At 39.9% G+C, this 144,179-nt stretch overlaps 6 protein-coding genes across 7 annotated transcripts; 3 read left to right on the top strand and 3 right to left on the bottom strand.

Moving 5' to 3' along the window:
* The first annotated feature begins 5,898 nt into the window (after positions 1–5,898).
* Positions 5,899–14,584, top strand: ISLR2 (immunoglobulin superfamily containing leucine rich repeat 2). The gene is made up of 2 exons (XM_053464501.1): positions 5,899–6,109; positions 12,056–14,584. Exon 2 carries the CDS (start codon positions 12,064–12,066, stop codon positions 14,098–14,100), a length of 2,037 nt encoding a protein of 678 aa, XP_053320476.1. The 5' UTR covers positions 5,899–6,109; positions 12,056–12,063; the 3' UTR covers positions 14,101–14,584.
* Positions 14,585–26,102: 11,518 nt separating this feature from the next.
* STRA6 (signaling receptor and transporter of retinol STRA6) lies at positions 26,103–52,415 on the bottom strand. 2 transcript variants are annotated; one of them, XM_053464311.1, is made up of 18 exons: positions 52,351–52,415; positions 42,961–43,085; positions 42,795–42,861; positions 41,612–41,697; positions 41,360–41,499; positions 40,799–40,965; positions 40,457–40,576; positions 34,436–34,500; positions 34,081–34,151; positions 33,818–33,879; positions 33,389–33,551; positions 32,938–33,013; positions 30,644–30,777; positions 29,346–29,463; positions 28,481–28,576; positions 27,325–27,488; positions 26,975–27,091; positions 26,103–26,402 (listed from the first exon to the last, which is right to left on the bottom strand). In XM_053464311.1, the coding sequence occupies exons 2-18, from the start codon at positions 43,062–43,064 to the stop codon at positions 26,239–26,241; spliced, it is 1,914 nt and encodes a 637-aa protein (XP_053320286.1). In that variant the 5' UTR covers positions 43,065–43,085; positions 52,351–52,415; the 3' UTR covers positions 26,103–26,238. The 2 variants fall into 2 exon arrangements, with proteins under 2 accessions (XP_053320286.1, XP_053320285.1); XM_053464310.1 differs by lacking the exon at positions 52,351–52,415 and adding an exon at positions 44,841–44,951.
* A 6,812-nt stretch (positions 52,416–59,227) lies between these two features.
* Positions 59,228–64,438, top strand: LOC128491403 (uncharacterized). Its single transcript, XM_053463725.1, has 4 exons — positions 59,228–59,630; positions 60,723–61,324; positions 62,811–62,939; positions 64,271–64,438. The coding sequence occupies exons 1-4, from the start codon at positions 59,327–59,329 to the stop codon at positions 64,436–64,438; spliced, it is 1,203 nt and encodes a 400-aa protein (XP_053319700.1). The 5' UTR covers positions 59,228–59,326.
* Positions 62,830–92,592, top strand: CCDC33 (coiled-coil domain containing 33). Its single transcript, XM_053464975.1, has 21 exons — positions 62,830–62,939; positions 64,271–64,434; positions 65,864–65,994; positions 66,590–66,699; positions 67,697–67,798; positions 67,881–67,972; positions 68,608–68,722; positions 69,289–69,418; positions 69,884–70,017; positions 70,446–70,517; positions 72,560–72,676; positions 80,762–80,916; positions 82,341–82,392; positions 85,349–85,544; positions 85,846–85,934; positions 86,240–86,371; positions 86,502–86,583; positions 86,986–87,107; positions 87,626–87,715; positions 87,799–87,915; positions 92,259–92,592. The coding sequence occupies exons 3-21, from the start codon at positions 65,865–65,867 to the stop codon at positions 92,310–92,312; spliced, it is 2,091 nt and encodes a 696-aa protein (XP_053320950.1). The 5' UTR covers positions 62,830–62,939; positions 64,271–64,434; position 65,864; the 3' UTR covers positions 92,313–92,592.
* LOC128492427 (cholesterol side-chain cleavage enzyme, mitochondrial) lies at positions 92,497–107,712 on the bottom strand. The gene is made up of 9 exons (XM_053464976.1): positions 107,465–107,712; positions 101,208–101,363; positions 98,743–98,942; positions 97,425–97,628; positions 96,621–96,775; positions 95,613–95,779; positions 95,420–95,498; positions 95,133–95,324; positions 92,497–93,029 (listed from the first exon to the last, which is right to left on the bottom strand). The coding sequence occupies exons 1-9, from the start codon at positions 107,710–107,712 to the stop codon at positions 92,916–92,918; spliced, it is 1,515 nt and encodes a 504-aa protein (XP_053320951.1). The 3' UTR covers positions 92,497–92,915.
* Positions 107,713–126,493: 18,781 nt separating this feature from the next.
* On the bottom strand, positions 126,494–135,033 carry LOXL1 (lysyl oxidase like 1). The gene is made up of 7 exons (XM_053465017.1): positions 133,784–135,033; positions 130,415–130,523; positions 127,749–127,886; positions 127,490–127,646; positions 127,217–127,312; positions 126,918–127,033; positions 126,494–126,665 (listed from the first exon to the last, which is right to left on the bottom strand). The coding sequence occupies exons 1-7, from the start codon at positions 134,772–134,774 to the stop codon at positions 126,659–126,661; spliced, it is 1,614 nt and encodes a 537-aa protein (XP_053320992.1). The 5' UTR covers positions 134,775–135,033; the 3' UTR covers positions 126,494–126,658.
* Between the last annotated feature and the right edge of the window lie 9,146 nt (positions 135,034–144,179).

Below are 144,179 nucleotides of genomic sequence, written 5' to 3'. Positions count from 1 at the left end.
GTGTGTTTAATCTACGGGTGAAGGTGCTGTATTTGGCCCTTACCACTTCTGCACCCATCCCACCCCTTCTTGGTGTCTTGGCTTCTCAATTATTTTGGGGGCTAGCCCATCACTATGAATGGCCAACCTCCAAACCTACGCATGGCTAGCTCCACCTCCTTAATCTACCCCCTTCTTAGTTCCTATAAGGAGCAAGAGAGCTCCAGGGGCAATGCCCAGGCATCACTATAGATAGCTCGAATAAATTAATTAGTTATTATAAAAGTTGTAATGGTGACAGCTCCCGCTTGTGGGGTTATTTCATGAATGTAAAAAGTAAAACAGTCACATGATAATAAATACTTTAAGCCTGTGTGCTAATAAATAATTACATAAGCTCTTAACACCAGACATCATTGGTACCAGCATCAAATGACCCAGCCAGACACCAAATTAGGGACCACCTAAGACTATTGCCCCCCCTTACACTATATGAGGCATATGTTACACCCTTGCATGGTGCTAGTAATAACATATTTTATCCTGACAGTATTGGAGTATTTCGGTAATTGAGGCAGGAAGATCTAAAGAATAGTTATGCAAATGACTGCTCTACAACTGTTGTTGGATTACAGTTCCCTTCATCCCTATTGCAATTAACCTTTGGCACTAAAAAAGCACCACTGAGAAAGCAAAGAAGAAAATCCCTTTAAATGTTTGCAGTGGTTGTAAATATATCCTGTTACATGCATTAAAATATCCATTGTGTAACACACGCTTTAACCAAAAAGATAGGTATATTTTCAGCAATTGTACGTTAGAACAATCTGAGCGCTCAAATATCTCAAATATATACAGTTAGTCACAGAGACAGTGTAGGGCGTGGGCAGAGGGGGTACATGACAATGTTTGGAAGGACAAGGGGGTAAGCTTAGAAATATTGTGAGCTAAGTGAGCTGAGGGATTACATTCTTTCACAGATCCATCTGAAGGTACAGCTTTCCTGTCCACTCATCCTTTTCATGGTTGGTAGGAGTGGTAGTGCCAACTGGCAGGGAGTTGGGGGTTCTATGGAGTCAATTAGATCTGTGTTGATCCAGTTTGGTATATAGTGCTACATATCTATACAGGCACTCTGCTAAAAACCATGCACATAGGCTATTGGAGTACATTTACATACCCAGCAGCAAACTTTATGATGCTTAATGTAAAGGCTAGGGTGCAGACTTTAGCACTCGGGAAAGGGCTTAGTAGCTCTGCATAATGCTCAAGACAAAAAAGGCACAGGGAAGGTGGAAGAGAATAAAAAAAAACAATATTTTTATAACTTTATATCTGGCAATAAATTAATCATGGTTAATTATAATAATAATAACAATAATAATACAATTTCTGCAACACATACTGCTTATTACGTTTATAATTGTGGTACAGAATCAAGTGGTATATAAATATGATGCAATAATAATAATAATGATATTCACTCCATTATATTACTGTCTTCCCATCCCTTCCTCACCCCGTCTGTCTCACTTTATAAGGTCCCTTTATACAGCTCTTTATATTTATGGCTCCCTGGAGCACTTAAACACATCTCGAGACTGTAAAACAGATTGTTACTGATACAACTCCACATAAAGACCATGCACTGTGGAAGAGTTATTATAAGGATATGTAGAAACATATACTACATATATATGCAGAGAATTATAAACATCATACACACATTTTATACCCACCATAATCATTTTATGTAGCTCAAGGGATGGTGAATTTTATGACTATGGTAGATGGAAAACTTAAGAAGCTTCTTGTTTAGCTCAGAAGCTATAAGAACCTTTTCTTCTGCTCACAAAGAACCTGTTATGGAATACATATGGACATTTTCATTTCGAGTGTTGTTGTCGCTGCCCTAGGCATGACCAAAGACCTAGCTTGCACTTGTCCACTTTTCTAGGTGCTGGCATATGACATCATAGCAAAAAGAAAAAGCTAAAAACTAATTTCAGTAATTTCTTAATTATTTCACTAGTAATTCATTGTTCAGTTATTTACATTTACAATTGGAAACACATGATATGTTTTACAAATATAGTGACAAATCCATATCTTTTTTGCTTTGTACCAACAGATTCACATTAAGCCAGACTAAGGAGACAATTTTTCAGCTATGTTGTGAAAACCTAATTAATGTTTTTACCATTAAAAGCTTCTTCTTGATCCATTCACCAAACCAATATGCATGCGCATTTTCAGAAGTGTCCAAATCCCCAGGTGGCATTTTCAGTATGCAGCTTGCATTTCACTCAGTGCTAATTACAGGATCCACTGATCCATCAAAGTTATCTTGGATTTTGGAAATGCTGTGTTTGGGCTGCCCTTTTAAACACCTACCATACCTTTAGGTCATTTAAATAATGATTTGTCTTTAAAGCTTACTAAAAATCAGCTTGTCAGTATTAATACAAAAGGCGCTGTCTATTAAAAGCACCATGTGAAATGTATCTTTTACTATGAATTTCTTGGCAGCAGCTAAGGTTTAACCGAGACATCGGCCCTGTTATTTATAACATAGGGATTGTTTTGGATCCAGATTTATTTGTACTGTCCTTCCACTGACACGTGGCCAGTGAGGCCAGGCTGGTTCCCAGCATAATCCAGTCCAACATTAGCCGAGTCTCATGTAAAGAGTCTGTCTGCCCTCAGCTGAGAATGCTATTAACATCATTAGACAGCCTCAAACAGTATATGCCGTCCAAAGCATGCGTTACCCAGCCACCAATACAAAGTGAATTTCTCTCCATATTTTATCACTAAGATGCATCCATCACTAATACATTGAACACTTAGAACATTCTAACACGCAAACAGAAAACACAATACTTATTTGAAGTCCAAGTGCTTGTTTTAATTGAGACATGAATCTTCTTCCTTACACATTTCATCTACACTGAACTCATTCTCAGTGGCGACTTTAGGAACAATATATAGGCGGGGCACATAAGGTACCATAGTGAAAACTGGGGGGGGGGGCACCCCGTGATTCACCACCGGACCCCTAGAACACGGGGCCCCTTGGCAACTGCCCATTGTGCCCATGCGTTTAGACAGCACTGTGCCAATTGGTCCGGCGGCTGGGCGGTTCCAATTTCGGTGCGGGGGGTGATTGATAAAAGAGATACAGGTCAGGCAATAAGGGAAAGTACAAAATTGTCTCTTGCACCATAATATGTATAATGTTGGATTACGCACCATATATCACACTTTCTAAAAACCTTACGTGTATATTCAAAAGAGCTGTCCCATATAGTGGCATAATTAAAACGCTTTGCTTCATTCAGATTTTTTGCCAGTGACCCTTAATAGTCATGTGACATAAAACCAGGCACTGATAGGTTGTTTCCACGGAAACTTAAAACATTATATAACTGAACTGATTTTGTAAAACTACCTATATCTTGTATTTTTTTTGGTCAATCTGTGTAATTGGAGAATTTAGTTTAAACATTTAGTTTATGGAAGCTGAGATTTGTGGCAGGTACCGGCACATGCAGCATTATATTTAAGCAATTTCCCTTTTCCTCTAGTTTCTCCTCAGCTACCCTTTCAAGGAATGCCTTCTGTGTATGTGATGCCTTTCATCTATAGTGTACTTACTAATATAACCAGTATATACTATATATACTGCCCTTTCAATAAGTAACCACCTGTACGCTTTTTATCTTCTTATAATCTTGCATCTGTTTATTGGAATACAAACACTGGAAACAAAAATTGCTAATTTTTGTTTAATAAACTATTAGTTTATTTTTCTCATTGCAACACTATGTCATCATCACTCACTATCTTGTTTCCTTTCTCATTTCTCTTTCTCTTACTTGTGCTTGTCGGACTATTCAGGTGTGAAGAAGGGAGAATTACATTGTATAGACCTTACTCCCCAGGCTGAGAAAACACATACTGGAATCTGCTTATTTTCTGCTTCAGGGGATCAGCTGCAAACAGACATATTAACATCTATCTATCTATCTATCTATCTATCTATCTATCTATCTATCTATCTATCTATCTATCTATCCATCTATCTATATATCTATCTATCTATCTATCTATCTATATATCTCTCTATCACCTCTCTAATGTCATACACTGCAGGTATAATACTGTTCAAAAGTTTGGGCTCACTTAGAAATGTCCTTGTTATTGGAAGAAAAGCAAATTTTGTCCATAAAAATAACAGGAAATGGATCACAATGTAGATATTATTAATGCTTTAAATGATTATTGTAGCTCTAAAAGGCTGATTTTTTAATGGAATATCTTCATAGGCATACAGAGGCCCTTTATCAGTAACCATCACTCCTGATCATTAGAAACCATTTTGCAATTATGTTGCACAGTTACAAAAAGTGACTCCAAACAGTATTGTATGTACTCTGACATACATGATCATTTATTGTCTTTACCTTTAATGTTTCTGTGTATTTGTGAGTTTTGAAAATGAAACTATTTGTGTTGGTATTGTAATCACCTGTGGATATCTATGTGTTTATGAATGAATGCACAGCTATGGAAAGAACATAACCAAAATGCTGATAATTAACAGATCAGGTTTCCGAATGGATAATGATGCTCAAGGGCCACAAACCCAGCAGACCCCTGGCCTGTTCATGAGCTGAGTGGCCCTATGAAGGCTCTGGTGTCCATCTATAAAGACACTGTAAGGACCTCCAGCTGCGGGGGGGGGGGGGGGAGGGAGAGCTTGAACAGGTGTGGTTCTGGCACAGCCTCTTCTCTCATCTCCTCCATCATCAGGGTGTCTCTCACACCAGCTTTCCCAACCATAGTCTTCATATTATTCACACTGACCAGTAAAACGTAAGGGCAACTGTGTGCTGATCTCAGAAATTAACCCTTGCCATAAAAGTAGAAGCATTCTTCTCATCTGGCGCTTTAATAGTTAATGATCGGTGTAAAAACGTTTCACAAAATACTTCATAAAATCGACTTAAAAAAGGAACGCTGGTGTTTTGATGAGAGTCATTTGCATATAAACCAGATGATTAGAAAGCGGTGCATTTCTGAACGTTAATACCAATTATAGACCGTCATATATGATGCATTAAATGTATGGGAAGACAGGTATGTGTTAGCTAAGGTACTATACATGTGTATGAAGATCAATACATGGATGCATATTTAATACCTGCATATATGACCTGTGTTCACATGTAAAGGCAAGCACACTAATATATCCCAATACACAAATGCAAGCTTATCCCCAGCTCACACCTCCCTTTCCCAAGGGACCCCTGAGCTGTCGAGAAATTAAAATCTGGTAACAAAATCAATTATTTATATTCATTCCTGGAAGGAATGATGAATAAGGAGACAAATGTAACCCCTGCCTGGCCATATTGCCTTGGTGATAGATACTGTTGGGTGGTGTATAGGCTAGGACTGCATTCTTTATATGCCTATAAATGTAGAGATAACTGTATGATCATATAACAATTGCCAAACCTGATGGGAACGAAAGACTGACCACCTAACGTTGATATTTACATTTAATTTCAATTCATTGTGTAAGATATGCGTGTTCCTGCATTTATTCATGTGTCTTTTAAGCCAGAATGCCTTATCATGTGCTTTGGAGCTATTTGCACACAGCAATGAAAACAGGAATCTGAATGTGGAATAGGAAAAGGAGTGAGTAGCAGGGCAGGGGAGGGTGGGGAACTGTCAGATACATGGAGTGGAAGGGAGGGGTACAGATCAGGGACACACTGATGTGTCATTAATGTTTCATTCCATTTGCTGGTGGGGGGGTCCATACAGCTGTAACCCACTCAGGATCTGCTTTGGGTGGGGTGTGGGAGTGGACTAACAATGAGAGAACACTGGGCAGCTTATTGATGGTAGGCTGAGAACCCCTACAAAATTCTACTCATCCCTTCCTAATAACGGGGGGCAGACAGGGTGATGTTGAACCCACACCCCTTTACCCCAAGGGGCTGCTCCACCTAAGTAGACACCTCTTTTACCTTGTCTACATTTTTGACAGCTCCCAAAGTTTGGATAACCCGTTTCACAAAGCCTTTACACCAAATCCTAAAGGTAGATTCAGGAGGTAAGCAGCTTTTCTGATATGGGGGTTGTGGATAATTGGGGGTGATCTTTTGTAGACATGCAGACTCGTATCCATATGTGTCACTGGATTGACTGATGCATAATGTATGCGCATGTATTCTTAGAAACATCTACGGTAGCTACCTGTATAGATCCATTTATTTGCCAATAGTGTTAATATTGAATGATATATATATATATATATATATATATATATATATATATATATATATATATATATATGCACTAAATGACGTGTATGCATTTTAACTTGTCCTTGAGCTACATGTGTATGCTGGACATGTATAGCCATTCCATCTTAGATAAAGATTTGCATTACCATGCAGTGAGGAGGCAGCACTTCATGCAGGTCGAATATAGTCTGTTGTACACAACGTTCTGATTCTATAGCTTCATATGCTGTGTGCATTTAACGCTTTCATTGTCAAGGGGTAGGCTTTTGCACCCTTTGCCACATACAGTGTTAAACCTATGCCTTTACCAAAATATATGCTTGTGATCGCTCTCTGTCTGTCTGTCTGCCTAGCCACCCATATATCCATCTAATCGAATTAATCTATCTATCTCTCTATCTCTCTATCTATCTATCTATCTATCTATCTATCTATCTATCTATCTATATATATATCTATCAATCTATCTAGATATATTATCTTATAAAGCAGGGTGCATATCTATCCACTTAAAGGAACACGTGTCCCTATGTAGTATATTACAAAGGAGTACATTAAAGGGCACATGCTCACACTTTCATGCTGAATGTGTCTAGTATCTTATTTATCGTGGCTTCCGCACTAGCTGCACACAGAGAAGACTGGATGTACTGTAGATAGCGATCTGTACAGTAATATTTAGAGGGATTAAACTGCTAGGAGCGAGTTAGCAGCTGCAGGACCTGATTTTTATCAGTAGAATATCCTCGGAGGAGATGTTTTACTTCCAACAAAAGCAACATGTTGAGCTTGGGACAATGTGCTCCTTCAAGTGGCTGGGAATTAATCAGCGAGAATTTATTGCAGCACTGTGGACAGCTCCTGATGAATTCAATGAGCCTCTACCGGTTTATTCCTCCCCTAGGAGAGGTTCATGGTTCTGGTTTATGGCTGGCTAGATTCACTTAAACATATGGGAGTTCCATGTAGAGCGCAGCAATCCATCCACACACGGTTATCTGCAAAGTGCTGTTTTATATTGTGCGTGTTTTATATTGAAATATATTTATTTTTCCTTTAGTACTTTGTGTCGATGAACGCATTTATCCGTCTAACCCAACACTATCTCTGTATGTAGACGTGTCTATCCACTTTCAGTTACCTGTCCCATCAGGGGAGATAGACAGACAGGTGGACACACATAGACTGATTGACAGACAGCTCCATAGTTACATCCATACACTGTACACATGATTAGTATTAATAATAATAAAAATAATATATAATCCAACTATCTATCTGTCTATATCCATCTATCTCTCTATATATCATCTATCTATCTATCTATCTATCTATCTATCTATCTATCTATCTATCTATCTATCTATCTATCCATACCTATCTTTTATCTCCATCCATCTATCTATACCTAGCTATCCATATCTATATATCTCTCTACATCCATCTATCCATATCTACATCTATCCCTATAACCATATATATGTATCTTCCTATATTTATCCATCAATCTAGATCTATCGTTTGTAACATTTCATTTTCTCACATTTCAATTGAAACTTTTTTTTAATGACTGTCCTTATTACTTTGTATCAGGATGACAATCGCTTTCCCCATCTATTGTGACCTTTTGTACCAATCTGTACACAATTATCCCCCTCACCCCCCCTCTTGTTCTCCCCGTGTATGTTTAATGCATGTCTGCATTAACCCCTCCGTGCCCTGTCAGCATGGGGTCCAGCGGCCCATTGAAAGCAGGACGGGCTGAGTGTGTCCCCCCAACCTGCCGCCTTTGTCGGTGCAGCATTTAAGGTTAATTTAGCAAATGACTGGGACAGAGCACGGAGAGAATGAGTGATCGGCAGATCTGGCCGTGGAAGCTGAGAAAGAAAAACAAGGATTAAGAAAAACAGCACATTTTCTTGCACGCCTCAGGCGGCATGTCAAGTTTAAAAGGGTTTTTAAAATGGAGATGTGGGTTCCAGAGCGGGCTCTCTGGGGATGAAAAGAAAGCTATTATTGAGGTGACATTTACCAGAGCAGAAAAGAGCCTTCAAATTACACGAAACGAGGAACGGAGAAACGAGATGAACAGGGAGGGACGGTGCGGAGAGTACCGGGACTGATTGCTTTTCCTGATGAATCACCCCCTAATGTGAATAAAAAGAATTGGGGTTAATCTACAGAAAATTGTGCGGAAATAGGGGGAGAATTAACGGAAAGCAAAGGAGGGGTCGGTGGAAGGAATACAATACCGGGAAACGGAGCGGCTGCCTAGAACTGGACCGGAAAAAAATTACTGATAGAGGGGAGAGCCCGGCGGGGGTGTGGGGTGGGGGCGATGTTTTGGCGGGTGTGGATCTGAATGGCAGGACGGGTAGCTTGGGAAGGTTCACAAAGGTTAAGAAGCAAACTCGAGAAACACACATAATTGAAATCTAATTGTTTCTAATCAAATCTTGTATCAAGGTCATGGAGAACACAGCGATCCATGTGCGAATGTTTGTCGGTCTGTCCAGCCTCTCATACAGCAATTAAATATACATCACACACACACATATGTATATATATATATATATATATATCTGAACATGCTCATAAATTAAAAATACAATTTGTATCAAACATATGGGAGATATTCGAATTCTAAAAAACAAAAAAACAAAATGTCATTTTTTGATTACATTAAAAATTATATACACTGTGCCTCTATTTAACATGTTAGAAAATTCACCTATACTGAATATATATGTGTGTATATATATATATATATATATATATATATATAATTTATATATGTACAATATATAAAAATGTACTGTATAAATGTTTTACCATGTACACTGGAATGCTATATATATATATATATATATATATATATATATATATATATATATATATATATATATATACACACACAAACTCACACACAGGGGAATGATATATATATATATATATATATATAGATATATATATATATATATATACAAACTCACACACAGGGGAATGCTATATATATATATATATATACACACACGATGGAATGGAATTAAATATATATAGTTATTGTTAATGTTTTCCCACAGACGCATTTCAACAAAAAGGTATACTCGATAATAAATGCTGTTTGTAACGATAGGGTGATAGTTTTTTGTTATTCACGACATAAAACAAAATAATAATAGTAATATTTTTATACTGCAGCGCAGCACTGAGTAAACAGGAAAAAAACAGGCAGTGCAACATTGTGGTTTTCAAGAAACAAAGGGTCAGACGTGCCCCGCTGAAAGGAGCGGACATTCTAAAACGAATACAAGATTACTGAATAAGTACACACATACACATATATATATTATATATATATCACGGATTTAGGGAAAACTAGATATGCTGGTTACTAAAATACGAAATATTGTTTCTGTTGAAAAGCATATGAAGGTATTTAAACTAAATATGTTATTGTAAATCAAATATTTGTAGGTCCATACTTACATAGTTATAAAGGCTGAAAAAAGACATGCGTCCATCAAGTTCAGCCTTTCCTATATCTGTTAATTTGTTGCTGTTGATGTTTTAGTATTAATATTGAAGTCACAACAAAATATAGGAGCACAAATCCATACGTTGTACAATGAAACTAAAATAATCAAAATACTGCAACAATTATATTCCTTAGTGTGCTTATGTTTTGTACATATATAACTATACATGTTACTGTGTATACCCAGTTCAGAGGCTCAAAATTAACTTTGGGAATGTATTTAGCATCTACACACACACACACACACACACACACACACACACACATATATATATATATATATATATATATGTATTTATACCATAAAATACGGATAAATGCTAAAATATACTATTATGTGTGTGTGTGTATATCTTTATCTATATATATATATATTATGTAAAATAGTGTCAGAACAGAGCGAGATTTGTTCTCCTTACATATCAGATATATATATTTATATCTATATATATATAGATTGATAGAGCTATGGAAAGCACTTTAGTGCGGAAAGCGATAAGGTGTGATAAATGCGCGCCAGGCACTATTTGTACGCGCACTGTGCATGTGCTCTGTGTTCACGTTAATTGGCACTAAGTGACTAATCCGTGCATTTAACACAATAGAGAAGCTCGGCTTTGTGTTGTGCTGCTCAAGGTGAGATGTTCTGTCGCTCCTCCATTAGGCTGCGTTGCTATGAGCAGCTGATTACACGGCTGATACCCTGCAGACTGCCAGCCTGGGACAAGATAATAGAGACACTCGTGTCTGACAGAGATGTTTAGCGATGCCGGGCTGGTAGCCGCTCTCACAGGCTGCCGTTGCGCTGATGGATGCACACATTCCACAGGCACCTGTTGTCCTGAGTTGTCCTCTGGCGGGGTGGGGAACGTCCGCCGATGAGCGAGCACACCCCTCCTGGAGACGGCCACCCAGCACACGCGAATCGGGTTATCGCCAGCGATCATCACCAGTTTCATGCTGTCTATTCCAATGGGCTAATTAGCTTGATAAAGCGAGTTTTGTTAATAGGAAAATCTCCCTATCCTTCCGCACACCAACATTCGGGGCTAGTTACAACTGGCGGCGAACGATAACTGCTTGATTCTAATACCCCTGGTGTGACATTGTAACATTATCTGATGGAATAGATCAGGAATATTACTTCTGGGGACAGAATTCTTGTCATCGAGGCCATGCCATTTTCTTGCATGTGGTTATCATCTCCCATACTGGGAGTACACTGTGTATACTGCACAAGTGAATGAGGAACATGTCACTTTACTGACAATCACCAGCTGGAGGTAGTGTGGTTGTTCATATTGGAGGTGAGGAGTTAACATATTTTTTTAGTGATGTTTGTCATTATATTACTACTAGTTGTAGATATAGGGGTATCTATCTTATGATTTATACATAATATATATTAGCACAAATACTGCCTCAACAAGATGGCAGGCCCCTGTATCATGGAGGATTTGCTCGTGTGTATCACAAGCTTGCACCTGCATGGATCAAACAGAACGGTAATAGGGTAGATGAAGCATTTTTAAATAATTCAGCCCTACTTATATGTATTATTATTTATTGATTTATATAGCATCATTTTTTTTGCAGTGCTGGACAAACACCATGGCTTTTTATCACATAAGCCAAAAATATAATTATTGCAAAATTTGTAACTATAATGCTAGTCACTTACTTTTAATTTCCTATTTACTGATTACTGATTACTGATTTTAATTGTTCTACATGTTTTGCTTAAATACACTTGTGCTTAATGTAAATTTTCATTACATTTCCAAAAATTAAAAACAATTCAATATAACCTATCTTTCATCAGAGCGTTAATGAAGTCATAGGCATAAATAGAAATAGTAGGCACTCTGTATACAACTTAAAAATATGGCCACCTCCACAGCTACTGTCCTAGCTACAGAGCACCATTGTATGACATCATAAGGCTAAAGGCAAAAATCTAAGGAGGCCAAGGACTAATTAAGTTTTGAATCTTTACATCAGGAAAAATTGTCAGACTTGATGGGCCGAATGGTTTTTATCTGCATCAAATTGTATGTTTCTATGTGAAACCATACTCAGTCATAAAACTTGACAACATAAGTAATAGTGTACAATTACTGTTTTCTTTTTCTTTAGAATATTCTTGTGCATCATGACATACTGTTTATTAGTTTCCTAACATCCTAACAGCCTATACATTACTTGTGTTTTGCAGGCAAGACAATGGCCAGCTTTCTGTTCCTGTTTGTGGCTGCAGCTCTGCTGGTGCTGACTCAAAGTTGCCCTGATACCTGCACCTGTGTGGATAAGTATAACCAGCAGTTTGCCGACTGTACTTACAAGAAACTTCAGAAGGTTCCAACTGGATTTCCTTCTAATATCACAACCCTCAGCCTTTCTGCCAACAAGATTAGCTCCCTTAAAAGGTCCTCCTTTTTGGGAGTGCCCCAGATAACATCACTGTGGATGGCTCACAATGAGATCAGTTCAGTGGAAAAGGGCACTTTGGCCACACTGGTACACCTAAAAAATCTAGACATTAGTCATAATCAACTTGTTGACTTTCCCTGGGAGGATTTGGCTAGCTTACCTGCACTCCAGCTTCTAAAAATGAACAATAACCGGATGGTTAACCTACCCTTGGATGCTTTTCAGAACCTTACAGATCTCAGATCTCTAAGGATCAACAATAACCAATTCTCCGTCATACGGGAGGGTACCTTTAAGCCACTAATTTCCCTCTTACACATTCAAATATATAACAATCCATTCCATTGCTCTTGCTCAGTCATGTGGCTTAAAAAATGGATGGAGGAAGCTCAGGTAACAGTGGCTGAAAAGGATTCACTTACATGTGCTTCACCAGAGGATCTCCGTGGAACTCCCCTCTCTAAAATCCCAGAGTTGCCTTGTGAGTTACCCACTGTTCAGCTGAGCTATCACCCTAACCTGGACAACACAGAGCTTTATGATGGATTCACTCTAACTCTGCAGTGTATGGTGAGTGGTAGCCCTATGCCCGCCATCCAGTGGAAAGTCCGCAATTCCACCCAAGAGACAGAAATTAAGGTACCCACCAGCTTGTCCAAGCCAAGTGCCTCTGGTAACTTTTTGGTGTATTCTAATGGTACTCTAGTAGTTCCACACCTTAGCAAGAAGATGGAAGGAACCTACACATGCCAAGCTACTAATGAAATGGGAAGCAGTCAGAGCTCAGTCAACGTTTCAGTGGCAGGAAGCCAGAAGTATCCCACCAAGACCTTGGAGGATCCAACAGTTGGAAAAACATCTTCAGAGGGGAAGAAATCTGGAGTAAAGGTGTCAGGGAACAGTGTTCTCAAATCAGATACACCAGAGGAAAAAATTAAGACTGTGCTGCCCACTAGAGAAACTGAGGGAACAAATATAAATGAAGGGGGCATCCTGGAAACCCAAGACCATCCAGTGACATTTGAAAATAAATGTGGCCGAAACGTGAATAGTCACCATGTATCAAATCATGCGTTTAATGAAAGTTCCAACCTTAAACCCCATATATTTGATCTTGGGGTGATTGCGCTGGATGTTTCTGAAAAGGACGCAAAGGTCCAAATCACTCCTTATCCATCAAGCCCAGGCAAAAATCGCCTCAAGATGCTCTACCTATGCCAAGAGAGCCGCAATGGCTTTTCTTTGGTCCAGTGGTCAGAAATTGAAGACAAGGTTAACTCCTACTGGTTTCAAGGGTTGACTCCTGGCACCAACTATTCAGTATGCTTAACTTACAAAGGTGAAGACTGCCAAGTGCAAGTTGTTTTCACTACCAAGAAAGAAGTTCCCTCTTTAATCATCATTATCGTGGTGAGCATTTTTCTTTTAGGGTTGGCTACCATACCCTTGATGGGAGCTACTTGTTGTCACTTACTTTCTAAGTACCATGGGAAGAACTATAAACTCATAATGAAGGCCCACAAACCTGATCCAATGGAAAAGCGCATAGATGCTGACTTTGACCCAAGAGCTTCTTATGTGGAGTCAGAGAAAAATTATAACCCCAGTGAAGCTGAGGAAGGGGAAGCTGAAGCAGTGCCTGTGGAGGGGGAGGGGGAAGGAGAGCCAGAGGGAAGTGTCCTGGATGAGACCCTTCCTAATTCCCAATCCAAAACTAACCCAGAAGATTTTGAAGTAGGTTCAGAGTATAGTGATAGGCTTCCTCTTGGGGCAGAAGCTGTGACCATCTCTGAGGAAATTAATGGCAATTATAAACAACCTGCAAACTGACCTGTATGACTCAGTGCTACCCCCCATACATTAAAATTTGTCCCAAGAATATGTGCCAGAATTAGTTCTTCATCTGAGATGAGATAGGGGGATAAGTGAACCTTAAAGATTTAACATAGTAACTGCCAAAGACCCCAACAAATACATATCAAAATGATTACAAAAGTGGGTTTGTAGGAAACCAGGAAGTTCTCAGTTGTGTTTTGCAGCAGTAATATTACATTTCGCAGTCTTGCAGAAATACATGAATTTAATATTCCAAAAGGTTTAAACCCAGGTCTGTTTCTGTAAGATCATATTAGCTCTACACTACCCTCACGCAACAAAGTATGTGGATTATTTCTCTGGAAATTTTAGTTTCTTATCAGTAGCAAACAATGATTACTTACACCAGAACCACTTACTGTTTAATTGCACAACGAAACAAAAGGAAAACTTAACAGATAATAAGTGCAAGGTGCTCAGATAGACATATAACCAAAAATCATAACATAAAAACAACATTGTAAGGTGAGAGCTATCAGAAAGAGACTACTGCAATATATCGCATTTCTGTGATAAGTTTTCTTTAAATCATATGGTGCCAGAAACCTACACAAAACTCTCTGTGTGCACGTAGTTCGAATTACCTCTTTATATCCAGTCATTTCTATGGTTGCTGCATGCAAACATATGGTAAACACAGGTCTGGATTTGGCCTGTCGTATGTGAGAGTAGTGAGCTGAGTATAACCCTTCTCTCTGATTTACCCTGTAGTAAAAATGATGTTGGCATTCTGCCAGTTCTAGTCCTGATTCCATTTAATGCAACATTTTAGTGTTGTGAAAATATTTATATTTAGAATACCCAGCGTGTATGTCAATTATATAGTTTAGGCTTTTTGGCTGGCAGCCTTAAACCCCTAGACGCTCTCTAGATCTTACTGTAAAATCCAGCCCTGTGCGTGCAGCACAGTGTATGTGACATGTAAATACGTCTATAGAAAAGCTTGCTGACATATGTAGTACCTACAGCATTGTGAATTATGAGCTATATATATATCAGTCTATGTTAATACACAGAATCATGTGTGCAGACATACAGTATATATGCATGTATTGCCCATGCACGATAATGTATATGTGTGCACAGAACAGGTTACATGTGCTTTTTGCAGTTCAGTGTGCATTGGTATACACAACCTGTATGTATTTGTTTGTGTGCTTATTTCAGGAATACAGTGCAATGTTTATCCGTGGCTAAAACATTGTGCCTGTATTTACTAGTACTGGTTTAAAAAGTCAGCATGAAGATTGCGCTAGCACTAGCACAAAAACGTGTTTTTTTAGGAGCTGAGTAGTCTGTTAGCCATATAACTAGGTATTTAAGGACATGCCTATGTCATACAGTCCTTGCGTTATTCAAGATGTGGAAACTAGCAAGGAAGCCACTAAAAGCTTAAATCTGGCTCATCTAAAACATGAATCATCAGAGCCAGGACAAGGTAGTGTTAAAACCAATCAAAGAGCTGTGGAGGAGGTAAAAATGGGATTTCTTTTCTATATGTCCTTACTTTGGTTTTCTTGGCTCAGCTTGTGTTCCGGGTCTTAAATCCAACCTTAATGACCCCCTCAAATTGCATCTGATCTGTCCACTTTTGGGTGTGAGAATAATATGGTGGAAGCAAATATACACCTACAAGGGTGGGAATATGAACAAAGAAGAACATTGAATCACTAGTTTCTCTTGTGATTACTGCAGATCCTTTTGTATCATCACTGACAATTAGAAAACAAGGTTTACTTAAATCCCAGAGGTTTGTTATTGCATTAAGGCATGAGAATTATGGGTAAAAAGCATGGCAAATGCAGATCTGCTGTATGTCTACATCGAGCCATATCATCTAAAAGCCCTGGATCCTGCCCCATGGGAATATGAAAAGCTTCTTCCACTCTCTAGTGAAGTCAAAAGCCAAGCTGATGCACAATCAATCCTTTCCGTTTCTATGAGCACAATCCTCATGAAAGGGTTCCTAAGATTTTTTTTTACAATAATGCATTTTAGTGACAAAGCAATTTTTAACCGTTTTTATATATTTGCGTAGAAAGATTGTGTAGACATACTTAAGCATGGAAACCAGATGACATCTCAATTCACTTTATGCTGCACCGGTTACATATACGTTACTGTGTATGGTTCACAATGAGTAATTGAAATACTTCAAATGTATTGACCCATGAACATTGTGTACTTGCGTGTACCATGTATATACTTCACACATAAATGTATTGTGAGAACTGGAAGACATCTGGCACGCAGTGGATTGATGAATGGTGCAATGGTTATTGAAATGACAAACTTGTTACAAGCAATGGGAATAGTGGAGCCACTATAAAGTAAAGGTTGCCTGAAAGTTTCAGGCAAAGAGCGAAATACAAATATTTAATGTTTTGCTATGGAAATAACGTTTAAGTAAAATAGAAATGAAATAGATATGGGAAATTATAACATCAAAAGTCAAGAATAACCCTGAAAATACAAGTTATACACATTTTTTTACTTTGTTTTATAGTTTCCCTATTTTTCTATTCAAGGTTCAAGCCACTCTTGACCATAAAAAGAGTTTGGTGCCCTGGGTGACTTTTCACTCTCTCCTGTAAAGCTAGTGAAACTGGCTTTCTATTAGCTCCCACTTTGATAGAGTCACAGTGTCTGCACAAGGACGCTTAAGTCTGCGACATGGACTGGGAAAGGCATTGACATCTATGGGGGATTTAGTCAAATGTTCTTCACAATGCCGGTTGCTGCCTACCTTTCCCAGATTAAATTTACAGGCAATATGTTGTGTGTTTGAGACAAGACAGTGAGCTGATTAGATGGCATCAGTAAGTGTTAGAAACTGAAATCAGCTGCAAAACCTGGGGGCAGATAACCCTCTTGGGTGATCAGCATACCTGAGAGCTTCTTAGGTCAGGCTCCCCGGAGCCCAAGCTCTTTTGGGGGAGTGAGTTTGTGAGAGGGCAGTACTCAATGGGTGGGGCTAACCACTGATAAGGGCAGGGAAAAATGAATGGGAGTGGGAGGGGAAATGGGTAGAGAGTGGGCATGGCTAAGCGCAGCTCATGCACCCCAGAGATGGAGCAGCATGACCTGGAGACCCCACAAAGTGGTGCTTCACCCCCATTTCCCAGATATGGTAATCAGGCTCCCTAGTGTGCTACTGCTCTATAGACCATTTACAAGGAAGATCTCTGATCTTCCCACCTGGGCCATGTACACTACAGAAGTCTGTACCAAGTCAGCACAGCCCCCATACAATGCATTAATGAATATGCCACTGAGTGAACTGGTCGTGGATAAACGTCTCACTAAGAAGCTTAGCAGATCATTGAGTGCCAGTAAACTGTCTTTACGCACATACATGTTAACAGATACATATATTTATTCTGTACATATTTTTCCTACTTTTTTATTTTTCCTAATTGTGAATTTCATCCAGTTAAGATGGAAATATACTAATGTGAGATTCTTTGTATTATTCTGTGTATGCTATTCTTGAGGGTTGGTGTTTGTAGGGTTTTTTTTATATTGTGGTGGTTATTACAAGTAAAATATGACTTACTGATGGGAAAATAGTGTGTTGTTTTTTTTTTGATACATTTAATACATAACATTGAATCACTCCATATACTTGCTGAGGGGCCTGCCTGGCAACATTCTGCCAAATAAAGTCAAAGCATATAACCTAGCTGCACAAACCACGTACCACACACAACACCTCCAACAAGTATACTAAAAGGCTAGTATAATATTGGTGACCCATGCACCCATGCAGAGTGCAAAGCTACTGGGGTGGTGACACGGTTGCCTCTCTATGATCTAGAGACAGAGACAATTTTCCCACTGGAGGACAACTGATGAGCAACCAAGAAGTGGGCTGGAGAGATAAGAGTATGTTAACCAGCCCAACTAAGTGAACTAGAAAAGAGCAAGGGCTGAGCTGACACCAGCCTAGACATCCAGATTGTTGCTTTCTTGCAGCGTGCACTGTCCTGTCTACTGAAGGATGTGATGTGTTAGCAGCATTGGAAGAAAATGTGGACGAGTGTATCAGTAACCTCAGTGTACTCCATCAGCCCCATCCTGGTGCTAATTAAAATGCGAGATCGAATAAGTGAAATGGGGTCAAAAAGGTGGAAGATGAGGAGATAGCCTGATTAATTCAGTGAGGCACAGCAACATGTCTATGCTGACTTTTAGTCGACAAGGAATAGCCAGTATAAAAACACAACTGGAAGAATTTGTATTAAGCAGCCTGGCCAGTCCTATCAGACACATTGAGGGATCCAGAAAGGCATCAGTCGGGCTTAAACTGGCTTGACTCTAATGGACTTGGTAGTATATTGTTCTAGACTTATCTGGCCTTTTCCGAATGGCCCAAAATGTTCTAATCATAGTAGCCTTTGCTTATGTTTTCTATGCACGGATTACCATCACTCCCCTAGGTGGAAAATGCGTCAAGGAACGGAGTTAGAGGCAAAACAATCTGGGTAAGCAGAAGAAAAATCAAATCAATATTTGGTGTGACAAAATGGCACCATTTTTTTCTAGTTCTCCTCTATATCTTTTGTGACCCAACCCAAGCCTTCTTTTCTCTCCCACTTATTATATTTTTTTTTTAGACACGCACAGCGTGATACGAGATGGAGAAATGTTTCTGCTTCACATCCTGGCTCTGTCTGTTTCTTGTTTCGCACATTGGATTATTGCTGGAGCATGTACAATGCCTGTCAACAGCTGCACTCCCAGCCTCCTGCCTCAGACTCCTCAAACCAGCGAAACAGTGTCTTTACTGCAGGCTATTGGTAAACGGGAGGGGAGCTGACACTCTATTAACCTCTCTTGGGAACATGCTCCTTCTTTCTTAGTACTTTGCTGCTCTGCCATTTTTATATGACCGTAACATACTCTGCAGTGTTTGAGAGTTTTTCTGAGATCCATAGCTAGTTAAATTTCTTAATTGAAACATTATGGATCTTACATTCATGGCCTTGCATACAAAACACATAAATAAATGTGTAAAGCCTTCACCAGATTATTTTAAGGAAAAACAACAAGAAGGAAGTTGTGAAACAAACGCTGCCCCCAAGGGAGCCATATTAAAGGGGCTTTTTCATAGCATTCCCCCCCCCATGCTCTTATAGCAAGAAAAAACACACACAGGGGACCCAATTAAGGGCAAAAACATGTGGGTCTTTGCGAGGATATGTTTTGTACTGTCAGGCAGAGGAGGTGGCAGAATTACATAATAACTTATTTCAACTACTAGTTTAACCCTCTTATTGATTTTTGCCCCCATTAATTCCTACCTTTTCCCAGTAATTTCTTTTCCTCCTTACAGCTGCCCCTGATTCCATAAGTTCACATTGATCCTGCATGGGTACTGGTGCTGGGAGTAAAATGTCATGGGGTATTTGTGGGAGTAGTGTGGAGAAGGCCCTTTTCTATTCCAGCATGACTGTGCCCCAGTACACAAAGCAAACTCCATAAAGACACGGTTGGATGAGTTTGGTGTGGAAGAACTTGACTGGTCCTCACAGAGCCCTGAACACCTTTGGGAGGAACTGGAACAGAAATTGCGAGATAGGTCTTCTCATCCAACATCAGTGCCCAATCTCACAAATGCTCTACTGCATGAATGGGCAAACATCCTTACAGAAACTCTCCAAAATCTTGTGAAAAGCCTTCTCAGAAGAGTGGAATCTGTTATAGCAGCAAACCAACTACATATTAATGTCTATGTATTTAGAATGCAATGCCATAAACGCCCATCTTGATGTAATGGTCAGGTGTCTAAATACTTTTGTCCAGATCCTGTAGTTAGTAAAATGTCATGTCAGTCTAAGACAGTATGAATTCTCTTACATGGAACAATAGCTCATGCATTCACAACCATTTCTCTGGATACATTTTTAAGGAATGCATCAGCGGGCAATTCTAGTAGTGCTCATTCTACTGATTTACTGGATACTCTGAGTCATGTAGGATATGATGTGTGTAAGAGCCTTAGTCATACTGTTCCTTTGAATAATGTCTCAGTTTCAGTCTGTGCAGTCTAGATGTCTCCCTTCCACTGAAATAGTGTCTCTCTATCCCACATCTTTGGTATGTAACCTCACACTCTCTCCATGTCACTGCACACATGTCATTCCCAACTTGCATTTCCATCTCTTTAACATGGACCCCAGGCTGTGATACAGGCAAAAAAAGCTTTTTATCAGGAGGTGTGATTATTATCTGACCTCAATCTGACAGCTGGGGAAGTGGTAGAGGGGGGATGGAGAGGATGGTTGCAATACAGAGAGGGGTTAATAAAAATGCTGGTTGCAAAAATGGAGAAGTGGTGATTTCAAGGGAAATTTCAATTTACATTTAATACCAGCTAATTTTAATAATAACACAGTACTCAAACAGGGCTGGCAGCTAGCTACAACAGCATAGGCTGCAGCTGCCATTCTCCTTCGCATGCACTACCCCTATAAAATGACAAAGTTGCCATTTACCATGGCATATGCAATGTATGGATGGGCACACAAGGCTCAATATGGAGAATTTGTTTAGCCATCTGGATAAATTCAGTAGTGTCTATTTTAACACGTGCCCTTTGTAGTTCTATTCCTTTCTGAAACAGCCTCCACTAATCAGGCATTTCAAATGTACCTACACGAGTCTGCCGCATGACATCATAAAAAGCCTTATGTATTCTCTTCCATGCACAACCAGTTCTATGCCATTGCGACTCCTGTGTTTTCCCACAATCGTATGTTTACAATTCAGTGAAATGCCTACCTTTCCACCCAATGTCTTTACAATTCACTTCTCACCTGCTATTTATTATCAGTCCTGTAAGGTCCTTACCATTGTTATGTTCCAAGATTTAACATGAAGCCTCATTCCTTCTTAGCTACTATTCCAATGTGTCCAACAATGCACCATGCAAACATCCTTCTCACAGACGTTCTCATACATTCATCTTATCCATTATTCTCTGACACACCCCTGTCCTGATTACCTTTCACATTATCTCCATCGGGCGTCATCTTTTATTCTACCTTTCTAGCCTAACTGCTTCACCTCATTGATTGCCTAAGTAGTGTGAATTCAGCTCATGCTGTGCACTAACTGCATTGACAGCAGTAATACATAGACATACATTACACATGCAATCATATTCACTTTTTATCCAAAAGAAAAAAAACAAAAAATCCCGAAATGGCCATTGGCCAGGCAATATGCATGATATACGATAGCTAGATAGATGGAGTCTCTAAAACCGAGCTTAGCATTAATGTCAGATCATTGAGGTGGCTTCCTTAGGGTAATTTGCATGAACAATATATGGAGAATACAAAATCAGAGAAACTTATAGATTTTTTTGTGGCAAGGAAAATTAGATGTAAAATAGAAAACGAAAGGTAAATTCAGCAAGAAAATGGGCCACTGTTTTATGCAAATATGAATACCACAAAGAAGGTTGTTAAGGAATAATTGAGCCTCATATAAATGTCCTTGCTAGCAGAGCACATTAAACCAGAAAACTCTGGGCAATTAAAAGCTTTTCCTTAGTGTTTTTTTCCCAGGGATCCTATTTAATGTATATTTCTATATATTGAACTTAGTTTGCCACTTAGCTGCTCGATCCCTGTCTAAATTATCCTGCAGAGAAGCAACGTCAAGGTTCGACTGTATTACCCTACCTAATTATAGACTTGATCCTCTGATGTGATAAAGATAATATTTGTCATATGTTGGTGTTTTAAATATCATTTAAAGGTAATTAACTCAAAATAAATAAGACTAAATCACATTCACATTTTTAAATGTAGACTATCATTAATTTAATGTATTCCTTCATAAATTTTGTTAAAACGACAGCGTCACCAACAAAAGGCTAAAGTTTGCCACCATCCTAATTTGTCACATGGAGAACACAAGTTAAAGATCTGGTGATATGGATTCAAACTGACAAACTGGAAACATCGTTATCATTCAGGTCCTTAGAATATTGGGGCAAGGTGAGCCACATAATACATTATTAAAAGATACTTCTAAAATGTCCCTTGAGATTTGTCCTAGGAAGAAGTCCCAAAAGCTGTCAGTTTCACATTAAATTCATGGTGCGATTCATCCCTCATAAAAAGCCAATATTAGAGGACATGTTTCACATTCACTAGGTCAAACATGGCTTAATAAAGTGGGACATTTACACTGTTTTTTAAATATTGATTACGAATGAAAAGCCAAATCATATTCATTCTGACATTGATCTGTCTTCTCATGGCAAGCATCATATCACAAAGTACAGTCACCGTGCCCAGTAATCCAATCTTTATCTGTACATACAGATATATATCATTACATATTACATATATATTCATATACAGTCCACCCACGTTGATAAGAAGTGTTACTTTTCAGTACAAAGAACTGAAATGTTGGTGATAGAGGAACAAGGAAAAGCAACTGTATACCAACCTTGATTATATATTATTATTAATAAATTCAGTTTTTGATCATGTGCATACTGGTAATTTACTTATGCATTTCACTTTCTGAGCAATCTATATACTTTACTGTAACTTTATCATCAGCTGTGAGCTCCATAAAGAAATTAAAACAAAGAACATCCACATTGTGCTCCTGTTGCATGAATGGTAGTTGAGTCCATGGTGTGCCCTATAGTGGAAAATCATTCAAGGTACCACGGTTTCTACAGTTTACAACCCTCACATACTAAGCGGTTGGAAAGGTTTTTGTGGCTTGCATCTATAGGGCAGCCAAGCTTAAAAGAGACACTGACTTTAAACCGCCTTTTGCTCAGTTTGCTTACCACTTTTGAGCTTATGTACTATTGGTAATGTAAACCTTCTCAGTGCTGTACATTATAGATCTTCTTATTTCAACTTGAACATGAAAGCTCATATTTTTAGCATTATTCCCAGCTGTCCTCTTGACAAACTGACCCATAATAAGAAAAGGAGTCATACTAACACCAGATGGTAGAAGAGCTACAGATCTGCAAAGGCTGCAATGGATTATGGGTCTTCTCTCTGCTGAGGGATGGAGTTTGGCTCAGAAAGCTGTTGTTTTTGGGGTTGTGACAAGTCTGTGTAGAGGAAGCGGGAGGGGGGGCTAGTAGAGGAAGAAGACTGAACGTTCTTGCTTATTTTATGCAATTGACAGAGAAGAGAGAAGGCAAGGAGAGGTAAGGAGGTAAGGAGGAAAGTTGGGAACAATAAAGTGAAAGTTAACATGAAAATATGGCATGGGTGAGTATGATACAGAAGGAGGGTAGTAGAGAAAAAAGTAGGTGCTGGGAAGAGGTGAATCGGTGTATCTGTGATGGTAACAACAATTAATGAAAGATAGAATTTTGACAGAAGACAAAAAAGGTTTGGGTCATTACAGGAAGAAGTGGTAGAGGCTAATACATTAGGAAAATGGATGAACTAGATGGGCAGAATACTTCTTATCTACTATAAAACTCTATCTTTCTATATAGGAGTTTTCAGCTCCTTCTAGACACTAAATACTTGGCCGTATCACATGTAAGAGGAGGATGTGAAATGGGGCTGGCAGAAATCATACATTCCTCTTGTTAGATAGAAATAGATGTAGGGGACAGCACAAATAAAGTAAAAGTACAACATTTATAAGCAATTTATGGAGGGTAAATCCATATGGGTATTTTCCACAAGATCTCCTTAAGGATGTCCAACATTTGTCAGACTGTTGCAAGACAACTGTCATTAAATCCAAATCAAGATCCCTTCAACGTACACTATATGACCAAAAGTATGTGGACCATCATCAGGATATGAGCTTGTTGGACATTAAACATGGAGTCCCTGATTGTTCAACTTTATCGGCTTTCAATCTTATGGGAATGTTTTCCACAAGAGTTTGGAATGTTTCTGTGGGACTTTTTGTCCATTCAACCAAAAGATCATTTGTGATGTCAGGCACTGATGTTGGACAAGGAGGCCTGGCTCAGAACTGGTGTTCCAATTTATCCCAAAGGTGTTCAGTGGGGTTAAGGTCAGGGCTCTGTGCGGGGCAGTCAAGTTCCTTCACGCCAAGCTCCTTAAGCCATGAATTTATGGAGCTTGTTTGCGCACAGGAGCACAGTCATAGTGGAACAGGGATGAGATGGGTGGACTACCGCTTTGTGGCTGAGCTGCTATTACTCCTTCTGCACTTCTGCTTCACAATTATTAGCTTTTACTATGTACCAGGGCAGATCTTACAGTGAACTCTTCAGTACAACCCATTCTACCGCCATTTTTTTTTCTATAGTTATGTCTACTTATGTGCTTGTTTTTACACACCTGCTAGCAATGAGTGTGGCTGAAACACCTAAAATCAATAATAAAGGAGAGGCTTCTGCATGCTTTTGGTCATATAGTGTATATATTCCTATGTATAGATTGCATTATATTATCACCCATATCTCCTAGACACATCTTTGCAAGGAATAAGCAGTCGTTGTAAGATTGTTTATTTATTCATGATATCTCCTTTCAAATAGGTGCAACATCATGAGCCCCATCTTATTCCTGGGCTTGGTGTGGTCCACGTGCTTGGTGCAAAGCAACTCTTGCCCTGTAAACTGCAAGTGTGTAACCAGATCGTCTCTCTTATCAGCAGACTGTTCTTATCAGGAACTAGATTCTGTACCAAAAGACTTACCTTCCAACCTTAGTCAAATTAGCCTGTCTGCTAACTACATTCGTGCCCTGAATGTCACATCCTTTGCCACCACCACAGACGTCACGTCACTTTGGTTACGATATAACAAGATCACCACTATTGAACCTGGGACTTTCAGCGTCCTGTTGAAGCTTGTAAATCTAGACCTCAGCCATAACCTACTCATGGATTTTCCTTGGAGTGATCTCTTGGCCCTCCATAATCTTCAAATCCTCAACCTTAATAATAACCATTTGGTGACCCTTCCTCCAGAAGCCTTCAATAGGTCTAAAAATCTCAGATCCCTTCAGCTCAGCAATAACAGGTTTTCTTCTCTACCTGAGGCAATCTTTGACCCATTGACATCAATGTCTCACCTTCAGCTCTACAATAATCCATTTAACTGTTCTTGCCCTTTGTTTTGGCTCAAGGACTGGCTGCAAAAATCAAAAGTTACCATCGACAGGAAAGGGGATATTGTCTGTTCCTCCCCCTATGAACTGTTAGGTGTCTCATTGCAAAAGCTACCTGAGATGCAATGCAAAAAACCATTAGAAATTCAAGGAGATGACAGCTTGATTGGAAAGATGTTGTTGCTTTGCAGGGAGTCTGTAGACCATAGTTTGTTGTCCAGTAATTCCAACAAGATCAAGGTGACAATAAAGTTCCTTGGAAATGGTAGCATTATGGTAACACCCATCAAACATGATATAGTATATCACTGCCATATCCCCAACCAAGCAACAAGCACTAAAAAGTATATCACTACCTCCCAATCCTATTATGAAGTTTCAGGAGAGTTGAAGGACAAAGATGAGAAACTGCTACTGGTTGTGGTGTCTGAAAGAAGCAAATCAGAAGCCACCCTAGCGTCTCATGCATTAGCTTGGTCAATGCTATGTTCCCTGGTACTTCTGTGGGACTGATCAGAAATTATAAACGGTCTGCAGTGAGAGGCAATGCAACACAATTTTATGGACATTAAGTATAGTAGCATATATATTACATCACATTTTGTATGGTCTGGTTATATATAGCTACATATGTTCAAAGGCACAATTTCTGGTAATTACAAGACCTACGAAACTAACTGAAAAAAACATCTAAAAATAAAAAACAGGCAACAGAGTTTAAAAAAGGAAACAAAGATTAAGAAAAGTGATGAAAAAGGGTTACCAAGTCAATGATAGAAAAAGACAAAAGCAGAGAAGCAAAAAGACATACAGAATAAACACTGAGTGATGATGATGTGAATAATATAGGTGCAGAGTCAGTATTCTTGGAGAAATATACTTTACTAAGCTATAAAAAATAAAGGTATCAGCTAGCTCCCACGGCACCCCTTCCTGCCAATGCAGGTGTATGCAAAAGGGAGGAGGTAGACTATCATCATTGTAAGGTGTATGAATGCTACGTCGGTCGCAGAAAGGTGGCTCCATTGCTGCAGGTGGATACTCTTTGTGATAGGAGGGAAGGGTTGTTGATAAGGGTGTAAGCCAGACTCCAGCGCGCTCTGGCAAGTTGAGAGCGTCCACCCTTTTGATATCGACCATCTGAGGGCATTAAGTGGATTCCTGGGAACGATAAAAAAGAATGGCCAGATTAGTAATCTTTGATGCAGGGAAACTACAGAAGAATATAGGAAAAGCAGGTAGCAGAGAGGAATGACAAAGGTACTGAAATAATGCACTGGTATCTGGAACAAGAAAGGGATTGTATGGAATAGTGCATGTAATCAGAAACTAAAAGATTTCAATTTGCCTACTAAATGTTAAACATATTTTGCTCTGCACCTTAAACAATCTTTAAAATAAAACCACTGTATTTTGATGGGACAGGGATTCTCCAGGGAAATCAGCCACATATTGTGCAAATGAACCCTTTTGCAGCTGATCTCTCTGATCTGACAGAGGTTAACCACAGATCATTAGTGCAATGGGAAAAAATAAATCAGTTTTGAAGCCTTATGTAAAATAGGTCTAGAGGTTTCTAGTGGTTCATCAGCTTTACAATACATGGTTACACAACGCTAACAACAGTGTTTGTTGGGGGCAATGTCATGAAAAAAGTTTGTATTGTTTCTACTACTGCCGTCATGCCACTTTGTTCCATGCACGATGCCTAAACACATATTCTGGTGTCTTACCCTCCTCGAGGTCAGGCTGTTTCCCTTTCTGGGGTTTGAGTAGTAGACAGAAGGCTTGGACCAAAGGATGGCATTCACTAACCTCCAGCAACAAAAAATTGCAATAATTTCTGTAACCTGTAAGTGGACATCAAATGGAAAGAGAATTGACATACATAAACATATGCATGTATATGTGCACATACTGTATAATATATAATATTCATCATGTAAAATACAACATGAAAGAATAAAATAGTAATAGAATTCAAATTTCTGTTTTAGTATTCATTAAATCCATTGTAAATCACAATTTTAAAGTGAACGTCATTGGCAGCAAATGTGTTAAAGGATCAATGCTTCACACATACCTGGGTCCCAGCTCTGCACACTGTGCTGCAGCAGACTCAGGTCTAACCGGCAGAAGTGGATCACATTAAAGACGATGGAGACCACAAGGCGGGCAAGTGATACCAGACCCCCCCGAAGGAAATTCACTAAGAGCAGGAGGTAAGTGAGCAGGAAGAGGCATCTCCTGGGTCCAACAAGAAATTGAAGAAAAAACAGATCAGGGCAGGCATGTTTGTGCATAAATGTAGCATGTCATATAATTATATTTGTTTATAATTCAGATTAGGAGTGGTGTTAGGGAAATGGATTCAAGCAAAGTGGTCATCAGGCAACACATGCCACACTCGATCTATATGTTGAATATTTCAAAGGTCATTTGCTACGTGGTTCAATCTACATATTGATCGAATCATGTCCATTTGTGCATCTAGTTATTCTTTAGTGCGCACACACACACACACACGCTATAGGTATAAATATCAATACATGACATACATACGAATGTATCTTCTGCTTATACCTAAACATTAGTATTGTGCACCTCTACTTGAATATGGATACCCAACTCTTTACCCATTACCAGAAAATACACATTTGCTTGTATACTCAGGTATGGTTCCGTGTGAACCATGTTGCAACAACATACGGAAGGTGTCCTGGGTGCTAGCTTGGAACTTGACATTTCCATATTAAAAGGGACAGCAGAAGCAGATGAGAACAAATAACTCATCTGTTTTAAGCCGCCTTTCATTTTTTGAGGGTTAAACCACCAAACAGGTTAGTTGTGAAAATACTAAATTCTACTCTTTTTTGCCCTTTGCCAAAAGTCAGCCACTCACAGGTGTCCTTTGGTTACTTTCAAACAACACAAAGCACACCCCTTGCCTTGGGGCCCATTAAAACATATGATCCAAAACATATTTCCCACCTTGTGGGCACATGCACTGTATACCACTTACAATGTCAATGGCATTTAATAGGAAACAGATGTTTTATTAATGCTTGTTGGGAAAATCTTGATAGCCCCACAGTTAAAATTATATAACTACTGTAGGCAGATGGCTATTAAAAACATGCACGTTTGTATTCCACATGTGGCAATACAGAACAGGAAAGTGGATTGCTATTTCATTAATATTATGCTAATGAATGAGCTACGTATATATATTTACATGCCTGTTATGGATCTGAGCTGGCTGTCCTCTTAGGAACAGGAACCGCGAGAAGAGGTACTGCATGACTGTCACCAGGAAGAGAAGGAGCCAGAATGGCCTATGGAAGACAGAATAAAAAAAGCAGTGATTGCTTATATTATATACTATTATTATCATCTTTTATTTACATAGCGCCAACAATTTACGCAGTGCTTAATACAATACATATATTCAAGGAGTATGACAAGACGAGAATTGAGAGACTAATACAAACCGATACATTAGGTGGAGAGAGCCCTGCTCGCAAGCTTACAATCTTGAGACAAGTACAATGCTCTACAGAATTTCCCTACCTGCAGATGGAATTAAGTCACTACCCGTTATGTACCTCTCCAAGCAGGAACATTTGATTATCTAGTGGTTCCCAACCCAGTCCTCAAGACCCACCTACAGGATAGGGATTAGTAGTTACCCTATTCTGCTCCAAAATCAATATTCATAAAACAGACGGTTCATAGAATGAGGACTTGGATGGGAAAACACTGTCCTTCTCACAAATATTGTGAGAAGGGGGTCTTCTCACAAAATATTGTTGTAAGCTTACTATCAAGTTAACTAAACGTGTTGGAAAAGAGCCACCAATTTAAAAAAACAAACAAACATTAATTATGTCCTTTGTCAAGAATTCCAAATATATGTAAATTAATCCATGTTGTGGCTTACGAATTACTAAGAGCAACAGGCTTCATAAGACATAAAAATAAACACATTAAAAGCTTTTAGAACTCCTTCACAAATTTAGAACTGTGGTGGTCCTAATGTTAGGAAGGCTAAATCCAGTATTTCTGATTAATATCGATACAAGTTACGTGTGAATGAAAACTCACCATGTATTTTCCAGGATGTGAAGGGTAATCTGGAACTTTCCATAAACAATTGGGATAATTATTAAAAATGTAACATACAGGTGAACAAGGAACAGCAGTGCATGTTGGAGGATGAGACCTATGGGAACAAGAAACCATTTTGAGTTATCAGCCAACACACAGCTATATGTTATATATACCGTATTGGCTCGAATATAGGCCGCACTTTTTTCCCCCACTTAAAGTTTTTAAAGTGGGGGTGCGGCCTATATTCGGGGTCTAGCGCCCGACGCCCGGGACATGCAGGCAGCGGGGTTAAGATACAGATCCCCCGCAGCGGTGCAGGGGACCTGCATCCTTCTCCCCGATACGCTCAGACAGCCTCCCCTGCCAGCACTTCCCACGGGGGGGGGTGCCGGCACGGGAGGTTATCTAAGCGTTTTACCTCTGCCCACCCCCGACTTACCGGAGCAGACTCCCGGGTGTCTTGCGGGGCCGGCGGGAGACATCTACGCAATACGCGCATGCAACTTCCGGTACCGGTACCGGAAGTTGCATACGCGTATTGCGTAGATGTCCCTCGCCGGCCCCGCAAGACACCCGGGAGTCTGCTCCGGTAAGTCGAGGAGGGGGGGGCAGAGGAGGACAGCGGCAGCGTATCGCGGGGAGGGAGGACAGCGGCAGCGTATCACGGGGAGGGAGGACAGCGGCAGCGTATCGCGGGGAGGGAGGACATCGGCAGCGTATCGCGGGGAGGGAGGACAGCGGCAGCGTATCGCGGGGAGGGAGGACAGCGGCAGCGTATCGCGGGGAGGGAGGACAGCGGAAGCGTATCGCGGGGAGGGAGGACAGCGGCAGCGTATCTCGGGGAGGGAGGACAGCGGCAGCGTATCGCGGGGAGGGAGGACAGCGGCAGCATATCTCGGGGAGGGAGGAGAGTGGCAGCATATCTCGGGGGGGGGACAGAGTGGCATCATGTTTTTTTTGGTGCTTTTTTAAAGAAAAAAAACTTTTTCTTTAAAAAAGCACCAAACTTTTAGGGTGCGGCCTATATACGGGGGCGGCCTATATCCGAGCCAATACGGTATATAAAAAAATATACAAAGTACCCAGCACAGTTATCTTGCCATGCAGTATACAAGGACAGAGCTAAGTGCATGCTTCCATATACAGGGCAGGATTATTATTATTATTATACTTTATTTATAATGCGCCAACAGACTCCGTAGCGTTTAACCACAGAAGAGTTATGTCTTAGTATACACCACTGGACATAAAACAGAAACCGCTACACATTTCCATTTTTAGTAAAAACCCACCTAAACACGTGAACGCGGCCTGGTAGCTGATGTGACTCATCCAGCTGGAAAGTATCCATGACGTAGGGCTGAGAGAGCGAGATTGCAGGAAAACCAAGGAAGACTGACCAGTGCACAGAGACTGCATGGCCCATCTGAGGAAGAAAATACAAGAGGGGGTTTCAGGGTTACTTTCTTGGGAAAATAAACAGTTAGGGTAAAACTCATACATTTTGGTTTGGTAAGGAAGTAATGGAGTATTTTTTTTTCAAGCATATATTTTTTTCCTGGACAAATGGGGCTTTTTTAAAAGTTCTTTTTTTTTTTTTTTTTTTTTTTAGAAACCTTATATACACAGATAATCACTTGGTACAAAGTAAAAATTGTAAATGGGGGGAAAAATTAGAAAAAATAAAAGTTTACCTAAAAAAAATAATCCTACAGATGAAATCAGCTCTGCCCTAAAATACTGTATGTCCTCCTAACCCTTTACCAACACTTACAAAAAAAAGAAAAAAAGAAATGGCAACGTTGGGCTTAAGGGGTATTACCGTATTTGCTCGATTATAAGACGAGGTTTTTTTCAGAGCAAATGCTCTGAAAAATACCCCTCGTCTTCTAATCGGGGTCGTCTTCTAATCAGACCTCAAATAGAGGTCTGATTAGGAGACTAAGATCCAGATCCCCCGCACCGCTGCAGGGGACCTGGATCCTCCTGTCTCACCCCCCCCATCATACACACACTTACCGGTGCTTCCTGCTGTGTTGCCGGGGCAGCGGGTTGACGTCTACGCAATCCGCGTACACAACGTCCGCTGCAGCCGGAAGGAGGTGTGGCTAGCAGCGGGGGTTGTCTGCATCCGTCGGGTAGACTTTCCCCGATTGTCAGAGATCAGAGTTCCCTGCACCGGTGCGGGGAACTCTGATCTCTGACAGCCGGGGAAAGCATACGCGACGGACGCATACAAACCCCCGCTGCTAGCCACACCTCCTTCCGGCTGCAGCAGAAGGCGACGTCAACCCACTGCCCCGGCTGGAAGCACCGGTAAGAGAGGGCTGAGAGGGGAGAGAGGGGGAAGGGGGTGAGAGAGGGGGGAGAGAGAGTGTGTGTGTGTGTTAGTTAAATGGGGGTATAGGGTGTGTGTGTGTGTGTGTGTTAAATGGGGGCATAGGGCATTTCTGGAGTGGCGTTAAGGGGGCATTTAATAGAGCACTCTGCCTCCTGAAATGCCTTATACCTCCTTATATGCCACTCTGCCCCATAATATGCCTTTTAACCCCCTAAATGCCAGAGTGGCATATAGGGGTATAAGGCATTTCTGGAGGCAGAGTGCTCTATACAATGCCTTTTAACTCCCTTAATGCCACTCTGCCTCCTGGAATGCCTTATACCTCCCTATATGCCACTCTGCCCCATAATATGCATTTTAACGCCTTAAATGCCAGAATGGGATATAGGGGTATAAGGCATCTCTGGAGGCAGAGTGGCACATAGGGGCTCAAAAGGCATACCATGGGGCACAGTGGCATATAGAGGGTTAAAAGGCATATCATGGGCCACAGTGCCATATTGGTGTGGCAAGCCTGGGGGCAGATGTGCGTAACTGGGGGGCAGGTTGGAAAATACAAGGAAATAAAAACAAAAAAAATATTTTTCTCAATCATAGCTTTTATTAAAAAAAAATAGTTTACATGAATTAACATTTACTGGTAAAACTTTTTTCCTTTGGGGTCGTCTTATATTCAGGCTTTTTCTTTTTTTCCTAAGTTAATATTCAGATTTTGGGGGGTCGTCTTATAATCAGGGTCGTCTTATAATCGAGCAAATACGGTATAGCCCTTAATAACCAAAGAATGTCTATTTAGCTATTCAGATGTTACTGTCACCCATCCCCCCATATATTAATTCATAAACATATTTTTCTGCCCTATGTGGTATGTTTACTATACCAGGAGTTGGCAGATAATTGCAAACATTATGACTGAGTGACTTAACACGGCATAATACATACTTACTGAGCTAGTAGTCAAGAAATCCCAGTGATTTAAAAATGCATTATGAAGGGTAAACTCAGTTTTTACTGAAGACCTCACCAGACTGGCAACCTCTAAAGCGTAACTAAGCCAAGACGCAGTTTTAAGTTATCAAATTTACATTTAGTTATAAAACTCTCAAGAAACAAACAAACTAACTAGGCCATACATGCTTCTACATTCAATGTGCAAAAGAAAACTAAATGGGTTTCCTCCAAACAGGCACCAAGTATTATAGGGTTAGTATTACAACAGCATACTGAACATGCAGTCTTGCATACCTGTGCTTGACCAGTGACCTCAGCAGCATGACGATTGTCATAACACACGACAGAACCAGGGCAGCAATATAACACACTGTGGAAGAGAAGAATATATTAATGGCGGTCTCTACATCCATCCCTATCAAGAAATCAAAAATTGTGCCCAGGGTACAGACCATAGCCAAGATTAAATGGCCTTTGTCAGCCCATGCAAATTGATCAGAGTCAAGTTTTAAAGTAATGCCCCATACAGTCCCACCAAGAAGAATACATATTAGAGTACTTTGTAAGCACATTAATATGCATTTGTTTCTTGCATGAAAAAAAGAAATTACATAAACATAAAAAACCCACTGATTTAAAGGTGACATTCAGCTATTATATGTACTGATGTGAATACGATGCCTGGTGTGTTCCTTTAAGGTTAGGTGCCCGGGGCATAGGTCTATTTTCTCCTAAGTCTCCTCACCTTCCACTACCCAGATATAATACACAATGTATTCCACGGCTCTAGATTTGTCATCATCCACTGTCAAACCAAAGCCAGCCAGCATGAGGATAAATTCTGCATTAATAGCTCCGCGGATCTTCTGCACAGTGGGGAGAAAAATAACCAACAGTAGGAGAGCCACCTACAGAAGAGATAAGATCGGTGGTTAACCAGATGTCTTCATCTTCTGGATTTATAGGCCAGTATGTATTTTTCCGCTTTAAACATAACCTTGCCATGCACATCTAATCTTTCTAGGTATTGATTCTGAGCCCATTCAAGCTCCAATTATCTTTGTATTTTTGCTCTTTTTTTTATTCTATATTTTATTAATTACTCTTTAGCCCCGATCTCACAATTCCAATTTTGTTATAATGCAACGGCCCAAGCATTCTTCCAGATGATTACCTGATATGCAGAAAATACAGACACAGTTATGGCAAGGACAGAAGGTAACGATAAGTGGAAATCTGTAGAGAGAAAAGGCACAATAAGAAAGTGCAGGGAGAGCTGTAATGACATGACAAAAAATGCATTCTTTTCTCTGTCCATTTTGGCAGCCAGTGAAGGAACAGGTTAATGTAACTTTATGATGTACAAGACATGGCAAACTTCTGTCGGGCTACTATTCTGTACCCCCATATCCTTTCTGGTGACATGCAGCATTATACCTGTGTTTGGAGGATATAGATAGGAGAAGAGTGTGTGTGACACTTGGGAACCACTGGTGACAAAGTTCTTACTGTGAAGAAGAAAGACAAAGAATTAGAGTGACACTAGTGGCCCAATTAGTACTGAATATCACACAGCCTGCTAAGAGTTCATAAAGAGAGGAGAATGCAAAGCTGAGATGCAGGGATCTGGTAAAGTTATAGTTAATACAGCGATGATGTTCATGTTTTGTGGTAATGATACAATATTCTGTAGGCCAGGAAAAGTTAATAAAGCCATGCGATGCAGAACTATAGAACCCGAAATAATGGGGTAAAGCTTTGAAGATTTATTTTAGGATTGTTCTTCTCAAACCTGCTGTTAGGTTTCCGTCTCAAAAGGCTGCTAAGATATTTCAAGTAATAATTTCTGCGTGTTTTCTAAAAAACAAAAACAAAAAAAAATCATAACGTATCAGAATATTCAGTACAATGTCATTATACGGATGGTGGAAATGGTTACTGATTGAAGACGTCCAATTCTACCATTTCCACTGTTATGATGAATATTCAAAGCAAGAATCTAAGGAACATTCAACTACTGAGATACTTAATGACTGTAACCCTACATTGGAGATCATACCTTGATCAGAGACTATAGTCACTGTACATGACCAGACGCAAGTTCGGTGACTCATATACCTCTTTTCAATACGCCTCATTTCGCCTCACTTTGTGTCCGTGATAATCAGGGTATTGACCTTTTTAGCGCAGTCAATATTTCCTGAATAATTTAATGAACGAGGGCCACCATGCCTATTGTTGTAACCCAGTCTGCAGAACTCCCCCTCCCAATGTATAATGTGAACTGTGAAAGCTGGGGTCCGGTTAAAAAAAAAACCCACATTCTTCAAAACCTAAGCTACTTCTCTGCAGATATAAGAGGATTTCAAGGCAAGAAATGGCAGATAGGGTCATATATGTATCCACCAACCATTTTCACAGCAGATAATACAAAGCATGTATTATATTACGGTATCGTTAGACACTACTTCTGGTCTTTGGTGTAGACATATATTCGTATAGAATTTACGAAGCAAATTAGCACTATGTAATGTGTAAGCATAGAATGATCCTTTGTGGTAATAGATATTCTTTTGTGGTATTCTCTGTAGGATACACAGCTAGATCCCAGTCCCAGAACCTATGGATATCCGAGTACAAGTGTTTTGTGCAGCCTTTGGTTATGGTTTACCGGTACATTGAGTGTGGACATTGACTATTGACATTTATTTCTTAAAATTATCTGGCTTTAGATCTTGGACCATAACCTCAAAGCGCTTTGAAGTCTGCCAGACCGTGACAAAGCTTTTATACACCAAAAGACCACAAACATATCCAGGCAGCCTCTTAATGGCACAGAATAACCGGAGGGCAAGTTATTTAACCCCTATTACTGCATGAGAAGCTCTGGACAGCAAGCCCATACAAAGGAATTTGGAGTGCCATCTGCTGGCTGGTAATGGAAGTGCAAAAGCAGTGGATCGTAAATAAATTCAAGGTTGTTGATTTTAAGCCACAGAAAGTTAAATTAACTGGAGATCATATGACATGGAAACGCAGATCTTATGATTATAAGAGTACACATTGGAAATAGAATATGAAAGCATGGCAGCTAAAAGGACAACTGCAGAAAAATCATATAAAAATCATGTATCAAAGGGTGCAATTAATTTTACAAGATCTAATGCATAATCTTCTAAGATGAAAACTATCAAAAAAAGGGCTTTTCAATTATGACATATATAAAATATTCAATAGACTGAGTTACGGAAAAATATTTATGATTAACCTACGACATGGAATTATGGGGTTCAACTGCTCTATGGGATTTGTTTTCAGTTAAGACTGTGGCTTTTAGTATTTATTATTGTAAATAGCGTCATCATCTTGCGTAGCGCAGTACAATGGGTAAACATGACAAACCACATAGTAAAGAACATAATTCAATTTACAGAAACAAGAGGTAAGGAGGGCCCTGCTCAAATCTTCCATGCATGATTATGGCAAGCAAACAAATATGAAACATGCGATCTCTCACCCTTAAAGACCAAAGCATTCCCTATAGAAATTGGATGTCAGAAGCTTATAGCTAATGCATATTATGCTATTTTAAGGATTCACTGGCTGGAATATATGGGACTGCTAAACGAGTCAATTTTACACAATGTCAGAGCTCAGAATCCATCAAAGGGAAGGATGCACAACGCTATGCCGACTCTTGTGAACAACATACCTGGTATGTTAATGTAATAGGGGCAGCATACCATTACTAATATTCCCTTAAAAAGAGAATTCCACAAAAAACCACCATCTGCCCTCACAAATGCTGCAACGCATTCTGTCTAGAAAATGATTAAGGGGTGAAATCAATTGTATGCACACAGTGATTAAGACACGTTGCAAACCAATTTAGTGTTTAGACTTTCTCATTACAGCAATCATTCTACTCCGCCAATCAAAAACACACGCAATCACATCTGAATCAGCGACCATTGTACAAAAGCCCATGATATAGAGCCGTCTAACGGTGACTATGATTCAGATGGTTCATCGAGTCAGTGTTTTAGAACCCTGTTCTTGAAATGCTCCATCGTTTCTATATGTTTACAAATAGCAAATGCATTACAACAACTACCAATGGCTTCTGTCTTATAATTGGTATTGTGGTACCCCCACCCCAGTTTGATATAATAGGCACACAATCAAAAAAGCAAAATCATTGTTATATGAAATACCCTGTTTAGGCTGTGCATGGGGGCAGTGGCACATACGCATGTGCAGGAACAGGTTGACACAGGTCCAGCACAGTAGTGGTATCCGATTCCCCCCCCCCAGATAATGTTCATGCTACTCACAAGGCCAGCCATTCAACAAATAGCCCCCCACGCAAGGACAAGTTCACTTTCCTACCAGCACCCTTTCATACATTTAAGCTGGGGAAGTCACGCAAACATACCTTACTTCAGTTCAAAGGGTGTTGCATTACAGTTTCTTCTATAACGGAGAGATGATTGAGGGCTACACATTCTGTTGACAGATTATAGTATACTTTTATCTCCTAAAGATTTAGTAAAATGCCTGAAGGCTTGTTGTAATTAAATGGAGCATGTTTTTTTTATTTTTATACATGAACAGGTATATTTTGTATCGCTATTCAAAGACTAAAGTACTTTAAGCCCTTCCATAGAAAGAAAACTTAGTAAAGCATGTGAGATTGTGTTGCATTATATGAGCCCTTTGAGGTCATCATATGACCAAAACTCATAGTTTAAAGACTAAGATTAAGTGACGTATCAAACTGTCCAACACTGTTCATAAAGCAGTACTTAAAACTCTCAGTGAGAATGCCTTTTGGTCAGGTCAATAGGCAGGAGTGTCGAGGGCTTAACTGAAGTAGCAAGGGCTAATTTAAAGATTGACAAAATCTAAGTAGGGACATGTGAGGAAGAGCTTGGTTTCAGAGGGAGAGAGAGGCTGAATTGTACGATTGGTGGTGCAGGATGCCAAATTCTAGGAGTATTGCATTAAAAGAACCAGGTGAAGATGAAATCAAGGTGGCCAAGAGTTCATATTTATTCCCAGCCTGGCCCTGCTGCTTCTACAACAGGATGGTTGTCCTACAGACTCATACGATATATCATATTGAACTGATGCGACGTTTCAGGACCTTGGAGGTCCCGTCCTATGAAAATTTATTGCAACCACTCTCGATGCCTTTGCGGCTGCATGTATAGATCCCCTGGACCATGATTTACCCAGTTGTGTCTTCTCAAGAGCAAGATTATTGCATCTCTCAGCAAGTTGAAAAATGGTTATAAAAAATAGCTGTTACTATGCTACAGAAACCTTCAACTATAAAGCCAGCAAGTTATGCTATGAGCTTCTGTATATGACAATATTTAACTTTAGTACCATTTTTTAAATGTATTTATTCATTCATTTTTAGGATGACCAGCCTCTGTGTCTATATTTAAACAATTACTAGAAGATTTAATATGCAAAAAACAAATACATTTTGTTACACAGAATAAAGACATTACCACTCTACTGCATCTGACAGAAGATTTCTAAGCAAGTTTCTTGCAAATCTGGTATGCATGCCTCGGGTGACAATTTTATCAAGTGGAAATAAAAATGAAAAATGTAATAAAGCATTTATATTAAAATATTTCATGCAGAAATGGCAATTTTAATTGTGTTTAAAAATACCCAATTCAAATAACATTTTGTATGGTTTTGGTTTGGGTTTTCATAAGTATTCAAATATATTATTTGATGTCAAGAAATTCTTGTCCAAAACAAAGTATTTTGGTGTTACAGACGACAAAAGTATAGTGGCTGGCCCAATATTGCCTACGCTTTACTCTGCTTAACCCACCATATAATAACGTATGTGGAGTATGTCCAACGCGTGAACAAAAACAGCAAATATACCAAGCAACCTAAAGACTGTGTTACTTACTAATATACAAGACTAGCACAATACAACTATTTTCATTGGGTTTTTTTTTTATATACAGTACAACCATTGTATACATTGCATTCTGTGGTACATGTGTAGCCAACAGGTTATCTCACCTTTCTTTATTGAATTACAACTCCCATGACCCTCGGCTGCTTGTGACCACTCAGGCCAAGCATCAGGAAATTTGCATTTCAGTAACCGTTCTGCTGGTTACCTTTGCATCTACAACCCTTCTGTTCCAAGACAATCTTAACCCTGCCCTAAATTCAATAAAATAATATAGTGTATAACCTACAAATTTGCTAAGAATCACAACAGAAATCCACTTTCTTTTGATGACCTCATCATTATGAACAAAAGCTCAAAGCGCCTTTAAAATAAACTTCTCATCCATTACTAACATAAACGTGGGATCTGCACAGCATCAAATCATTCAATGATGAGATGAGCTCCGCTTACGCAATCTATCTTGGACTGGGTCCAGATAAGTCATTTGTCTACTATATGATTCCCCATTCACACCGCGATAGGAATTTCCAGCAGTCTAGAAGACATCCTAATAACCCAGAAAATGCCTTAAAAAGTACTGCGTAGTAATCAATTATTACCAAAAGGTGAATTAGATTCTTTAGCCAAAGTCAGGTAAACTCAGCTGCTATTATTCAAGTCTGTTCACAAATAAACATGTGGTATTTACATAAACAAGCATACACAGTTACGTGTAAATACACACTTACAAAATATTCCCATCACCTGCTAATTAATCAGATAAACTCCTTGTTGGATAACCGCACGTTGCCGAGGAAACCAGGCTGATTAGTCACATGGAAAAGATTTTTTTGGACAATGAACCTATTCACTGGGTCACCCACCTTCCATGGAAACCCCCTCCTATATGGACAGGACTTAGGTAACATCTGAAGTGGACAGCCCGCTGCCAGCATGCACGCAACCTCACACAAAAACACACACAATGGACATTTTGTTCACCTGATATTAACAGGGCAAGTGCACAGTTTGTACACTCGAGCTGGCACACAGTGGGAAGCACATATTTACATGGCTAATACACACGTGTATGATTCTACAGGTTACATGCAGAGCTGGAAGCACTGTAGAAAATGCTACATGCAGAACATTTCTTTTCTGTAAATTAAGACTTTGGGACAGCTTGCTTACCAAAAGGTGGGACCAACATTCCCTTAATACACAGAACTGGCCACACCATAGGCTGGACAAGGATCCCATGCACATCCGGTAACACACGCAGGACTTAAGTTTAAGCTATTCACAAACTAGACATTCATCTGTGATATAGCAATAATAAAGCCTTCATCACAAAGCAAGGCACACTATTATCAATCTGATCCATATGCTGCAGTGCTGTCCAAATGGATCCACTGCTATACTTATTATAAAATGCTTCGGACACACAATAAACGATATCAGTATTCCCGACACACACAGACACAGCGTTTAACGACAAGCTGGACACACTGTACAGATACGGTATTTGGTATACACGCTGTGTGATTCAGTAATACTTCTATTGATGATTTATTCACAAAACTGAGCACATTTGGTATTAATAATACTATGTAAATATGCGACAAGGACAGTGCCTTCATAACACATAAATAGTTAAAATAACTGGTTAGAATGTGGATATAAGCCTCCCTAACATGCATAACTAATCCCCTTTTCTGCCATTAATACGGAGAGCTGGGTAGAGCCCGGCCAGTGCCAGTCTCTGAGGCTTGTGAAAAGTATGCTGAGCAGGGCAGACGTTCCCGATATCCCAGCAGAATAACAAGTCTATTTCATGGCTGACAGCCCCACAGAGCCCATGGCCAGAGCGGAGTACAGTACCTGTTGAGAATGGAAGGGCTTGCGCAGGTTATTCAGCAGCAAAGCAGGGTACCCAACACTTAGCACAATCAGACAGCAGATCTGGGGCACAGTGGAGAGCAGGGAATAGTATCTGTAAAACTGTGGAAACAGAGAGTCAACATTTTATTATATAATTTTTTAACACACTAGGACTCTATTAGTTGTATAAAATGTTTTGTCCTTTTAGGATTATTATTTATCTCTAAACCATGAGGTTTCTCTCAGTTACTCTCTGATTTTGCATTTTCTTTGGCCATTTACCTTATGTTTTGTTCTTGTTTATTGTTTCCACATATACCCCTACCTTCTCCCCATACTTACCTGTGGAGTTTGTGGACATTCTACTTTCTGCCAGATCAGTGCTGCACAGTGAAGCCAGGATAGGATCGTCCCCACTAAACACCCAACTGCCCCTTGTACGTTTTGGCATGCCAGCAGCGGGTAATATAGAGCAGGATAATAGAAAAGGGCTACAATTTTCCACAGTGCTGTAACAGGGAGAAAGGAAAGAACACAAACACTAAAACAGAGCTGGTTAAAGAGGCACCAAAATCTAAATTAAATTCTCCTGTACTAGAGTTCACATATGATGAAGGCTTGTAGAGTACCCTGGACCCAGCATTAAAGACACGGAAGGACCAAATTACTGAGAAGAAACAATGCAGATATAGAAATCTAGAACTATCTAGAACTTCCTGTTCAGGAGAACTAACTAGCATATTGGATATTCCAGAAAGCCTATTTCTCATTATCTCTAGGTACTATATGAGACACAGTATCGTATACTCTTGATCACAAAGGGTCATGTAGTTAATTTAATGTAATGCAATGTAGGACCAGGCTCTATATGGGCTATTAGCTACTGTTCTAGAGAAAATCTACCTTGGTGTGCGCCATAAATTTCTGGAAAGAAGTTGAGGAATGTGGGGTCCAACAGCAGGCGGCAGAGAGAAGAAAAGAGTAGACCAAACACTGCACATGGAATCCACCTGTTTCCAGAATCATCCAGAAGGTTCAGGGGACTATAGAATGGGTACATTGAGATGTTAGACTGAGCAACAAAATTATGTATGCTATACTTAGGAGAAGACACACGCAGAAAAGAGAAATTATAAAATAGATGGCCAAATGTACCTGAGAACACCCGGGACCCCCCAGCAACAGGATCTGCAGAGCTTTTTGCGACGAACCAGGAAGGAAAGAAGGAGGAGAGCACAGAGCTATAAAATAATGAGAGAAAGAGCAATGGACGGTATAGAACATCAATACAAAAATATCCAGCACTAGTCTTTAAATTAGTATGTAACCTTGATTTCTCTGCAGCAACGTATGGAGTTTTAAGTTGCTCTTTATTGTATTCAATATGAGAGTTATGGAGACCATAAGAGGAAGCAGCTTGAAATCAGGGCTAGAATAGTCCATAGTTATATGAGGAAGACTGTTTTAGTCATGGTCATGTAATGAAAAGGTATGTAGAGAAGTAGAGAGGGATTACAAGGATGGGTAACAGGAATTAGAGGGAAAGATTAGATGAAGCAATAAAATGATTGCGGTTTCATATGAAGAATTAATACGTAAAGGCTGTTTATAAAAAGGAAACGCATCAAGCTTTGGGAGAAACTTTATTGGAGTCATGTAACAAAATTTTACATGGTGGTAGTGAAATACCAGATGCACCACATAATTATACTCATCCAAACCCTAGGACTATAAAAGTTAACTCTACATTAGCAGACATTTATGGCACAAACATTTTTCTAGGGTCTACCAGTCTTCTTACACTGCTAACTTAACACATACAACTGTACACAACTGTCACCAGATCCCTAGAACTGTGGAAAAAGCTACCTTCTAAGAACAATGGACTGAGTTGTGGATAAGAAGCAAAAATACACAACATTCAATTCATTATGAATGCCAACTTGGTTTCCCTTAGAAGAGAATCTTGCCAGGGTTGGCCTTTAATTTTTTCCCAAAACATACCTACAAGACACTCTTCAGTGACTGCAACAAGAAAATACTTGGACGGAGGGGTTTGGGTACATGCAGCTTATAGAAGCGAAAACGGTTGATTAACACAATAGACAAAGCATTGATACAATTTTGCATAGTAAGCATTTTTGTTTGTAGGTGTATCTTCCTTTCATAAAGGTGTTAAAAGAGGTATGGGAAAGGCAGTGTCGTTATTGAAGCAATATAAATGAGAGAATTCATATGAAAAGACTAGAGATTTATATAGAGGGGAGTTATAAGCAGAGGTAATGTGGGTTGACAAGTGATAGGGAACAATATATAGATTTAAATAGCATGGACTCACAGACACAGGTGCCAGGACGAGATGATATAGTCCATCTGGCAACGTCAGGTCACATTCCGGGATAATTCTACAGGGAAGGCAATAACATAAGGGGTCACAAATACACAGTTATCTTTTACACAGTTGGCTGTTATACAGGGATACATATATACAAGATTTCACTTACTCATGTGGTGGTATTTCTGGTTCTTGGGGTTCATCAATGTACCAGTCATCATATTCCTCTTCCTGTGGAGGTTCAGGGCTTCCTTGGAGAAGTTGGACTGACATAGTGTTACCCCCTTATTGCTCCTGTAATCAACAGAACGCCTTATATATCCAAGATCATCTGACCCTTATGCACAGCATCCTTTGTTTAGGGGATTATAAACATTCCCTTGGGGCCAGCAGGTACCAGGGAATGGAATACCGGCAGAAAGAAGTAGTAAAAGCTGCAGATGCTATCAAGGAAAGTAGAAAAACATTATACAAGGTGGAATGGGGTACAGGAGATGAGCAGAAGAGCATAAGGAGTGTCTAAAACAACACCTGACGATACAAACTTTGTTCTTGCTGTCAGACATTCTGACTCCTCACGTTAAATTACAACAGTGCTGATCTCTCTTAGAGGGATCTAATCCCATTTGACAATGAATGCCCACAAAGAAAAAAATCTGGAATCCCCCTCATTAGTAATAGGAGATTACTAATTAATATGACCATCCATGTCATGTGAGTAACAGTCCAAGAATTCTGGAACTCTGATGTAACTCACAAATTGTTTCCAATTTGGAAGAATATATATATTTAAGAAATACAACCCTCCATTGGACAAGCCAATCCATTGAGGCTTCAGTGGCCCGGGGGAAGAAGTCTCCCTGTGAGCTTTTTCGGCATGGAGTTAGCCAGAGCTCAAAACTTATAGGGATATATCTGTTCCTGGGTGTTTAATTTTGCTGATCTAATAGGATTTATTGCATTGGGCTGAAAGTTCTTATGGGCTACATTTTCTTGAGCTTCTGAGTCTTACACTAAGGTTCCTGCGTTGCAGTATATATTTTAGCTAACCAGTCATTTATGTTTTACATACTCTGTTCTGTGATCATAACAGAATAGGGTAGAATTCATTTGATACTTTTTTTTTCTTTTTATTACCCTCACATTTGTCACACTGAAGGGTACCAACCTTTCACTCCACTCTCCTCCTGGGATGATTATAATGCAAAGGCTTTAATAAGCAAGGTAATAATTCTTTCAGAAACTGAATGTTGGGGTGAGAGGCCAAAAAAGAAAGGGGTGGTTAACACAAAAAAACAGGAGGGGAAAAGTAGGAAAAAAGGTGGGGGAGCAGAATGAGAAAACAGAGTAATGGGAACAAGAGAATAGTGAGATCGGGGTCAACAAAAGTACAGAGGGGGTGAGAGAAACTAAAGCAGTTGAGGATCTTGGAGGTATTGAAGAAACAGAGTTCTGAATCTCACAGCTCCTAAACATATCACCCAATCACTGTCGGAAGACATTATCCCCATTGTGTTCAGAAGTCACCAAAGTCATACTCTAAGGAGCAAAAAAGCATCATCCTACCCCAAATTAATTCTACACACTCTCGTATCAAGTGTGTGTGTATATAAATACACATGGTCTCATGCTACATCATGGCAGTGCCAAGCTTAGGAATCTATCCAAAAGCAAACGAGACAGGTGATATTGTGCATCTCACAAAGCTATTTCTTTTAACGGATACAAAATAAAATGTAAACCAATGATCTGAGATCCCTTATATGTAATTACATTGTGCATGCGGCCAGGTTTTAACTATCAGGTCCCAACTGCTTTAAAGCCTAAGCTCACATTTTTTTTTACCTCCTTAGCCTTATATATATATACATGATATATTTGCTAATACACCCATTCTGCCTTATTTCACTCTACACCGACAAAATAAAACTACCTGCACACACCTAGTAGTATACCTAAGTAACTTCATGTCAACTTCACACATCAACTAAGAACCTGGCCAACTTCATCCTTCCCTGCCTGTTCCTTCTCCATCAAGTGATGACAAACCTGGTGTCCAGTGGCTGCGATTCCCCGTATGCTGCAGGTGTAGCAGTGAAGCAGCCAAACAGTGAAACTACCTGTAGCCCGCAGACGGAGAAGGAAATATGTGCAGGCTCCACTCACTCCTCTAGTCTGGGTGTGTGAAGGGGGGGTAGTCTGATTTATCTGTGATGAGGAGGTTGGGGGGGGGGAGCTCCCAGACAGATCAGGCAAAGTTCAGCTGGAGGGGGGGAGAACTTTACACCCGGCACAGCTAGAAGGTAGTGGATTTTGGCCAAGAAAGGGAGCTAATAACATTAGATCTACAGCATTACCAGCGTCGCAACATACCTAGAGTCTCTTCTGCTAATGTGCTTATTCCACATGTAACTCTTACCACTCCACTGAGCCACACTATTCACACCATATCATTGTCATGTTAAACTAACTTTTTAGCTGATGAGTGAATTACAGCCCTGACATCTACACCTCATCTCTGTTACGGGACAGTATTATAAGCTATTTGGTCTCTAACCATGTCATTTTTGTGCCAACCTCTCTTGCCTTAGGTTATCAGTCCAAGTCAGTCTCCCTTGGACCTACCACACCATCTTCACAAATTTGACCTGCTCCTATTCTTGTATCGAGTCTTGTACAAGAGTACCTAGCGAACATCTCCTAAATACTTAAATGTTATGTGCCACTGCTGCTCACTTACACACGTGAGCAAAAACCAGCGTAAAAGGAGCAACTAGGGGCATGTAAGAAGGACAGGAGCAAAAAGGGCCCAGCAGAGAGTCAGGGCATGATAAAGAAGTATTCAAGTATATAGGTATTTGTAAACAAGGATCCTGTTTGTAAACAGTGTACAGATTTTTCTAGCTATGCTATTGAATAATATACACTTGTCTTAACTTACTTAATAGAATTCCAAGCATCCATCAACCTGTCCCTGGTCTTTTACCATGGACAGTGTTTCTGTACTAGACACAAACACACCAACTGCACCAACACCGTAACCTTCTACAAAAAATAGCCATGTTCTTGCCCCTGCCATCGCAGACCAGATTGACAAACACAGCCCACTGCATCTAGACGGCTACAATTATACAGCTCCAATATGTGCTCTGGACAATGGGGAGCCGGAGCATTTAAATCCATGAAAAATTGAAATGCGTCTCATTTAAAGGCCGTGACAAATGGAAACAGAAAAGGGGAGCCATGTTTTCTACAGTTTACTACAGTATGTGCATATGAACACACACACAGTGCACACCTGTTGCTACACTTCCAGCTTGCCCAGCGTATGAAACAATTTTACTCTTATTGTATAAATTAGACTGCAATTCAAATTTGCCCTTATATTAAAGTACTAGCATACTGTTCTCCTGCTCCAAACACAGGCATTGCTAACGTCCCCTTTAACTTATACCAGTTACATTTACTAATATTTCCACACTCCCTGCTTTCCTTATTACAAGTATGAACTCCGGAATGGACATCCACATCCTATTCTGAGGCTTACAAATCCCATCCTTCACATGGAGAAATCATTAATCCTTCACCAGCACCAACACACCCTAACTAAAGCCATAATTAAAATGCATGCTTAATTGAGACACCTGTGTTCAAGCAGGGTTCTTTTTCAACTAGGACATACTAGTGAGAAATGGACCTATTGGGAGAAGCTCCTATATCAGATAAAAAAAGAATTACCTGAAGACTGTGTGACAAAAAACAAAACTGGAAAACAAAATCCAGGTATGCAGGGAGGGCTCATTCCAGATATATCTCTAATAGGTCTCTCAATCCATCTCTAGTGGGTGGAGGTTGTTGGGGGTTAATCTGCACAGATTATTTGACAAAGGAAAATATGGATCTATGATTGTACAATCAAAGTGCATGTAATTATCCTAGTCTGCCCAGAACCACAATATTCTATCGGACACAAACCTGATTTGGTACGAGTTGGAAAAATGTTATCATCGTTAAGTAGGCACTGGGGGTTCTTTTTAAAAAAAAAAAAAAAATGAAAATGCTTAATTTTATGTTTCTTCTTTCGTGCAAAAAGGTTTACAATTAATTGTTAAATAATTTCACCTGTTTTGTGCTCTGCTTTGGTTGATGCCAAGAGATCTGACTGTTAAAGTCACAATGTTTCCCCTTTAAAAGAACAAAAGTTTAAAAAGACATTGATTTGAGTACCAATTGTTTTAAAGCAGCCCTGCACTACATGTATTCATTCAATACTTGCCAAGCTACGCAAGAAACCAGGTCACCTTCCAATAGGTACCACCACTTCTGTGATGTCGGTCTCCATAAAGTATCAGAGGCTTCTCATAACCACTTATGAACAAACATATTAATAATAACAACACTAATGGGTCTATTCACTAAAGAATTTAGTCTTCACACAGAATTCCACAGCGGATAAGAACCATTCGGCCATTGCATTGGGCCCATTTTCCTGTTGGAGTGACTTGAATCTTAATCAGTCCTCAGTCTTGTCCTACATTCAGGATAGCTTTATGCATATCTATACAATATGAAGGGCCAACTCAAGAGAGCTCACATTTTCCTGCTGTAGAGACCTGCCAAACTCTCCCTTCAATCAGTAAACCCCAAGGTACTGTCAAGTCCCCGAATACCCCACAGTAAACCGATGGCGCCTTCTTTAGGAGAGCTTAAAGGGACACTCCAGAAATCGTATACACTTTAATATGTGTGATACTGTAGCTGAGAGATCCCTTTAACTTTATGCGGAGTCCCCTTGCATAAACTCCACATTAACACCTATATGCAGGCCCGGACTGGCCATCGGGCGCACCGGGCATTTGCCCGGTGGGCCGGGCCACGGCAGGGCCGCATTGACTTAGGGGCTGATGGAGCTGCAGCTCCAGGCCCCTACCCTACCTACCGGGTCCGCCACTCTAAGGGGCCGGGAAGTCCCCACCAAGGCCGGCCTTACGGGTCTGCGGCCGCACAGGGTATAAATTAAAACATCGGGTTTTTTTTTACTTTATTTAACATCCTCCATGTTAAATAAAGTTTTTTTTAACTTTATTTAACATGGAGGATGTTAAATAAAGTTGGAAAAAAACCCCGATGTTTTAATTTAAACCCTGTGCGGCCGCAGACCTCTAAGGCCGGCCCTGGTGGGGGCTTCCCGGCCCCTTAGAGCAGGACCGGCCTTTGTGGTGTGCGACCGCACAGGGCGTCACACTCTAGGGGGCGTCACACTCTAGGGGGCGGGGGGCGGTCCGCACCGGGTGCCGCTCATCAGGGGGTGCCAACTTGCGGCACCCGGCACCCCTCCAGAGACGGACAGTAATGTCCGCCGCTGGAGGAGCAGGTTCGCAAGGGAGCGGTATCGGAGGTCTTTAACAGACCTCCGGTTCCCTTGAGTGATTTTAAGCCGGGTTCAACCCGGCTTAAAATCACTCAAGGGAGCCGGAGGTCTGTTAAAGACCTCCGATACGGCTCCCTTGTGATCTGCACGGCAACAGCTGCTGTGCGCCGGGATCTGACAACAAACCCCGGCGTACAGCAGCTGTTGCCCTCTGAACCGGAAGAAGACAGAGAAGACAGAAGAACTGAAGAAGAGGAGGGAAGAGGAGGAAAAGGAGCTGTAAGGAGAAAAGAGGAAAGGTAGGAAAATATTCAGTGAGAGTGGATTAGTATATATGTGTGGATTGGTATATATGTGTGGATTGGTGTATGTGTGGATTGGTATATATGTGTGGATTGGTATATATGTGTGGATTGGTATATATGTGGGGATTGGTATATATGTGGGGATTGGCATACGTGTGGATTGGCATACGTGTGGATTGGCATACGTGTGGATTGGCATACGTGTGGATTGGTATACGTGTGGATTGGTATACGTGTGGATTGGTATGTGTGTGGATTGGTATACGTGTGGATTGGTATACGTGTGGATTGGTATATATGTGTGGACTGGTATAGGTGTGGATTGGTATACGTGTGGATTGGTATACGTGTGGATTGGTATATATGTGTGGATTGGTATATATGTGTGGATTGGTATATATGTGTGGATTGGTATATATGTGCGGATTGGTAAGTGTGTGAGAGTGATGGGTGTTATGCTGTACCATTTCCAATGTCTTTTTCATGATCTAATTATGCTCTAAAAGTACATCATAACTCCCATCACTCTATACTGTTCCATACAGTGGCAGAGCTGGGAGGCAGAGGCCTTGCATCCCCACCGCAGGACTCCTGAAAGGTAAGTGAACTTCAAAGAGGGAGAGGGTAGATAGTTAGGAGGGGGTAGATAGGGAAAAGGGCGTGAGACGGGGGAAAGAGGGTAGATAGGGAGAAGGGAGTGAGAAGGGGTAGATAGGGGAGAAGGGAGTGAGAAGGGGTAGATGGGGCAGAAGGGAGTGAGAAGGGGTAGATAGGGCAATCATACTCCTATCATGCCAAGTCTGCGAGTACATCCTGGAATCTGGGTATGCCTGGGCATGATAGGAATGTGATTGCTGTTAACAATCATATATATATACATATAATATTGTTTTTTAATTGTTTTGTCCTATTTTGGTGTGTTACTTACTTTAAATAAAAGTGTTTTTTATGATGTGGGGAGGTCATATTCGGTTTCGGACAGGTAAATGCTGCATTTTCGGTTTCAGTCCAGAATTCGTTTCGGTGCATCCCTACAACTAAGCCAGACAATGAAGTGGTAGGCCTACACCACATCAATGTTTGGCGTAGTATATAGTGATTGGTGTTATGCTGCACTATTGTCAATGTCTGGCTCAATGTATAGTGATAGGGATTACACTGTACCACTGTCAATGTGTGCCTCAGTATATAGTGATAGGTGTTATGCTGTACCACCGTCATTGTCTGCCTCAGTATATAGTGGTAGGTGTTATGCTGTACCACCGTCAATTTCAGCCTCAGTATATAGTGATAAGTATTATGCTGTACCACCGTCAATGTCTGCCTCAGTATATAATGATAACAGTGAGAAGAGGCAGAGGTGGTAGATAGTGATACAGGGGGATAGATAGTGAGAAAGGGGAGTTTTGTTACAAGTTTTTATTCCTTTCTTTTTTTGGGATGGGGGGGCACCAGAGGAGTAGTCCGCACAGGGCGCCAGAACACCTAAGGCCGGCTCTGCCTTAGAGTGGCGGACCCGGTTGCAGTTGCGGCGGGCTTAAGGGGCTCTGCCTTAATGCGGCCATATTTTAAGGTACTAGCCTGGAGCTGCAGCTCCATCAGCCCCTAAGTCAATCCTGCCCTGCCACAGGCGCGGTCGCAGTTGCTGCTTGCTCTGGCAACAAGGTAAGTAGGGTGAGGGAGGGGGCTGCAGTGAGAAGGGGCAGAGGGGGGTTAGGTAGTGAGAAAGGGGGAGAGGGGATAGATAGAGGCGGTACATATTGATAAGTGGGGAAGGGGGTTACATAGTGAAAAGGGGGAACATAGTGAGAAGGGGCAGATAAGATGATGAGAGGGGGTAGTGTGAATGCGTATGAGAATGAATGAATAAATGTGTGGATGAATTGTGTGAATGCGTATGACAATTAATTAATTCATGTGTGGATGAATTGCTTGAATGATTTGTGAGACTGCATTAATGAATGTGTTAATGATTTGTGTGAATGATTAAATGCAAAGATGGTACATGAAGGGTGGGCTTTAACAATAAATAAATAAATAAATATGGGCTGCTCAGGCTTAAATGCCCGGGCCTATTTTTTGTCCCAGTCCGGGCCTGCCTATATGCATTTGCCTCTTTGTCCACCCCCATTTATAAACTCGTTTAAGCCGGATCCTCCTCACTTTTTTCTGTAATTTAAATTGTTATGTTATATAATACTTGTTATGTCCTGTTTACTCATTGTACAACACTACGGGATACAATGGCTCTATATAAAAATAATAATAATGTGATGTGTTTGGCCAAACAAATCTCCTTGCATCTTATACTGCCAGTCAGATCCAACTTAAGGTTTTGCTTACACTTCAGATGAGGATCTATTTCAGCCAATTGGTGACTAAAATCCTCAGACCACACAGTCTTGCTGCAGCTTCTACCTCAGTTGAGTGCTTTTTAATTTTTTTGGAAGAATGCATATGAAAGTACTCTACAAAAAAGTACTTTAATATGCATCCTTCTTTAGTTTGGCTGTCAGGTATAGTAAACCGAGGCTGTCTGGGGTATACATCTATGTAAGAAAAGTTACAATTACCTTCAAATGACAATTCTATTAAAAAAAGCTTAAATTTTACCTAGGAAAACCTAAATTCTTTAGTAGGTTATTCACCGATAAGTTAGGGCTAGATTTGCATTCCATCACAATATAATGGTAATAATAAGATCATCTTTATAATTATCCCATATGAGCCTACATTATTTTCCCATATACACCAAACCAAATACTGAAAGTGACAATAAAATTTCTTAGTTCATAGATGTGGTACAAACATGTCAGTGGGTAGACAGACATAAGAAGGAGTTATATCCCACAATTATCCTAAAGAAGCAAAATATAGGTATACAAGTACAGGGGGGAGTATACAGCAAATATCTTGTAATATTAGGACAAGAGGTCATGTCTAAATCTAGAGGATCAGAGGCATAAATGTAATAGAAGAACATTTTACTCTACTGAAGTTAGTTATAAGGGGGCCCTGAAGAAATACTGCACCCAGAGAACACTAACCTGAAGCTTGCCTCTGTTCTCATAAGGCGTGCTTAAGGAAGAGTGATGGGTGGAGCAATGGGCGGAACAATGGGATGGACATGGGGCAGGGGATGGGAGGAGCTTAGGGGCCCAAGATTTTTCAGGGCGTCCCTGCCCATTACCCACATTGTTCTGGATGGGGGTGATGTGAGTGTGATGCTTAAAAAGAAATCACAAATCAGACATTTTTCTCTGCATGCTGGATGAGAAGATTGGATTTTAAGACCCTTAAGAAAATAATCAATCAAACCTTTTATTTTAAATTAAGGATTTAAAGAATAATGTCCATAGTTTGTGCAATGTAAGACTACATTTTAAAGTGATGTACTACTTGTCTTGTTTACACACTACACAGAACTACAGTACACGACTCTGCCGTATAAATAAATAACCATAATGCTAACTAATAATAATAATGAATATATGGTAAATTGGTATCAGCCAGAGCATGAATTGACTCAAGCAGTAGCTTATTTCATACAAATACATGTAATAAAGATGATATAAAGCATGGAGAGAGTGAAACATTTGCCAGCTTTCTAGATTATTTAAACTGGATATACGTTTACATAGAGATACCTGGAAAGAAACCACGATACATTCATTACCGGTGGCAAATAAAGTCTACAGTATTTGATGTAATTCCCAACAGGTGATAGAATTTTTTAAAGGTCAAGTCAATATATGGCCATTGGCTACCCCCATGTAAACATATGGGAAATCTGAATTAAAGGGGCAGATCGGGTTAGGTTGCACATATTTTAAAAACCATATATCAAAACAAATTTAAATTTTGAAAAATGCTGTCTTCCTACCTTTGGGATCACTTTAACTTAAGTCAAACAAATGCAGAGTGTTCCGTTTAGCTCCTACAGCATGCCACTTAAGTACACTTGCTTGTTTATCTGTGTTTGTGCCAAAGGTTAAATAAAAGGGCCGCCCTTAGACGGCATATGAGTAAGTCTCTTATTAATCGTTAAGTGCAACTTATCAACAAGCAAAATCTTTGAATCCAATTTCCTTTAAGCATAGTCTTAAATGTTGTCAACTTTTCTCTTTCACATCGGTAGGCTTAGTATAATATTATGGGAGTTTACTAATGCTAGTGCTGTATAAGTAAAGGTAGTAAATTGAGTATTAGTAAATGTAGCGGATCGAGATGTCAGCTTATACACCACAAATCGGGGTTCTGCCGTCCTGAAAAGAAGTGAAGCAACAGTAAGCAGAGTTTATGAATGTAAAAATACATTAGCCTACTGAGCAGCGAATGCTTCACTGATGCCTTTGTTTCGGCAAAACAAGCGGTGTTAAACTTCGCAGGGGACTGGGGCATTACTAAAGTTAAATTGAAATGTATTTTATGAAGTCCTAAAGTTTGTTTGGAGATGCTCTAGGGAGCGAGGTAAATATATGTGGGCTAGAGGTAAGTAGAGTTAAGAAATGGACTTTAGAGACATACCTCTCAGCATTTCAAATTAATGAATACTAATACCTATTGAGATTTAGAAGAGTTAATAATACAATTTAATTTACAAGCACGTTTTCTTCCATTTATAAACACATTATTGTAACTTTTAGGGCTGTGGTACATTCAAAACCACCAAACATTCCTAGAACAAAAAAAACCCATCAAGGGAGAAATGCAACATATGTATTTAGGTTTAAAAGAGGGATTCTGGGGGCATGCAGAGGGGCAGCGTAGTGGAGGTAGTGAAATATGTGGTGGTACTTCACAGCACTGCCATACGCTAGACAGCACAGAGCTGTATGTGGAATTGCAAGCAATATATTTGACTAATTTTAAGATTTACAGTTGCACATACTGATACTGAGGCAACGTTTCCAAGTTATCCAAATATCATGTATTTTTTCATTCCCTATAACTTTTCCTAAAAGTCCCATAACTTACCTTACCAGCTACCTAAGTGCAAGCGTGGAGGTACTGGAGACAGCTGGCCTAGGCCGCAAAAAGAAAACCTAAGGCTGGCCCTGTAAATGCACGCATGTGTCCAAACTCCTCAGCTTTATACTATAACCAAATATCTCAATACCTTCCCTTTACTACATTAACCTTCTAATTAAATTAAATAAATAGTTAAAGCTTCCAACCCATCAGGATCCTGAATGTCTAAAAGGTCTGCCCACTTTACAGGAGATAAGATGAGATAGAAGTCTCATTTTCCAACTCCCATAAACAAAATACATGCACCAGATTGCGGGCAACAAAATGCACTGGATGCATGCAAAATGAAGTCCAATATGGATAAAAATGTGGGACTAAAATGTCTCTAGATTTAGTCGTCATCAATTGTAAAAAACAACTGAATCAAGCCAAACCAACATTACTGAATACTAAAATGCAGGAAGACATAACATTGATATTCTTCGTAATAATCACAATAAAAAGTAGCATTCAGCTGTATGTGGTATATTGCGTTGAAATCTGCCCTATGATGTTATATCAGTTCAACAATGTTCTTAGACTTTGAGATTCTTATCTGTTGCCAATCACTCCTGTGTGCTATAAATTCATATACCAGTAACCCTTTGTCTAATGTCTGTGTGGTGGAACCTGTATAAGGTCCATTGTGAGCAAATGCATGGAACCATGGATAATTCAGCACAGGGCAGCATTCTCGAATGGCACACATGGTAAGCCCAGGTGCCTGCGTATTAAAAAAGATGGCATTTATTACACTAGTTTTTTGTTCTGGCCTTCCGCTACACCCTATTCGTTAATATAAAGTGAAAAAAAAACTCCTTGTTATTATTGTTTGTTTTACATATATTACAATGTTCTACACTGTATAAATACCTGCCGTTTTACTCAAATAAAACACATTTGCTAATGGACTTCCCCTTAATTAAGTCCCAGCTAGTTTTTTTTTTGGTTTCTCATCTAAGAAATACCCTTAACAGTAACACAGGGGGTTCAGGGGGCCCCTAAAAGATACTGTAAGTCTGGTGCCATCACAGTCTGCCTGAAAACAATCTTAGTGTATTTACTTCTAGCAACTTTTGTCCTGGAAGTCTATTCAGGGATGCTCACACTATTGAAATCAAACTTTACATTATTCTATAGCAGTTGAATCCAGCATGGGTGTTAACTAAGTTTATCTCTGAAAAAATGCAGATTAAGAGAAACATGACTCCATGGATCAACAACTTTTAAATTAAAATGTAGACTCAAATGCCCTTGTTTCCCAAACCTATATAGATATATATATATATATATATATATATATATATATATATATATATACTATTGAGACTGCACTCACAGATATATATATATAGTTATGTTTTAGTGGAAATGTGAGGCTATTTCGGGAACATGACCAATGTAGCACTCCCGTTGCTAAAACTCACGCTCTATATAAAGAACACAATTCATGTTCTAGGTGTCTACCTTGGTTTATTAGATATGGTAAACAATTCAGTATTTATTTTATGAACCACAGTAAGTATGTTGGTGAAATGACATTCCATTCCAGGTGGCATTACATTGGCTTCCACGTCATACTGTGCTATTTTGTAAAGTGGTTGGTGTGAAATATCAAACAGCTTTGGCACTAGGCAAACGGCTAACCTATATGAGGTTTCCATAGATACGCCAACTATTGAAGAGTCGTTATTCTCAAAGACCAGGAAATGACAAATCACTGCAAAAACACCCCAGAGAAAAAGGGAAAGGCAGAAATATACTGTAAGTCTGTGTTATAAAAATTGTTTAAATCAGTAAACAAATGGGCAAGCTGGCAAAGGTTTGGTATGTCTGAACCAGATTCTGGGACTACTTGTGTAGCGGGCATGTGAGTCTGGCCAAATTGATTGCAGGAGACTGAAGTACCTGAGATGCTAGAAGATGCTTCACGTTATACCAGAGATAGACTACCTGCATTACAGTTTAACTGGTACATCACATATTACACCACCATGTCCATCAATATCCAGTCTGGGCCAAGAGAAGCATGACCAACAACACACTGCCTGCAATAGTCTATTTCCCATGATGGAAAAAAAATGAACACTGCAGCAGGGAACAACAATGTTGATGTTCTGTTGCATTTTACATTCAAGATTAAGCCAAAGGACATCAACGGCTCAACCAGAAAAAAGCAACAGAAAATAAATGTAACAGAGGCAAATGTTTTGATCAAAGATTATTGACTGCTACCAAGGAAGCTTCCAGGAATTACTTTTTATGTTTGCTACTGTACAAGGAATGTGGATTTGCTTGGCAGTCTGGTAAACTCGCTGAAACCCCCCCACTTCCGCTAATCAGGGGTTAGGGATCCTTAAGTACTGGGACAAGCATGATTCAGGAGAAGCAGAAGTTCCAGTTCTCCTTGAAACCAAATTATTCTGAACATAGTATTCCTACTGGTTGCAGGGTGATTTTGAAGTAATACATTTTTTATGAGAGGACAAAACTTGGGAACATAGCTCAGACTCTCCTAAATGATGTACCTCCTGCCACACTGTTATGTCATGAAATAAGTAAGCAATATTGTGCAGTCAGCAGAACCACCAGTTACTATGTATCATTCAACCCAAAACCTCTCAAATGCTCCTTTAATAAAGAAGGCTATGCTATTCTTCACAAATGTATAACCACTAATACAGATTTTCATGTGATCAGTGGTTTTCTCAATGCGTAATATCCAGTAATGCCAACAACAACAATGCTGCAAAATGGCCAAATACAATGTTACAAAATGGACCAGGTGTTTTAACTCTATATTGGCAATAAGACAAGTAAACTTCTTAGTGCCACTAATAAGGGTTCCTTTTATACACCACAGAACACTTCTGTCTATTATTATGCCAATTATAGCCCGTGCACTATTGCACTTCCTAGCATTATAATGTCTTTAGTAACGGTTATATGTCTTATATAACGGTATTTGTTATGCTGAGCGGATCAGTCCTCTCTATGGCACAAATTCAGAATTCCATCTGACCTGCCAAGTTCTGAGCCAGCGACGTGCTGTGAGATACTAAGGAGACGGATTGACGTACTGAGATGTGACTACCAAGGCAACATTTTTAACATGTTGCCAACTTTCTGTTACCTTGCTGCCCCCTCTCTCTACACTCTGCTTTACCCATGAGAATCCTTTCCTTGCACGGCATACCCAGTCACAGTGTACCCTTCCCCATATATCAGTCACCCTTCCTTCCTCTACAACCTGTAATTTGACATAATTCCATGCCAATGGCACACTGTAATCTTTTCTTCCTACCTTGTCACTTCTACTACCAGATCTCACCAAACTTACCAGTGCAACCCAGTAAATGAATCAGCTGTTATCTCACATAAGCAACATCCCTTATCATTGCCAACAAAATGTCAGGCTATCCCTTGGCATAGTGCTCCCTTCCATGTTATACCATATAGAAATTGATGCAGGCCCTAGAGATTTTTTTCACAAAATGGTACAAAGGTTCTAAACAGTAAAATAAGAACTAGAATGTTGTAACCAAAAGGTTTCATCTCATTACTACGTCTTCCTGTATACCCATATAAGGATTCTGTATGTGCCCCCCCTAAAATGTAGACATTAAACATAAAAAATAATTTACTTTATTTCACAAATTTGTAAACTGTACGTCAACTAGAAAGAAATCTGAAAAAATAAGTTATTAACTTATAAATAAATTAAATAAGTTTTACTAAATAACGTTTACTGAATGGGTATGGTACAGCATAACTCCCATCATTAAATACTAAGTCAGACATTGATGGTTGTACAGCATAACCCTCATCACTATATATATTAAGTCAGACATTGACGTGGCTAAAACAGCCTGCCTGTGGCACCGCTACTCCTGAAACAGCCTGCCTGTCCCATTTCTGCCACAAAACACACCCTCACCTGCAGAATTCACTGGTCTGGGGGCTGGCCGAGCAGCACTGGGGCCACCAGATGTCTATGCGGCCTGATAGCCACCTAACATACACCGTCAGCTTAGCGCTGTGGAGTCCACACACTGTGTGTCTTTCCCCGCCAAGGAGAGGCAGGAATCAGGGCAGAAAAAGAGAGTTTCCTCGCACAGTGTGAAAACTCCACAGTGGCGAGCTGCGAGCCCATGTTAGGCGGCCGTCGGGCTGCAAAGACATCTGCCGGCTCACTGGGCACCCGGAGCGGTATGCCCCACCCTTAGGTACGCTACTGACCATGACCTAATAAAATCTTTCTATGTCTAAAAATGTGTATATTTTGTTTATAAGCACATTTAATGTGGTTTATGTACCCATTATTGCTACTTTTAGGGCTTTAGAACATTACGATACATCATACCCACCAAACATTCTGTTTACCAAGAAAAAGGGAGACATCAGGGAAGGAAAGAGTGGCGGAGTGATTTAAATTTAAATGATTTTATTTTCTGTATGTGGCATATTGACGTTATATTGTCAGTAGGGTGCCTCGCAAAATGTGGCAGTTGCCACCATTTGTGGCACCAATACGTTCTAATCTTCAGCAAATTCCCAGTGGACTGCTGGTCATCGGCGCCCCCATACTTACTGGCTAGAAATGTCCAGACACAAGTTATGTGAGCATAAAAGGGCTGCCATCAGGGGGTACAACCATTACAGTGGGCAACCAACTGGAGGGGGCTGGAGGAGCCCTCACTAAGGTGAAGGCGTTCTCAGTCTTTCAGGGGAGACTTCTCAACTCTCCTATCAATATCAATGTAAGATGGGAGTTCCCCTTTAATTGCCAGGGTGAGTGTCCTTCCTAAACAGGCACACTTCATGAAGAAAACACTGCACTAATGTATAATTAAAAACGCAAGAGTTACCCACGTGGCTTCAATGTGTATCCATTCCTGAGTATAAAATAAAAAATACGATTTTTCCCCCCCAAACAAGAGGTGTGGAAGGAATGCTGTAAATGTGTTGCAAGGCTGGTTTAATTCACCAGGGTCTCTCTCAAGTGTCAACCAATGAGAGGTCAATCGAAGTTGTTCACATCCCACTTCTATCACTTGAGTGAAACTTACTGACAAACATCGTTTCTTTTCCCACTTCTTTTTTTACTCTTGGATTCATACTTAGTGGTTAAGTATCAGAGTGTCACCTGGCTGCATGAAACCTGGAATTCATGTTGCATCTGCTTTGAACACAGGAGTAAAGCTCTGGGTAAGAATGTTCATTATCCTAAATGTTCCTCAGATAAATACTGCTTTTTGTATAGATTCTGGTATTCTGGAACAGTTTGTAAGGGTTATTATTAATTATACAGTAACCATCTACAGCTTTACAATACAGTTGAATACAAAGAGACTGATTAAATGTTACACAACACAAAATTGATATCCTTTATTTGCTATTTTAATGTGTAAATAAGTATAATGATGGAAAACTAAATAAACACTTATGTACAAGATCACAACATGTTCTGTCCCCCCCACCCTGGTTCCACCCTGCAGCTATCTTTGACAAACCTTTTCTCCCTTTCTCAAACACAAGGCACTTAGCTGCTCTAGCTCGTATTGAATATGTAAATAGGGGATCGTTTTGTTGAGACAGTACTCCTGGTTACCTGGTTTGTCCCAAACAAACAGCAGCCAGGTAAATGTGGCTGTTTTTATCACAACCCCCTTTACCACTCCTTGCAGGTGTACAAAGCAGGTAGAGAACACAGGGAAGAGAAGGCAGAGAAAGGGAGGAGGAAAGCAGACAGGAGGGAACATGGCAGAGCTGTCAAGAAAAGCAGTGAACACGGAGAATTGAGAGAGACAATGAGTTATCAATGAAACCGTGTCTATCTATAGCTTCCCATGCCAGCCCCAGCTGCTGCCCCTGCTATTCCACCTGGGCCCCCACGCCTTCGGTTGGATGACAAGGTATTGTCTCTGGAATTCCGCCTTCTCGATGCCCAGTTTAATGAGCCAGGCCGGTACCAGCTTGTCTTGCGTGTTGAAAACCCTCTACTAGACGACTCAGTGAAGGGAGTCACACTTAGCATCAACCATGGGGACATAGTCCACAGTAACCAGGCTGAGTCTGACACTGCAGAGCAAACAGACCTGACAGATACTATCAACTTTGAAAAGGACACCTTCCTCTTCATTTTGCCTCAAGGTGACTGGTAACGGGGGGCACACTCACTCATACCTGTTTATCCTGCTGTTTGTATATTTCTCTTTTTGGGGGGTAAATGGGTTGGGAACAATGCAGCTATAGCCTGCATGGCCAGCAATACGGGTGTCTATTTCATTATCAAGCCACCCAAAAGGCACATTTTTAAACATAATGAAAATAATTGAACAATTATATGTTGATCACAATTGTATCATGTTGTATACTTGCAAAAAAAACTTCAAAACTTAGTCTTTAGTTGAAAAATGTAAATTTAAGAGGCTTCTTTCATTTGAAGGTGCCAAAATTTTATGCAACTTTAAATCATTTCGTGTGTTGGCCTTATTAACGGTATCATCTTTGACTTATGACTGTGTTTTCTCTTGGGCTCATATGATAACTATTTTTCTTAAATGTACACACATCATTGAAAGATGTCTGTTAATAATAGATAAGAAGAGATGCAAATAATTAAACAATGTGTTTTCTTAAAAGGGTTAATACTAAGAATCCATCACACTGTTCACCTTATAGTAATGAATTAATCTAATATGATATTGTGGTCTGGGGACACCTACTGTGCTTATTCTGTATTTCCAGACTATTTTTTTTTATTCTGATGACTATTTAAAATAATCGATTCAATTATTAAAGGGCTGTACCCCTATGTCAGATAAAAGCAAGCATTTTGGGTGTGTTTCGGTCTCAACTCTCAGACTTAACTATGCATTAAGAAGGGCCAAGCAAGGAAGCTTCTCTTGCAAGAAGTGCTGAGTTTTAAGTGAAATTGGTGAGGTTTGTTGAACCTATACATTATGTATGGCAAGGTCAGGCTTTCATGCTAGAGAAGCTTACTTTGACTGGTGCTTCATAATGCATAGTGTTCAAACTGCAGCTTACCTGCAATGCCCAGCACCTGGACATTATAATCTCTTGAAGAGAAGACAAGAAAATTTGCCTCCGAGTACAATCCTTAAAAGACATCCAATTATACTACTATATTATCTACTTTTTAATGTTATTATAATCATTCATTTCTACCGCCATTCTTCCTTTCTGTAGATTCGTAATGATTCTCTTCCCTTTACATCCTAGGTCTCTGTAAGAATGATAAGCACCATGATGTCCGATTATGCATTGATGTTCTTAAGTTTGGAGGTAACTTCCCAAACAAGGGAAGAAAGGTGGGACAGGCTATATTTGCAATATACCCCCGAACCAACCAGCCCCGTATTAACTTACGAGCTGGCCCTTTCCAGCCTCTATACAATTACCAGGGGATCCTAGCACTTCTCCGAGTGGGAGGCAACCAGATGGCTATGCATTGCGGCCGTTTGGCATACAACGTCTGCTTCAAAGAATATCAGCCACCTACACCTGAGGAAATCTCCAAACACGTCTCACCTAGACCAGGCAATGCAAGAAGTGGAACTTCCCTGGAGACCACCCCTAGACATGACCCTCATCATCTAAGCACACCTAAACCAGCCTCCCCCGCACCTCCTACTTTCAGAACCCCAATTCCCCAATCTAGCACCCCCAGATCAGTTTCCTACCAAGGTGAATCTTCCAAAATAGATACTTTGCATGCCAGCTACCCTTCGAGAACACATCAAGTGTCAGATGCCCAAGATCTTCAGACCACCCTTGAAGAAGAGGACAGACTATCTCCTGATACAGACTCACTACAAGACCAGGTAATGCTTAGGTTTAGGGGAAGGCAAATCAAGGCCTTTGAATAAGGCCTTTGTCCCATCCCCCCATAACGCCTTTAATTCTGTAGAATGGATTATACTTTTGGTGGGACAGTACATCTATTGCACTAAAATCTGAGGCAGTCTGAGCAAACTTGTAATTGTGGGTGTTAAAGTGAACCTGTCATTTCATTAAGTTTTTACAAAGTTTGGTAATTATTAGGCCAATTATTGGTAATTGCTTAGAACATTGTATTGCCCATTGTTCAACTTACCTTACAGCACACACCATGTTTCAATGCATGCAGCAGGGAAAAATGTATGAATGTATGCAGAATCCATTACACAGAATAATGTCCAACTAGACCATTTGTGAATTGGCTAAATATAAAAAACTAAAGTTAAATAATAAAAGGATGCCCCTTTTGTGTAGCTGCACAAACATGTGCCATGCACGTTTATAAAACACTATTATGTTCAAACAGTTTTTAATAATTATATACGTATATATCTAGCACCTACCGGTATATGCAATGATACATACCTTACCAGTCCATAAAGTTTTCTCTTACACCCAAGGTCGAGGCCCCATGGTTCCAGTGTTCACTCCTACCCACACTGGGTGGAACAGGACTGGCTACAGATATGTATTCAACAGGCTGATGGCAGGTTTAGGGCAGCCTCCATTTAAAATAAATCCTTAGAAGAGTCAGTATAAGAGCTGCTAATATTCCTGGTGAGCACCATGGACTCTGGCTTCAATTAGATTACTCTGATCATCCATTAAATGGAAAGGACTGTGGACGAACGACCATGGAACAAATAAGTGTTTCTAATTGAAATTGTAATCCCTAAAATAAAGGACCACCATATATCAGTATGTATTATATAACTTAGATTTCTTTTTGGAAAGCTATTCATGCATAGGATACAAGTAAAACCCAGGAACTAGAGATGTTAGTAGTCCCTCTTAGAGCTTGTATCTCCACAAAGACCTGTCCAAATGCAGTGAAAGCGGGTGAATCATTTACAGTAATTCCCAAGGACAGAATTTGCTTATTCAGGAAGATTGCTTAAATATATGTAGGGCCTAACCTATCTCTGTTTGGTCGTATAAAGCTTATCCCAATATTTTTTTTATTATCTATTTATATTTATCTCTGCTTCTCCATTTAAATGCATAATGTAAACAGCCTCTGATACTGATCCATTAACTTCAAGCCAAATCAGTAATATTTCACAAATTTAAAATATAATAAACAGACATAGCATTACATTACATTTAACATCACACGTGCTTTTTTTGTGGTCAAGTGATAATACTACTTACACCTTTTTTTCTTCTCCACATGCAAATGCCAATGGTTCCCTTTCTTGTTCATTATAAATAACTTTGATTAAGACAACATTTTATGTATGTTAATTAATAATATTTTTCCATTCTGTTTTTCATTTGCACCTTTTTCTCCTTTGTTAATTTTTCTCCCAGCATGACCTCACTGACCGCTCAGATGAGTCTCCTGCTCCGGTGCTTCCTGTCTCCAGCAGATTACCAGATGATGTTCCACTGCTACTGCCTTCACCTCCAAAGACACCAAGTCCCATCAAAAAGTCTCATGTGAGTACCTACCTACTATTCATTCAGTAACAATCAAGTAAAAGTAGGGTGCCATCTGTTATGGATGGTCAGATTAATCAACCAAAGTGTAGTCGATACATGGAATAACGTTTTAGCAGGTATAGTAGATGTCAATACAGTGCAGGTGTGCAAGCATGTATAAGCCTATCCTGAAAATAAGTCATAGCTAAGGTATACGTCAGTTTTCAGGCTCCACAACAAGGAGGAAAATGCCAACTAGATGCATCAGACTGTTCTTTTATGTTGTCAAATTCTATGTTTCCATTTCAATACTATGTGTATGCAAAACCACATAATGGGGCAAGTCGCATTAAAACAAATGAAATATTTACTTTGATATGTTGCTGCTTGTATCCATGCATAGAAGAAGAAACAAAAGTGGCAGCAGTGTTGTAGACTGCTGGGATGTGTTTGCTTAGAACTGAAATAACAATGAATAATGGCAAAAGATTCAACAATAGAGCTGTGTGTAATACAATAAAGCAGATTAAATGCAAGACACAGTTGCAGTACTAGAGAAGTATATGAAGTTGCTGAGAAGGATTATAATAATACTTGTATGTTTAGATGGGTGCAGTAATAAAATGGTTGCTTGCAATTTAAGAAAATATACTGCCCCCGACATATGTTGATTGACTGAATATTTACTGATCAGCCCTGTTGAGCAGCATGCCGTTACAGGAGCAAAAGTGGAAATTTATGCTGATTTGACTTCTCCTCGAATGGCATTGGGTGCAATAACACAACTCTGACCACGTAGTCGGGGCAGAAATACACTATGTGGACAAAAAATATAGGCTGAAAAAAGACATGCGTCCGTCAAGTTCAGCCTTTCCTATATCTGTTAATTTGTTCCTGTTCATCCAAAAGAAGGGGAAAAAAACCCAGTGTGGAAGCTGTTACAGCTGCAAAAGGGGGACCAGCTACATATTAATGTCTATGTATTTAGAATGCGATGTCATAAAAGTCCCTGTTAGTGTAATGGTCAGGTGTCCCAATACTTTTGTCCATATAGTGTAGCAGAGGTTGCAGCATGGAGGTGCTTATTAGTTTCGTTCAACAAGTAAGTTGGAGATGGATCCACAGATTTTACCCATGTGTCCAGATCGGGATTAGCAGATCTTTTGCATGGAAATGCATTTGTGCATTTATGTCTGTGTGACAAGGGCAGTAATAGCAGAGAAATTATCACAGTGGGATGTCTGAAAGAGGACTAAATTGTATGCATTCCTCATCTCTTGTTCTTTGCACTGCTTCCTATACTGTTTTATTTTTTTATCTATCCACGGATAAAAAATTGTCTTCCTCAGGTTACAGACAAGCCGCCAGCACAGAGTGACCCTGTTTATGGATCAGATGGAGAGTCTAGCTTCTTGCCCTCACCTGGAACAGAGAAAATTATTGTTACCCTCCACTCAGCCACTCACCTCCCCACAACTACGGCAGGCTCAGCTCCATCTCCTTTTGTCACTTTGTGAGTAAGATATGGACACACAAGTAATAGTCCCGTTAACCAAAGTAACTTAAATCAACCTAAGGGACCTAATTACTTTACTGCCCTAAGGTAACAATTTCTGCAATAGCTAGCTATCCCAGCTGGGTTAAGGACCTCTCTGTAGGATGGCAGATAATTAGCATATCCCTTCTAGCCTGCATTCTAATGCTATGTTATTATTATAGTTTATTTTTATATTGTCAAGATCTGCCTCAGAAATGTAAAATCAGATATATAATTTGGTAAACACATACAGTGATCACCAAGATGTTTTGCCAACTAAAGCTTACAGTCTAATGCACGTTGGTATTATGTCTTGGGTCTAGTCAATCCTCAGGCCCCTCATCTATAAAGCCAACCCATGTCTTGACATCAGCCAACTGTCTTTATATATTTAACCTCTCTTTGTCCCCATTCACCTTCCTTCAGGTTTTTTTCCCTTTTTCCGTGTTGCCTGTGCACTTCGTGAATTTGTCTTTCTCGCTCACTCCCTCCCCCTCCCTTAGCAATGTTTTTAATGCTGGCTGCAGCTTGAAGCTTACTGAAGACCTTGGACCCTTGAGCATTAAACACTTGTGAGGCAAGAAGAAGAGAAAAAAACAATATGGAAATTGTTTGTGCAGAAGCATTAATGGGATTTTACTACCCTTCCATATTGTCCCAGGGGTCGTTATTGGCATTAATATTTAATTGCCCCATGTTCACAGCTGACAGGTCACGTGACTGAGACCACAGTGATGGGCACTACCCCCACACCTTCTCTAGTTGTCAATCACAGGCTGCTAGTGATTGACAATAAGGGAGGGATAGAGAGGGGAGATATATGTTCCACAGCAAGAATAGCTAGACACGTGCAATGTCATGTCAGTTTAATCTCCCTTAGAACCTCACCAAAGCACTTTGTAAGGGGTTGTCTTCCATAACGTATCCTGGCCTAGGCCGACTAGTCCTTGGGCAGCAAGTCCAGCAAGGGCAACAGTCCCAGTTCTGCAAAACCAAGGGGCATATAGCATTCTTGGGCAATCAGGTCCCCCAGCATGCTGCTCAGTCTCCCCAACTGCCCCATTTATACATAGGCTGATGGTGGAGCTGGCTGGCATTGTGTGTACGGGCATGCGCAGAACTTTGCAGGAGATATGTTTGATCGCGCCTCAGGCAATGCAGACAGCTGGGTGGCAGAGAAACAGGGCAAATGTAAAGATGGGATTATTACATTAAATTTATATACCACCAGTAGATTCCAAAGTGCTGATTCTAATGAATTCCTCCATGCATCTGCAAGAAGAAAAAATAATAATTTTAAAGGTTAAACAAAAGTATTAAAGTGTTTCTTAAGTCACACTTAAAAGTTTTATTAGTAAACTGTCTAGTATTTTCCCTGGGATGTAAAGACTGATGTATGTTACAGGATGAGCAGCTCAGATGAGATGAATGGAGCTAAGGCTCAGAGCATTTCCCATGCCAAGAGTCCTACTCATAACCCAGCCTGGGGGGAAACCCTTACCATGACTGTAAAAGAGGATGAAGTAGAGCAGGAAGGTAATTAAGACTTAATCAAAGTTTCTGATTACAGTTCACATGTCGACTAATATGTATGTGTGCCCAACGCCAGTCACACTCTCGCTCACTCTGACTCTATATATACATAACTCAGCAATGCCCTACTATGCATCAGAGAGATGCTCCCTACTGGTAGGCTGTGTATTTATACATTAATATAGCTAAGCAGTGAACCCAAACAGTATGTTCTCCTGCACAGCGCCTTTCTGCTGACAACACATCTGTACACTTCAATGCAACCTGCCAGCTTCAAAAATACTGACTTGCAGAGTATTACATGTATGTTCCATTTAAAGCTTTACAAATTCTCTGTGCTGATAATGTATGTAAATGGAAATGCAGGTCATTGCAACACTGAGACCTCATGGATATAGACCTTCACATGGTTTCTTTGCCATTATCACCTGTTAATAGCAATGCACAACATATCTTCAGCAGATACTAAATGGTCACAATATTATATTTTAAAAATATCATGATGTATTGTATAATTGCTGGGTATGATTGAATGATCTACACAAACCCAGGTGAAACAGACATTGTTCTGACTTCCGACTGTTTATCTTCTTCTCAGATCTTATACTGACTATGGCCGATTCTCACTCTTTGGATGTGCTGGTTACGTACCGTATACCTGTCCGCGTTCTGCAGCCCTTCCACACTTACCACCTCAATATAGTTCAGGTACTCGAGTCTAAGATAAGCTGGCACTACAACATCCATATACATAAGCACACCTTCTGTTTGTAAATCAGGAGACGTAATTACACATGCGCATGGTGCATATGTAACAACTTAAAAGCCTCTGCTCCGTCAAACAGCAATCATTATATAACTTAGTAGAAAAGATCCCTATTGTGCCAAACTATCTTTGGGCATGAATATGGGCTTTCATAGTTTAGGTAGAAGTGTGTCTACTAGTTTTTCCCAGTATTCTTTATTGGACCTAAAAAAGCAAAAGTTTGAGCATCATGAGGTCTCATGTGTATTTGCTTTGTTTGGGGTGTTAATATTTTAGAGCTGGCAATCTATTTCACTCTATTAGATACCCACAGTCTTTAGTCACCTCAGATTTGGTGCCCTCTATTTGCCACGATCAAGATACATTTTAAGAAAACTCTCCATGGTTATTCTTAGTAATTATTCTAAATGCAAGCAATGGCAATGAATCAGTAATAATAATAATTAAACTTGGCCGCCGGTGGAAAGTTTGTGTTCGTTTCCGGGAAAAAAAATTATTTGTACGCAACAAACTTTGTTCGTCAGGGTCTTCATATTCAACGTAAAACATTTTTTCGTTTACGGAAATCTCAGTCGTCCATCTGGCTTGCCATGGAAACGAGAAATAAATGCGTAGAAGTCGAATTCAGATAGTGAGATTCTCCTCCTCTTAGCGTAATTAAAATGGCTCCAGAGAAGAAAGAAAGGGCAAAGATTTTCGTACTGCGCACATTCCTTTTTTCATTCATCTAAAATTGTATTCGTTCATTCGTTATACAGACAAATGGAGGAAATGGCAACATTCAGCACAAAAAGAATGCGCAAGTCTAGTAATAATCTAATTTGGGTCCAGCTTTAATGGGAATATTGTAATGTTATAGGGATACACACGTGTACATTACGCAGTCTGCACGAGGCAGCTTTTGAGTAGATGACATCCTTTGTTTCCTTTTTTTGTCAGTCCGGTGACCAGGTTCCTGTAGGCTGTGGCCTTAATGTCAGCATTCAGCGCAGGAGCAGCTACCTTGCACAGCAGGATGGGTTTACCTACAGTGCTCTGCAGGTGAGTGATTTCAATTGTGTTACTGTGTGGCAATAGTACACACCTGTCCCTGTGTTACATGTTACTCCGGTTTTCCCAACAGGTCCTGTTAATAGGTGTGGAGACCCCTTTGCAGGGATTGGCCCACCCTCTCCTGGCAGTGGCACGAATTGTGCCCAACTACACAGTTTACAGGTAGTGGATTGTATAAGCATGTCTTTTCCAACTGTGTGAGCTTGGTTTTCAGTACGAGCATCATTGTGAATGGGACTTTAATGAGACTGTTTACTAATGTCCCTGATAATGTACTATCCAGATTACGTCTTTGACTCTTAACATTATGTCTCCTATCCTATTAACATTGTTTGTCCACTTTCATGACTGAGGTTTAAATGATATGTATATGATGATCAAGCCTGATATAGTAGATTAAATACAAAATACTCCCACTTTTAGAGTCATAAATGAGCTCTTCCTGTTGCTTGCAGCATCTCAAGGTGGTCATATGATCCACAGAACAGGTCCACTTTTCTTTGCCTGCTTCTAAACTGTGGCATGCAGTGTAGCTCATCTTCTGTTCATGGCTCAATTCTGTGCACCTATGCCCACTCTTTTACCCAGGCGGGGTAAGGCAGAAGCATCCTATATTCAGATAGTTTTCTAAAACTTGGCAGAACGTGTTTGCCCTTACATCTGAAATGCTAGCAATGTATGATAGTGATAACACAAGGTAGAGCCCAAAAGTATAGGAAATAGAAACAAAACTGTGATTCTGTTCATTGTATGTGTACATGATTACTTCACTTTGAAAATTATTTTACCTCATCTAGCAAGTCCCTGAAGCCTCCTGGGGTATGTGGTGTACCCCACGTCACTGTCACATTTCCAGATCTTGCTCTATCCTGTTTCCAAGTCCCACCTACAGCCTCAGAGGGACATCCACAGGTAATAAATATGCACTTGGTTTGTTGTGGAAAACTAGTAAGTTTCTTGACACTTTATCAATAAACATTACTCCGTAGATGTCCAGACTTCCCTGGTCTGCCCCTGCATCCCTGCTAATTTTGTCTTTGTCTTGACTCCCTCCTTCATTTTACATCAGTCTCTTCTCCACATTATCATTGAGTTGTGCACTTGGTCTTTTTCATCCTCCCACCACTCCCTGATGTGAACTGCTCTTGTTTCTTTTTCTTACTATGTTAGATTTGCATGCATGTTTCTCTGTTTTAGAATTTATGTTTAATCCACTTTCTCCTTTCCTTCTTTTTTTTTTTTTTTCATTTAATCACTTGATATTTCTTATTTTCAATCACCACTTTCTGTTCTCTTTCTTGCATTCATTCTTGGCATTTACTTTTATTCTGTTTTTGCCCTTCGCTCTCATTTCCAGTCACTCACACCATGGGATTCATGTCTTGCTTATTATTTTCCTTGTTTATTTAGTCTTTCCTCTTGACTCTCTCTATTTGGTCTCCATTCCCTAACACACACACATGCGTTTTTTTCTGCAGATCTCCTCTATTGGACTCCCCGTTTCTCAGCCTGTGTGGAATTCCTTGTATCTGTTTCAGGGGCGAGACGGTGTAACCCTGTTCAGTGAAGGGGCAGCACTGGTATTAGAGTATTATATGGTGACAAATGGTAATTTCTGAATTTAGTGTTTGACAATAAGAACTTTATGAATATTGCATTGTGCATTACCTCTAGGTCACTGATTCTGCAAGTTCTGTGTTTTAAACATGGTTGATTTCACCACTTTTGTTTTCCCCCCCCCACCACCACTACATCCCATAGTGTTGCAGTCAAAGACTAATTTGTTTTACCTTTAGATATGTTGGAAGCAGCAATTTTTATTCTGAGCAGGAGCCAGGGCTAGGTGGCCAATGACAAAAATCATGATAATGGGACCTAATGTTAAAGAGCACTAAGGTTATGAAAAAGTCTACCCTTGCTCTAAACCAAATAAGCATATTTTAATATGTTGCTAACCTGTAACAAGGCTGAAAATCCTGCTGCTTCGTATCTGTATTCTTGCCATTAAGTATATGCCCGCTGTATCTATGTGTCTGGATTTTGTAGCTTTATGAATTGTTACTCTGTTTGTAGAATCAATGCGAATGCCCTGGAACCTCTCAGGCTACTGTGGGTTCTCTGTGATCCCTCTGGACATGCTGGTCTACCACCAGTTGATTTCAAATAGTCACAGCAAGGCAAGCACTATAAATGGTGTAACGATACAGGTAAGGACACACATTGGACTTTACAAGTTCAGGTGATGGGAAAGCTAATGCTTTCACTTGTGTAGGTGTTGCCTTCATTGATCCCATAGGCAAACACAACTCTGTTTTAAAAGTGAATACCACTAAATGCATAAATAAAAAAACAGGTGGTCTCGGACCTTATCACTATGTGACTGTAAGTGGGTGTCAGGCCCTGATACTTAGTGCCTGTGAGAGTGGTGTCAGGCCTTGCCATTCTGTGTCTCTCACCTGAGAGGTGGAAAGACTAGCAAGGCTCTTCTCTGTAAGACAGGAAGGGTTGCTGAGAGTGGATAAGAGAGACCGGTAGAGCTGCTGTTTGCTTGCTGGCATGGTTAGCGCTACAAGGGATGTTAATACTGTAGACAATGTCAGTATAATGCTCTTTCATGTTAATCTTCCATCCTCAGGGCACAGATCTAACAACTGTCTCTGGGGAGCCTCCCTCTGTGGCACTGCAGCTGCTGCTTCTGAGATCTGAGGTGAAACAGGTTACTTTTCTCTTGTTGCTATTACAGCCTCTTTCCTCTCTCTTTCCTTTCTCTCGCTCTCTCTTTCTTTTGTCTTGCTTTCTTTCCTTTGTCTTGCTCTCTCTTTCCTTGCTCTCGTGCTCTTTCCTTGCTCTCGTGCTCTCTTTCCTTACTCTCGCGCTCTCTTTCCTTACTCACGCGCTCTCTTTCCTTGCTCTTGTGCTCTCTTTCCTTGCTCTTGTGCGCTCTTTTCTTGCTCTCGCTCTTGCGCTCTCTTTTCCTGCTCTCACTCTTGTGCTCTCTTTTCTTGCTTGTGCACTCTCTTTCCTTTCTCTCGCTTTCTCTTTCCAAACTGTCTTTCCTTGCTCTTGTGCTCTCTTTCCTTGCTCTTTCTTTCCATCAGTTTTTCTCTTTAACGCCCTTGGTAATTTTTTCTTCATTCTCATCATCGTATCCATTGCTCATTTGCTCGGTGCTATCTGTCTTATGTCCAGTTACTGATTCATGTGTTTTGTATTCATTGATGTGAACGTAACAGGCAGGAAATGTAAACATATAAACGGGAGCATATTGCCACAAATTAAACCAATTCAGAATCTCACTTTCAGTCTCACTCTCTTAATTTCCTGAGTCCTCTCTCCATCTCTCTCTTCTCATTTATAATCTTTACTAACAAGCTGTCGATACCTTTTCATATCAACCCCTCAGGGTGGGGGAGAGCGGAGAGGAGAGGAGAGTCGAAGCTTCTGCCTAATATCCCCCATGAGACAGAGCAGAAACAGATAGGAGGAGGGGGTGCCTGTTGAATAATTCAGGGGGTCTACCACCCCTCAGCTGCAATAAATAACCCTCCGCCTCTGATGTTAGGCACTGAATTAATTCAAAAGCACACAACTTAGAGCAATCCGCTGTTCTTGGAACACAGTATGTGGGTTTTGATATATTGTCTTGTTGTGTCTTGCAACAGGTTGTTCACTGTGATTTATTTTATATTTTGGTGTAGAAAAAAGTTTTCCAGGGGCTTTGGTGGAATTTTTGTCATCCAAGAGGACAAACAACCAGTCATTTTGAGACTTTAGGATAGTGAGACTAGGGGAGTCTGGCATATGGAATGCAAGGAGAGGGTGGCGGTGGATCACAGAGAAGATAACACAAACAGTGTTTACCTGGGCTCCACACATCTACACATAAGCCAGAAACCGATAAGGCACCATCAGTAAAATGTTAGCAACCGTGGGTTCTGAGCTCTTGGGATTGGTCTGCCACTTGCGAAGGGTAAATGGAAAGTGATGCAAATATCATCAGTATTTCTAAACATGCTCTGCGTCTTCCTGCTGTTCATTTCCCTCATGTCATTACAAGCCTAATGAGAGGGGCTCATGCACACACACACACACTGTTACTCAATGGCAGAGAAGTTTCAGCCTCTGTCATTAGCATCTGTTACCAACGAATGCTCCAATTTTCATGAGCATTTCACTGTGTCTCTTTGTGCCAGCAAACAGATACAGTGCGGGAGAATGCTTCGCTACACAAGGTGTGGCACACAGAGACACACTGCATTGACACATATAACGTTTCAATGTACAGGGGTTTGCAGGAGAGCTGCAGTCTCGAGGAGTGATCTGGCCTTGTATGATTGAAAAATTGGTTGAAAATGCAACTCACCTGCAACCTCTCTGGTTATTGGAGTACCAGTACAGGTTACTGAAGACATTCCATTTCTTCTCCACAAACACAACTATAGTGTGCTTTGTTCGTATACAAGTACCAACAAGGGAGGGCTGTTAAGTAGGTTTATTAAACAGTTATGTAAGGCTGCATTTACACCCAGTCTGAATCTACTCACTTTATGATCTATTTTGAGGAATATGTTCTTCTATCCCAAATGGGGGTACTATGACTTGACCAACTGGCTGGGCTTGCCCTCCAGGCTGACAAGCATACATAGAGCATAACACTTTCAACACATAATTTAACTTCCTGCACCCCCTAAGCACGGTCTTGTAACCTTTCTTGTATATACGTTTTCTTCTACCTCCCAACTCTTCCAGCGCCCAGAGTTTTTTCTGAGCCCATTGGATGCCAAAGCCCAGGTGGAGAGACAGTCCCAAAGAATCCACTCAGATAATCCCACTCAAGGGAGGACAGCAGCCCTCAACCATGAAGAGGTGAGTTAGATACCTGGGAGTTGTCTGTATGATCTTACCCTGGGCCCTTGGTTATGTGAACAGATTAGCTTAATCATTACATGGAAAATATAGTGACCCGAAAGCATTCAATGTGCCTTATTCCAGACAGCTATCAAAGATATCCTCTTTTCTGCTACAGTAGACACGCAGGAAAATCACTGCATGAGAAACTGCACCAATATGTGCTCCACGATGAGGAGGATTAGAATCCTCAGAGATCCCAGTTATAGAACTACCTGCTGTCCACAAATACCTGTAATTTATACCAAGTGATAATTGAGTAGTATGCAGTGAGACGTGCAGAGAGGTCCATTCACTAAAGGCATTGTTTGCAGCAGAGTTTTAACTCTTATGTCATTATTCATTATGAGGGGCCAACATTTCAGCTAGAATGGTTGAGCTGGTCCTGCATAATGCGTAATACGTTATAATGCGTTATACAGGAGACTTCTCGCTGATTTAACCATACGTTATAAGAAGCTTACATTGGATGGGCCTTCATAATGTATAGCAGCTGAAACACAACACTTCTGCATAGTGTCATGTCAACTATATATGAACAGCCAGTTAGAGGTGGTCTGAAGCATGGCAGACATATCTGCTGATTGGCTATGCATTTATAGCGAGAGCTGTGATACCCTGTTCACTATCAGATTTCCAGTGACAAAGACAAAAGATACAGGAAATTGTGTTGCTGAACCATAGAAAGGGTAGAATGATTAGGAGAGCGATCTATATCGCAAATAAGAGGAAGAGTTGGGGAGTGAAAGGGTAATTTTGTAAAAGGGACTTTGCAAATGGGGTAGGGGGAGAGCTTTGCTACACGGGGAGCTCTGTTCTCTCATCCTCAGAGGCTGAGTATCTGCAGTTGGATTATTGCACAAAACAGAAGGATGAAAGTGAAGGATGAAAGGATGGACAGAGGAGCAGTTTAGCTTATCTCAGACTTCCAGAGTAGAAACAGTATGTGTGTGTGGAGACCACTGAGACGTCTCATTTAGAGCTGTGCGTGACTAAGCTCTCTCATCTTGGCTGTTTGACTGTGAATATTGTATGGCTTGTTTTGTACATACTGTATGCTGTGATGACCAGATGTCCTTGATTTAGGGAAAATCATCACTTGTCCTGCCTTACCATTTGTCTTCCAAAATATCCCCTAAATTCCCTTAAATGTGAAGAATACCCTTGAAGTATGTACACCGCCGAATATGTATATAGTAATCTTGTACCCTAGCAAATGTAGGAAAAAAGCACAGAAGGAACCTACTAGGGGAATATTTCTTGTTATCCTGGCTGCCAGATTGGAACAGCTGGGCTAAAAAAAAGTCTAACGTTATTGAGGCGGTGTTTGTCGTCAAAATAATCTTGTCTTTTAATGTAGTAGACCACAAAGCTTTATGTATGTTCTCTGATGGTGTAAGGTTGGGCATTTCCTGAGCAGATTTATGGCCCACTAGGGGGGATCTGATTAAAAGCGAAGTTTGTAAACACAATGTGGAATAATGAGAGAGCGAGATTTATAGGAATAGAAGGGGGAGAGAGTGGTGAGCAAAGGAGCGATCTGAGAGATGGGAAGCAGAATACTGAAGAGACTGAGGCACAAAGTTACAAATTAGAGAGAAGTTGAAAAGAGAGAACAAAAAGCACTGGGAAAGGCATAGGGGTAAGAATGTAAAAAGAAAGATGGAAAAGAGACAGTGGAAACTGATAAATAGGATAGACGTAGCGGTTTATTCAATAAATAATAATAAAGAAGTGGGGAATTTCCACAGAATTGCTTAGTTGGCCCAAAGCCACATTTCTCAAGGTAATGCCACTGAATGAAGAAGCTATAGGATTTTTCAATGTATTTTAATGAACATTTTTAGCACTCAATGTGTCTCCTTCTTGGTATCGGATTCCAGCTGATGAATATAGGATTTTAGCACTAGGAAATATTCAATATTTTAACAGGAATTATTCCTGTCTGGATAAATATATAGTCTGATTTATATGTGAATAAAACCTATACATTAAGGGTCACAAAAATATCTCTCATTCTGTAGTTAAAGTTGAGTCGGGTAGGCAATTGCTGATTTAAAGATTATTTTTTTTAACCATCGTCTGAAAGCTTTTTCTATGTTTACTTGCTTTTCCACAAAAAAACAACTAGGGTGTTGAGTAATGTGAGCTTTATGTGATATTTATGCAATGACTGGATCCTTTTTTTTTTATTCAGTACCTAAAAAAATGTGTTTTGAGCAGGACTAGATAAACCACACTAAGGCTAGGTTTCCACTTGGGTTTTTGTCCGGCGTTTTTTTCTTGATGAAAAACGCCAGGAAAACTGCCAAGAAAACTGCCACTGCATTTAGCTGCGTTTTGGCGTTTTTTCTGCAGTTTTTTCTGGCGTTTTAGCCTTTCTGTGGAAATTGCTTTTTTTGACCTTAGGCAGTTTTTCCAGCCTTTACAAGTTAGAAGTTTCACCCAGCTAAAAGGGATTAGGATAAATGGCAAGTATCTGCCCTCTCCTGATGTCATTTACTTGGTAGACCCTTTTGTCTCTTTTCTGTGGTTTGTAAGGCATGCTTTATTTCGAATGTCTGCTCCTCTGGGAAGATTGGCCCCAAATGATGGTGCAAATTGTTTGCTGTTGCTTTGGGCACGCAGGATCCGGTCGCGTATGTTTGTTTGTAATGGCATGTTTGTTCCAAATGGTGTAAAATTCAATATGAACCAGTCCAGGACTTTGTTTTGTGTGAAACTGTTTGTTTTCAGCCTATTTCTCGTAGGACACACAGATACTGGGTCCATCCTCTGCATTGTAACTGTGGAAAAAACGCCATAAAAAACGCCAAGGCAATAAACCCACATGGCTTTTTCATGGCGTTTTTTCTCTCCCATAGACTTCTATTGGAGAAAAAAAGCCAAGATTTCTTGCAAAAAACGCCAGAGTGTCAACATGCTGCAGTTTTGAAAAACTGCCACAGAGCCCAAAAAAGCAGAAAAACGCCAAAGAGGACTGAAAAAACGCCAAACAGAAAAACGCCAAGTGGAAATGGCATTTTGCGATTTCCTATTGAATTACAGCTAACATCTGGCTGCAGCCGTTTTTCACAAAAAAAAACGCCAGGTGGCGCTATTGGCGTTTTTATAGGCGTTTTTAGCAAAAAAAACCCAAATGGAAACCTAGCCTTAATGCTTTTTTTCTGCTAAATGTGCACTGAATACTGGGTCATTTTGCATGTTGCCAGCACCCATAAGATAATGCCCAAACTGTCGTAGCTTGCTGCATTTGGCCACCACTATACAAATTGAGAATTTGGATTTTTGTCTTAATTTGAAATTCTTTGGTTCAACACTGATTACAATTGTAATATTAGCTTTTTCACGCATATGATGAATTATGTATATTATATGGCTATAAACTAACTCTGATTTACAGTGAATCATTTCCCTTGAATTTTGTATGTGCTGAAATATTTTATAGTTCAAAAAAAACGTTGTTAAGCTTCACTAATCCCGGAAACAAAAACATGCTTTGTCTGCTTCTTCAAATCCAACTTGCAGACTATTGATGATAAGCAAATATTGGGATGGGTATGAAAGATGTTGAAACTTTTACAGCAGTGTGTGGCATACAACTGGACTTACAGACCTGATTTGAGAGCAGATTTTTAATAATGTTTAGAAAATTAAAATCCTTAATGGGAAATGCTTGGTAGCGGCAGCTGCATAGCTGACGGTTCCTGATGCTTTTGTGTATTTTCCATAGTCATTGTTCATGCTTCAATCGGACAAAGGTGCTACTGTGCTCAACTTTCAGGTCGCTGTGTTCAAAGACATTAAATGCTTCTGAAATGTGCCGATGACGTGAGATCACATGATGTCTGACAGCTATGCATCCAAAAGTAAAAACAGAAATGTACTGTCAGGATCTTATTGTGGGAAGTTTTACTTCGTTAAAACAGCATATTTAGTTTTCGATTTTTAGGACAATTAACACCTCCATATATATTATAACAATTAAATGAGGCATTATAAAAAATTTGTTGTAAAGTAACCCTGGGAGAGGCATACTAATTTACGGTATATCTAGTGTATGTGTCTAACCAAGGGTGATGTGCTTGTAAGAAAGTGTCTGTAGTTTTTTACAAGGCTACAAAGACCTTATTTGCCATTAATGCAAAAACATTTGCAATTGAAGTTTGCAGGGCATAATCCAATTTCAAGCATTCTTCTTCAAAGGGGCAATTAGAGGCCTGCAAATAGCATTATTGTCCCTTGAATGTTCATAGGGATAGAGGAATTTCTACCACTTCTTGCATTGATGATGTCAAAATGTGATTCAGATCCAGTAGCTGCCGTTCTCTACAGAGACCAGATAGAATTCTTCTGTAGCCAATTGTTCTCACTCAAATGTTTTTTTCTTGAGAACTATGTATTTTAGCTGATATATGGATGTTTTGCCGACATTGCCTTTTTCATAACCCCTAAATATATTTTGTCTTATAACATAAATGTGTTTTTCAATTCAACACATGGTGTTTTTGTTCATAAAACATGCCCTTATTGTTGTAATGATGTAATGGGAGTATCACTATTGACCCATCACCAGACAGCGTTAGCAAAGGGTGTTGGCCTAGAATATTTCCTTTTAAATATGGAGTTTGAGTAATGGATTCATCACATGAAATGACATATTTTATTACAAAAGCTAGACTTTAAAAAACAAAAACTTTTTATTGAGACACAAAACTTTGGACATGAAACTTGGGAGAACTTCAGCCTATACTCCTGTAACGCTCTTCATCATTCACTAAGGACTGAAGAAGTCCTGAAAGCGTGTGACATGATAAAAGTTACAAAAAGAAGAGCGTATCCGTATAGGCCATTTAGCTGCTTTTTGTATGTTAAGTCTAGTGAGTTTCCTTTTTGACTGGTTTAATTTACTAAACCTATGGCTTCAGGAGGAAACCGAGACATTATTGTACCTGCTTACACCTGAAAGACTATGACTGTGTGGAAAAAGGAATGGTCAATCATTCCCACTACATATAGTACAGCGGACAATGCCTATCCCTTGTATGTTAAAGAAAGTAATTAGCATTCAGTAATTAAAACAAATATTATCCAGTTCCCAAAACTGGAAGGGCTTGCATGAAGGAGTTTATCTTGGGTTAATTAATTTTAATTGTGTATTGTTTCCTACCTCTTTAGGATTATACTTAATGCTGAACTGTTATAGTCTGATAACGTTCTTCAGTAGTTTGTTATCTCCTTAATTATATCATCTTTGTTTGTGGGAGAGGTCATTCCAGATGGCCATCCTGGGAGCCATATTTCCTGTAAATTGTCCTGTAGAGAAAAAATGGTAATGCAAATGAGGAGGTCAATGAAGGGAAATGTGCCAGTGGAGTGAATAATAATCTTGGTGCGTTTTTAGGAAGAAGAGCATGTAGTAGATGAAAAGGGTTGTCTACGTATCCTTCTTCATTCTGATTAAACTGCTTGCATTGTCAGCCTAGCATATACTGCTAATAATGACCTAGACAAATATACAAATATATTATGCAGCATGGTGTAATGTGCAGGAGGACGTAAGTTAGTTTTTAATTTTTTATACGGTATATAAATAGTCTTGAAATGAGCAATGCTCTGTGGACAGTGCGTTCAAGGCACACTTATGCGTTACAATACTATCTGTTGCTAGGCATAAAAATAAGATTGCCAAAATGATAGCATTTGTTATTTTTGTTTACATGATTTATAAACTTCCAATAATGTGTAAAATCATAGTGGAGACATTGGGTTCCAGGAGGCGCTATGGCAGACCAACACTAGGAGTGGAACGGGTATGCAGGCAGATACAGCTAAACAAAAAAACCATGCAATTAGTGCAAGCTTGTTAAAGAGTTACAAGTAAAATAGGCAAATAAAACACTTTCAGGAAATTCTCAGGATACCACAGCTTTAGTTTGCTAGAAGAGCACAATGGTTACTTGCCATGATCGTTTTATTTTGAATACATAGTTTGCAGTTAAACAGGTTGCAGGTGACCCAGTTTGTGCATTGTCGTTCACCTGGCATTGAAAGTGTTAACAGTCAGGCTTGAGTTATTAGAACTGCTCGATTTAACACCTTCGGTTGCCAAATGTGCGCCGCCTCCCCATCTATTACCCCGCATGACCCTCTTTTATTATATATTAGTCTTCCTCTATAATTGCCACCTAACTCCACCTGGTCTTCATGGATCTAATTCAAAAGTTAGAAACAATGGCCAGTGTGTGCTACTGTCCCTTTTATTATATGGAAAACATATAGCAAAAGATCTAAACATCAGTCAAAAGGAAAGCAGAAATTATACAGAATTATTGTATGCCAATGGTGGTCCATGTAATTACTTTGTAATTTGCGCTTTATTAACACAAATATAACTGTCTATGCTGTCAAACTATTTTGAAAGAAGAGCAAAGTGAAAACTAAATATTTCATGAACATACAAATAACAAACTATCAAAAAACTGTATAGTTTGGAGGAAAGGAGGTATAGATTGGAGCTTGGAGGATAAAAGAGAGAGAGAGACAGGAGATGTAATAGAAACATTTAAATATTAAAGGGATTTAACAAAGCACAGGAGGGAAGCTTATTTGACATGTAAAGAAATCTAAGGTTTAAATGTAATGTAAGGACATTTTATTTTACAAAGAGGGAGGTAAATTAATGGAACAGCCTCCAATCAGAACTGGCAGAGGTTAACATAGTAAAGATATATAAACATACATGGGATAGGCGTAAAACTTTCCTGAATCTAAGACAAGACCAAGCACTGATTAATGTCTGACTCTTTACATTAGGAAAAATAGTCAGACTAAATGGGGCAGAATGATTCTTCTCTGCTGTCAAATTCTATGTTTCTATGTTAATATACCGTTAATGTGAAGTATGTTTTCTTATACCGGTACTTTTTACAATTATTCACAGACTTCTCAGATAAGAGTTCCCCTAAACCTGTACATACAGCTCCTGAAATTGCCCCATATACCCTCTACCTATAGCTCTTTTTTTTCTCGCCTGCTCCTGAAACTCACATAAATGCAGATCCCTTCCCCTACTGAGGTAATTGTTTACCCTGCCATTTGTATTCTCGTTACATTGTATACAAGGGTTTCAGACCCTGCCTTCTTCCTCTTGGTCACAGTTTCCAAGGGGATATTTTGTTGTAGCAACAAGTACCCAAAGATAGAGCGACAGTCATATAGAAAAAAGAGGAGTGGAGGGAAGAGGTTTTAGATTTAATGAAAACTAGAAATGGAAAATGATTCAGATTTAATGTAGCTAACCATTCACATAATGAAGAGGGGGTGATAAATGAGGGCTAATCTAGTTACATACTAATAGACAAACTGCAGGAGGGACAAGGAAGGTGTAAACAACGAGGATCATAATTTAGGGTGGAGAGTAGAAGGGCGTGAGTAGTAACCGCATTCCGTACCCTAAAGTGTAATCTGCATCTTATGCCCATGCTGGCTGCCCTGCCAAAGGTGAGTATGATGAGTGGAGTGGCACTGGTTGCTATTTGATGATGGTGGAGGGAGGAGGGAGTGTGTGTGTTTTGGGTGGGAGGGTAACTGTATAACACTTAACTCACTAGGATACGGTATAGGGCTGTGAGTACAGCTATTACTAGGATACTGTATATGATTGGGATAATAGCTACTCCTTAAAATCACTGGCAATATAGCAGAGAGAGCTGTTGTGTGATGTTTGCAGGCCTGGGATTATCTCCTAGTAAGATAGTGTGTAGGGCTGGCAGGACATCTATATATTAGTAGTGGATAGCATGGTCAGATAGTACTAGTATGTCTCAGTAGGACATATGTCTGGGAGTACAGTCTTTCTTGGATGGATACTTTTTACAGACCATACTCCTCTTCTGTAAGTAGTTACATCTAAGAGGACACAAAGCACTAAAGTTGTTTATGTTCTAATTTATAGAGCATCAGATTTTATCTGGACCTACTTATGGTTTTATTGTCTATTGGTCAAATAGCTAGATAGAAACACATTTTTTACTTTCCCAGCTGCAAAGAGATGGAACATCCTTCCCACCCTACAATGCTCTGGCTGATATTCTTCCTAACCCATGGACTCAACCCATACCCACTGACCCCAAGCCTGCAGATCCAGGGGGGCATCAAGGACACGTACATGCAGACCCCTCCTCCAATTACTTAAGGTGAGTCCTGACGATACCTCAGCACATATTTTATGCTTCTATAAAGTAGAAACTAATGTTAAGTATTGGAAATCCCACAGATACTTAAAGTACCCAGCGTGAAATATCTGGTGATATTAATACCCCGTAAATTATGTGTTATTCAGAAGCCCCTCTTTAAAATAGTAAGTTGAAGAAATATTCTTTATTAACCGGGTCCTTTGTTTGATGTCACCATCTATAACTTTAAATGTTATTCTAAGCCAGATTTTTTGTATGAGTATGTGGAATTCTGCTCATATGAAAAAAGCCTTTCTAAAAAATGTATAACCTTACAAAATACAAAAGGTGCATCTTAAAAAGGTATATATTAATAAATTCAATGTTATTGCCAAATAAAATAAGCAACTGTAGAAGTGTGTGATACAAAAAGTAAGCAGCAAAAGTGAAATATGAATTGTCAAGAAATGCTAGTTAAATGTAGTGGAGTATGACTGTATGTCTCGTATAGCATATATCCCAATAGATTGTAAGCACATATAAAACATATCCTAATACAGTGTAAGAGCAGATCCCTCTTCTTCTTCTGTACCAGTATGTTTTAACGTGTGTTATTTTAAATGGTCTTTGTTAAATGTTGCCACATTTCCCTACTGCAACAGCGCTACAGAATCTGCTGGCGCTATATAAATAAATGTAACCGTTATCTGCTGAATAACATAAAAAAGGCTGTGTCGTAATTACAGGTGTATTTCGTTGCTAGGACCAAGATCTGACAGATAAGCCTTAGCTACTAAGTAGCATGTGGCGAATGCTGCAGTATAAACCCATAAAACAAAAGCATAATCTGTTGCTTTAGCAACTACGCATGATCTTTTTATAATAAAACTGAAACAATTTAGCATTTACCATATTAAAAGGTTTAAAGATAGCAGAAGCCAGTGTAAAAACAAATGCTTATGAAGTATTTTTGCAGATTTTGATTTTGATATTGCAATCACACATATCATTATTGTAAGATATAAGTTAATTAGATACGTTGTTAAAGTAAAAAGCCTCTATAGTAGGTAAGCAGCTATACTAGGAGAGGAGAGCAGTGTTTGGAGCGTTCAGAAGGCCAATATCAGTGTAGTGAGGATGCCCCCAGAATTCTTGGTCCAGGAGGGGCTTCTAGCGCTGGCATTACAGATGCAACTAATCTAATTATTTATACACATGCATAAATATGATGTCCTTCAGTTTATGCCATGCATGTTTTTAAATGTGCAAAATGACAATGCATGCATGAGTAGCAGAGTCACACATTCACCAGACATTGTAAAATCTTGTATTCTCCTGTCATTTGAGGTAAGGTCATTGCTCTAGTTTTCCCATACATCTTATTTTGTTCTCTTATTCTCCTCGCCTATTTTATGTACTTGCACGACCTCCGCACAACGCATCAGCACTAAGGACATGGAACTGCCTGCAGATGCAGTGATGGAGCACCAGGAGCAGGTGAGCAGATTCTGTCTACCTTAATCTAGTATTACTTATTTTTGCAATTACAGCATTACTGCTGTTTGGGGCAAAGTTCGGCGGAACAAACAATGTTCCATATATAAGTTAAAAGTGAGCAGTGATTCAATAAGAAGTACTGCTAGGTTTCTGCTCCCAGCATCCTCCTTATGTCACCTGGGCATTATCTGAACTTTGTCCACCAAGAGCACTGGCTATCCCCATGGACACATCCTTTTGTGTTTGCATGCCCAACAACTGGGATTGGTGATTAAACTCTTGTAAAGCATTTGGCCTTGAAACCAACGTTCCACTGATGATGCTGGAAATGTGAGAGCGGTTCAATCAGTCTCCATTCAGTTTTCAATGAAAATCTTATCCGTTGATTTCTCCCAGGCTAAGGCAGGCTGGTGCAGCCGTCTTGTGATCCACTCCGCACAGTCCCTGCACCATGGTAGTCACTGTTCAGTTTTAGTGTTTTCTCTCACAGGTTTGCTGTATGGGGTCTCACAAATTTTGAACTTGACCTGAGCCCCACATCAAATTAGGAATGGCTCTGACTTGGCTGAAAGCTATGAAAGGAAGGATAATCCAGAATCCCCACACAGTGCTCCTTGTTCTCTGGCTTCATGCACTCAGCCTTCTTTGTGAAATAACCATAATTGTGTGCCTTTATACTGATCTGTTATATAAAGGTGTTGCCTTCGTAGCTGAGGTCAAATGTATGAAGAAAGTATTGATCTAGGTACGGACAGGACAATTCACTAAGTGAAGCATTGTAATGTAATCAGGTGCTGTGACTAGGAATCAAAGTGTGGGGCTGCAAAGAGACACGTGTACGGTGTGTGGAGACCTCATGTGGACACCAGTGGAAACAGCTCTACTGATTTTCCACCTGCAGCCTTGCAATTCCCATCTCTGTCAGTGCAAGTTACGGTTGTCAGGCGACCAATACAGTTGCTCATACAGACCTTTAAAATCCTGGTGCCAAAGCTGCTGTGTAGTGCGTACCCTGTTAACCCCGTATTAACCCTTTCTAAAAAAAAAAAACCTGCCAAAAACTAAGAAAAAAACGAATATGAACCGAACACAGGAATGGGACAGAGTTTTTTAAATCTGTGTACAAGAGTGAGAGTCTGACGGAACGGGGAAGGGGATTCCAGAGAAGGGGTACAGAATGGGTGAAATTCTGAATGCAGGAGTAGGAAGAGGTAATGACGGTGGAAGAGAAGACGCAGTTCATGAGGAACAAAGAGGGTGGTTAGGGGTGAATTTGGATAGGAGGGTAGAAATATTGGGGGGGGTGCAGAGTTGTTAAGGGCTCTGTAGGTCAGAAGTTTGAATTACCGTATTTGCTCAATCATAAGACGACCCTGATTATAAGACGACCCAAATCTGAATATTAATTTAGGAAAAAAAGAAAAAGCCTGAATATAAGACGACCCTATAGGAAAAAAGTTTTACCAGTAAATGTTAATTCATCTAAACTATTTTTTTTATAAAAGCTATGTTTGAGAAAATTATTTTGGTTTTATTTCCTTCTATTTTCCAACCTGCCCCCCAGTTATGCACATCTGCCCCAGAAATGCCTTATACCCCCTATATGCCTCTGTGCCCCATGATATGCCTTTTAACCCTCTAAATGCCACTGTGCCCCATGATATGCCTTTTGATCCCCTATGTGCCACTCTGCCTCCAGAAATGCCTTACACCCCTATATGCCACTCTGGCATTTAGAGGGTTAAAAGGCATATTATGGGGAAGAGTGGCATATAGGGAAGTTTAAGGCATTCAGGAGGCAGAGTGGAGTATAGAGGGTTAAAAAGGCATTTCTGGAGGCAGAGTGGCATTAAGGGGGTTAAAAGGCATTTCACAGAGCACTCTGCCTCCAGAAATGCCTTATGCTCCCCATTTAACACCCCCCCTCCTCCAAACTTACCGGTGCTTCTGACTTTTCTGTCATGTACCCGGGGCAGGGGCAGCGTGTAGTTCCCACGCACTTACGCTGCAGCCAGGAGGAGGCGTGGCTAGCAGCGGGGGTTGTCTGCATCCATCGTGCAGACCTTCCTCGACTGTCAGAGATCAGAGTTCCTGATCTCTGACAGTCGGGGAAGGTCTGCGCGATGGACGCAGACAACCCCCGCTGCTAGCCATGCCTCCTTCCTGCTGCAGCGGAAGTTGTCTACGCGAATCGCGTAGACATCTACACGCTGCCCCAGCTACACACCGGGGACTCAGAAGTACCGGTAAGTGGGGCGGGGGGGGCTGGGAGACAGGAGGATCCAGGTCCCCTGCAGCTGCGGGGGATCTGGATCTTGGTCTTCTCATAGTCAGACCTATTTGAGGTCTGATTATAAGATGACCCCGATTATAAGACGAGGGGTATTTTTCAGAGTATTTGCTCTGAAAAAAACACGTCTTATAATCGAGCAAATACGGTAGATTCTGAATGGTATGGGGGGCCATTGGAGTGATTGACACAGTGGGGCAGCAGGTGAGGAAACAGTCACAGAGAAAGATTTATCTAGTTGCAGTGTTGAAGACAGATTGGAGCGGTGAAAGGTGGGAAAGGGGAAAGACCAGATAGAAGGGGGTTGCAATAATCCAGATGGGCTATAACAAGGGAGAGGATTAGGTGACATGTTTTCACCTATGGCTTTTTTCAGTAAAATAATTTCCCTTTAAAGCAAATATCTTTAAGACAGATGTTTTAGCACATGCGTTCCCCATCATTAACATCCAATAGGCCACAATCCCAAAAATATATCTCTGTACTGGCATCCAAAGCCAACAATATAGGCAATGTTGAGCAACATTTCCTATTGGGCAATTGTAAAATGCAATTTTCTTATTGTTTTTCCAGACATAGTGTTATTTCAGACATTTTCAACTGTAGTACTTCACAAAATTGCCTGGTGTAAGTCCATGAACTAATTTGCATACACCTTATTTCTAGGAGGTAGCAAATTACCGACTTGCCATGCAGCGCATGGCAGACGACATTATTACACTGCGCCGTCAGATGGGAGGACTGGAAGCTGAAAATAGTGCACTCCGGAGCGAACGCAGTCTGCTACAGGATGTGGGCCGCAGCATGCTAAGTGATGGTGACATTGATGTCATGACCAAGGCTGAGATTGCCGATCGACTGGGTAACGAGGTTTTATCTGATACATTCCAGTGTACAAGTCCTTATGAAGCCAAACATAATTCAAGGCTCCGTCTGGTGAATGTAACTCTGTAATGCCATCATTTCGTAGAAATCATTTTGTCAACAAGGCTACGCTTAAAGGAACAGATACAAAGAGTTCTAATTTAATTCAACCTCTGAAATCCCCCAGCGTCATGTCTTCTGCTCTAGAACAAGGTGCATGTAAATATTTATGGCATGAGTGGTATAGTACTGAGGCTATAATGTGTATGATCTCTTTCTGTCTAATTTATCCCTCACAGTGACTCTAAAACAGAAACTTGCTAGTGAAACATCAGAGCTCCGGGGGATGCGAGACCGCGTTCAACAGCTGCAGAATGAGTTGGTCAGGGTGAGTGCCTCTCACAAGTATAATTTCCATGCATCAAGAAACCATCTTTCCGCCTTCAGGGAAGATGTCACTAGCATAATAACAAAGCCATCGGCAGGCTTACAGGCAACTTGATTACCACCCTTTTGTGCTAGTTGTCCTCATAGTATATCAGTGTTTCTTGTTCCTAGCATTCACTAACGAATTATAATTGTAAAATAACCAAAGATAAGCTTCTCTTATTTATTTTCTATGTGTTGTCTTGCAGAGTACTAGGGTTTTCAGCCTTGTCATGCTCATTCTCAGTGTTTCTTTAATTGTTACAGAGGAATGATCGAGAGAAGGAGCTGCTTATTCTACAGAGAGCACACCAGCAGCAGCAGGCCGTGCTACAGCAATACCACCAGCGGGCTAACCGAGCCAAGGCATTACAGGACACCGTGCGCAAGCAGGAGAAGGTGAGTTCGGATGTTGCCAGGGGTGTTAGATGTTAAACATCACTCCACCCTCTGAAGTTTCAATGATACAAGGCAATAGAACACACAATGCAACAGAATACGCCATGTTTTAAAGGTTGTGTCTCTATAGGTGATAGAGAAAATGGAGAAACTGCTGGACAATAAACTGCGAGAGGAGAAGAAACGAGGCCGTGTCGAGGGAGGAGATAGAGGTAATACTACTGACACTGAGAAGGAGCACTCTGAAAGTGTTACAATGAATTGACAATGTTTTTTTATGATAATATCACTAGTGTGAGACATACACACAATGGCGAGTCAGGGGTGGCATCTAATCTTAGTCTGGGATGGGGGGAATATAGTTCAATGTGATAGAACAGATTAGTTACATTAAGTACCTTTTAAGAATGAGTGGTGACCTGTATATGGAACACAGATAAGGAGACATCACAATATGAGTAAATGATGGTGCATTGTTTATGACTTTGTGGTGCCTGTTTCAAATCAGCGTGGAAGGTAACACTGCAGTCAAGTATTTGCAAAAGCTTCGGCATGTGTAAACGCGTAAAGTCTTCATTGGGTACTGTAACTCCATCCTTCTTTTTTTCACTTAGGTGGCCGGGTGGATATTCTGCAGGGTGAGGTCTATGCTACATTAATGGCAGAGAATACCCGTCTGAGAGAGGAGATGGAGAAAGCAAGACAGCCAGTAATAACAGTGCAACCTAATGTGCCAGTGAGTATTGAATAGACAGGTGGTTTATATACATGGAGCAGATGTAATTGGAAGACATTACCAATACTAATAGCTTATCGCGTGCAAAAGCAATAGTTATCGGCATACCTTGGAACAACCAAGGGTAGCCTTCACCAAGCTCTCCCTCTTCATGGGAGTAGCTTTGTGGAGAGCAATGTATATGGGACAGGGCCAGCACCAAACCTCTCCTTTGGAGGGAGAGGAGTGGGCAGGGAGTAGTTGGGAAGGGACTGGTCCCAGAATCTGACACAGAGACCAGAGAAAGTCGTCACCCAGATACTTTAGGTTAAATATAGACTATTCCCAAGGTGAGAATTTATATAGAGCAAATTGGAGTTCGTCTATATGTTATAGAGGTTTAAAGAGGGAGGTTACGGGGAGTAGTAGGAGGCATTATGTAATAATTTAAGCTGTAAAAAATAGACGCATTGCCATTATTGTGAGTTGTAATTAAAAGTGATATTTTTATTTGCTGAAATATTTTATCTCCCCTTCAGTCTCAAGGAGTATTCTCTGCATCTGAGAAGTTTTCCCTTCTTAGCAAGCTAGAGAAATCTCAGGCTAGAGTGCAAAGCCTGGAACGAGAGGTACGGGTAGCCGGTACTATTTTGTAAGCAGTGTACCCAGCTCCTATACTGTGGTCCTCATTATTTCTGTTCTTTTCTGTTAGCTGGAAGAGGCTGCACGACGCTGGGGTCGTGAGAAGCAGGACCTCCTGACTAGGCTGTCTGAGCAAGAGATGGGGTTCAGTCGTACACATACAACCATTTTACACCACTTCCCTACGGTGAGTGCTCTGTCAATAATACATTACAGGAGAACACAGGGAGGCGGAGGTCAGACTAAGTCCATTTCCTATTATTTAATTGTTTTCCAGTACTTGTATACAGGTGTGACGCTGGGTTTCTTGGAACCTATTTCTACATCTCCTACCCTCTGCCATCTCCTTCCCTTGATTAGATCAATGCATCTGATTAAGTATATTAGCAAACATGTAAAGGGTTATTAATATTTAAAAACATTTATGGTTTCTAATTTAAAATCCAAAATTGATTTTGTCATTTTTAGAATTAATTTAATTAAAGGTTGATGTTGGCATTAGTTTCTGTTAATGTTCTCTCCAAATAATCTTTTTGACAGGTTATTTAGGAAGTAATTGACAACTGTTAAAGAGATTTTTAATTTAGACATAAATAAATCGCTGTGCTAAAGCAGTGCATTTAATTATAGGGTACATTTATCCCTGGAGGATGATTTTTTTTTTCTCCAACATATCTCACAGTATTTTTTTTTTGTTAAATTTAAATTATTACAAAACAACTCAAAATAAATGTCTACTGGAAGATGTATAATGTGCTTAAGATGCTACATTTTTAATTTTCACACAGCAGTGCAACACAACTAGAGATGTCCTTGGATGTAGAGCCCAGGGATCTCTCTTGTAACTATAGAGGGCTCCTGATGATGTGATGGTGACATCATTATGGTCCTTTTTAAAGATGTATTTGTTTATTGAAGAGGGAGAAGCTTGTTTCTCTCTCTCTTTTGTAACACGGATCTCTCTGTCTGCTGATCAATGTGATCAGTGCGGTAATTGGGATTGTCTCGCCCCTTGCAGTCTGAATGCTTTCAGAGTCTAGTTGTCACTTGTTTATTTGTCATTTGGTGTGAAGATGATAAATTATGTGTACCAGCTCAAGTATGAATGAATAGTTGAAATATTCCAGCCTGACCTCATCAGTGGGATTTCTGATTCTACAAAGCAGGGCAATATATAATATATTTTTCTGGTTTTTTTTTCAGTTGTATAATTTGTTGCATAACCGTATCATATTATCCTTTAATATGTCAGTTTACTCCCACTGCACTTTCCCTTCAGTCTTACTTTTTACATGTATTAGCTAGGTTTGTGGAAGTATATGTTTTTGCATTAAGACTGTAATTAGTTGTAAGATTTAGTATATATATATATATATATATATATAAATATAATATATTCATTGTACACATATTTTCACTTATTAAGGACATATACTCCCCTATTATGTATACAATCCTAAAACACCAATATACTGAGTGGGAAGAAAACACCCCAAATATACCTGTTCTTCTTCATTGCCTTGTGATTATCAGGTATACCATTAGGGGGCAGGATAATGTAACAGACAAATCAGAGAGTAACAGAACTGCACCTACTTTGCACATTCATTCAAAAACTAAAAATGTATTTTCCTATAAAATATAAAGTTAGCATATTTTAATGAGGAGCAAAGTGCTAAATGTGGAAGAAACAGCTTGAACTTTGGATTGGTTTCTATGGTGACCATTCTATATTTAGAACGTTGCCCTAGAATGGCACTTTATAAATGTAATGGGCAAAAGCACATATATTAGTGTTTGATTTGCACAGTATGTTACATAGTGTGGAGCATTATCTGTTTTTATTAGATTTTGTATTTGCTGGACATACCATGAAATGAAATAATGTTGCGGTCTTCATAGACCCCTGTAGTATGCAGGGGCCTTGTATATACCGTATTTGCTCGATTATAAGACGACCCCGATTATAAGACGACCCCCCAAAATCAAAATATTAATTTAGGAAAAAAACAAAAAGCCTGAATATAAGACGACCCTATAGGAAAAAAGTTTTACCAGTAAATATTAATTCATGTAAATTATTTTTTCATGTTTAATAAAAGCTATGATTGAGAAAAATATATTTTTTAAATTTCCTTTTATTTGCCAACCTGCCCCCCCCAGTTATGCCACTCTGCCCCCAGAAATGCTTTATACCCCCCTATTTGCCACTCTGCCCCATGATATGCCTTATACCCCTATATGCCACTCTGGCATATAGGGGGTTAAAAGGCATATCATGGGGCTGAGTGGCATATAGGGGGTTAAAATGCATTTCTGGAGGTATATAGGCATATCATGGGGCTGAGTGGCATATAGGGGGTTAAAATGCATTTCTGGAGGTCCAGAAATGCATTTTAACCCCCTATATGCCACTCAGCCCCATGATATGCCTTTTAACCCAGCATGTACTGGCTGCCTTGGCTTGATAGGAGTGTGATTGCTGTTAGCAGTTTGATATATATATATATATATATATATATATATATATATATCAAACTGCTAACAGCAATCACACTCCTATCAAGCCAAGGCAGCCAGTACATGCTGGAACCTGGGGATGATAGTAGTGGGATTACAGCCTCCCTATGCCATGCTACAACCCCCACCCCCCTTACACATCCATGCTATCACACACAAACACATTTAAATACTCATTCATTCCATTAATCACACATACTTCACACATTAAACACACATTAATCACACATACTTACCCAAAAACCCTCCCCCACCCCCTTACCTGAACTGCAGATCTCTCACTCGAAGACTTCTGCAGGGGACCGGCTGTAGAGCAACTTCTCTGGCCCCGCCCCCAGAGGAGGGAGGGGGAGATAGAGCTCTGTGAGGACGCTGCAAGCTTCCTGTCCTCCTGCTTCTAACAGAAGAGACGCTGCTCGCGACCGGTAAGCAGCGTGGCCCCAGCAGACATTTTTTGGGGGGTCTGAGAAGACGACCCCGATTATAAGACGAGGGGTATTTTTCAGAGCATTTGCTCTGGAAAAAACCTCGTCTTATAATCGAGCAAATACGGTATTATACAGTTGCCTGGCATAACAAAAGTAAACGCAAGAGCCCCAGGCTGCTACAATGAGATTCTCTTGTGTAACATTAAATAAAAATATCATTGATTGTAGAAAATCACAGATGTGCTCATACGAACCAGCTATTAATTAGGAAACAGAGGATGTGCCAGCAGCATTCCAGTGTGTTTAGTTGCTGATGTTAAGCTGTTCCCAGGGACATACGGACGACGATAGGCCTGCTTCAGCTCTGTTAGTTTCTACATAGCAGTATAAAATCATTCCTCTAATCAGAATGACAAATATAATAGCTGTAAACACAAGCAGCTGTAAAACATTTTAGAATATGCTTTACTTGTACATGTAAATCTACATAGAGTACACATTTTGCTTGTCTTCAGAAAATCACAAATAACAGCTTTGGAAAGAGAGAGAGGTTATGGAATTTTAATTCATAAAATAGGACACAACAGTGTGTTTGTGCTATTGGTCCAATACTATGCAGCCCACCTCTTTCTGATTGTGTAGCTGCGCATGCTTTTGTACTGAGCTGTTAACTGCTTGCAGATTGCTCTCTGATGTCATACATTCTGAGCCAGGCGCTTCTCATTTTAACATTGTGAGCAGTAACAGTGAAGCTAAAGTAAATTGAATTATAGTGAATTCCATGCTGAATCATGCATACCTAAAAAAAAAACCATACTGGATTTGCCATCACTGTTTGTGTAGTGTGATGCTTGCTTCTGCCTATTCACCTAACCAGTTACTCTCACCTGATGATTGCCTCATTACTACCTTTAAAATGTCCACTTGTATAAGAACCCTATGTATGGAATGTGGGATTTTTGTTATGAGGATTTTGAAGAAGTTATATGCAGAGGAAAGCAACTGAAATCAGTAGCCATGATGCACTCTGCAAAGTTACTATATTGTATCACAGATCACAAAAAACAATCCAGCCCATTATATGATTAAACAGAATCTAGCTAGGATTATGGGGACTTTGTGTATGGCCATTTGTATCTATAATTCCCATTACTGGGAGCTTCCAAAAAAGAATCAATACATAAATTCATAACCTGGAACCATGACTTCAGGTGAGTTAAAAAAAAAATCATCTGACTGCATTGACAAAGCAAAGGGCCAGTCCTGATAAACTCATCCAGCATTGGGAAAGAATTGGTGTTAAGATTGGTGGGTTTCTGTAATGATTTATGCAGACCCAACATTTTTTGGTCCTTAAAAATGTATAGTAGGATAAAACAGTCTCACTGTAAATTCGCATGTTACACAGTTTAGTGAATATGCCTATGTTCTTCTCCCTTGCATACTTCCACTTCTTCATTTTACCAGAAAGTTAGCCAAAAAACTTGCTTTCACTTTCACATTAAAAAATATAAAGAAATGCCACTTTGACTACATATACATTATTGCATGAGTGATGTCGTGATTTATATTGTCTTTGCAGAAGGAACCCGACGTATCTTCAAGGAGACCCACTAAACTGGATCCTTTAATATGACACAATGGATTCTGCAGACAGAAGCATGTCTTAAAATGGTTTTCAGTGCTTTTAAAGCAGAAGCAATTATTACAAATCTCAATGTGAAGAACAACACGTTTATGTGAACGTATAGTGAAGTATGAAGTAGAAATAACATAATAGGAGGTAACAGCACTGAAGCTCCCACAAATACCCTGAGACACGTATTTTCATAATGTAATATGACTTAGTTATGCACACAATTATTGTAATTTATTGCAAAGCATATTGATTAAAGATTTTTATTTTTATTTTATAATCTGATTTTCTTTTTACTATTGGTATTAAAATTGCATTAGCATACAGTGCTTATGATGCGTTCAACATACAACATACTTTGTCCATATTACTTGCAACAGATCCCTCTATTGGACACAAAGTTTTGGAACCTGTTCCTAAATTCACACATTGACCACAGGTGGCACAAATGTCTTTTTTGTAGTGCTTACATTTAATTATCTTCAGATTCATGGCATGATTAGGCAAAGTATTCTCAAAGTGGTGTATCTTCTATATCACAGTTAGGATAAGACCAGCAGTCATCAGGTGTTGAAGTGCACTGCAATATGCCCCACCAAACATTTACTTGAGAGGTCGTAGAGTCAGAAGGATGGGCTTTGATGGGAAGAGAATGAGATTAAATGTTGTCCCCACTTCAGTCATGCGATTTGTCTCTATCTTAAAATTTTCCAGAATCTGAAAGAAAAAGGTAAATGCCTGGAGATTATATGGTAGATTCCCCTCATTTCATTGCATCCAACACTAAATCACATTCTGTACCTACAGTGCATGTGGGCTTTGTAAAATCATATTACTGCAATATAAAATACCATGCACTATTTATCTAGATCTAGCATCAGAACATGACCTCATATTCCTGCACACTGCCTTTTAAAGTCATATGGCACTAAGTCATTTCCTTTTGGAGGTGTTGCCTGCTAGTCACAGTCCTCGACAGTATGTATGAGAAAGTTACAACCCAACCGGCCCATGGGGCAATGGTGGTCTGAGGAGCCTGAACACTCAATCCGGTGATCTGTCCCGATTTTGTGACAAAGGGGGTCACAAAACTGGAACAGCTGTCCTAAGCCACATCAGAATACACTACTAGCTTCACCTATCAGAAGATGGCACACAATGCCCTTCATAATACTGGGTGCAGTACACCCCATGCACCAACCTCTGCACCTCGTTGATGTCCTTAACACTGCTTGACCCTTGCATTCTGAAAAAATGTCTTCAAATACTTGAAGTATTCCTGCAATATCTATTAATTTTTAGTATCTCTGCCCTCCACGTTTTTTATTTATTATTAGGTATCGTTTTATATAGTGCCATCATATTCCGTAGCGCTGTACAATGGGTAGATCAGACATAACAAGTAGTATATAACATTCCAATTTTACTCTGATCAGCAGGTGAGGAGGAAACAGTCAAATGCACATCACTTAATAATTAGGGCCTCATCTTTAATGCACTTCTACAGCTAAATTGTTAGCTTGTGTAATATAAGAGAGTCTTTGCAAGCATAAATGTTAACATCTCTTTTTATAGCTAAACCAATGACGCTTGAACTGACATGTTTTTCCTTTTCCAGTAGGTGGAGAAGTAGTTTTTCTTAGCTATAGCTCTTAGAAGTACTATATGAGCAGTTTATGAGAAGGCAAACACTGTAGACGGTGATGAATGCAAAGGGAAATTGCTTCCCCAGCATACTAAATGCTATCCAGAACATTCCACACTTATTTATGAATGTTATAAAATGCTAATATCATGAAATAGAAATGATTATTGCCCCTACAATTCCTCTTGGCTATAAATCATATCTACCTTCCTCTGATCGTAAGTAATAATCTCATATCATCTATGGAACTCTATGAATTGTTGAAGATGAATTATTTTATTAAATGAAAATTCATATTCAATTTGATTATACCCGGTTGATTTGAAGTTTTTGAAACATCCATCAATGACAGTGCCACAGGGGCATATATATATATATATGTATATATATATATATATATATATATTGCCTTGACTACGGATCTTTTCTTAATGGAGCATTACCTGGTCCACAACTCAGCTATACATCCAACTACAAATCCCACTTTCCATAAATACCTCTAAATCTCAAAAAAAAATCTTATCATCTCATCTTTAATTTCTTGAACAGGAACATTACGGTTTTGAAAAAAACTGTTTACCAAAAGTTACAATTGCTCTATCCAGAGTATGCAGGTATGGTGTGGAAGCAGTGGCATATTCTGGCCTAGGACAGTTAGGACTATGGCAGCAGGCTCATAACCAATTGCCCCATTGGGTGATCAGGCCATGCATCCTTAAAAAAGCGGAGAGCTGTGATGTGACATGATATCCTGATGCCCAGCAGTAAGGGTGGCGACGCTGTCCTGGGTTAGGTACACACGCTGCTCTGTGGAAGGGGTAGTGTGTGATTTTTTATATATTTTTTATTTATATCAGCATTTATCAGTATCAGGGAAGCTGAGTTTTAATTTTAAAAAAAACCTTTTGATTTGAGGTTTGATTCCTTTTTTTCCTGGACCATCGCAGCAGTTCACAAACATTTCCCTCTACATTAATACTTTAAATGCTTTAATTTAGCGCCAGGGAAATATATGTATTATATCTCATTAATACTGCATCAAAGCTTGTTAAGCATTATAGCTACAGTAGTCATCCACAGTTATAGCAAAGGAATCTAACATTGTATAATACACTTCTGTTGCTCTCATTTTTAACCTCTGCTGGTTAGTTGACAATGCTTGTTTGCTCACTCACATGAACAAGGAAGAGCTGCATCTCCATCTCTGCAATCCTGCGTCCTAAACACTGTCGGGGCCCAAAACCAAATCCCAGTCCCTTAAAATGTGTGGATACACGTCCCAACCAGCGTTCAGGGAAGAACCGCTCTGGAGAGGGGAAGACGTCTGGGTTCCGACCCATTGCATAAAGTCCAACTTGAACCAATGTCTGGTGGGTAGGGAGAATTGACAAATGTAAAAAAAAAAGAATGCAGTTGAGCCTGTTGATTACTTTTACATATTCCAGCATTTCCTAATTCTTACCCCTCGTGGAATCATGTAGTTTTGGATCACTGTGTCCCGCTGAGTGTATCGCTGCAGAGTGATGGCCACGGGATGCAATCTGAAATACAGATGGGTCACTAGCAGGAAGGGACGATGGGAAAGAGCTATGCTTTTCTGAATGACACGCAATACTGTGTGGCAGGTGTAACATGATTATATCTCTTTACTTTACCGGAGTGTTTCCTTTATGGCAGCTTTCACCAATGGAATGTTCTGGAGCAAAGCTGCAAGATCATTCCCTGAATTCTTCCTCGCCTCAAAAACCTCTGACCGTAGCTTTTCTTGCACACCTGGGGTACGGGCCAGCTCATACATAGCCCACTGTAAAGTCATCGATGTCTGTGCAGATAAAGAACAATGTTACTATGGATTGGTATGATTATTATTCCCCTGTGATTATCAAATGTCACCAGGTATCTATAGTAATACAGTAAAGCCAACAGATACAATACTATACAATGATATGGGGTATAATAAATATTATTGCAGACAGTGAAAGGATTTAAGAAATGTTGTACCATGGAAAAGGATCCTTCACTGCACCCACACACATGTATTCAAAATATGCTTTGTTTACCTGAATGCTATCTCAAACATATTTCATTGTGTGATATAGTTAAATATACCCTAAGGGTTAAGTTTATAAATTTGGTTCTATAACCTATAGTGAGTTAGTGTGATGACTGGCCCAGTGTGGTAGAGCTTACAGAGGTGTTTAGGATAAACTGTATGTGGAAGTAAACTTGTGGGGAAGCAGTTGAGGAGAGACCAGGGAAGTTGACTTTTTAGTCAAGGATGGACAAAATGAATGGGAATTTCAAGATCCTGTGCAGAGCATTAGTACATTTATAAAAATAGCATCAGTATTTTTATTACAACAGGTGGTTTGCAAAAGCAATGTACGTTCGGATCATTAACATCAGAATTTTGGCATCCTCACATGCAAAAATTAGGATAAATGCATAACATGATGATATATATATATTGTTACAATTTAAATAAAATATAATTACTACCATGACACCCATACAAAGGTTTTTTTTTCCGAATGGATAAAACAGTTTTTTGTGCATTTATCATTTTGCTTAACGGACAAATACCGGTAATAGCAGCAGGTTGTAAAAAATGCTAACTGAGGCTCTACATCCCACAGGAACCCTGCTATGTAAAGGCCACTCACAGTGTCTACACCGCCAGCCATTAGCTCTGTCACACTGGCCTTAATATCCTCCAGAGGTAACTGTTCCTGCATGAGAAGACTGTGCAAGACCCCAGCATATACATCACTTGAGCGCTTCCTCAGAGAGCCGTATATTCCCTGTATACACCGATCGGCTAGGGAGAGAAGAGATCCATGATTTAAAGACACATAATGTTCTCCACAGACAGCATGCAAACAATGTGGGCTAAAACATCAGTATTCACATTTTGACTGCTAGAAGTATTGATTTTCCTATCCATCAGAGTAATATTTTTTGCAGTGCGAATAGAGACACATCTTCATACATCCTTGTGTCTTTTTAACGTTTAGAAATGTCTATTTTTTAAAGTTCCACTTTACTTCTTATAGCTTGGCCTAAAACACAAATATGTATTGGGTAGATCACTTTTCCACATTTTTTCCTACTACATGTATGTTGTTTCATCGACATATCTGATGAGCTTAATTTCTTTCTTGTGGAGGACTGTTTTTACCATGTGGAAAATATCTAGACCATTGAACAGTCTATACATAGACAGTGTTTAAATCTGTTCTAATATAATCTGAGTATATTCAGACTTCTTACTGCTTCCTTAGACTATACTTGTTGACTACTTCCATATGAATTTACACATTGTGAGTAGGGCCTTTATAAGCTTAATTATGTTTTTTTCTTTGTATGAGTTGGCCATAGCCCATGGACTGCATAAAAAGTCTAGGGCAAATTGTTGACAACAGATATGTTAATAACAAGGACATAGCTGGGTGCCTATATAAACTCACCGTGGCTGAAGATGGCATCCCATGCGCTTACGTGATCTGTCCATATAGAAGAGTTGATGCTCCTCAGGAGTCGTGGGGGCAAGTACAGCATCGGAGAGGTGGTGTGAAACATGAGAGTCACCGAGTCTATAAATCGCTGAGATTCAGGGTCAATGTAGTCCTGCAGGAGACCAAGTCGTTGACCATACAGCACATAGCAAACCGCTGTGGGGATACATTACTATAATGTTATATAACACACAGAAATATATACCAAAAATAAACTTGACATCAACAGAACACATGGCCATTTATCTAAATGCCTACTTCCTCTTACTATGTTTAAAAACCAAGGCAAGCCCTACCATATAGGAAGACTAGGCAGCTGAGTGGGTATGGGGGACTGCTATGATGTTCTTTCCTATAATTGCACGTACATGCAGGAGTGAGGCACTGCAAACATAGACTAGAAACACTATGATGGGCCCTGTTGATCAATATCCACTGGGGCTACAACAAACTATATAATACATAATATTATATATATATATATATATAATATATATCATTTAAACAGTGGAATGCGTATCCCACACACACACTAACTGCCTGGACCAGGTTGCTTTGTGGACTGAGCGTGCCATGAAAGAAATATCTACATAATTTGGATAGTGCTGAAATCATATTTGTGACAGAATGGCCTGTCATACAGGGCCCCAATGTACTCAAAGATGGCTCCAGCATGGCTGCCAAACAGGCAGGAACTCCATTGTGTAAACTAATCCCATTAACAGGATTGCTGCCAGGGGGAGATTCAGTAGCTAAAGGGGATTAAAGGTTGGGTTGTCGACATGTACCTGTTTATCAATGCTGATTTATGTTAATAAACTGTTCATTCCTGCTGTACTCAATTCAAGGTAGTTGTGTGTCTACTTATTGGGTACACATAGCAGGGTTCCAAGGTGTGCATGCTGGCTGGTGCTGGAAGTGATTTTGTGGACAACAGGAGGATACTCAGCATATTATCACAGCAGGTTTTCTGAATGTTTACATGCAGGGTTCAATATGCACATGGTGACAAAAATGTGACATTAGCCTTCTACTGTATCATTGGCCACTTATGTCAATATGGGTACGTCTAAAAACACATATGCTCTCAATTCAAATATGTAAAATTTAAATTTTCCAATGCAGCAATGCAGATGAGGACACAAAGTGTTTGACTGCTAACCCACTGTTACATGGGCTCCCTCATAAGCATGTGTCTGCAACACAAAAAGCCTTGAGTACAGCACCGACTTGTACACATTCAATACAGCTATCCCTTCCTTAGCCTTACACTCCAGAGCAAATCGAAAGAGCTCATTGGTCAGGTCAGCTGTCCATCTCCCGCGACCACTCCTCTCCACCTGAGTGAAAGCTCTGCTGACAAAGTCCTGTCCAACACTGTCCAGCAAGGGCAGAAAACGATTCATCCCTGGAACAGATAGAACCTCACGATTCAGAGTCAGTCGATGAGTGCGCCACTCCTCCCCGCTCCTGAAAAGAGAGAAAGGTTTTTACTATATCCGCAGTTTGCCCCGGGTTTAAATAATATATTTACCATTAGTCCAGAATATTGTTGTCACGTACCATGTTCGGTAATAAGATACTATGCACATCTTGTACCCATTACCCCTTCTAACCTCCTCTCCATAGCAACCACAGCTTAAACATTTCCCTTTCTTTTTGTCTATGAAATAATGTTTACACATCCAGATGGATATATAGAGAACATTTCCACTTGGGACAACCTAATCAGCCATCTTTTTGGTTTAAAAAAACAACAAAACATTTATAATTCTTGATGTGTATTCTGCTTAATGAATATGCTTATGTTGCTTCTTAGAAGTAAAGCATGTGAATGCACGAAAGGGTCTTTTAGTTAAATAACACTTTTCCAATTAAGGGGTGTCTTGTGCCTGGCAAAGTTATAATGCATTCAAGAAAGATATAGATAAGTGTGTGACACTTTGACGTACTGTCTCAGTAACAAAACTTGCATTATATTGCAGAATGCAGATCTGATTAGTTAAATGAGGTCATTCTACAGGGAACGGTGGAATGCGAGAAAAGCGAAGTTTGAGTAATCAAAACTTAGGCCCTATGTGTTGGACGTGGAAATTGTACAACATTGGACCCGACTGAGATAATATCAGGCCAAACTCAACATACTAACAGAGACGGAGAATGTCAGCTATGCAGTAAAACTGGGAGATTTTGGAAGGAATATACCTTCTTTTGGAAATTGGGCGGATCTGCTAATTACCCTCATCTAAACCACAAATTGGCAGATGCGCAAATAGAAAGGCATGTCTCAGATTTGTATTCATTTTTCTTTTCTATATTAATATAATTTACCAGTATAAGAACTTTTTATCCCATAAAGTTTCTTTACTGTGGTTAGCATTAATAGGATGCTTTAATTTTCTTTCATTGCTCTCCAGCTAGTAATATGGCCAACAGAACTGATATAACATACCATTGAAAATATAACCAAAACAAGTTGTCGTTATTATAAGTTTAATGCAGGCTTAAACAACAACATTATTATAGTTGTAACTAGTTCTTTTAAATAAACACCTTTTCTGATTATTCAAAAGAATAGGAAAACCATAGAGTGTGTTCGTGGTCATGGACATGTCACTAGATGTTTTTGTAACTGTTGGCTCTGTTATTCCAACTGGTGTGGACTGCAACTCCAATGAGGTTCAGCCAAAAGGGCAACAAAAGTTCATGGGAGTTGTCCATAGCTTTGTAGAGTGACAGACAATGCCTGTTAAAAACTTCCAGTAAACCGTTCTCACAGGGTTGTCTTTTCCATGTGGTAAAAGGGGCAGCTGGCGAATGCTCAAGCATCTTCTGGAGTCGAGAGCTGTTCTTTCTGCCAACTGGCTGACAGGCAGGCAAATGAGGGGAGACTGAAGATTGAATAGTCTACGCAAAAAAATGATCACAAGCTCTGTAGAGCAGACTCAAAGAATTAGAACAGAACGCCCCATCTGGTTTAGATCCCACAATTTTCTCTAAAATGTCTGTAGTGTGTAAAGTAGGGAGGCCTCATCTGATTTGAACATTTACAGCCACTACCTAAAGCAGTGTTTTGTCTGTATTTTACTAGTAATTTCACATGTAGCCATTGTGTGGCTCTTTGTGATAAAGACTTTGGCCCATATTTGCCATGTGACTGAATCTTCACTATGCTCCTTTTATGTTCTTCATTGCAGTGGCAAGAGTATTTTTGTTATATGACTGAATAGTGCAAATGTAGTATGCTCAGGGGTGTACCTAGAGTGTTTGGCACCATAGAATATGTTGGCAAGAATATTTATTTCACAAATTTGTAAACTGTATGTCAACTGAAAAAAATCAATTATTAACTTGTAAATAAATTAAATAAATTAAATAAATTTAAAGAATATATACTCAGCCATACATTGATGACGGTACAGCATAACCCCAATCACCATACACTGAGGGAGATATTGACAGTAGTGCAGCTTAACCCCCATCACTATATACTAAGCCAGACATTGACGTGGTAGGCCTCTGCCCCTGAAAAAGCCTGCCTGTGCCACTTTTGCCCCCAGAAGCAGCCTGCCTGCGCCTCCTCTGCCCCTGAAGCAGTCTGCCTGTGCCGCCTTTGCCCTGAAGCAGCCTGCTTCCACCGTACATTCAAACTTCAAAATAAACTAATACCCAGAAAATATTCTGACTTTCTAGAGGAACAACTTAGGAGTGATGTAATTGTCTTTTTATACTCACTTAAGTAGAACTCCATATCGCTTGTTGCGAAAATCGCGATATTCAAACCATGGCTGGACTCTGAGGCGCTCCGGGTGAGGGCCTTCCACCTGGAATAAGGTAGCAGCATCCTCTGGAAGCTGGATATACACACTGTCATATGTGCCCAAGGTTTCCCTGTGAAAAGAATGACAAATCTATCAAGTAATGCTATTCATGTGTTAGAACATAGGCTACAAAATAATGGTACATAGAGTAAAACTGAGCACCATACCTTACCACTAGTATAGTAACATAATAGTATTATAAAAGTGAGATGAAACCCAGCTAAATAAAACATTTCCAGTTCTCAGTTTTGTTGACCAACAAAAACACAGAAATCTAGTTCAAAGAAATATCCTTATAAATTAAACAGAAATGGCTCTGGATCTAATACAGTTTTTATTTATGACCCTAACAACAGCAACCTAAGTAACTTACCGAAAAGTGAATGATAACAACAGCATCAACAAAATGGGGCAATCACCCCACAAGAAATGTGTGCAGATGCTGGCATCCTATTCCGCGCATACCCCACCCCTTGGACAGGGCTAATATTTTACCCCATCATCCTACCAGAATCATATCTGTGAACACCACTGGTGATAACTTAATGAAGATGAAAATTCATGCCACAGGTTAAGATGGCTGCTCACACGGTACACATTAAGTGAGCTTTTAATTCATATATTGTTTATTTTCACTGTAAACACCATTATATAGGTTTATATATTGTGGATTTAAATGCAGGATATGGGAAAGTGACTTTTAAGTGATTTTTAATTTGCTTTCCCGTTCCCTAGTATGTTTTAGTGAATCCGTGCATAGACTGCTCTCTGCATCTCACATGGAGCTAGCTAATCATTTGATGTTACCCTTTCTGGAATGTATCATATCTAATTATGTATAGACACCCCATGGATGGTTTCATTCACCAGGACTGATCTTGCAACTGCACATAAACCCCAATCCTAATTTTCATGCCTTTATATAAATGTGAAATTTTAAATTGTATCCAATACACAGTATGAAATGTAAGAAATATCAGTGGAGGTTGCATACAAAACATGTTTTTTTGTTGTGAAAAGGTACAAAAATGGTTTAATCACCATAGCATATGCACGGAAATGTCCAATAATCAGAAAGGTTCCATTGGTTGTTATGGATATATGCACACTGCACTAGAATATTTTATACATAACCCCCATTATATTCTTCCTCATAAATGTTATAAATTAATTATTCGCTTTACACAGTTTATATCTGTAATACACATCTCCTGGGCTGCCTGTAACACAGACCAAAGGGCAAAGGTGACCAGGGCCCAGACATCCTGAGCAGCCCATTTCACCTTCAAAAACCTAGCTGAACTCTATGGTTGGAGCAACACTTATGAGAATAAAATCCCTCTCCCAATTCCTCAAGTGGTTTGTTCCGTAGGTACTTCCTGTCTGGGTTGTTATTGTCTATCCTGGCTTTGATGGTCACAGTAAACAGAAATGTTTAATTATTGATACATACCGCTACACACATACATACACTGTACAGATATGTTTATGTTATGTGCATGTATTGTCAATCTATATACGTATGAGGCCCAACAACAGAGCCCAAGATCCCCATTAGAATTACAGACAACCCTGAACATGCCCTTCATAATACACCCTTCTTGTTAACCAATATGGTAAGTTTACTTTCTAGGAACTAAATACGTTAAAATCACATGACCCACAAGATCACAGTAGTTTACTTTACTGTTAGGTATTACAATGTCAACAAGATATTTGGCGGTATAGAGCTCTGCCACTATATCATCTAAGAATGAGACTGCCTATGAGCAAAATGTTTAACCTCATAAGAGCCTTAACCAGAGATCTTGTCCTCAGGGACTAGCTTATTGATGGAATATCATCTTAAAAATTCAATAATGTTGTGTTCCAGGCATGGATAAGCTTCTGGCCCCCAGTGTTGTCCTGCAGACAATCTCACCACTCCATAGAGAATTTAAACGCTCAGCAGTGAAATGTCCCCCTGATACATAAAGCTAGGCCTCTTCACCAGTAATGGATGATTTCAAAATGTTATCTTTCAATGCATATGATACGTGAAGAAGCTATTCTCTAATGTATGTAATATAAATAGTCATCTATCACTATGCATAAGTTGCACACCTAACATTAACAGTTATTGTTGACTGTGCATAGTATCATGATGGTATTAGGTTTAACATTTTTATAATAGATGTATGCTGACATTTGCTTCTCCATGCATAAACCATATCATTTGCCAACGTGATCCGACCTCTTCCTGGTTTGCTATTTTGTTTAGTTAAAACTACTGGTAACTGGATGCAGTTGGGATTTAAAAGTATAGGAAAAACAACTTGAATCAAGATATTTCATGACAGGTCCTCAGTTCTCGCAGCAATACAGCTATTACTGATATGTCTCTATTAAGCAAGTGGAGTCACATGTTATTCTGTGTAAGTAATAGTGTTAATCAACACTGCTAAAGTGTATCTCCCCTAATCCAGCCAAGCACATCAAAGGCTACTGCGTCTTACCTCTATGGCACGAGCTGATATATCACACTGTGCAGCCATTCATAGCTGTGATGCACTATGCTGTCCTCAATGAACTGTATTCACAAAGTGCCAAGCTGAATATTTTCGTTTTGCGGTATTCAGCAAAATATTTTAACGATAGATTTGGGTACCGGCCCACCTCTCCCCCCAACAAAGTGATGCAACTCAGTTTTAAACTTGCTGTGTGTCAGGTTAACTTAAATTCAATTCAGCTCTGATTAATTAGTCAAGTGAGCGTTGCTGCAAGACAAACAGCATTGAGTAATGTCATTAGTAGTGTTTCTTCTAAAATCTGAGTAGGAATATTTAATAAATCAGCCCTTGTGTGAGGCTATAAATATAGTTGGACTGGGAGGTATTGCAGCATAGGAAAGTGTAGGGAAAGGTACAAAAGAAACATTTTCAACGGAAGTTGAAGACATTTTTTACTGAACTAATGAACAATTTCTAATCTTCTTGACAAGGGTTTATAGAGTTGATAAAAGTAATTGTTTGTTGTTGTTTACCTTTTAACAATATTCTTCTTACTGTATGTTACACATCACTATTACCCAGTCTTCCCAAAGCCTTTTTTCACAATGTTTGCCTGGTCTTTGCGGCTAATTACACCTCACATTTTTTATTTATCTGTAATTCCCCCTACTAATTGTTGTATGAAAAACAACTGTGGTTAACGGGATAGGTTAAAGGAGCATACCTTATGTGTCCTCAGGGTGTTGCTAGGCATTAGCCCTATACTTGCTTTAAAAGAACTTTACCATATGGACTCAATATAAAAATCTTCAGATAGCCCCCCAAATATACTATACATGAAACTTAATACGGAGTAGAGACACTCTTAACACTCTTACCTGCCTCTGGTAATAACTTTCAACTAAATGTTACAGATTGAGCATCGGACATTTTTATTATTATTATTCTAATTTCTTTCCAAATCTCAGCTAATTTATTTCCAAACCTCATATTCTTATATAACTTCACAATCTAGAGCTCCGCTGAATTTCTGACCATTACCGCCCGCTCCCGCAGCGTGTGTGTGTTCCACTCCTGCTCGCTCCCGCAACATGTGTGTCTAATCCTGCCTACTCCTGCAACATGTGTGTCCAATCCCGCTCGCTCCCGCAACATGTGTATCTAATCCCTCCCACTCCAGCAACATATGTGTCCAATTCCGCCCGCTCCCGCAACATGTGTGTCCAATCCCGCCTGCTCCCACAACACGTGTGTCCAGTCCTGGCAGCTCCCACAACATGTGTATCTAATCCCGCCCGCTCCCGCAACATATGTATCTAATCCCGCCCACTCCCGCAACATGTGTATCTAATCCCGCCCGCTCCAGCAACGTGTGTCCAATCCCGCCCGCTCCCGCAACATGCATGTCCAATCCCGCCCAGTCCCGCAACATGTGTGTCCAATCCCGCCCGCTCCCGCAACATGTGTGTCCAATCCCGCCCAGTCCCGCAACATGTGTGTCCAATCCCGCCCAGTCCCGCAACATGTGTGTCCAATCCTGCCCGCTCCCGCAACATGTGTATCTAATCCCGCCTGCTCCCGCAAGCTTCTATGCCAATACATTTATTTACAGATAATTGGGATTTACAAAAATCTGCCTGAAATGGGCCTGCTCAAAAACAGGCTGGGTGTCTAACATCAACCTGTCTTCAGCTCAGCGCTGCGTGCATGAGTCACTCACTCCCGCTTCTTCTCTCTCCCATCTCTATGAAAACGAGGCTGAATATAAAAGTTAAGCTCGGGCCGCCCCTGAAATTGAATGTGACGAAGCAAAAGAAAAACCGCTGCAGCCTTGCAGGAGTGCACAGGATTACCGGGACCAGCAGGTATATTGTGTGACCGCCCGCTCCCGCAACACACAGAATGTGTTGATGGGGATTTGATCCCAATCCCGATGCAGTCCTCTACCACAATCCCAAAAATGCTTGAAATAATGGACCAGATTCTATGGCCCATTTCTACACTCTTGCTGAAAAAAGGAATAATTGCTAAATTGTTACAAAGCAGTCCACAATTCATCTTCCAGAGCACATAAGTAACATGCACTAACTGTTTAACTACACATACACATTTAGTGCATGTTGCTTTGCATTTCTTCACAAAGAACACTATTTTCAATTTAAAATAACCGCTTATCTAAGTAGATAACAGCAAACTCGCAGGCTGCCAACTGAGATCCAAGTTATTGAATAATTAGGTTCATTTAAGCTAAAATTAGCTATAAAAACATGTAAATAAAACCTTAACATACAAATTTAAAACCCTGTGTGTAATATATGTTTTGCACACATATGTGGGTGCTAATTGTGTGAAAATATAAATAATTTAATAATTACTAATATTAACCATATTGATTATTAATATATTAATAACTGTTTCTAAAAAAAAGTGGCAGTATTGAAAGGGTTATTTTTAAGATTTTTTACTGTCTCAGATTTTTTTAAACTTCTCGCCCTTATAGGATCAGCGCACCCTGTCTGACCATTTTTATTGGTGAAATTTGTAACAAAATGTACAATAAAAAGTTTGTGATTGTGGTTATTTAAAATTTTAGTTTTCTAGCAATGCTGGCTCATAGACAACAATTATGAGACTGAGTAAAAAAAATGGTTAACAAAACAAGCCTGGCAAGCATGGCAACTTTTTTTTACTTTTTGAAATAAATTAAATCAAGTCATTTATTAATGTATTGTTAATTATCTCCATTATTGTTAGTAATTATCTTAATAAGATTAATGAAATGATATGCACTACATACTACAATATTATGTGTTCCATCATTGTAATGATGACACATATACAAATTCGCCCTGCAATAAAAGAGTAAATTGTGTTTGTTAACGTGTATGTGCTAAGTGTTTTTTTTTTTTACAGTTTAAGGGTACAGTTTTTATTTTGATTGTCTAGAAATTCGGACTAAAATTTAACATGCACTATTTTGACAGACCCCATTAAAATCACTTAGACACTGATGTTTCTATTAGCTTTTATGGTAGCCTTTTTAGCAGTCTAGGTTCAACCCTTGGGAATTTCATTTTAGACAGATGTTAAAATCAATCAAGGTTTAGATGAGTCAGTGAATCAAGTTCAGTATAATCCATTACAGCCCTGTTGCTCATACTTCAAGACCTGTTTAATTTCAAAAGTCCATGTTATGTGGTAGTGGGTATTAACATAAAATATACTTGGGATGCCTAGCTGGAGGAAATTGTTATAAATTGTTATGATTTACTTTTACTTGGTGAAGATTATTTGTTTCTAATATACAGAACATCTGTGGACATCATTATCCTGCCACCTACAGTAAACATTGGGTGCGTATAAAAAGTGAGCCTGATGCAAAGTTCAAGTGGTCTTATCAACTGGGCAGCAAACGGACTTTTTCTGCTTATCGAATTATTATATTTAGACACTTAACTATTAGCACTTAGCTATTGGGGAAATGCAATTATTACTCTACTTGGTTAGCCTTAAGCAAATATGTCCTAGGATGCTTAATGAGAATAATAGGACCATTAGGTTATTAATAGTTGGATGGCAAACTATTGCCTGTACCTAAATTAGAGGGTCTCTCGTCCTGCCAATGTTCTAAACATCATTGCAAAACATGTATCCTCTCTCCCAAAAACATTTCCCCTCCTACCTGTATATGGGTCCAAAGTGTCGATAATTCTCCATCATGTGATGATGGATGTTATGGAATCCATCTTTCCTCCAGAAGCGGTACAGTGAATGCCAGCCTCTCCTCCAGTTGCCAGGTAGTTGTTCATAGGGTAAAGGGTTTACTTCTGAGGATACATTGACCACTGTAGGGGTTTCACCCACCACTGAGTGAAAGCTCTGCAGCCCAGGGGGAAAGTGACGGCCAGGCAATCTACGAAGTAGGAGCATGATGTCTGTTGGTCAGAGGGCACGGGGGGGTCTTCTTATACAGCTAGAGACAACGTGAAGGACAATGGGAGGGGAGTGTAGAATATGGCCCTGAACAGAGGGATATTTCAGGGCTACAGCTGCAAGCAGAAGGGAGGGAGAGGGTTGTCAGTGTGGAAGGAGAGCATTGATGGGTTCCATACATAACACATTCCAAAAAATGATAAAAGCACAAAGGCCAAGTAACTTTTTTATAAATCAAAATGTTATTGAATTTGTTACAAAACCAAATAAGAAGGGGGACAAGGGAGCTAACCCAAGGAGCATAACTGAAGGGTCTAAACTCCATGATAAAACCATCACAGCCTCATACAATTCCAATGTGGATAAACATTTCATACAAACAGAGTCTGTCAGCAAAACAGTTGTGTTGACTGTAAGTGTCATGTTAATGTATGTCATATACTGTATGCATGTGCGTAAATATCTGATGAAAACGACAAAATAACAAAACAAGCAACTCTATTGGTCGCTGGCAGTACACTTCATTGGTTGATGGCAGACGAGCCCCTTGCTGGCGGCAAATAGAGTCGCTCATACAGACTTTTAAAAACATGGCCGGGGGAGACCACTGGTTCCGCTGTCAGGAGTTAAAGGGCTGTGCAGGCAACTCTACTGATCGCCTGCAGGGGCCTCCTCTGGCATCAACCCATTGTCCGTCATGTTCGTATGTTCGGTATTTGGGCTGAACAACGAAAACGCACCCTTCGTGTTTGTTTTCATGTTTGCCCGAATACGAATGCACAAGGCTAGTTTCCATTAGACTTGGGCACCAGGGGGCTCTTCGTGTTCGTCTTCATGCTCGTCTTCGTGCTCGTCTTCTTGAAAAAAAAATCGTCCTATTCTGCGAATATTCGCCTGTTCCTGTCTTCTCTTCGGGCGAATATTCGTGGACATTCTTCGTGTTCGGTTTTTCTTTGTTTTTGCCGGTTAAGGGGTTAATACGGGGTTAACGCGTACCACAGCATCTCTGGCGCCAGGAGTTTAAATGTCCATATGAGCAACTCTATTGGTCGTCAGCAGGGGGCTCGTCTGCCAATGGTTGATGGCAGACGAGCCCCCTGCTGGCGACCAATAGGGTCGCTCGTACAGACTGTTTAACTGATAGAACAGGGAGACCAGTGGGATCTGCCGGACAAGTTGCTTCATTAGGGGTTAACATTTTAAAGTCTGTACGAGCGACTCTGTTGGTCTGGTCTCCCTGTTCTAACAGTAGGGTCGCTTGTACGGACATTTAACTGATAGAACAGGGAGACCAGTGGGATGTGCCGGGTAAGTTGCAGCATTGGGGTTTTAAAAGTCTGTACGAGCGACTCTGTTGGTCGCTCGTACAGACTTTTAAAACCGCAACACTGCAACTTACCCGGCACATCCCACTGGTCTCTCTGTTCTATCAGTTAAATGTCCGTACGAGCGACTTTATTGGTCGTTCGTACGGACATTTAACTTATAGAACAGGGAGACCAGTGGGATGTGCCAGGTAAGTTGCAGCGTTGCGGTTTTAAAAGTCTGTACGAGCCCCCTACCAGGCTGTGCCAGAGGCTGAAAAGCTAGAGCCATCCTCACTGCAATAATACTGGGGGGTGTCAAAGTACCATATTTGCTCGATAATAAGACAACCCCCCAAAATCTGAATATTAATTTAGGAAAGAAAGAAAAAAGCTGAATATTAGACGACCCTATAGGAAAAAAGTTTTACCAGTAAATGTTAATTCATGCAAACTATGTAAACTATTTTTTTTTTAACCCCTTAAGGACCGAGCTCATTTTTTCTTTTTGTACCCTGTGGGACCGAGGCTGTTTTAATACTTTTGTGGTGCTTGTGTTCAGCTGTAATTTTCTCCTCACCCATTTAGTGTACCCACATAAGTTATATATTGTTTTTTTCAGGACAAGATGGATGATATTGATTGATCATATCATCTTATTTACTATACTTGTCCTGAGTTTAGAAATACCCAATGTTTTTATGTTTTTTTGGTGTTTTTTGTAAGTTATAGGGCAATAAGTACAAGCAGCGTTTTATGATTTCCAAACCTTTTTTAACAAATCTGGTCAGTCTGCCTCCATCTCCTCTTTGGAACATCAATTTAACCCCATCAAACCATATATTTTTGAAAACTAGACACCCCAGGGTATTTCAAATGCTGTTATTTTAACCCTTTCAATGCAACAGTTATACAACCACACTTTGTCAAACTTTGTAATAGTAATTTTTTTATTTTTTTTTCACACAAATTGTACTTTAGTTATAGATATACAGGTTCTGGTATATGTCACTGTCAAACAACCCCCCAATAGGTGTTCAGCAACATCTCCTGAGTACAGCGATACCCCACATCCATGGGTTTGTCAGATTGTTTGGCTGGTAAAGGGCTACTTTTGGGGCGTGCGAAGTTCAGGTGGTCATTTGGTCATTCTGCCTCCATCTCCTCTTTGGAATATCTTTGAAGCTGGTTAACTCAATTTAACCCATTCAAACCATATATTTTTGAAAACTAGACACCCCAGGGTATTTCAAATTCTGTTATTTTAACCCTTTCCATGCACCCATTATACAACCACACTTTTCAAACTTTGTAATAGTAATTTTTTTTCTTTTTTTTCACACATATTGTACTTTAGTTATAGATATACAGGTGCTGGTATATGTCACTGTCAAACAACACCCCAATGTGTGTTCAGGAACATCTCCTGAGTGCAGTGATACCCCACATGCATGGGTTTGTCGTGTTGTTTGAGATTTAAAATGCCACATTTGGGAAGTGCGCTTTTTTTCTCCGTTTTGGTCAGTCTGTACCTATCCCCTATCTTTGAGCTTGGCCACTCCAATTTACCCCATCAGCCATTTTTTATATATATTAGACACCCCTTGGGTATTTGAAGTACTTTTATTTTAACTCTTTGTTGAGATTTTTGAGAAATTTTAGCACTTGCTCAAAATAATAAACTTTATTTTTTTATTTTATTATTTTTTTTAATACTTTTTTAATATTTTTTTACACATTTTGCTGGTACTGGATGGTTCCTCTAGTGACATCACTGCATAATTATTTTTAAATGTTAGCACATTTTTTTTAATTTTTTTTCCATTTTTTTTTCTTATTATTTTTTGAATATTTTACTAATCACATTGACTTGCACGTGATTAGAAAGCTGGGCTCCATTGACTTGCATGGTTGAATGCAGTACCTGTACTCAACCTGCAAGTGGAGCCAGAGTTCTCTAGAGGGTCTGGAGACCATCTAGCGAACTTTTAAAACTTGATTTTTTTTTTACAGGGCGGCCGCCATCTTCCTGATGGCGAAGATCACCAGCAGCGGCGGCTGTGACCGCTCTCCGGAGCGGTCACAGTCCATCCCGAGGTAAGTGTTTGGTGTCGCTGGATGCCTCCTGATCGAGGCATTCCAGCGACACCATTTAAGTTTAGGAGGTGATCGTTGATCCCTCCTAAACACTTTTAAAACGGGCGTCCGCCGCCATACAATGTATGGCGGCTGTTGACGCCCTGGGGAGGGGCCAGACATGGCCCCCCATGCCGATCTCGGCCTTGCTGAATGCCTCGACATCGAGGCATTACAGCAACGCCGTTTAAGCGAAGAAAGTGATCGTTGATCACTTTCTAAGCTTATTTAATTTTTTGACGGTTCAGGACCGTCAAAGGTCGTTAAGTGACCGTTTTTCAGTGACGGTCCTGAACCGGCAAAGGTCATTAAGGGGTTAATAAAAGCTATGATTGAGAAAAATATTTTGTTTTTATTTCCTTTTATTTTCCAGCCTGCCCCCCCCAGTTATGCACATCTGCCCCAGAAATGCCTTATACCCGCTGTGTCCCATGATATGCCTTTTAACCCTCTAAATGCCACTGTGCCCCGTGATATGCCTTTTAACCCCCTATGTGCCACTCTGCCTCCAGAAATGCCTTATACCCCTATATGCCACTCTGGCATTTAGGAAGTTAAAAGGCATATTATGGGGCAGAGTGGCATATAGGGAGGTATAAGGAATTTCAGGAGGCAGAGTGGCATATAGAGGGTTAAAAGGCATTTGTGGAGGCAGAGTGGCATTAAGGGGGTTAAAAGGCATTTCATAGAGCACTCTGCCTCCAGAAATGCCTTATGCCCCCATTTAACACATCCCCCGCCCCCCCCAACCTACCGTGCTTCTGACTCCCCTGTCATGTAGCCGGGGCAGCGTGTAGATGTCTACGCGATTCGCACCGGTGCGGGGAACTCTGATCTCTGACAGCCGGGGAAGGTCTGCGCAATGGACGCAGACAACCCCCACTGCTAGCCACACCTCCTTCCGGCTGCAGCGTAAGTTGTCTACGCGAATCGCGCAGACATCTACACGCTGCCCCGGCTACACACCGGGGACTCAGAAGCACCGGTAAGTGGGGCGTGGAGACAGGAGGATCCAGGTCCCCTGCAGCTGCGGGGGATCTAGATCTTAGTCGTCTCAAAGTCAGACCTTTTTCAGGCATTTGCTCTGAAAAAAACCTCGTCTTATAATCGAGCAAATACGGTACTTTGTTTTGTACTGGACAACATCCGCTAATATGTCAGGGCGCTGGTACGTGGCTGAACAACCCTAGGTGCTCAACACCCTGGAGAGTGCAGTCGCCCTGCACCAGGCCCTGTCCAACTCGGCTACTGCACAATAACTCCTGAACTCCATCTTTGGGCGCTCTGGGTCATGGTAGCCGTCTGACCACGGACCCGGGAGCGACTCTATTGAATTTGGCACATGCAACTAGAATGCTACCTATCAGAATGCATAATGCCTACTGTAAAGTTTGGTGGAGGAGAGTTAATGGCCTTGGGCTGGTTTCCAGGTTTTGACCCCTTACTTCCAGTGAAGGCTAACATTAATGTTACAGCATAAAAAAATGATTAAAAAAGTGGGGCGTGCTGCAACGCCACTCGTGCTACACAGAGTTTCCCCCTTAGTGACCTGGAGACTTCCCAGGAAGGCACATATCGACTACCCTTTAAGTAAGAGGTGATAGGTATGTAAAAGCAGTTAGATAACAGAGTTTCTGACCCAATGCATGCATGATTCATCTAATTGCCTGCAGTGCTAATAGCCAGCTTGGTGTTCCTGACTGCCAGCATCCAGGGAGGAAATACAGAGCTCCCTTGTAACACAGATTACATAAGTCATTGTCTCTCAGCTCAGATTAGTTTCTTAACCTGCGTTAGTGTGTACAGTATGTTTTTTATAACTTCAGTGGAAAGTACATGAACAACCTTCAGATTGTCTCATGAGCATTGGCCCCAGTGTTTAGTTTCTTTGTTTATTTTATTTTTTTTGTTTCACAAACTGATTCTTGAATTCTTGCACCGATTCTTGCATTAGACTGGCAGCTCTAACCTGTTAACTCTCATTAACAGTAGTGTAAATTTCCCATTGATTGATAGTAAATAAAATACACATAACATGCATGCAAGAAGAACGGGGAACAGTTAAATATTATTATTTTTATGTAAACCAGGGGCAAGCAACCTGCAGTTGCCATTAACCTCCCAAAGGGCTTAGCCAGCATTTGGTGGGACCTGTCACCAAGTCCGACAATTATTAACCAAAAGTAGCCTATATAGCATGGGATGATCTAATGAAAGAGACAGCTAGACACAGACCTCCATAATGGAAATGAAACAGTTACAAGGGAGGTCTCTGATCACCAACTGTCTCATAGATCACTGGGGAACCTGATCACCCAATAGGGGCATCTTCCCCCAGTAGTGCATCACTGGGACCTACCACCATAGGCCTGGATTTATCTTATGCTAGAATATGCCACTAAATATAAACATGGGCCATGTCAGCAGATAACATGTACTTCTGAATTAATTTAGACCACTACAATTATCCAGTTCTGTCTATGCACTTTGGCTACCACTACTGTCAGAAGGGGAGATCTTCCAAAGGAGAGCAGGAGCATTGCACATTTTACTATATAACTACTACTATTATTAAATATTTATTGGTGTATTCATAAGTGTTTCACTTGCAATTCCACAAACAGTCACCAGCATGAATAACAAGGACTTTAAGTATCATTTATACCACGACTGGATCCTGTATCCCTTTATGAGCACTAAATAGGTTGTTGTGACTCAAGCAAACGCAATGCAAAGACCTTTGTACACCGAGTTTGGTACATTCTCAATGCTATCAAATTTATGGAAAGTTTTTACCAAGGTCATCTGTTAAGCAAAGTCTCAATCAAATGCAACTTTACAGACTTTAGAAGAAACCCAGCTGAGTTAAGTTTAATATTTACACGTCTCCAAGTAATTTCCTCAAAAATGCACACAAATCAATGTACATCTTTTTTAAGAGCAAGGCTCCCTCTGTTCTGTTTATTAACCAATAAGGTTTTTGGTGAACACCCCAGTTAGATATATGTCCCCCATACTGCAGGGCAGCACATTATCTTGGAAAACAATTTTATTTTAATACGTTAACTTTAGGAAGTCACCTAATAATATAATGTTATCAATATTATGCAGACTGTGAACCTTACAGCTGGTATGATCAGTTCTGATAATGTTTGTTGCATATCACGCCACATGCTTTGTGACTGATGTCCAGTTGCATGTGTATGATGGCAGTGGCACCTGCATTAGATTTCACCGGGAGTACAAGAATAACATGATAAGTATATAACATTAAGTATAACAATGAAGTGGTCAATCAAGTATGCATGCATGTATGTCAGTAGCGTACCTGGCGGGGGGCGGGGGGGGGGCGGTCCGCACCGGGTGCCGCTCATCAGGGGGGTGCCAACTTGCACCGCTGGAGGAGCAGGCTCGCAAGGGAGCGGTATCGGAGGTCTTTAACCCACCTCCGGCTCCCTTGAGTGATTTTAAGACGTTTCAAGGATCTACTGCTGTGCGCCAGGGTTTGTTGTCAGATCCCGGCACACAACACTGAAGCGGCGCCCACCGCCATCTGTGCCCTCTGAACTGGAAGAAGACAGAAGAACTGAAGAAGAGGAGCGAAGAGGAGGAAAAGGAGCTGACTGCTGTAAGGAGAAAAGAGGAAAGGTAGGAAAGCATTCAGTTTCAGTGAGAGTGGATTAGTATGTGTGGATTGGTATGTGTGGATTGGTAAATGTGGATTGGTAAATGTGGATTGGTAAATGTGGATTGGTAAATCTGGATTGGTAAATGTGGATTGGTAAGTGTGGATTGGTAAATGTGTGAGAGTGATGGGTGTTATGCTGTACCATTTCCAATGTCTTTCATTATATAATTATGCTCTAAAGTACATCATAACTCTCATCACTCTATACTGTTCCATACAGTGGCAGAGCTGGGAGACAGAGGCCTTGCACCCCCACCGCAGGACTCCTGAAAGGTAAGTGAACTTCAAAGGGGGGAGAGGGTAGATAGTTAGAAGGGGGTAGATAGGGAGAAGGGAGTGAGACGGGGGGATAGGGGGTAGATAGGGAGAAGGGAGTGAGAAGGGATAGATAGGACAGAAGGGGGTGAGAATGGGAAGATAGGGCAGAAGGGAGTGAGAAGGGGTAGATACGGCAGAAGGGGGTCGATAGGACAGAAGGGAGTGAGAAGGGGGTAGATGGGGCAGAAGGGGTAGATAGGGCAGAAGGGAGTGAGAAGGGGGTAGATATGGCAGAAGGGAGTGAGAAGGGGGAAAGGTAGATAGTGAGAAAGAGGGTAGTAAGTATATTGGAATAAATAAACTGTGAGAATGAGTGAGAGAATAAATGAATGTGTGGATGCATTGTGAGAATTAGGGAAATAATTAATGAGTTTGTGATAATGCATTAATGAACAGTGAGAATGAGTGAGAGAATGAATGAATGTGTGGAAAATTTGTGTGAATGAGTGAGAGAATAAATGATTGTGTGAATTAATTATGTGAATGAAAGTGTGAATTAGTGAGTGACTGTAAAAGTGTTTGTGTGTATGATAGATGTATAGTTGATTTGTGGAAAGGCAAAGACGGCACAAGCAGGATGTTTGAGCCTTGGGGACCAAGATGACACAGGCAGGGTGGTTATGGGACAAAGATGGCACAGGATGGGCTGTTTGGGGACAAAGTTGACTCATGGTAGGCTCAAAGTTGACTCATGTTTGGGGACAAAGATGGCAGGTCCTATGTGTGTAATCTGGGTGCTGGTCAGGTTCTATGTGGGCACCTTTATTGCTGAGTTTTTATATGATTTCCAGTTGATCTATACCTGCAATGCTATGTTTCCATACATTATTATTGTATACTTGCAAATACGGGATTTGTATGTCTGATTCTATGCCTCCAGTGCTGAGTTCACATGTGAACAATAATAATAACAATATTAATATATATATATATATATATGATTGCTGACAGCAATCACACTCCTATCATGCCCAGGCAACCAGTAAATGATAGAACCTGGACATGATAGGAGTGTGATTGCTGTTAACAATTATATGTATATATATATATATATATATATTAATATTGTTATTTAATTTTTTTGTCCTATTTTGGTGTGTTATTTACTTTAAATAAAAGTGTTAGATTTTTTTTATGGTGGGGGGGTCATATTCGGTTTCGGCCAGGTAAATGCTGCATTTTCGGTTTCAGTGCAGAATTAGTTTCGGTGCATCCCTACTACTAAACCAGACAATGAAGTGGTAGGCACTACAACACATCAATGTTTGGCTTAGTATATAGTGATAGGAGTTATGCTGCACTATTGTCAATGTCTGGCTCAATGTATAGTGATAGGGATTACGCTGTACCACCGTCAATGTATGCCTCAGTATATAGTGATAGGTGTTATGCTGTACCACCGTCAATTTCTGCCTCAGTATATAGTGATAAGTGTTATGCTGTACCACCGTCAATGTCTGCCTCAGTATCTAATGATAACAGTAATGCTGTACCACCTTCAGTGTCTGCGCCAGTATACTCTAGGTACGCCCCTGATGTATGTAAACATTAATTAGATTCATGTGCATTAGAAAGCTCCAGTGGACAATCAATAAGGTAATTTGGTGGTATTTATATTCTTACCCCAAAAGTTCTACATCACCCTCATGCCGAAAATGCCCTTGGATCATGTGAGGTTAAGCCCTCCCTCGGAAATAATGGCTGCCACCAAACCGATCATCAAAGCGGCCGGCTAAAACAGTGCTTAGGAAGCTATTGACAATCAATAAACCAACAAACCCATGCATGGGGGGTATCGCTGTACTCAGATGTTACTGAACACATATCGGGGGGGGGGGGTTGACAGTGACATATACCAGGAGCAGTAAATTCACACCTGAAGTACAATGTATGTGACAAAGGCTGATGGTAGAATTAGTGCATGGAAAGGGTTAAAATACCAGCATTTGAAATACCCTGGGGTGTTTTTATATTAAATTATATGATATGATAAAAATAATGATATCTAAAGAAAGCCCTGCTTGTCCTGAAAAAAAAAAAAACATTATATAATGTGTTTGGATGCACAAAATGAGAAAGAAGAAAATTACAGCTAAACAGCAACACTGAAAAATGTTAAAAGAGCCTTTGTCTTGTCATTCGGGGGTTAAGGAAGTGAATGTGTCAGTTTGAACTATAGGCTTTGCATTAACTGTATTGCGTGTTTGTTACTAATACAGCAATTCCTGAGATAAACTGTTTCCGTACTACTGTCAAAAGTTTAGAAATACAAAATAAATCAAATTTACATATTGTATGACAATTCTAGGAAAACATGAATTCAACACGAAAGCCTGATGTGCAAAGTATTTTAATACCTAACAGGAAGAAAAATTATGGTAAGGGCAACCACAAAGAAAGGATCAAAGTTCACAAGAAACATTTAAAGCAAGTAACCCTACTTACAGGAGTTGGGAAGTGTTAGGTTAGCAATGCTTTGGTGATCTAATTATTGTGGCCTGCAACTTCAATTATGCAGAACCAGAGTAAAATGTCTATACAACCTTTTTCCTCTGGGTGTATATATATATATATGTGTGTGTGTGTGTGTGTGTGTGTGTGTACTGTTTTATCTTTTGAGTACTAGTAGTACAGTACATTATTAAAATATATGCTATACATATACACTACACAATCTGTGATATCCTGTATTGCACAGCAATGCTGGTACATATTAAATTTGAAATTCATGGCAATTAATTAGCTATGTTAAAGTGTATGCAGCCCTTTTTCCTTTATTTTGAAAAATATGGTCAGGATCAGTAACAATCCCTGTTGCTTCTTGGCGCTGATGTGGCTCCTGAGCCTCCGCAATGGGTGAGGGAGATTGGCACATATTTGCATTCTGCATTCAGTGCCTCCACTCAGTGATTTATTTAGATACAGCAATTCCACTCACTGAGAAGTGGCCCTGCAATAGCACTAATAAGTACACAATAACTGGTAAACAAATGAAACCGATTTTACTGTAATATAGGGGAAAGATGCATGCAGTAACAGTGTTCACAGGAAATAAAGATTTGTCCTGAGAGTGGCAGTTCACAGTAACTGTGTGTTCAACCCAGTGCCGAAATACATATATATACTGTAAAAATACAGAAACGCAATAGCCCACCCAAAGCTGGATAATTGCCCACCCAGGAGCTCCAGTAAATGGTGTTGGTGCACGTTGGGGCCCTGGAAGATATACAGCAATATCCTTTGTGTAATGAGGATGTTACTTCCCTCTTCTCTGATGTCCTCAGATGGAGCCTGGATACAGTCCTTGCTAACTGCAGGAAGGCTTGAGAGCAGATTCTCTGTAGAGATGAATTTGCTGGAAGACCTTAAGCTGTAGCTCTGGTTTGTATCAGACAACCTCTTTGCAAAACAGATCAGGATTTGGTCCTGCACTTGCTAGTTAGTCACTTGGTCTTGCTGAATGGGGAATAGGCCTTAACTCGTCCTAAGATGGCGTCTACTCTTCCCTGTCAGGTTCTGTCACACCTCCTTCTGGGTACTTTCCAGAGGGTAGAGCCACACCCACAAAAAGTTAAGTATAGTATCCTCAGAAGTCCAAATATTGTAAATAGCATTCACATATTATAAAAGAGAAAAAAACAATAAAAATAATGGGCTACATGTATATAGGCTCCACTGCACATGTGCAGTATTGTTGATTTCTATAGTAATATTTTCCTGCCACTGATTGGCTGATTTAATCACCCAATGTAGTTGGTCCCCCCTTTGCAGCTATTACAGCTTCCACTCTTCCGGGAAGGCTTTTCACAAGATTTTGGAGTGTTTCAGTGGGTATTTTTGTCGGTTCATCCAGTAGAGTATTTGTGAGGCCCAAAATGTATTTGTATGTCCCCTTCAGCATGCCAAAACATTTTGGACAATGCTATGCATCTGACTTTGTGTGAGCAGCTTAGGGAATTCTCCTTTTCTATTCCCAGTGCACAAAGTAAGTTCCATAAAAACACGGTTGGATGAGTTTGATATGGAAGACTGTCCCGCACCAAGACCTGACCTCAACCCCATTAAACACCTTTGGGATGAACTGGAACAGAGGTTAGGAGCCAGGCCTTCTTGTCCAACAGTTTTCAGATAACCTTTCTAGCCTTTTTCCCCATCTGTACTAGACAGACTATTGCCTGCTGGGTGAATCAGCCAGCCTAGTAATGCTAGATCTAAACTGATCTCCCCAGCATCCTCACACAAACTAGCAAAAATGTTGGGTTGAGCAAGTCCAGAGCTAGCCTCCTTAAACCTGTTACCCTACTTCCCCTCTTTCAGCTTACCCATCTTTGTGCTCTAGATACCTCCTCCACTCCATCGCCATGCTTCATAGGTAATAAGTGCAAGTCTACTATTTATACTTTCCCTCCTTCCTGTCTTCCAACTCCTTCCTGGTAATCCACTTACCAGGATTCACCTGAATTTTTCACTTAGAAGGTTTACCAATCCTCAGGATTCACCTTGCAGTTCTGTTTAAATAGAAGAGAAGCAAAACTCTCACAGGCCAGGTTTTCATTTTCTTTTTATTTCTTTTCATTTTGGAAGAATGCATATTAGAATACTCTTCTGCTCACCAAAGCCATCATGATGTTCAAACACTATTTTGAGATTGGCTGTGTAGCTTAGCCTGTGTCTCCATGTGTCCCTATGCTAGATCAAAATAGGGCTCTGGTAGATGGCCTCAGCTCTAGTGTAAAAGTAGGTCATGCCTTTCAAGTGCATGCAGCTTACTGACTTTGTAATTAAATTTCTACACAGCACTTAACAAAAGTGTTTGTGTTGTCTGTTACATGGAAAATATTACTGAGAAATAGGCAGCAGCTAACTGGGCAAAAACAAATTGAAGATAAAATCTAATATGACAGACTTTGGTCCCTTCAAGGTCATGAAGGCAAAGAAAATAAAAAAACAAGATCATCAGATATGAAATGAAGAAACTGGAAAAGCAGATTGCCCATGGAATGCGAATAATAAAAAAAAACCCGTTCATACATTTTTGAGAGGGTGATAGATGAATGGAATAGCTTCCCAGCAGAAGTGACAGAGACTAATACAGTGAGAATATGTAAATATGCATGCGATAAGCATAACGCTATCTAGAATCTAAGACAAGACCAAGAACTGATAAACATCTGAGTCTTTAGATCGGGAAAAATGGGCAGACTACATGGACTGAATCTGCCATCAAGTTTCACACAGAGTAGTTTAATATGTATTCTTCTTTAGAGGAGGTGTCTGGGGCATTAGACTGTCCCTTTAAGATCTGTCTACAAATGTGTCGATCTTTTTATCGCCTGGAAAATCTGACTAAAATGTATGAATTTAATATGCTCTAATTTCCACCAATGATATGGCATAAGTACAAATGTTTCTTTCATTGTAATACTTTTTAGCGATCATTTAGATTCTACCCCTGAGAGTTTAATCTTAGACAATTAATTCATGTTAATTAAAAAAAAAAATCATGTTCTCTGTACTTACGTACCAGCTGAATATGTGGAATGGTCAATATATTACCATATACACTCTGACCAATCATGATTATGCCCCATCCTGTCCTAGTTCTTGTATGAACATAGCAACATTACTGATTATGATTCTGAAGTATAAACCAATATATGGACAGAAATGTGTTGCTCTAAGAAACTAGAAGGTGCATCAATTTAGATAAAAACTTTTCCTGGAAAAACTGAGCCAAGACAGCCAAGGTTAACCCACTACTTTTAATGCACAAAAAAGAAACAAAACATACATACATTTGATTACATTTAACCATTTGATGTCAAATCCAGGATGAGTACTCTCCTCTAGTACTGAAATATAACTCATATGACTTGTTCCACTTGTTGATCGCTTAATAATTTTGACAATCGTGCACAAATCTCCGATAATGAGGAGGACCCCTAATGAAACACATGAAAACAAATGGCAAAACCTTTAAAATTTGGTTATGATTCATTCATTGGTTTGTCTGCTGTAGCTAAGTCATCCCTCTCACACATTTCTCGGATAGTTGCCAGTAAGTTAGAAGATGTTAGTTTTGTTGGGGTCAGACAGGATTAAACAAGCTGTGATTGGTATCTTGGCAATGTTCCCACAAAATGTGGTCAGGGTTTAAAGTGGGTACATGTGTTAAGCATTGTATCCAATAAAATAACAGGTGCTGCTTCTTAAGTATTAGCAAATGCAACCTCCCAAAAAACAATTAAGGCCAGGTTGCAAGAAGGTACATACAGCAAAGGAAAAAAGCTATATTCAACCATTGCAATGCCAGAAATACCGTATTTGCTCGATTATAAGACGACCCTGATTATAAGACGACCCCGCCCAAAATCTAAATATTAATTTAGGAAAAAAACAAAAAGCCTGAATATAAGACTACCCTATAGGAAAAAAGTTTTACTAGTAAATATTAATTCATGTAAACAATTTTTTCATATTTAATTAAAGCTATGATTGAGAAAAATATACCAACCTGCCCCCCCAGTTATGCACATCTGCCCCCAGGGTTGCCACTCTGCCCCCAGAAATGCCTTATACCCCCTATTTGCCAGTCTGCCCCATGATGTGCCTTTTAACCCCCTATATGCCAGAGTGGCATATCATGGGGAAGAGTGGCATATAGGAGGTTAAAAGGCATTTCTGGAGGTATATATATAATTGCTAACAGCAATCACACTCCTATCAAGCCAAGGCATGCAGTACATGCTGGAACCTGAGGATGATAGGAGTTTGAGTACAGCCTCCCTATGCCATGCTACCACCACCACCCCCCTTATACATCCATGCTGTCACACACTCATTCACAAACATTTAAACAGAACTCTGTAGTGCATTGCCCCCAATACTTTTTTGCCATTTTGTTGCCAGTTTTGGCTGCTTAAAGGAATCGCTCTAATTAAAGTCAACGGGGGCACTTTCTGTCTCTTTTGTAAGAGATTGCTTGTAAGCAGGAAGTGTGTTTGGGCTGGAGGGGTGGCAGGGAAAACGTGCACATGCATAATGAGATTCTAATTAATCCATCCATAGATTTAAAAGGGAAAGAAAAAGGAAAGTGTATACAATGGCTTGCATGTCTCTGTAACGGGAAGGGGGAGGGGGGTTCATGACATAAAGTTGTCTTTTACTTTCATACCAAATACTTCCTCAACAATTACACTGTCAGAAAGTATGGGCTATTGGTTATCTTCCAAAAAAGATCTGAAGATCACAGTCCTCATTTTACATACGCAAAATGTTAATGAATCTCACTGCAAATCCAACAACACTTTAAATACATTTAGTTTCCAATGAGTGATGCAGATATAGCATTCAAGAATGTGATCATTGTTTCACAAGTCACAAAAAAATGAACATGAGATCATCAGACTTTAGACAGGGAAAGTTGAAGAATATACTTTCCCAGAATAAAATTCACTGCCCTGCCAAGGCTCCTTAAATAGCAGAATTCATCTATGGATTTTCACTTCTGGTGATCTAGTCTATTAACAAATGTCCAGCTCTGTAATATGCCCTAATGTGGTACCCCATCTGGCGTCTCCACAACCCTGCTACACTCCTTCTTTTGGCTCTGTCACACAAGTTAAACACATAATTGGAATTCCATTCTGGTACTGACTTCGCCCAACATACCTCCCTCCTTTCCTCTTCATTTTATGCAACCTCCTTTTAACGTAAAAAGCCTCAAAGACAAAAAAACACATTAATGCTCCGCAATCTGTAGGTGAGAAATACCCAGACTTCCTGTGGATTTTGACATGATCTTTTGAAATGGTGGGCTATACTGTTACGATGCTGCAGTCTGTTTAAATAGGTGCATACCAACTGCCTTTATAGCTCCATCTGTACATATTTAGAGCACCAACAATGGAAAGCAAATTTACTATCTACATAGAAAGGCACCTTTAACCACACAATTTATTAACTAAGTATATGCGCGGGGGGGGGTGTGCCTATACTGTATGCCTGTGGTTAAAATTCCAGTTCAAAACTTGGAACCAGTGCAAAATTGCAGGCGTGTACCTGGTAATCTGTATTTCTCTTTCTAGTAGTAAGAAATACATTTTCATACATCTTCCATTTTATTCTTTTGAAGTTTTAATTGCCTAAAGACAACACAGAAAGATATTTTTTGGCATCTATGGCAGCAGCCTATCAGTGCCTGCTTTTGTGTCACATGACAATAACATGTTCCTAGCAAAGAAAAATCTATGAAGCACAATTTTACATAATTAAAGAAATAATAAAACCCAACTTCCATCTAGATTGTAAGTTTGTTGTGAAGGGCCCTCATTACCAATTTATTATGTGATGCACTTTTTCCTTTTTTATCAGTTGTACAGTGCTGTGGGAAATGAGAGTGCTATATTTATAAATATATAAATATTTACTGGAGATTCATGAATACAATGAATGATACTTCAAATGTTGTATTTATTTATACCAATGTATTATTCTTTTTCTCTTAAAACAATGATCTTTGCAACCTTCACCATAGCTAAATCACGTGCGCTTGTTTTTTAATCAGTGTAATTGTTTTGAGATATTTGGTTTAAACACACACAAAACTGCAGCTCCTGTGGGGTGTTCCTGGTCTGCAGTGGTCGGTACCTATCAAAAGTGGTCATGGGCAGCCAAGGCTCATTGATCCACATGGGGGGAGAAGGCTGGCGCGTGTGGTCAGATACAACAGACGAGCTACTGTAGCTTAAATAGCTGAAAAAATGAATGCTGGTTCTGATAGAAAGGTGTCAGAACACACAGTGCATCACAGTTTGTTGTGTATGGGGCTGCGTAGCCGAAGACCAATCATGGTGCCCATGCTGACCCCAGTCCACTGCCGAAAGAGCCTACAATGGGCATGTGAGCATAAGAACTGGACCACGGAGCAATGGAAGTAGGTGGCCTGGTCTGATGAATCACATTTTCTTTTACATTACATGTACAATAATAGATTTATACATATATATAACATAGTAGAGCAAGTAGCTGCCATGTTACATGTGCCAGAACAACATCTATGCCCCCTATTGGATTTGCCTTATATGTACCCAAACCAGATCTTAGTGAACAACTAAAAAACTATCCCTCCAAATGTAATCACTTGTGAGCGGGTGCACTTTCAATACCTTTGTTTACTTTTGGTCTCAGTACAGACATGTACTAGAGAGCAATACACTGTAAATCAAGCATGGTATCAACTCAGAACATGAATGAGGTAATGCTGCTTCACATGACCTTGAGGATCTGACTGCATCTTGAGTCCTTGAGATTGCAGTAATAATGCTGACACTCAAGGGCAAACAATGAGTTGCCAGACATGTCCATAAAAAATAGTTATACACTAAATTCCAGATTCGAAAGACACATCAGTTTGCCTCTGACAGTGGCCATTATTGCCGTGAAAGAGATGAGCAACAAGATGGATGTATACTCTCCAAATTACTTGCATGACCATTTGGATGAAATCACAACATACATTTGTTTAAAAGTGAAAATAATGTTTGCAGTGTGCGACACTATGCACTAAATTCATTGTAAACACACTCAGTTTTATTTACAAAGAGCAGTGATGGTTCAAAAGAAAAATATCAACATAACCAATTATATGTTCCTGCCGACTGGACCATACCATTGGTTGCTTTTTATTAAATAACCCCATTGTGTTTTCCCCCATCTCGCTCTTATACATTAACAAAGAACGGGAGAAAGGCTTTGAGGCTTATGTATAAAAAATGATTCTGGTGCAAAGTTATATGTGATCTTATCACCATAGCAACCAATGTTTTTGCTGATTCTGTCATTCCATTTGTTGCTATAGTGATAACATTGCTTTACAAATGCTCCACTATAATTACTGTTAATTCATAACCTCGTTTGAAAGTTTTTGCCTCTTTCTTCATCTCTTTCTAAAACACACAACAAAACCAAGGACTCACTAAATGCAGCTCCTTCACATATAGAAACACGTGTTTGTATTTTTGCATAAAGAAGTAGCTTCCTGTATTTGAATAAATATTTTAGCTTATGTCACTGCATATGTATGTTTTCTTACATGGATCAAGATAACGGAGCAGGAGAGTGGACTATGAGATGCAGCTGGAGACAATTTACAATGTTTAAAGTATATTTAACTTAAAGCTAAGAGAAATTATAACAGTTTGGCTTTTGGAAAATATATGAAAAGATGGAACAAGAATTAGTCTGTGCATATTTTAATTAGGAGAAAACAACGTTTGTTAACCTTACTGCTTATGGCACGTCAATGAGGTTTTTGTGATAACAAACTTTTATCACAAGGACCAGTAGGAAGTACATACTTTGTAAAAATGATACATAGTTCACACGCAGGGAATGCCTAATTTCTGTAGCTTTGGAAAATAGAAAATATAAATTGAACTACTTTTGACTCAAAGGTCATCACAAAGCAAAATCACTTAATGGCAAAGCTTGCAGTGATGTCCTTTTTGCTGATTGAAGGATCGTGGAGGAAGTCACCAGAGGGCAGCCATCTTGGCACAAGTTGCTGCCAGGTTAAGTCCACAGAGATGCAGACAAAGAAAGAAGATAGCAGATTGAGGATTGAAGATAGAATAGAGAAGACAAGGGAGAAAATAGAAGATGAAGGAGATGCGGAAGCCGAAGTGGACGGCAGGGAAGGTAGGGAAACATTTAGAAAGTATTAGAGAGAGAGAGAGAGAGAGAGAGAGAATGAGAATGTGAGTGAATGTGGACCCACGAACTTCGGATGAAAATTCTGAGCTATTTGCTTTGGTTTTGCCCATAAATTTGCAATTCGATTGAATCGGAATACACAAGTCTGGTACTAAGCTTTAAAAACTACTTTAGACAATGATAGTGCGAGACGATGCCATATTGAGCAGACTAGACGGGCATGAAGGCACCGACAAGTAGCGGCAATTAAAAAGAGAGAGAATAGTTGTTTTTATTATAATATTCTATAATCTGCTAATTTATACACTATTGAATAACACTGTAGATTTCACTCCCCAACCATTCACCTCCTTGCAAATAGTATATACACAAAGAAAAGCTCATTATAAGTCACTGAAGTCTCCCTGTCTTTTTACAGATTAAGAAATGTAAAAGTAGTTAAAAACTTGATTCCGCCCATACTCAGTGGGCACCAAAACAGGGAAGTATGCCATATACATTATCAGACAGATTACAAATGCAGTGCCAAGGTAAAATGATTTCATCTCATGCGATTGGTTTTACTCTTGTTTTATTATGAGACATCACAAATTGTGCTTCTCAGAAATCACACAGAAAATAGTAAAATTCATTTTATTGGGAAAAAAGTGAGGATTTTTTTACATAAGTGTTAATATGAATTTTGGTGAGCTAATTAGATTGAATAAGGATGGGGGTGAGGGGTGGGGATCTCTATGTCTTTTCGGTGTACAATTCCCATATCTGCCATTGATAATAGTCTTGCTCAAAACCTTTGGGAGAAAACAACAAAATAAAAATGGTAAGTAGGAGAGGTAATAGGCCCATATAGTGAACACTAAGATCATCACAGATGATAATTTTAAAGGGAGTGGAACAGAGTAAGGTATATGAAAATATGGAAGGTGTGAGGTGAAGATATATAGTAGATTTATACTGAAACATTACATGGAAGCAAGTAAAGAGGAATTCAGTTAAAAAAAAAAGAAATATAGATACAACAGAGGTACATATAGATTCCTCACTGTGAGATGCGGCAGTTTGTGGCAGACACGTAACGTCCGGTATAGTGGATATTGCATCGCACCACATTATTGGTGAAATCAGATTCCAACACTAAGTATTTAGGATTCACCACAACCTGGAAAAAACACAACATATATTCATAAACAAGAAAAGCATTAGGGGGGTGATGTTGCTATTGTAATACTGTATATACTGTAATATATATACACTTTGGTATAAAACATGCAATAATCAAGTATACTGCAATGACCTTGTTAGGAGAAGATGATGTTGTGGTGGCGTTTTGCAGTTACTGTACCTTGAGTATGTAGTTCCCAGGTTTCACCTCTGTGATATCAATCCACTGGCAGTCAATATCCGCATTGTATGTATCATAACAACCAGGACTTAGACCCTGCACAGAAGGCAGAGACTGTCACTGTGTACAAATAAAAACACTTGTGTGCATGTGTAAATGAGCATTCATTGTACTAAAAAATGAAGGGAAAGACAAAATGTTCAAGTTGCATTATAGAAAAAGCAACTGCAATTAGTAGTGTGTGTATATGCCGAGACAGCTGAGCACTCTCACCTGAGTGTGTGATGTGCATGCATATCTCTTAAGGTTTCCAAAGTCACAGGTTGTGTCCTCTAGGCAAAAGCTGGCCTTATGCCCCTCTGCAACCTTCCTACCAGTTGTGGCATCCAGCAGGTCATAGTGACTGAATTCATCCATGCTGTGATAATGCCTGCAACAGATAACTCAAATGCCAAACCTGGAAATGCCCACACAATTGACACCGCTTTTTAAAGAGCAAACCTGTTCTGATGCCATCTCCTTTAGTACTCACTGGTGACAGCTGTGCCACTCCCAAGCCTGGCGTGGACGAGTTGGTAAGAAATCGGCAGTTCCTTGATTCTTCACCCTCTGAGGGAAGCGAAGCAACACTCTCACATCATAATCTGATGCATCATCTGCATATGCAGAGCTGGAGAAACGGTGTACGATAAGAATACAGGCAGTGGCATCAGCATATGCACCCTCCATATACAAGTGCCCCTTGTATCTCTACAGCATACTGTCATCTGAAGTCATTACTATAACTGGTACACATGGTTTCCAAAACTGAAATAGGATTATTTTGTTTCTCCAATGAATGATACCAGCAACACATTGAGGAAGATACTTCCAGTTCTATTGACATATTTCTGTACTAAGAATTCTAACTGATTGTATATGTGTACATATGCAGAAATGTAAATTAATGTGACATTAATGTATTTTCTTGATTGTGTCATGGTAGATTGTAAACTCATTTGAGCAGGGACCTCCTCACCTGTTCTGTAAGTCAAGTTTTTATGCTATATGCTCTTTGTTATGTCCATTGTACAGTGCTATGGAATATGATGTGGCTATATAAAACAATAAATAATAATTTGTTAGCAAAATAATTTTGCCTATTTGCTTTATTTTGTAATTAAACATTACTTGATGGTTACAGCTCTTATGAGTGAGCACCTCATCCCTTCCCCTGTAAGAATATACTTAGTTACACAATTGGTTTAAAGTTGGCTATTTAAATCTCCATTCTGACTACACACCTTCAATCTGTGATACTAATTGTAAATTTATTATACTATGTTACGTACATGTATGTATGCATGGAAATGTATTTTTTTTAATTAATTTAAGTAAATGTTAAAATTGTTCCAAATCAGTAAAAGCATATTGGGAGATAGACAAACGCATTGCCATAAATGCATTCCTATATAAATTCTCCCAAAATCAGACTTGTGCATAATATGCTAGAATGTGTTTTGATATGAGGTCAGCTCAAATGTTACACAAAACCGCTTAACACACACCTACCCAATCTAAAAAAACCAACAGTCCTACAAGTGCAAACAACATGCACTGGAATGCATTGACATGCCAGTAATAATCTGCCTTGCAAACCCCAAAGGTCGCACTTAGTTCATTCCCCTTTGCCACATTCTAGCACATGATATTCTTGGAATTACAAATACATGAAGTCGCAATCAAACACTGGAGGAATGTCAGGTCTGCTATGAAACACAGTCACTCTATGCTAAGTAACCTCATGAACATAGACGTCTCTTTTATTTTAAGATACAAGGGCAGTTTTGTCAAAACCATCCTTCTTATCAGGTAGTATATTTCGCCACAGACTATAAGATTAGGAATCTACAGGGATAAACATGACCAATTCTCTTCCCTAGATTACTTCACTAAGAATTGCCACTTACTTAAATCTCTGCAAACTGTTTATAATCACTACAAACCATACTGTCTCATACAAATGTTGTTAACATTCAGTTTTTTTAGCTTTTCTGAAATTAGTAGCATCAGTCTCTCCTCAACACATAAAGACGTCAGTCTCTCATCTTACACTAAACAGCAAAATATACACTTAAACACAAATACAAAACATCAACAGACATTCAAATGCCAGTCCAGCCTCACCTAAACAAACACTAAATGCATGAGGTGGTCTCTTGTTTCCTTGCTTTTGTATTGAGTGTGCCTTGACGTGGCGGGTGAGCTTAATTATGCTTTGGCCAATTCATATAACCAAAACCTCTCATTTATATTATGTTTATATATTTGTTGCCAACTTTATTAGGGTAAGAAGTGCAGACAGTTTTTGTTTCTTGTATACATTGTACAGCCAATACACTGTTTCTTGCAGCATGCTTACACCTGTTTGGTAGGCCTCGTATTATACATTTGTATTATTTGAGCCTGTGACTAGCTTAGCGCACCGACATTTTTTCTTTTCCCTTTTGTATTGAGTGATACAGCAAAAAAAAATTATATATAAAAAAATGAATGCTATGATTTGGTTCTGTGTGGTTTTTTCACTAAAAGGAGAGTTGTCAGGAGAGTTGTGGTGTCATCCTCCTCATTTCACTAGTGATTAAACCCCAACTTTGTAATTTACTTTATTTCAATTGATGGCATTGAAGATCTTTGCATCATCAGGTTGCATGTTAGCAACTACAGCTGTATCCACGTTTATTTTATTACAAATATAAACACAATCACTTAGTTGCACTATTCTACTTCACAGTCCCATGGATCAGTATTGTCGCCTGCAGGCCTGTACTGGCCATCTGCCACACCAGGCAAATGCCAGGTGGGCCGCTAGCCGTTGATGTCCCATACTTCCCCGATCTGCCACTCCAGCCACACTTTACATTTAGCCCTGGTCACCTCCAACATGTATTTATTAAAACAGGGTTTGTTGGGGAGTTTGCAAGAGAGTAGCAACTTTGTCTTACCAACTTCGCTAAACATTTTAAGGTTCACAACCTGAGCTGGCCCTGCATAATGTACAGTTCAGTCAGAGAAGAAACATTCAAAACATCTCACTTGCAGAAGAAGCTCATTGGTGTTGGCATAATATGCATAGCAAATTCATTGTGTTGAAAATGCTCCTGCATACTCCCTCTTTAGTAACTATACCCCAAAGAGACAGACCTTAAGACTTCTCACCTGGACAGACAGCGCTCTTCTGCTGCGCACCGTAGAGAGTAGAGATGAGCTCTCTGAACATAGGTAGCGGCCTGGACATAACTTGGATCAGGCACCAAATCTGGAAGGCCTGGGAAGAGAGAGGAGTTGTATATAGTTCTCAATAGGAAAGATAAGATCTGCGGTATGGACAAGATATCATTTGTAATACAAGAACCTCTTGCCTTCTTTTGCATATATGGATAGCATATACACAACATAGTTTTTAAAGAGTCTTTACTGGGATATATCTGTAATATCTGTAATACATGAGAGGAATCAGAGTAAATATGCCGTTCCCCCAGTGCTTTGCTCACATGTTACATGTTTGCTTGGTTTCTAAGCTCCAAAATACAATTACATTTTTGTCTGTAGTACTTAACAGTGACTGCATGAATATGAATTTTATATTACCTGTTTACTCAGTAAAAGAAAGAGTTTAAAGTGGGCCAATCGTAAAATGGTCTTTGAAGGCTGTAGATACACCAGGCTTTTAGGATAACACCTGTCACTTTGTTCAGCTGTTTATAGTATCATACATCGATCAGTCAACATTGAAGCTCAACTGCTGACCGCTATTTTTTATCTTTATGGATTCTTAGTTCAGCTATACTGCCAACAGACTGGCGTAAGGCAGATGTGGTGCCCATATTTAAGAAGGGATCAAAATCTAAGTCGGGGAACAACAGGCCAGTGAGCCTGACACCTGGCAATAGAAAAATCTCAAACTGGACCAAGGTATTAAGTGGCAGGGTCTGTCTGGGGTCCTCTTCTTTATAATTTGTCTATAAGTCAATGGCAAGAGCTCAGTGTAATTCTGAGCACTGGTCCTTAAAAAGGACTTTATGGAACTAGAAAAGGTTCAAATAAGGGCTACAAAATTATTAAGTGCATATGAAGATCTTAGTTATGAAGAGATCAAAAAAGTTGTATCTCTATAAGGTAGAAAACAGCATCTTAGAGGGGATATTATAACATTGTATAAATATGTTCAGGGCCAATATAAAGAGATCTCCAGTGACCTGCTCATTAACAGAAATGTACAAAGAACAAAAGTTTATACTCTGAGACTGTGAGAGAGAATTCTTTACAGTAAGCAGGGCCGGCCCTACCATGGAGCAGCGTGGGGCAATTGCCCCAGGCGGCACTTTTGAAGAGGCGGCACTTTGCTGCCCCAAGCACCTTTTTTTTTTAAGGGGAGGAGAGAGAGGGGCGCCGAGTGGTTTTCGCTTATCAAGTTGTCAGTACCCGCTCGGTGCCCCTCTCTCTCCTCTGCAAGCCCTCTAGCTCGGTCTCCGTGCCCGCTTGTAATGGTGAGCGCTGGAATATGACGTCATTTCCGGCGTTCAGCAGTAAAGCAGACTTAAAGGCAGAGCAGGGAGGACTGCTGAAAGGTAAGTGAAGTACAAAGGGGGGGGTAGGGTGGATAATGAGAAGGTAGTGAGAGGAAGGGTAGATAATGACCCCTGGCGTCAGCAGGGGGGCGGCATTATGACTTGGGCCTGCCCTGACAGTAAGGGCAATGAAGGTATGGAATTTACTGCTGAGAGAGGTGGTGCTATCAAATACAATGAATGCCTTCAAAAAGGGTCTGGATATTTTTTAGAATAGAAGAACATACATGGATAAAAATAATAGAATAAACAATATTTTATCGCTTCTTGATCCACGGAGAAATCTGATCGCCTTTTTGAGTCAAGAAGACATTTTTCCCCCTTAGTGCCAAAACTAAAAAATAGCTTAATTGGACTTAAAGCAGGAAGGATAGATAGAAGGGTTGAACTTAATGGTCTTAGGTCTTTTTTAAACGTAAATAACTTATGTCTACTTGATATTTCATTATACTATGGAAATTTAAGGCACACAACTAGCTCTCATTCCATTCCTTATTTTTTTTCCCAGAGGAAGCAGGTAGGTATTGTTTTCCAAGCAAAGGAAATGTATGTAAGTTGAGTTATTAAACTATTTACATTTAAAAAAAAAAACTGCTAAACCAAAGAATGTTAAGACGCAATACAGACAGCTCTATACGCTCAGCTGGGTGGATAGAGACCTGAATGTGTGCAGATCTAGCATAGGGACCTGCAGCCTCTGGCAGTACATCTGTAAGCTTGTTTCCCTTTAGTGAAGAGCCATAATGCCAGGGTGTGTCTGTAGCTGCAATTTACAATAATTTAATTGAAGCAACATGGCATTTATTCCATGTGAACAAAATCCATAAAAAGACTTCTGAAAGATAACCATTAAACGAGGCTATGGAATATGATGGTGCTATATTAATCAATAAATAATAATGATGTGTGCTGCTTAAAAAAGTGTAATTCGTAAAAACAAACCCCTGCAGTATATATTTTTCACAAATGTTCCTCAAAGGGTCAATCCATCTGTCTAAACTAGTACATATTTAGCTATGACACAGGCTACATGATTTTAGAATATGGGTGAACAACAAAAAACAAATGTTTAGTACTCATATTAGGGTATATACTACCTGCATTGTATTACCAGGTTGCACTTAAACCTAGGACAATTACAGAATATGCATGTTTCATATTCTTCTATGAAAAATAATCAATGCAAATCACACACAAGTAGGGCTCTAATTATCTTTTCTTTTTCTATAGCATATTGTCGATTTCATTCTGTAGCAGTGCTGCAGAATATGTTGCTGCTTTAAGGATAATAATGAATGTGGTTCATGGTGCATTTTTTATAAAATTTTATAAAATAATACAAAGACAAATCTTTAAGCAGATCATTTGAACATTTCGAGAGTGCACATAGAAACATTATGTCTTGATGATGAGAGTCTGCACACTCCCAGAATGTTAAGAATGATCTTAATAAAGATTTTGTATCATTCTGTAGTCCATCTATGGATTATCACTATTATATAGAGGTGGGAGGCTTGTTACATGTTGCTGTTGTCGGTATCTACCTTATTTAGGAAACTCAGTACCCTAATCCCACTGTATTATTATTATTATTATGTTTATATAGCGCCAACAATTTACGCAGTGCTTAATACAATACATATATTCAAGGGGTACGACAAGACAAGAATTGACAGACTAAGACAAACCGACACATTAGGTGGAGAGAGCCCTGCTCGCAAGCTTACAATCTTGTAGGTATTCTATTGTGGTTTTGGATTGTTCCTTAACATGTAATCAATCAATAATGTATATGCCGGTGAAATTGTTAAATAATATTATGCCACACAAGTGACCCTAAAGGGCTAGAGTTCAACATCACTATTTAATGTGTATGTACATCTTTCTTGTATGTGTTTTAAAGAATAAACCTCTAATATGTTTTGTATATTCCCATCTCCACCGAACCGAACCTCACCTCTATTATTTTGTCCGTTTCTGAAAACGTTTCCCACGCTGGCTCTGCTTTGTTGTGCCCCCTGGGTTTCACCGCCTGTAGATGGGGCATTGGACAACCTGGTCTGTGTACCATAGTTGCTACCTTCACCTCCACCAGCTCCTCCAAAAGGGAGAAATCCCGCATCTCCACCATCAGCTCCCACTGCTGGACGAACTGGATCGCTGTCTGGAGACCCTTCACTCCCCCTGAATAGACTGTGGGAAAACCGTCGGTCAAGCCCATCCTGTGGTACTATGGGATTTGCTGGTGGTGGCTGCTGAGGGGCTAGGTTGGGTGATGCACCAAAATAAGGTGGCTGACCAAATGGTGGCACGTGTTCTTCCCAGGATTCCTCATATCCACCCCCCCAAGGCTGTGCCACATATCCACCACCGCCTCTTGGGTATCCATAGGTGTCGTCATACCCCTGTGGGTAATAGTCAGGCTGCGGTGCATAAGGTGGTTGTGGTGCATAAGGGGGTTGTGGTGCATAAGGGGGTTGGGGTGCATACGGGGGTTGCTGAACATAGGGGGGTTGCTGCCTTGAAAGGAATGATTGTCCAGCAGAGTTCTGGGATGTTGACTGTCGTACTCTTCCTCCTCCACCTGTCCCTGCAGAAGGAACAAATCGTCCTGTACCTGTTGTTTCTCCGCCACTTCGCCAGTTGTCTGGCACCTGCCCAAAGCCAAAAGGGTGACGTGTGCTACCCCTCACTGTCTGGGAACTGGTACGGGGCAAAGTGGGTGCCTGACGGCGGCGGTCAGAGCCTGTCCCACGACTACCATCCAGCACAACTCGAGCTCCCCCAGCGCCTTCTCCTGCTGCCTGGTATTCAGATCCTGAGTTTAGCAACCGGTATCGCCTCCCGCTCTCTTCCCACTGGATCATCTGTCCCCAGCCAGCCCCATCCTGCCCTAGGACCAAAACAAGTCCTGACAGACACAAACAAATGTGTCCCAGGAGGGCCATGTTGTTATTCCTCTTCCCCAACTAAATTGGGATGTAAAAGAGTGCTAGGAAAGATAGGTTGGATTTCTTAAGCAGTTGAGGAGGCTGGGGAGGGGATCTCAACTCACAGTGCTGATAAGGGGACACATGGTGACAATCGGGATCAAGGAAAGCTGTTCCTCAGGTTAATAAAAATGATGTTCCGCAGATCCCTGTTTATAAAGAGGTGCCAAATGATTTGTGCTTTGCTGGTCCCAATCAGGCGGTATTTAAGTTTTCAAGAGCCACGAGGAAAGTGGTAGAGCCACGAGGAAAAACAGAAGAGGCACGTAGTTAATTGAACATCTCTGCAAATCTGGAACAGACAAGTTTGATGGAGCAAAGTTCTATTGACCAGCCGCTGATGGATAGGGAAATGGATTATTCTAGGAAGCCGTGCTGCGAGAGGGATCACATCCTTTCTTCTCTTGCTGCCGTTATTTTGTTCATCTCTGTCACCGACTTTGTATTTCTCTGACTTTTCCAGTCAGTACCTTCTTCTTATCTGTTTCCTGTTTCATTCCATCCCTTTCTCTGTAACCATTTCTTCCCCTCACTTCCTGTTTATTCCTTTCTCCCCCACTTTTTTTCCTCTCTCCGCCTTCCCTTTCTTTGTCTCTACCCCCTCCTCATGCACACTTTCTTTTCCTTCAAATTTTTCAGTTTTCTGTTCTTACATTCTCTGCTGTGTCCTTGTTCTCCTTTTTCCACGCTCTCTGTAATCACCCTACTTCCCCCCTCTCTGTCGTATTAATTGCCCCTGTGTCTTGTTTTAGCTTCAGAATGTTATAGTTTAAATACATCATCTGTTGGGCACTGGGTACATCCTGCAGATAACCTACTCAGCAAATAACACAGTAGTGCAACGTATCAACCCAGTGCAACATTTATTTGACACCCGGCATAGATCCAGTTTCTGTAAAACATTCAGGTTTAGCACAAAATAGTGTATATCATAAAATATGTAGAACACAACTTTGTTCTGCATATTGCTAAGACTCAAAACATTAACTTTGCCTTGAAAAGATAAAGTAGTGTAACTTTATTAACCATGTGCTTGCCAGAGGCATGTACAGTGAACAGTGTATTTTTATTATTATCTTTTATTTATATAATAATTTGAAGTACATTCCCTATCGGATTATGTACATGAGCATAAATGCTTAAAGCTAAGAGCTATACATCATTGTTTTCCAATACTGAAATCCCAATGTAAACTGTGATTTCAGATGCACTTTGTTAGAATAGCTTTCTTTACGATGCAGGTGAGAAGGGGTTAAACCCACCAAGGCTGCCTAGCAGGCTGGCAATGGGACCCCCCTACAGAAATCTGTCTCCTCCCATCTCATGCTTTCCTGAGCTTTGCCCTGGGGGCTGGAAACAGCTGGAATGAGGTAATGTGAAGAATGTACTCAGTGGTGCAAACCCTTTCACTGCCAACTTGCTGCAGGGGGAATAAAATGCCACATGCAGCACATATGCCGAGGCATTTGGGAAACCTCTAGTGTGAGCTCTATGTATAGTTTATTGTGAATGCACAAACTATGATCATGTCAGTTACTGGATAACCGTGAAAGTCTATGGGTTTTTATAGTTCCACATAGAGTTTTATAAAACAATGGGAACTTCTGAACCTATAGTAAGCAGGGCGTTGCACATAGCTAAGGGAAAGTCTGCCTCAGAAAAAGAAAAACACGTTACATATGAAAAAGATCCAGAACACATCACATGTTAGCGCAGGAAGTACATGGACTGCAAGGTGCGGAACGGATAGCGAATTTTGCTGTAAAGCATAACGCGGTGTGCTACACACATGTATATACTTACACTCTAAAATACCATTTTAGTAAGGCGTGACTTTGGAAACGGAATGAATGAGCTGATTGACCCTGAGAATCTTTAAATGCACACTCCAGCCATCATATGTACTTTAATGCATATGATAGCTGCATTGTCCCTAAGTTTTTTTTATGGTATTCCTTTTGCAAATGCATGGGGAAGAATCCCCCCATATACATTTGCTCCTTTCCTCACCTAGCTAAACAGCAAACACATTTCCTTGCACATGATATACTTACCTCCACTCAGCTCCTGCGCTGACTCAGGGAATACTATGGGTGACGGTCTGTTCAGTCCCCCGTGCGCATGCATGGAAAGAGCTTTCATTGCATTCAATTTGCTTTCCTGCCACTGATTCGCTGCTTCAAGAAGCCAAGTGTCGACAATTGTTGGACCACGGAGAAGCTGTGGAGCTTCAGCTTCTACCTTAGGTAAGTTCTTTCTCTTACTTTTTTACCATTAAATAATTCATAATAAAGTAGCCATAAAGAACTCCAATATGCAGTCTTATTTGACTACACTGTCAAGGTCAAAACCGTAAGTGGCCATGAGGTTAAGATATTCTGTATATTAACCCCTTAAGGACAATGGGCGGTCCTTAAACCCATTGAAAACAATGCATTTTGAGCCCATACATGTACGGGCTTTGTCATTAAGGGGTTAATCATAGTTCAGACATTTACCATGAGACCCAAAGATGGTAGCTAAAATCCTGAGACACAGTCATTCCCTGGTATGCAGGATGGGAAACCTCTTCCACTAGTGTCCAGTTTGCTTCTGTGTCAGATTTTGAACCTCCCAACGCTGGTCCTTTTGACCATCAATTAATTTGTTTACTAGATACATATTCCATAAATTGTGAACATAAAACATACATAAAACGTAAGAAAACACCTTTTCCTTTTAAAGGTTGAGCCCCTCTTTAAATCTGACCAGGAACATGAGTCGCTTCAATGATTGTAATGCAGCTCCGTGGCACATAGGAACATTGTTTCCACTTTACACTGTACACTGTTTTATTTGTACACTGTCACACATACATTTAAACCCTGTCCAATAACACCCATACCCCCCACACACACACACATTTTAACCAAGGATAGGCACATATATGGTTCATTGCAGACATTTTCACAGTTGCTGGACTCAGCAAAGACTTTTTTTTGAATTAAAACAATTCTAAATAGAAGCTACTGAGTTAAACATGTGTAAATCATTCTATACCCTTTAGGTCCAAAACAGTATATTATGGATAAGCTGTCAAAATCTACACATATACACATACACTGCCCTTACTAATGCCTGCTCCTACACCCACACATATATACTGCCCTTACACACACATATACTGTATACAGTGCCCATATACACACATATACACTGCCCTTACAAATACACACATACATACACATGTACATTCATGCTTGCCATTACATACAAACATAATGGCTCACACTTGCCCTTGCAGCGACACATTTCCATGCCTTAGAATCTTCCACCCCTTTCTCCCTTTTTCTCTTACTTTACTCATTTGTTACATTACTCCCTATACTTTCTCCCCATTTATGTCCTGTGCCAGAGGATCATAAAATACAGTGCTGTATGCAATAGTGTAGGTTATCACTGGCAGAAACATTATCCCTTTTTCCTCCTCTGATGATCCAATTTTTTTGAGCTCAGGGTATATTACATTGTTATATAGCTCTAATTATCACTATAACTAGTAAAGACACAACAAAATGTGTTTAAACATAAATTGTGTAAATAAAATCCAATATTCTTCCAAATAACTTGCTTAATTGTATAATCTTTCAGTAGGTCACAATGTTCCATAAAGGTCTGAGTAAATCTCAGCTCATACCCATTCCGCTAATTGCACTCAATTAAGCAAAAAAATCTCTTTGGCCATTTCAAATCTTGGGCTGTATGATATTTTAGTAAATCGTTTTCATACAGCAAGAAAATATTAGTTGCTATACCTTGAAGATGACATAGATTTTTCATCACACTAAGATTGCAAAATGTTGACATATATAATGATATATATTTAATACATAACTTAACATGTAAGAAAGTAAGAGCATTCATGTAAATGAATTTATATTTGGAATTTCTTAAGCTAGGCCAAAGTCTTCATTGCCACATGTGAACATTTTTTGCCAAAACACACAGGTCAGTTTCTATCTGGAAATTGTTCAATGTCAGACATTTCATCATTTAATAAGCTGACTCAGATTGTTAAAGTGGCCACTTTCCTTCACCTGCCCTAGTTACATAACCTATATAAGCACGATACCATAGTACATCAAGGGCCACACAATTCTCAAAAGTACATAGCATGAATTATTTATAATTAGGCCTTTATTAAGTTATAATTATAATATTTCAAATAAATCATTGTTTATACTAACTGGGATTTCACATAAATATATATAAAAAAATATATATATATTAGTGGACAAATTATTTGGGTCATACCCACTAGGCAGCACATTGGCAGTTTATTCCTCCATTATTACTGTATGCCAAACACTATGTTTTGTTTAACTTTCCAAGGACCCATTCCTAGGTCTTTATGTTCAAGAGTTTTGGAGTTTACTCACTGAACAGAGCTGGTTCTGAATAATTTATTGGTAATGCAGCGACTTTTAAGTTTTTTATCCCACCACAATCCACTGCTTAGTGAATAAACCCTATTTTGGCAGCTGTCTCAGTGGTTACGTTAAGACTACAATATACGTGTCATTTGTTTGTTAAGTGTTACATTGTAGTTAATTTCTATATGCCAATAGCAATGTTTTCTACTTTGAATTGTCCTGAATAAAAAAGTAGGGCTGAAACAACTAATCGATAAAATCGATAATAATCGATAATGAAATTTGTTGCCAACGAATTTCATTATCGATTAGTTGAATCGATTATTATCGATTATAAAATGAGGGTTTTTTCAGAGCAAACGCTCTGAAAAATCCCCCTCATTATATAATCCGTTTAGTCTGACTCACCGTCTCACAGCAGCAGCTCCTACTTACTCCCCCTCCCTGTAATCACTGTGACAACTGGCCCCGCCCCTTCCTTCTCCAGGCCAGAACCACATGGCTGTGACACTCATCTAACTGTAAGTATATGTATATATATATATATATATATATATATATATAATGTGTATGTATGTGTGTGTGTATATATGTATGTAAGATATATATATATATATTTGGGCTACTGAAAGTTAGGGGTTAATTTAGGGGCAGTTATGGTTAGTGGGGTGTTTAGGGTTAATTTAGGGGCAGTTATGGTTAATTGGGTGTTTAGGGTTAATTTAGGGGCAGTTATGTTAATAGGGTGTTTAGGGTTAATTTAGGAGCAGCTGTGGTTAATGGGGTGTTTGGGGTTAATTTGAGGCAGTTGTGGTTAATGGTGTGTTTAGGGTTAATTTAGGGGATGCTGTGGTTGATGGGGTCTTTAGGGTTAATTTAGGGGATGCTGTGGTTAAGGGGGTGTTAAGGGTTAATTTAGGGGCAGTTATGGTTAATGGGGAGTTTAGGGTTAATTTAGGGGAATCTAAATCCTGGGGGCAGTGAAGTGACATATCTGGGGGTATAAGGCATATACAGTATATAAGGCATATGTGGGGCGGGCAGTGTGGCATGTCTGGGGAGGACGGAGTGGTGTATCAGGGTGTATAAGGCATATCTGGGGGTAGAGTGGCATATCTGGGGGTAGAGAAGTGGCATGTCTGGGAGGCAGGGTGGCATGTCTGGGGAGGATGGAGTGGGGTATCAGGGGATATAAGGCGTATCAGGCACAGTGGCAGATGTGGGAGGCAGCGTGGAGTGGCAGATGTGGGAGGCAGCGTGGAGTGGCAGATGTGGGAGGCAGCGTGGAGTGGCAGATGTGGGAGGCAGCGTGGAGTGGCATATGTGGGAGGCAGCGTGGAGTGGCATATGTGGGAGGCATTGTGGAGTGGCAGATGTGGGAGGCAGCATGGCGTGGCATATGTGGGGAGGGCAGGGTGGCATGTCTGGGGAGGATGGAGTGGTGTTTCAGGGGGTATAAGGCGTATCAGGCACAGTGGCATGTGGGGGGTAGAGTGGAGTGGCAGATGTGGGAGGCAGCGTGGCGTGGCAGATGTGGGAGGCATCGTGGAGTGGCAGATGTGGGAGGCATCGTGGAGTGGCAGATGTGGGAGGCAGCGTGGAGTGGCAGATGTGGGAGGCATCGTGGAGTGGCAGATGTGGGAGGCAGCATGGAGTGGCAGATGTGGGAGGCAGCGTGGTGTGGTATATGTGGGAGGCAGCGTGGAGTGCTGTGGTAGGCAGCGTGGCATATGTGGGGGGGGCAGCATGGCATGTATGGGAGGCAAGCCTGGGCTCAAATGTGCATATATTGGGGGGCTGGTTGGGAAATAAAGACAAGAAATGTATTATCAAAGTTTTTTTATTCTGCTGTTTGTATTTAACATCATTTGTTTAGTAAATTATTTTAAATAAATGAAAAATTTACATTCATTTTTTTTATCCGATTAATCGATTAATCGAAAAAATAATCGGCCAACTAATCGATTATTAAAATAATCGTTAGTTGCAGCCCTATAAAAAAGTAATAGGGTCAGTTAAGGTAGTGTTTGAAATGGCACAAACCATCAGCGCTTTACAGTGAAAAAAATACTGAGTAGTGTTTCAAAGTTGATTCTATTAAGTTTAAATGAGGTAACAGATATGTGACAATATCCCTGAAAGAGGTCTAAGCTTATTATCGTTCTTCTGACCTGTTATATCACGCTAATGGATTTCTCTAACTTAGAGACCTTCTTTATTTACTTTTTTTAATTAAAAGTTGGTAATTTTCATAAAATGTATATAGTCTGATACACTGAATGTTGATAAATAACATAACAATAATCTCTTTAAATTAAAAATAAATACTTTAAAATGCCTTTAATTCAACATTCATCTCTATTTGGGTAAGTCATAAAAAACAAACTTTCAATATTTGTTACCTTTCATCTGTGAGATTATATAAAATAGGATGGCTAATGATCTGTATTCAAAGGAGTGTGATTATGTACATGTAGGGTGGACATTCCGATGTTGTTGGATGTGTTCAAGCTAATCTCATTAACAATTTTAAAATCAATAGCCATGGATTCTATGGTATTCGCTTCATGTTTACCTTAGAGCAGCCTGTCTCTTTTCCAAGCACTTCATTTTACAATTTCATACAGTAAATAAAGATGGTTACATGTAAAACATGCCTCCATGCTGACGCCTGTTTTAACTTCTTGCTCATAGGAGTTGCATCATTATTTCTTCCCATTAAGTTATAACTCACCATTTTAATGTTACTGTTCCTCTTCTGTGGCATTGTATGTCTGACGACTGTTAACATCAGAACAGGAGGGTAATTGTTAGGCTAGGTTTCCACTTGGGTTTTTGTCCTGCATTTTTTTCTTGATGTAAAACGCCAGGAAAAACGCCAAGAAAACTGCCACTGCATTCTCCTGCGTTTTGGCGTTTTTTCTGGAGTTTTTTCTGGCGTTTTAGCCTTTCTGTGGAAATAGCTTTTTTGACCATAGGCAGTTTTTCTTTACACGTTAGAATTGTCACCCAGCTAAAAGGGATTAGGATAAATGGCAAGTATCTGCCCCCTCCTGATGTCATTTCCTTGGTAGAGTTCTACTTAAACACGCCCCGGCGGACCCTTTTTACTCTTTTCTGTGGTTCGTAAGGCATGCTTTATTCCGAATGTCTGCTCCTCTAGGAAGATTGGCCCCAAACGATGGTGCAAATTGTTTGCTGTTGCTTTTGGCACGCAGGATCCAGTTGGGTATGTTTGTTTGTAATGGCATGTTTGTTCCAAATGGTGTAAAATTCAATATGAACTTTGTGGGTTTTGCCTTGGCGTTTTTTATGGCGTTTTTTCCACAGTTACAATGCAGAGGATGGACCCAGTATCTGTGTGTCCTACGAGAAATAGGCTGGAAACAAACAGTTTCACACAAAACAAAGTTCATATTGAATTTTACACCATTGGGAACAAACATGCCATTACAAACAAACATACCGGACGCATTAACTGGATCCTGCGTGCCAAAAGCAACAGCAAACAATTTGCACCATCATTTGGGGCCAATCTTCCTAGAGGAGCAGACATTCGGAATAAAGCATGCCTTAAGAACCACAGAAAAGAGACAAAAGGGTCCGCCGGGGCGTTTAAGTAAAACTCTACCAAGGAAATGACATCGGGAGGGGGCAGATACTTGCCATTTATCCTAATCCCTTTTAGCTGGGTGACAATTCTAACGTGTAAAGGCTGGAAAAACTGCCTAAGGTCAAAAAAGCAATTTCCACAGAAAGGCTAAAACGCCAGAAAAAACGCCAGAAAAAACGCCAAAACGCAGGTAAATGCAGTGGCAGTTTTCTTGGCGTTTTTCATCAAGAAAATAACGTAGGACAAAAACCCAAGTGGAAACCTAGCCTCATGGCGTTTTTTCTCTCCCATAGACTTCTATTGGAGAAAAACGCCAAGATTTCCTTGCAAAAAACGCCAGAGTGTCAACAGAGTGGCATTGTGCGATTTCCTATTGAAGAACAGCTAACATCTGGCTAACAACCTTAGGCTAGGTTTCCACTTGTTTTTTTTTTTTTTTTTTTGCTAAAAACACCCATAAAAACACCAATTCAGCCACACAGCGTTTTTTTAGTGAAAAAAACGCTGCAGCCAGATGTTAGCTGTTCTTCAATAGGAAATCGCACAATGCCATATCCACTTGGCGTTTTTCTGTTTGGCATTTTTTCAGTCCTCTTTGGCGTTTTTCTGCTTTTTGGGGCTCTGTGGCAGTTTTCCAAAATCGCAGCATGTTGACACTCTGGCGTTTTTTGCAAGGAAATCTTGGCGTTTTTCTCCAATAGAAGTCTATGGGAGAGAAAAAAACGCCATGAAAAAGCCATGTGGGTTTTATCTTGGCGTTTTTTATGGCGTTTTTTTCCCACAGTTACAATGCAGAGGATGGACCCAGTATCTGTGTGTCCTACGAGAAATAGGCTGGAAACAAACAGTTTCACAAAAAACAAAGTTCATATTGATTTTTACATCATTTGGAACAAACATGCCATTACAAACAAACATACCCAACTGGATCCTGCGTGCCAAAAGCAACAGCAAACAATTTGCACCATCATTTGGGGCCAATCTTCATAGAGGAGCAGACATTCGGAATAAAGCATGCCTTACAAACCACAGAAAAGAGACAAAAGGGTCCGCCGGGGCGTTTAAGTAGAACTCTACCAAGAAAATGACATTAGGAGGGGGCAGATACCTTTTAGTTGGGTGACAATTCCAACGTGTAAAGGCTGGAAAAACTGCCTAAGGTCAAAAAAGCAATTTCCACAGAAAGGCTAAAACGCCAGAAAAAACTCCAGAAAAAACGCAGGAGAATGCAGTGGCAGTTTTCTTGGCGTTTTTCCTGGCGTTTTTCATCAAGAAAAAAACGCAGGACAAAAACCCAAGTGGAAACCTAGCCTCATGCTAGTTTTGCCACAGATCTCC

The sequence above is a fragment of the Spea bombifrons genome, chromosome 4, assembly GCF_027358695.1.
Source record: "Spea bombifrons isolate aSpeBom1 chromosome 4, aSpeBom1.2.pri, whole genome shotgun sequence".
NCBI classification, from domain to species: domain Eukaryota; kingdom Metazoa; phylum Chordata; class Amphibia; order Anura; family Pelobatidae; genus Spea; species Spea bombifrons.
This window is presented reverse-complemented; position numbering and strand designations above follow the sequence as displayed.

Coding starts and splice junctions, on each gene's coding strand:
- CCDC33 (XM_053464975.1), top strand. CDS start 65,865: ATGAGCAGCTCAGATGAGATGAATGGAGCTAAGGCTCAGAGCATTTCC. Junction 67,973..68,607: donor CCCAACTACACAGTTTACAG/GTAGTGGATTGT, acceptor TACCTCATCTAG/CAAGTCCCTGAAGCCTCCTG. Junction 82,393..85,348: donor TGATGGAGCACCAGGAGCAG/GTGAGCAGATTC, acceptor CCTTATTTCTAG/GAGGTAGCAAATTACCGACT.
- ISLR2 (XM_053464501.1), top strand. CDS start 12,064: ATGGCCAGCTTTCTGTTCCTGTTTGTGGCTGCAGCTCTGCTGGTGCTG.
- LOC128492427 (XM_053464976.1), bottom strand. CDS start 107,712: ATGCTCCTACTTCGTAGATTGCCTGGCCGTCACTTTCCCCCTGGGCTG. Junction 101,364..107,464: donor CACTTTGGACCCATATACAG/GTAGGAGGGGAA, acceptor TTCTTTTCACAG/GGAAACCTTGGGCACATATG. Junction 95,325..95,419: donor ACTACATGATTCCACGAGGG/GTAAGAATTAGG, acceptor CCTACCCACCAG/ACATTGGTTCAAGTTGGACT.
- LOC128491403 (XM_053463725.1), top strand. CDS start 59,327: ATGCCAGCCCCAGCTGCTGCCCCTGCTATTCCACCTGGGCCCCCACGC. Junction 59,631..60,722: donor CCTCTTCATTTTGCCTCAAG/GTGACTGGTAAC, acceptor TTTACATCCTAG/GTCTCTGTAAGAATGATAAG. Junction 61,325..62,810: donor CAGACTCACTACAAGACCAG/GTAATGCTTAGG, acceptor TTTTTCTCCCAG/CATGACCTCACTGACCGCTC.
- STRA6 (XM_053464311.1), bottom strand. CDS start 43,064: ATGTCAGTCCAACTTCTCCAAGGAAGCCCTGAACCTCCACAGGAAGAG. Junction 40,966..41,359: donor AATTTATGGCGCACACCAAG/GTAGATTTTCTC, acceptor TCCCTGTTACAG/CACTGTGGAAAATTGTAGCC. Junction 33,880..34,080: donor TCTATATCCTCCAAACACAG/GTATAATGCTGC, acceptor TTCTCTCTACAG/ATTTCCACTTATCGTTACCT.
- LOXL1 (XM_053465017.1), bottom strand. CDS start 134,774: ATGGCCCTCCTGGGACACATTTGTTTGTGTCTGTCAGGACTTGTTTTG. Junction 130,524..133,783: donor AAACGGACAAAATAATAGAG/GTGAGGTTCGGT, acceptor CTCTCTTCCCAG/GCCTTCCAGATTTGGTGCCT. Junction 127,034..127,216: donor CTGGGAACTACATACTCAAG/GTACAGTAACTG, acceptor TGTTTTTTCCAG/GTTGTGGTGAATCCTAAATA.